Here is a 144,179-nt window from a genome sequence, read left to right on the forward strand (position 1 = left end):
AACCTTGGGGTATGAGTCCAACATGTTTGATACCAAACATACCTATGTTCGGAGTTAACATTATGTAGCTGGTCATAGGCAGTGATCTATGTCCAGTACACGCGTAAAATGGTGTCCTCGCACTCACAAAGTCTGGCAAAATGGTCCTGGAGGTCGTGGGGGCACCTCTGCTAGTGCAGGGGTGCCCTTACACACAGGTACTTGCACCCTGCCCTCAGGGCTGGAGGGCCTGCTATAGAGGTGTCTTATAAGTGACCTGGTGCAGTGTAAATGGCAGTGAAAGGGTGCTTGCACCCTTTCACACGGGCTGAAATGGCAGTCCTGCAGAAGATGTTGCATGGGCTCCGTATGGGTGGCAAAATATATGCTGCAGCCCATAGGGATCCCCTAGAACCCCAATGCCCTGGGTACCTAGGTACCATGTACTAGGGACTTATAAGGGGGCCCCAGTATGCCAACTGGGAGTGAAATACAGACTTTTGAGAGAGAGTGCATAATCACTGGGAGTGAAATACAGACTTTTGAGAGAGAGTGCATAATCACTGGGGTCCTAGTTAGCAGGATCCTAGTGAACACAGTCAAGCACACTGACATCAGGAAGAAGATGGGGGAAACAGGGTACTTTCCTACAGCCATAAACCTGAGGGAGTGCCAAGAACTAATGCCACCACAGGGGTGGCGTTAGGATAGCAAAACGAGGAGGAATGCTTTTATTCCTCCTTTTTGTTTGCTTTTCCTATGTGTGCTACATTCTGCAGCACACATAGAAGCAAAATGCCATGGACCATTGTTTATTCGCAGGAAGGTGTCCCTTCCTGCACATAAACAATCATTCCAAATGACACTTTGGCACTTCTATGTATGCTGCATTTTGCAGCCCACATAGAAGTGCCAAATCACCATTATAGTTTGTTTATGTGCGGGAAGGGATAACTTCCTGCACCTAAACAATCTATCCCCTCGACACAGACACCCTTGCACTATGGTGCAAGGATGCCTGCGTTTGGGTGCTAGACAGCTTAATTCAGCACCAACGCAGGTGGAAACGCTAACCTCTAAATACGGCGCACTCCAGTGTTTCACAAGTAGCACAGCGTGGTGCTGTTATTTTTTAGTGGAGCACCGCGCTGCACCACTTTTGCATAAATCTGGTGAGCAGGATAAGGTAAAGCTCCTCCAGGCAAAGATAGAAACTATCATTGCCTGGGAGCCCCCAGAACCTCTGAGGTCGGAGCATTCTTGGGCCTCACTGGGTACTACTGGAGGTTTGTCAATGGATATGGTACCATTGCTGCCCCCTTGTTGGAGCTGACTTCTTAGAAGCAGCCAAGAAATGGGATTTTGGACAGAGGCATGCCAAGAGCATTTGACTCCTTTAAGCAGGCCATGTGCACAGCCACTGTGCTCAAGGCTCCTGACTTCTCAAAGGAGTTTATCATTCAGACAAACACCTCAGAGCATGGCATAGGGAAGGTACTTTCAAAACTTAATGAAGAGGGCCAAGACTTCATCTCCAGGAGGTTACTCAACAGGGAGCAAAGGTGGAGTGCTATAGAAAGTGAAGCTTTTGCTGTGGACTGGGCACTGAAGAAGCTGAGACCATACCTGTTTGGTACTCGCAACCCGATTGAGACTGACCACAGCCCCTCAGGTGACTCATGCAAAAGAGGGATGGCCCATCCAGGCATACCTAAGTTCTCTATTGTATGTGGCAGTCAAGGAGGAATATGCAAAGACCAACTGCCAACTACATCCATCCGTGACCCAGTGACAGGTTGCAAGCAGTAAGTGGCTGAAGCGGAAAAATGCCAACTTTCTAAAAGTGGCATTTCAAAACTGGAACTCACTATCCAACTTTACCACAACCGTTTCTTTTTTATTATAATTCCAAAGACAGCAAACATGAATTATTCAGTGTTTACCTACTTCCTTTTGGAAGATACCTTTATTAAATGTAATAATGTAAGTCCAATGTTATCCTATGGGAGAGGCAGGCCTTGCCAGAGTAAAAAACAATTCAGTACATGTAAAACTTGAAAATATATGTCCTACTTTTAAAACACATTACACCCTGCCCTGTAGACACTTTAAGGCCTACAATAGGGGCAACCTATATGTATTAACAAGCATTTGCAAGGCAATAGGTCTCACATTTGCTTGAGTTAGAGCTATTGGTGTTGTAAATGCACAACTGGACTTTTCTTGCCACATAAATTGGTCTTTTACTGCCTCATAATTCCAGTGGCCCTGACATCTCCCAACCTTTTGCCTGCCTCCCTCCATTTCGCTGACCCTGTATTTGCTGGTTTCAGGACTCTGTGCACTTTACCACTGCTGACCAGTGCTAAAGTGCGTGTGCTCTCTCCCTTAAACATGGTGACATTGGCTCCTACCCCATTGGAATATTTAATTTAGTTGTAAGTCCCTAGTAAAGTGCACTAGAGGTGCCCAGGGCCTGTAAATTAAATGCTACTAGTGGTCCTGCAGCACTGATTGTGCCGCCCACATAAGTAGCCCCTTAATCATGCCTCAGGCCTGCCATTGCAAGGCCTGTGTGTGCAGTTTCACTGCCACTTCCATTTGGCATTTAAAACTACTTGCCAAGCCTAAACTCCACTTTTTCTACATATAAGTCACCCCTAATGTAGGCCCTGGGTAACCCATAGGGCATGCTATGTAAGTAAAAGGCAGGACATGTACTTATGTGTTTTACATGGCCTAGTAGTGAACAACTCACTAATTTGTTTCTCACTGCTGTGAGGCCTGCTCCTCTCATAGGCCAGCATTAGAACTACCGTTATATACTTTTAAGTGGCGGATTTTGATCTGAAAGGAATAGCCTGTCATGTTTGGTATGGCCAGAATGGTAATAGAAGATCCTGCTTACTGGTAAAGTTGGATTTAATATTACTATTTTAGAAATGCCATTTTTAGAAAGTGGGCATTTCTCTGCAGCTAATGCCATTTGTGCCTTACAGCCTGTCTCCAATCCACGTCTGGTCTGTGCTGGTTGACAGCTCCCCTTGCGTATTCCACCAATACAGCCATAAACACAGGACACTCAGTCACATCTGCATACTGAATGGGTCTCCCGGGGCAGAAATGGTGGAGGGGCTCTCTCTTACACTTAAAATGGCCTACCTTCACACAAAGGACTGATAACCCTGCACAGGGATCCTGGCAGACAGAACTGGGCAGGAAGGGGAAATTGGGCACTTCAAGACCCCTCTTTGAAGTTTTCCCCACTTCAAAGAGCACTTTTGGGTATATATACTGGGTCTCTGACTCCCCCCCGCAATTCAGACACTTCTGGATCTACACCTGGACTCTGTCATAGGGAGTACCTGGCTGCAAAAAGGACTCACATGGTCTGCTTTGCTGGGAATGACTGCTGAGGTGCTTGTTGCCCTGCTGCCTGCTGGCCTCTGACACAAAGACTTCACGCCCGAGAAGAAAATCCCTGTGCGTTGGAAAGATTTACGCAACACCTGCAGAAATAGACGCAGTGCCTGCCTCACAGCTGAAAATTTGCTGCATCACCTAACAGACAGTCACAGCCCCTGCTCCTTCTTACCAGCGTGTCAGGATTTTCCCAGCATCGTCCCTGGGCCTCAAAATATCCCTGCATTGCAGTGATGAACCAAGGCTGCACTCCTGGAAATCGACACATCACCTTGCAGCATGGGAAAAAAATAGCGCATGATCTGTGCGGCTCGGGAATATCTGATGCTGTGCCTTATTTTTCAACGCATCCCCTCCTCTGCATCGTTATTTTTGACGCATTCCAGGTACTGTGTGTTACAAGGATACAACCAATGGTTCTTAAGAATTGAGACTCTTTTAAACCTTTAAAAAGTGATATCTCTACTTGTGCATATTAGATTTTAGTTGTTTTTATTCAGATAGATAGTATCTATTTTTCTAAACTGGTGTGGATTACTTTATGTGGTGTTTTCACTTTGCTACTGAATGAATGAGTTATTGAACAAACACCTTACACATTGCTTTCTAAGTTAAACCTGCCTGCTCTGTGCCAAGATACCAGCAGGTGAGCACAAGATAATTTGGATTGTGTTGTGACTTACCCTAAGTAGGAATGTGGTGCCTACTAGAGACCTCAATTTTTAACACCCTGCACATACCTTAAGCACTTCCATTTACCTTCTTTCTCTATCTTCAACCGGTAATCAAACTGTTGCCATTTAGCATCCTAATTAAAATTTGCTATGCAAATTCCAATAGAATACCAATTTCACCACCCCACCATCAGATTTGCTGGCTGGCTAACACAATTTCCAAAACAAGACAGCCACAGAGGAGTAATGAGAGAAATAAACTAGAAGGGTCACCCAAACATATCAAGAGTGTTCAAACAGTCTTAAGTGTAATAAGGATGTTAGGTTGGCCTGAATCATGGTCGTAACTGCAATAAGGAGATATTATTAAAACATATGCAATTATCATAAAAACCCAATAAAAACCTTAATAAGAAATAAATGTTTGGCATTAGGCAGTAATGCTCAGAACAGCCAATGGAGAACACCACAATGAAATAGCATTTGTAAGAAGCATGGTCATGCTACTATATAATTAGCTCGTAGAGGACATAATCACATGAAAAGAAAATGACTGAAAGTATTGCAGTGCAAACATATATTAAACTCATAGAGGACCTAGTACATTACACATTTTCAGGGCTAGACTCTTAAAACACAAACTACTCTCAGCTTTAAAACAAAAGTTCCAACCACGAGAAAAGTTAAAAAGGCACTGCATGGCGGGAGGGATTATTATTTTGGGATCCCCACTAACCCAGAATGGGGACCCACAGATGATCTAGACAGAAAGAACAGGTTGTGGTGAACGTTTTGAAGGTGGTCCTGTTGTCCTAGGACCACCACAGGCTGAGTTATGAGCAAAATGTTTTGTCAAAAAATGCCCTGCAAAGCATTATGGGACAACTGAGTGCAGCAAATATTGTAGTATGTTGACTGTAATGCTCAGAACAGCCTCTGGAAGACACCACAATAAATATATCATTTGTAAGAAACATGGTCATGTAATCATATAGTTAGCCCGAGAGGGCATAACCACATGAAAATAGAATGTTACAAAATAATGTAGTGCAACCAAATATTTAGCCCCTGGATAACGTAGGCCCAAATTTAAGAAAAGTGGCGCTGCATCTAATGCAGAGCCACTTTTCTTGCACCCCTTAGCTCCCCCTACCACCATCATGTGTGCACCATGGTGCAGGGTAATAGCAATAGCGTAAAATATTTTGACGCTACTGATGTACTGTGGAGGAGTAGCACCAAAATGTTGGTGATAATCCTGCAGAGTACATAGAGGCCCATTGGAAAAAATGGTATGCCCCCTTTAAACACCAGCTCTGGGCAGGGGAACGCCCCTCTTACATACATGATGCCTAGCTCAGGCATAATGTTGCTCAAGGGGTTACAAAGTGGTGCAATGCATGCATCGCGCCACTTTGTAAATATGACGTGGCAAATTTAGCCTCATTGGGTCACATTAGTGTTATAAAAATTATGACAATGTGGCACAAGAGAGCCGTCTTAAATCTGGGCAGTGGTACCTAACACATTTTCAGCCCTAGCAGGCCTACTGAAGTACTAAGACCCTTAGAACACGAACTACTCCAAACTGTAAAACAAAAATTCCAGCCATCAGAGAGCTTAGAAAGTGACTGAATGGGTGAAGGGGTTATTATTTTCAGGTCCCTATTAACCCAGTGTGGGGACCAAAAGATAACCTAAACAGAAAGAGTGTGTCATGCTGAACATTTTGGTGGTGGTCCCATTGTCTTAGGAATGCTTGCAAAGCATTATGAGGTGACTTTTCCCAAGTACCATGAATATTGTAGTATTGGCTCTCCTGCTGTGCCTGGAGAGCCACGTTGTGGATTTCTGTGTTTTTTAGTAAAGCATTTATCAGTTATAAGTGTTTTTGGGAAAGCTAAGGAGTGTGAAAGGGGGGTCCCAAAAGAAATGACTCTGATAGGTAACAGTGTGAAAAATGTGACCAGCTACAATATCGCTGGTAGAGTTTGCGCTGTTGGCGCTGTGAGGGCCATGGTTGCCATGGAGTACGAAAGGGAGAGACAAAATAAAACAATAGTTCACCCAAGCTGAATTATACCGGCAAGTGTGCAATTATCCATGTAACAAGGTCAGTCTGCAAGACGGTAATAAAACCGCCCCAAGGCAGGACAAATGTAAAGCAATTACCAATGACATCAAGGGATTTTTGACAGACAAGCCCATGAATGAGTGAAAGTGATGGGCGTGGGGTGGGAGTGTTTAAAATCCCACAATACTTACAACAGATCAAAGCGCCTGCGCGCGTGGCCTAAAAAGGAAGGTGTGGGCCTGGCAAAAGTTTTTTTTTGTCCAGGTCGAAATAGCAGTCAAAAACTGCACACACAGGGTGAGTGGCCGGCCTAAGACACGTTTAAAAATCTACTTAAGTGGGTGGCCCAATTAGTGCTGCAGGCCCACAAGCAGCATTTAATCTACAAGTCCATTGTACATGTTGTGCACAGAATTCTAGGGCAAACAAAAACAAGATCAGAAAAATAAGGAGAGGCAAAAGGTTTGGGGGAAGACTACCCTAAGGCTGACAAATCTAACAACTATGCTGATTGACTGCTAGCAGAAGGGTGCAGCCAGGTGGATGAGCTTGAGTGCCTCTTCAGATATTGTGGCTACTTTTATGAAGAATTATGTTTTTTTCTGTTGAAATTATTGCACAAAAGAGAGAGATCTTTGGGCCTGTTTGACTCACACTGAAAAGCATAAATGTCAAAAGAAAGCAGTGACTGTGAGAAGAGTGGGGTGATGCATTAGAGTGCAACCACCGGACAGTGATGCTCTCTTTCAGGTGCTCATAAAGCCACTTTGGTGATCCTTCTAGTCTTGAGCAGCCATACATTACCAGGTATTATAGGTAGGTTAGCTGATTGGTGCTGTGAACTGTCTCAGATGAAGGGGAGCTTCAGTATCTTGGTCAGTTGGGAGCACGTACCCTGAGCTGGTGTCATGTTATCTCACATGTTATTGGCAAAGATTTACTGTTGTCCTCTGAGCATCACATCCCAGTATTCAAATTCGTGTGGTGTTAGAAATTAAAAACACAGTATTAAAAATGCATGTGTGTGTGTCAGTGTGGATCATGTTGCTGCTGCTAAATTTGTAGGCGGAGCAGCAAACCACCAGGCTGAGGTCTGACCCAGTGACTTCACTGAAGGTAGATAGCTCAGCATATCCCAAGAAGGGGGCCTGGCTCTTCTTAGCTGCCAAATGCCCTATGGCATGTGTCACACCTTCAGGCTTTCAAGGCCTTTAAATTAAATTTAGGTTGTAATTTGGGACATGTGGTTTGGTGTATAACATTGCAGGTCATTGCATTGCAGGGGCTGAAAAAGTTCTGGAGGCCAAGGGCTGTTGGCCAGAAAGGTACAGCTGGTTACATGTGTAAAGAAAGCAAGGAGTCAATCAGAAACTATGCATCTGGGGTATACATGGCCACACAATTTAGGAGGGAACTCACATTTTTTACAGCAAAAATGGCTTAATTTTAGCTTTCTGCCCACCTTAAAACTTCCACCACTTCAATGCAATGCAATGAGGAAATGAAATACCCCCCATTTTTTCTAAGTCTCCGTCCTTCTGTTCTTAAATCTTGACTTGTATTGCAAACACACACAGGCCATGTTCCCTGGACAGATAAACACAATTAGCTGAGGTGCACACTCACTAGACTTGTCAACTCATTTATTGAGTATTTCGCTAAAAAAGTTTTTTCTGTACTCACATTATTGGAACTTCATTGTAAAAATAAGGGTAGCAGTAGTGGAGTGTGGGACAAAAGCCTCAATGGGGATAAACTGTTCAATCCTTCAACATTCAGTTGGGGCAAAATAATATTTCTTTTATTCTGAGAACAGCGCGCAGCTTTCCTTTATATATAGGGTAGAAGCAGTTTAAGCAAACCCCAAAGCATTTGCTCATTTTGCTGGGCCAGACAGTGTTTGCTTCGGCTGTAGAATATACAGTCTGCAATGGGGAAAGAGGCATCACGCTATGTACCATCAACTTTTTTCAAGTTGTCTCACATTTCATAACACAGTCAGTGGCTTGAGGATCGAACTTTGAACTTTGCAATGATGCTCTGTGGATACAAATGTTGCACTGGAAATAAGGGTGCAGGGTGAGATGTTAAATTCCAATGCGGGCCTAACGTTGAAGAAGGAAGTAGCTCAACACAAGGGTCAGTGTTGTGATCAAGTATCCTGGGTGAGCATCTGGAATGGCCAGCCAAGGCGTGGGTTACAGGAGATTCCAGACGTCTTGGAATAGATGGAGGGTCATGGTGCTCAGTTGGGCATCAGGTAACTCCTGAAGTTGTAACAGTGAGCTCCACATTAGACCTTGGACAAGAGCGGTGTCCTTGATAACTCAGGGACTTTGAAGATGTGTTTGTCTTAACCATGCTGCCAAACCAATAACAAACATTAAGGTTTAAAGAAACGTCTGACAATTGACACTTTGAAAATCCTTCCACTAGGGTGACTCTCCAAAGTTGAGAAAACTGGCCTGAGTGGAGCGACTCATGTATCTTACAAAAGAATAGATATTGGGAAGCCCAGACCTTCCACCCAATCGACTTCTAGAACTCCTTGATAAAGTCAGTCGGTCCTGGTTACCATTGGATAGAGAGGAACAAATGTCGGCAGAATGTGCATGATACCTGATTATTTCACTCCACCATGCTCTGATCAGGGTGCAAGATTCACTGGAAAATTTTCCCTAACCTTTACCCCTCCAAGGCAAGAAGGTGGGAATGTTTGAGGTGCACCACATTCCAGCGGGGAAGAAGGTTGAGTGTCAATCTCAGCACCTCACAGAGAGGAGACTATGGATTTATAAGGCACCCCTTTACTTCCATTAAAGTTTACTCATCAAGATGGAATCAGCTTGGCGGAACTCTGCAGCGATCTCCTCGAAGGTGCGCCCACGTGTCTCTGGAACACGGAAAAAGGTGTAGGCAAAAGACCCCAGTAGGATAATGGCGAAGCAGAGGAAGACGTAGGGGCCAATTAGATGCTAAAAGAAGAAGTTGAATAGAAAGAAAGAGTTACAGATGATTACACCTTTCTATTAAAACATGATTTAGAAAACCCCTGATACACACACACCCTTATAAGGATCAGCAGAAACGGACACTGTGTGGTTTAAAGAACCCGGGACACCAACATACCGTGGTACAAGGAACCACAGACAAATGTACCTTCTTGCAAAGAACTCATGACAGACACATCCCCCTGCAAAACACACTCTTTTATAAAGAACTCAAGACACGGACATACCTCTTAGAAAGAACCTCCAACAAACACACACAGCATTCACAGCACACACGCACACTTCCAAAAAGAAACACTGACACTTTTACCCTCTTACCTAGAAACGCTGACACAACACAACCCTCTACAATCAAATGTTCATCCTTGCTTTCGTAACATACTCTCATCATCACATCATCACATAACTATTCCCTGTGCAAATAGCTCTCTGACCTGAGGCTAGGTGCATATTCTATAAACACCCCTCTAGAATAAAAAAATACTAAATAAAAAGCGACTAGAAGAGAGTATTGCCTTACAGGCACTGTCACAGAACTTTTCACTACCACAGTGCAAGCTTCCATAGGATGTGCAAAGTTGTGTCGGTGACTGTGTAGTACCATGGAGAAACGTTGCCTCTGGACTTGGTGGCAGGCTTCTGGTGACCTAGACGTGTCCTAGAGCTGTCCATCCTACAGAAAAGACCCCTTGAAATTCCAATACCATGAGCCTTTTACACTCCAATGGAAATCTGTTACATGTGGTGTAATTGGATTACTTCCCATTTAACAAATTCTGGCAACTGTGAGAGAAGTGGTATTACAGATTATTGATATATGTGAATTTCACATTACCTGGAAAAAACATGACCTGTTCCAAGATCACCAGGTTGGTGCTAAAAAATTCAGAAAACTGGTATTAAACATGATTACTGCAATATGTGTGCAGAAAGTCCAAAACTGATGTAATATGAATGGCCCTTAATGTGATAACATAATTATGAATTTGTGTTATTTCCTAAGATTTACTGTTCACTTGTAAATCAGGTGCTAAAATAATTGGTTACCCCTTAAATCCTGATACACATTTATAAGACTTTCACTCATAGAAGCTGATCATACCACCAACTATGAAATTATGAGGAAACATAACATCAGTAAGTATCAAGCATAGACCACCCATGATCAGAAATGACTCAAGTAACCCAAAAGAGTGTCAGTCTGTCTTCTCTGAGCAACACAAAGCAAATCAAATAGAAAATAAAATAAATTCCTGGGGTGCCCACAGCAGCCTGTGTGTTCTTAGATATTCCTTTCTTCTCTTCTACAAGTCAATCCAACAAGAACATAAAAATATTCACTAGGTTTATGACAAATAAAAGGAAAAATAGGGAAGAAGGAACCATATACAAAGAAATAAAGAATGACAGAGGGTGATACATGAATGAAAGACAAAAGGATGAATGAAAGACAAAGGAATGAACAATGAAAAAACGAAAATATTTTAGAAAAAAGGAAGAAATAACTTATAGGCGAAAGTAAATGGAAATAATGGCAATAGACAAAAGAAACTAACAAAGAAGGAAGAGAGGCTAAGAATATAGAAACTGAGAAAAAGAATGAAAGTAAGGATAAGCAAGGATGAATAGCTACAGAAAGGGAACGAAAGACCCAGGAAAAGATAGGAAAACAAAATATATGAATGTGAAAGAAATAGCAAAATAAATGAAGGAATGAAGAAACAAGATAGTGAAAGGGAGGGAAAAAGAAGACAGGATGGAGGAGAAAGATGTCAAAGAAAGAAGGAAGATATAGCTATAGATAGATAGATGGATAGATAGATAGATAGATAGATAGATAGATAGATAGATAGATAGATAGATAGATAGATAGATATATGCAAAGAAATTTACATGAAAAAGCTGCAGAACTAATTCATTTAACAATGGACAGAGAAAATGATAGAAAATTCTGAAAAGAAAAAGAAAGAGAAACGAAAAGAAAGAAACAGAAAGACAGAAAGAAAGGAAGAAAGTTAAACATAGAGATACTGGGAAAGAAAAAAGTACAAAAGGCAAGATAGAGGTGAGCACATTCTGGAAAAAAGCAACAAAAAAGAATATGCAAAATACAAAAATAAAGGACAAAGGGGGTCATTCTAACCCTGGCGGTCCGAGACCGCCATGGCTAAAATGACGGAAGCACCGCCAACAGGCTGGCGGTGCTTCCTGGGCCATTCTGACAGCGGCTAAAACCGGGTCCGGCGGTTTCCTGCCGGATTTCCCCCGGTTGGCCAAATCCGCCATGGCGGCGCTGCAAGCAGCGCCGCCATGGGGATTCTGACCCTCTTCCCGCCAGCCTGTTTCTGGCAGTCTTCACCGCCAGGAACAGGCTGGCGGGAACAGGTGTCCTGGGGCCCCTGGGGGCCCCTGCACTGCCCATGCCACTGGCATGGGCAGTGCAGGGGCCCCCTAACAGGGCCCCAGCCTGCTTTTCACTGTCTGCCTAGCAGACAGTGAAAAGCGCGACGGGTGCAACTGCACCCGTCGCACACCTGCAACACCGCTGGCTCCATTCGGAGCCGGCTTCAGTGTTGCAGGCCCCTTTCCCGCTGGGCCGGCGGGCGCTAACTTGGCTAGCGCCCGCCGGCCCAGCAGGAAAGTTGAAATGGCCCCAGCGGTCTATTGACCGCGGAGCGGCAATATGGCGGTTACCGCATGCCGCGGTTGGAATGACCGCCAAAGTCTGAAAAAAAATACTAAATTTGGAATTGAATAAAAACAGAACATAGAAAGAACTAGATCAGGGAAAAGGAAACAAAAGAAGTTGGGTGTTCCAAAAGAAAGAAAATAGAAAATCCATCAATAAAAAGAGAAAGTCTAAATGATATGGATGATTGCAAATATGAAGAAAAATGCATCATTTAGAAGTAAAGAGAAAAAGCACAAAAAAAGAAAAAAGCTTGGAAAGAAAATGCAGGGGGAAAAGGGTAGAACGAATAATTATGTGCAATTAAAAAACAAGAAAGAATAAAAAATAATGAAGGACTGAAATAAAGAAAAAAGAGAGGCGGGGGAGCGAGAGCAGGAAATTAGAAAGGGGCCACTAATAGCAGAGAGAAGAAAGTTAAAGGAGTTAGAGAAAGTACTAACAAAAAGTGAGATAAATAAAGACCTATCACCCAGTCCTTTCTCCTACCCGGAGCGGCTGGTAGAACATTCCCACGAAGAACTTGTTGAGCCAGTTCCAGCTGCTGGCCACCCCCATGGCCACAGGCCGAGCCGACTGACTGAAGAGCTCTGCGGTGATGTACCAGGAAATGGGACCCGGACCCATCTCGTAGAAAGCCACAAAGGTGAAGACAGCCAGGACCAGTGGGTAACTCATCCATGGGACCTCACTCTGCAGAAGAAAGTGGTTCTATTAAAATAAATCTATTTGTGTGACTTCTGCAAGACCTGTTGGAGTAACACTGTGGAGGGAAGTGGCTCATGAAATAAAACCTTCTTGCAGTTTTAGACCATTCTGAGAGACAAGTCTATTCGTAGATTAGAAGACCTTGGGGCATATTTACAACAAACTGACGTAGGGAAGCACTGCAAGTATTTTTGCTGCACTGTTCTAACCCAATTTGAAACAGCAGCAATGCACCGTATTTATGAGATATTGTTGCATTTCTGTCCCTTCCCCCTGTACTGGCGCAGTCTGCTGACTAGTGCCAATGTAGGAACCCTTGCATCATAGTGCAAGGGTGCCCACGTAGCATGCAGGATTTTATTGTGCAGGAAGGGGCACCTTCCTGCACAAAACAATCCATGGAGGCGTTTTCCTCTTTCTCTGTGTGCTGCAGAACGCAGCACATTCAGGAAGAGGAAAAAAACAAGGAGAAATAAAGACATTTCTCCTCTTTGCGCCTGTCCAGGGGAGGAGTAAGATTTTGATGCATTCCTAGGTTAACCTTGCCTTGTGAATCTGGGAATGCATCAAAACCCATGGGTGTTGCGTGGGAAAATCCTCTGCAACACCCATGGAACGCCCCCGACACAGTGTAAGGCGATGCAGGCCCCAATGGCCATGCCCAGGGGACATTCGTGTGTATGATATCCTGCAATTGTACTTTTGCATGAAGTAATGTGAGAGACCGCTGCTCATGGGGACTGACCTACCATTCCACGTGGGAGAAGCTTATGGTTTGTGGTTAAGATTGAGTAGCTGAGAAACAACTCTTAAGAGTTCAATGGGTTACAGACAGGCACGGTAAATCTTCTTTTAAACCCAATCAGAAGTGACAAAAATGATGTATTGTCATGACTTATGTGCTGCTTTACCCTGGAGGCCGCACAGCAAGTGGCGTGGATCCTGTTCTTGAATGTTCGGCCTTGGCCCAAGTAGGGGCGACTCTTTCTGGTAGCCACGGTGCTGCAGGCAATGGGTACGCCAAGAGCAGGCCGTGTCCCTCAGAAGTAGGCCAGTGGGAAAAAAAAACAGAAAAGGGGAAAAAACCTCCACAAAGATATGTTCCTAAAGCAGGAACAAAAAGGAAGAGATATCAACAAGAGAAAATACAGGAAAAAGTACTGTCGAGAACCAGCACAAGAATACGAGGAAGCAGGAGCGAAGACACCATCCAAACAGAAAGTGTTGCAGCACAAGGAGAGAAAGAATCACAGCCCTTAAATACCAACAAACAGGAAACGACCAACAGGAAGTGAAAGGACACCATCTTAGATAGGGAAAAGTACATAGAACAGAATGGACTAGGAACCATAAAGAATAGGGAACAAGGAATGCTGGGAAGAGAAAGGTAACATGGGAAGGGGGAAAAAACATAAAGGAAGGCACAACCAGATGTCCCAGAAAAGAAGAAAAAGAAGAAGAGAAGAAAAGAAAAAAGAGAAGAAAAGAACAGGTGAGTGGGGGTCAGAAATGCCTGAAAACGCAGTGCACAGCAAAAGAGCGAGGCCCCATGCCCAATTTGGGGCCTCGGAAAGCACACAGCAGACTGGGGGCGCGCCGCGTCAGGGAAACGCGTGTTGCGGCCCGAGCCAAATGTTCGGCTCGTGCCACTTGCAGCGGCGCAACATGTATAGACAAAGCTCCATAGAGCCCACACAGGAGTGACAGAGGTGCAATCTATAGGCATGCACTCAATGCAGGGATCCATTTACACTAATGCTGTATAGACAAGCTCCCTAGAGCCCACACCGGAGTGACACAGGTTCGATCCACAGGCATGCACTCAACGCAGGCATCCACACTAATGCGGTATAGACAGGGCGCCCTAGAGCCCACCCAAGAGTAACAGAGATGCTATCCACAGACATTCACTCGATGCTGGCGTCCACACTAATGTGGTATAGACAGGGCTCCCTAGAGCCCACTCAAGAGTAACAGAGATGCTATCCACAGACATTCACTCGATGCTGGCATCCACACTAATGCTGTATAGACAATGCTCCATAGAGACCACCCAGGAGTGACAGAGGCACAACCCACAGGCATGCACTCGATGCAGGCATCCACACTAATACTGTATGAACAATGCTCCATAGAGACCACCCAGGAGTGATAGAGGTGCAATCCACAGGCAGGCACTCGATGTAGGCATTCACACCAATGCTATATAGAAAATGCTCCATAGTGCTACCGAGGAGTGACAGTGGTGCGATTCATAGGCATGCACTCAATGCAGGCATCCACACTAATGCTGTATGAAGAATGCTCCATAGAGACCACCCAGGAGTGATAGAGGTGCAATCCACAGGCAGGCACTAGATGCAGGCATTCACACCAATGCTATATAGAAAATGCTCCATAGTGCTACCGAGGAGTGACAGTGGTGCGATTCATAGGCATGCACTCAATGCAGGCATCCACACTAATGCTGTATAGACAATGCTCCATACAGTCCAACAAGGAGTGACAGAGGTGAAATCCACAGGCATGCACTCGATGCAGGCATCCACACCAATGCTGTATAGACAATGCTCCATTGTGCTACTCAGGAGTGACAGAGGTGTCATCCACAGGCATGCACTCAATGCTGGTATCCACACTAATGCTGTATAGACAATGCTCCTGAGAGTCCACTAAGGAGTGACAGAGGTGCAATCAACAGGCATGCACTCGATGCAGGCATCCACACTAATGCTGTTTTAACAAGGCTCCCTAGAGCCCACACAGGAGGGACAGAGGTGCGATCCACAGGCATGCATTCGATGCTGGCATCCACACTAATGCTTTATGAACAATGCCCCATAGAGACCACCCAGGAGTGACAGAGGTGCAACCCACAGGCAGGCACTCGATGCAGGCATCCATACTAATGCTGTATAGACAATGCTCCCTAGACCCCACCCAGGAGTGACAGAGGTGCAATCCACAGGCATGCACTGGTTACTGGCAATCAGCGTGATTACTCCAAAGAGTCAAACTGTGAACAACCTAGTGACAACAATACAGTGGCTATTTTGCACACTCCGAATTAATGGGGGTGGTGGCATGGTAAGGCTGTGGAAGGAAGGGAAAGAAGCAGGGGCCCTGGCCTTAGGCCCCTTCCAAGTTCAATGATGGAAAACACAACGGGAAGACTCCCTTAACCTCTCCATTCTTTACCTTGATGCAGAGCTTAAAGCCCCCAGCAGAAGTTGAGAAGCAGAGCCAGCTGTGAGAAGAAGGAACTCAGGCAGATGCGGTGAAGGAGGCAACGGGTGAGTGTAGCGTAATGCCACTATTTTCAAACTGGGAAGTGAGAGACTTAAAAAACAAACATTTGCAATGCAATAGGTCTCCCATGTACTTGAGTTAGAGCTATTGGCATTCATAGCTAGATTTTCTTGTCACATAAATTGGTCAAACCTGCCTCATAATTCCGTCTTTTCCTGCCATATATTTCAAGTGGCCATGCATATAACTAAAGCACTTCCATTTAACTTCTTCCTCTATCTGCAGCAAAAAATGAAAATGTTGCCATTTAGCATCCTAATTTAAATCTTTCATGCTAATTCCAACAGAATACCGCTATCACCACCTCACCATCAGAGCTACTGACTGGGTAACACAATTCCCCAAAAAGACACAAGACAGCCACAGAGGAGAAATAAACTAGAAGGGTCACCCAAACATATCAAGTGTGTTCAAACAATCATATTCTAATAAGGATCTTAAATTGGCCTAAATTATGGTCATAACTGTAATAAGGAGAGATTATTACAACATATACCGTTATCATTTAAACCTTTATCAGAAATATACGTTTGGCATTAGACTGTAATGCTAAAAACAGCCTGTAGGGGGAACCATAACAAAAATATCATTTGTAAGAAACATGGTAATGTAACCGTATTGTTAAACCTCAGAAAGCATAAACCCATGAAAAACAAAACAGGAGAAAGTAATGCAATGTAACCATATAATAAGCCCCTGGAAAGCATTTGTATGGGCGACAGATCTACTACAGTGATATTGCAACCAAGGTCTTTAAAAACAAAACTTCTTATAGCTATAAAACTAAAGTTTTAACCATGAGAAAGCTTAAATGACATTGAATGGTGGGAGGAGTTAATATTTTGGAGTCCACTCGAATGTAGGGACCCATAAATGGTGTAGACAGAAAGAGCACGGTGTGATCAATGTTTTGAAGGTGGTCCCAGCTAGAAAACAAAGGTTCCAGCCAAGAGAATCTTTAAAAAGACATTGAATGGTGGTAGAGGTTATTGTTTTGTGGTCCCCATTAACCTAGTGTGGGGACCCAGAGATGACCTAGACAGAAAGGGGCATATTCATCATCATTGTTAACTTTATTTCGGTAAAACACAAGTACCATAAAAGCGCATCACAAATTCACAATTTTACAAAAATAAACTATGTATAAAAATCCTAGAATATAAAACATTTTCCCTTTAAAAATCGTGCCGTATTATAGAATCGTGCAAAAGTGCAAAGTTTTTCATACAAAAATATCATAGATCAAATATATTCCTAGCTAAAAACAATAAGTAGGATAAAAGTACAATACATTCCCATTATAGGCTCCTATTTATGAAATGGCTTTAACGTTTTTGTTCTAGCACGCCAGATTTCATCTAAGTAGCTGGCTAAAGCAAATGCCACCACGCCCTGGGTATTAGACCTAAAAATTCTAAGGGCTGCAAACCAATTTTGGAAGCCCATGATTCTACAAAGAGGTACAATCCATTTGATTCGTTGTTTATCATAAGCAGGACAATGGAATAGTACGTGTGCACTACATTCGGGAAGGCCGCAGCCCATCGGGCAAAAATTGGCCTGAGGATCATCTTTAGACCAAGTACAGGTGAAAGAACGTAGCGGTAACGAGCCTAGCCTGAATCTGATGTAAAGGGCGCGGGCTCGAGGGAGTGTGATCAGATCCATATACGATTCAAACTCGTAATGACATTTGATTGATGTGAACTTGTCTGTCAAACTACCTAAAGGGACCTCTGCTAGTTTTCCCAATTTTAGCCACCGCCAATATACATCCTTTACAATATGTACCGCATTTTTGGGTAGATCATAAGAGACCATCCAAAAGTGGGCCACCCCAATTTGGTCAGACTAGCTCTAACGTAATTGCACCAAGGAATTTTTCCCATGTAGTTCTCACTAATCAGAGCTTTCAACCATGTCTTATATGGGCTAAGTGTATCCAGGGACCATATTCTGATCCAGTATAATATTGGTTTCAGCGCTGCTATATGTGCAATAGTGTCTACGTTCACGTCCATACGGACAGGCATCGTAGGGGAACTAGTAGGTATTCTGAGGATAGACTTTATAAAAGAGTTTTCAGCAATCTCCAAATCCTTCAGATTACCATATCCCCATAGCTCCGCTCCATACAGAGCACTCCCTCTTGCTTGTAGCTTGTATATTTCCATTGCTGGAGTAATTGTGAACCTAGGGGACCTATTTGCAAATCTCAGAACACCGCCCAGGTTCTGCTTCAGAGACATATGTGCCCTCGTTATCTGAGCCTGCCACATATGCGTATCCTCCAGTTTAACCCCCAAATACACAAACTCAGCAACTCTCTCCAGCTCTACCCCTTCCGTAAAGATTCTCTTTCTTAATTTGTGTTTGTTGTCACCGAAGATCATGTACTTTGTTTTCGTAGAATTAACTTCAAGGCCGTGATCATTACAGAAGGACGTGAATTTTTGGAGTAAGTTTGTTAAACCAGAAGCAGTTTGGGATAATAATAATGTATCGTCCGCAAAGAGCAGGCACGGTGTCTTCACCCCCCCTAATTTGGGGGCATCACTGTCGCAAGCAAATAGATAAGGAATACAAGCATTTATAAATATTAAGAAGAGGGTTGGGGCCAAAACGTACCCTTGTCTCACTCCCCTTTTAATTGGGATCTCTCTTGTTACATCCCCATTTGCTCCCCATCTAATTTTAGCAAAGGTCTTATTATACAAGCTTTTGATTATATTCAATAGAGTGCATTGGAGTCCTACTCTATCCAGTACCTCCCACAGCTTTTGGCGTGGGACCAAGTCAAATGCGGATCGAAGATCCGCATTTGACTTGGAATAGCTTCCCTCCTTCCAGATCCACAGACTTCCATTTAATCGTGAGGAATCTGAATATCTGGTCGATTGTGATAATTTTTCATTTACATGCTTCCGGGCTGGGGAGCACGCTACACTTGTCAACTTCATTTACTTGATTTTTATTCTTTTTTTTTTACAGTTTTAATGTAGCCTGAAATTGGCAGTGGAGCGCTTTACAATGAAACAAGATAATACTAGGCAAGTTTTTAAGCAGTGGAAGATCAAGTGATGGGTGCCAAATCTCAGGATATTGAGTTTTCCTGGTTCTAACATTGACAGCTCTATCTCCATCTGCCTCCTTCCTCTTTAGAGTCAAGCCTGCGATAGCACATGTGTCATCCTTGAGAGACACTATTGTTAACAAAAAGGGCTTGGAGCTCTCCCATTGTTTACCATTTGTGGGCTTGAGCAGGACTATTCTTTACAGCCTTGTTATTTGTCAGTGCAGGCTAAGCATCATTTCTGTTCCTTTCTGAGGAACAGGGACCAAGCACCAGTTGTTTCAACTTAATCAGTACCTGTCTTCTGCTCCAGACATAACTAAGGTAGTATTCTGATATTTTTAACTTCTAGTGCCCTGCAAAAAGAAGGCGTCTTCTAGCGCCCTGCAAACAGAATGCATGTGACTGGCAAAAACATGCCCAACCGAACAAACAAAATTGCAAAGTTCTATTTTCTATAGTTAACTTTCTTTTATTTTTTCTAAGTCTTTTTTTCTCACTTTGCAGACGCATGTTTTGTTTTGACAATTATCTTGTTTTAAAAATTGCAAAGCAACATTGTTTCTTTCTTATATCTAATTTCTAAAATGATGCTTTAACACATAATTGTGCAATTCACCCCAATCTATCCCACACCACACAACCCACACCAATCCACTCTGCCCCACTCAAAACCAATCCACACCACTTCAATCCACCCCAATCCAATCTACCACACTCCAATCCACCCCACTTAATCCAATCCACCCCAATCTAATCCACCTCAAAACAAATCACTCACCCACTCTAAACCACCCCACCTGAAAAACACTCCACTCCAAACCTCCCAATCGACCCCAATATAGTCCATGCCACACTAATCCACTCAAATCCTATTTACCCCACTCCAATCCTCCCCACTCCAATCCATCCCAATGCAATTTGCCCCAATACAATCCGCCCCACTCCAATCCACCCTACTCAATCTGATCCACCTCACCTCACCTCGCTCCACACCAATCAACCCCAATCCAATCCACCTTACTCCAATCCAATCCACCCCTCTCCAATCCACCACAATACACCTCACTTCAATCCAATCCACCTCACACTAATCCAATCCACCTCACACTAAACCAGTCCACCCCACTCGAGTCCACACCACTTTAATCCAGTCGAACATAATCCAAACCACCCCACTTAAATCCAATCCACTCCACTCTAATTCACCCCACTTCAATCCACCCACACCAGTCCAACCCACTCCAACCGAATCCACCTTAATCCACCCACTCCAATCCATCTAAATCCAATCCAGTCCAATCCAATCAACCCACTCCAATACAATTCACCCCAATCCAATTCAATCCAATCTAATCCACTTCGCTTCACTCCACTCCAATCCTCCCCAAACCACACCACTCCACTCCATTACATCCACTCCATGCAGTCCACCATAATCCATTCCACTCCATTCCTCTTCGATCCCCCTCACTCCAATCCAGCCCACCCCACTCCAAACCACTCCAGTCCAATCAGCCCACCCCAATCCAATCCACCCCACTCCAACCCAGTCCATCCCAATCCAATCCACCCCACCCCTAAACACCCAACCCAATCCAATCCAATCCACCCAACCCAATCCACTCCACCCAATCCACCACACCCCAGGTCCAATCCAACTTCACTCCAAACTAATCCAACCCACTCCAGTCCAGTCCACTTTACCCCAATGTGTAGCAACTCCTCAATATGCCCAACTCCAATCCATTACAATCCATCCCACTTCATCCAATCAACCCCATCCAATTAAAACCCAACCAATCAATCCAATCCACCACTCATCAATCCAATGCACTGCACTCCAATCCAATCCACCCCAGCCCAATGGAATCCACCCCGTCCCAATCCATCTACCCCACTCCAGTCCTATGCACCACACACCAATTAAGTGCACCCCCTCCAATCTGCCCCAACCAATCCAATCCAATCCAATCCACTCCACTCAAGTTCAGTCCACCATACTCCAATTCAATCCACTCCATCCATTCCACCATACCCCGTCCATCCCACTCCAATCTATTCCAATCAAATTCATCCCACCCCACTCCACCCAATCCAATCCACTCCAATCCACCCCACTCAAATGCTGTCCACCACAGTCCAGTCCAAACGACCCCACTTGAATAAAATCACCACAATCCACCCCATTCTAATCCAATCCGCCACACTCCAAACAACTCCAATCCAATCTAAATCCACCCCACCAAACTCCACCCTACTCAAACTCACTCCATATCATCTCACTCCAAAACACCCCACTCCAATCCAATCCCTCCCGATCCATCCCACCCCACCCCAATCCATCCACCCCACTCCAATTTAATCCACCCCACTGCAATCCAATTCACCCCAACCCTATCCACCCCACCTCAATCCAATCCAATCCATTCCAGTTCAGTCCACCCATCCCACTCCAGTTCTGTCCAATCCACTCCAGTCTAGTCCACTCTATCCAATCCAACCCACCTAACCACCCCACTCCAATCCATCCCACTCCATCCACCATTTCCTCTCCAATCCTATCCCTCCAGTCTGCTCCAATCCACCCCACCCTACTGCAATTTACCCCACTCTACTACAATCCACCCCACTCCACTCAATCCACCCCAATCCACTCCACTCCACTTTACCCAACTCTGCCCCTCTTCAATCCACCCTACATTGCTTCAGTCCAGTCCATCCAACTCTACCTCAATCCATGTCAACCAAGTCCACCCTTTTCCACCCCATTCTACACCACTCCACTCCACAACACTTTCTGCCACTGAACCACCAAGCTCTACTCCCCACTACTCCATTCTGCAACACTCTACTCCCCACTACTCCATTCTATGACAGTCTACTCCAACAAATGCACACTAGGACACTCTACCCCCACTCCACTCTACAATACTTTACTCCCTCTACTCCAGTCTACGACACTACACGTCACTAACCGTTAGCCATGCTGAACAGCAGCCACACTGATGTACAACATGGCTAAAACGCATTGTCAAAGCCAATATCTCTTGCATCGGCAAGACCTATTGGCTTTGCCAATGCTTGTTTTATGTTTGTTCCTACCCTGGAGCATAGCTTCTTTACCATTCTTTCAAAAGGATGACTTTTATCTTTCTAGGGCTCCATCTCAGGGAACAACTTTTTCTTTTGCTTCCACCAATCCCTGGGACTCCACTTCTTTTCTAGTTCTCTGTTAGTTATGTCCTACATGTGTTGCTTCTGCCCCAACATCCCACCCTTAAACGCCTTGTGGCCCTCTCCATGGTCTTGCACTGCTTCCACTGCCCATCCGATGTCAACTGGGGGTTGTATTTTTTTCATTTAAACAGCGTCCCTCTTCCCAGCTGCTCCTATGTCCCAGTGGTATATGCTTCAAACTCCCCCGCTTGCTCTCCCCCGCCCATTATGCTTTGGTCTATAACTCTTTTTTCACTGTTGGAAGGCCAGGCAGCTACAAAAAATTGTTTGGCAAAAGTTTCTCCATGTTCCCTTCATTACACTCCAACAATGCTTGTGGATATTAATTGATTTACAACTTTTTTGTTTGCACCACCCAAAAACTTACCAACATCCATCCTTCAAGCTCATACCGCCGCATGAAAAGGTGAAACAGGGGCACTTTTAAAAACATTTTGCTTTACTTTTCGAATCTCCCTGCTAAGGATGGTGTAGGAGCTTGGCCTCATGCATAAGGGATCCTGGTCAAGGGCCTGCCAGGTGGGTTTCTAAGAACCAGTTAGTGAGGGGCTGGTTATTTCTGTATTGTATTGTATTGTATTGGATTGGATTGGATTGGATTGGATTGTATTGGATTGGATTGGATTGCATTGGATTGGATTGTATTTCTGCTTAGTTCATCAAACCCCATTGTGGGGTGCCAATGAGTGTTATCAAACTTGCGGCATGCTACACTGTAGGGGAGTGGTTGGCTGGACAGGAGTTATATTTGGAAGCATTTTGTTGTCATGCGCAAGTGTCCATACACCTGAGACATGTTCTTAACTTATCTTTGGTGGCACTTAGCAGTGTGATATGGAGGAAGGGGTGTGAGACTGTACAAAGCATAAGTGTAATTACTTGGCAATTCTAGTTTGCTCTGTTGACCCCTTATCAGGTCTATGGTTTTCTTTACACTTTCTCTCCTACCTCTAACTGGTTGAGTCAACACCACCCCATGAGAGAGGAAGGGAGTGGAGGAAAGAGTTAAAGAGAGAAAGGCAGGGATCTACCTAACTGGTCTGCATTACAGTCATCCTTTTCTGATTAAACTATAGGATGATTAGTATCAATTTAGGGCATTATGATGCCTTGGACCTGCATGTATATGCTATTGTACAGTCCTCTGGGATACCAAATATGTGGTAGCTCTCTTCGGTGATTAACTATTTATCCATTGATGGCTAGACTAAGTGAATAGCCAGTGGTTTTCCCATGATATAATTTATCTCCCAGTATTTGTGTTCTAATGTGGGTGATGTATTAGAACCCCGGGGGTGTATAATTGATTTTGGGCCTACATTGATTAAAGTTGGCTGTCATGTATCCTGTCACAATCCCTGTTCAATGTGTGCGTCATTACTGTCCAGCTTTCATACTTTAAAGTCAGCTAAGGAGATGTTTCTCATATACTTTACTAGGGTCTTTCACTCTTTAGCAGAGAGCTCTATAATGACCTAAAGGGGTTCAATGTAGGTATCAAGGGATCTGGTTGAATGGGACCTCGAGCTTGGGAATAGCCAGGTTTTTACTTCCTCCTGTATTTCAGGTGATTTCATTTATTTCATATCCTTGCTGGCAAGGAGTTCCAAAGTTTTTCTGCCTGTACGAAGACTGAGGTTCCCCCGTTGGACTTGTCCTTATAAGAAGGAAAAATAAGCAGAGGTGCCAATCTTGAGCATAGAGCTTGGTTTTGGGAGCATCACTGGAATTTTAGGTCTAGGGATTGCAAGCCTTTCCATTGATTGGTTTTGTGGATGACGAGCAATAAAGAGGGGCAGATTTATTAAATTGTTGTTTTCTTTTTGCAGTATGCAACGTGGTGCCAAATTAATGCAACCCTTAAAATGTGATTGATCAAGCCACGCAAGAACACCTTGCAGGGCCTTGAGTGGCTTGATAAATCCAGAGTAATGCTATGCAGCTCAAATCACTGCCTCAGGGAGGCGTTCCATGGGTGGTGTGTGGATGTTCCAACGCAACACCCAGGGACTGGGAATGCACCAAAACTGCTACATCTCTTCAAGTGAGGCGTAACGAGGAGACATATGTTTATTTTGCCTTGTTTTTTCCTCTTTTTAAAGAGGAAAAAGAAAAGCATCAGGAGATTGTTTTTGCGAGAATGAAGGTGCTCCTTCCTGCACTAATGCAACCTGCTTGCACCGCAGGCACCCCTGTGCCATGGGGCAAAGGAAGGAATGTCATGTTAGATACAGCTCATTCCTGCCCTTTCCCAGTCATGGAGGGCAGCGTAAATTTGCCCCAGGGTATCTTGCTGCCAGTAGCCATTATAGTCCTCTTTTGGTTGGAGTGAAGTAGTAGTCTTGCTGCTGTGCTCTGGATTCTTTGTAGTTTTCTTAATAGGAAACAAGGAACGCCAAAGTTCAGTCTGCATAATGTTTCAGTCCTTAATGAGTGATTTGTTCATTGACAGTGAGCGTGCTGGAAGTAGGACTGGAAGTGTCCAAATTTTGCAAAATTTATTTTTTTGTAATTATGCAAACTTTTGGTAAAATTAAGTGAAATTATAGGAAATGCAAATCTATCAATTAGCACTATATTTTTGAGAGTGAAATGCGTCCTTGAGTCAATTTTAATGTGACAATGCATTGTGCACTAAAAAATAGCACAATAAAAATTGTTTTAGCGAGCAACCATCACATTATGGTTGTTCGTGTTGTTCTAGAAGTGTAGGCTATCTTGTGAGATGCTATCAAGATGCCCTAAACCGCTCACAGCCAATCACAGAGGCAAGAATTGCCTCCTACTTGTGTTAAAGGGCCAATGATGCTGTCCTTTTATAAAACAAATTAAAAAAGACAAACTTCACAAGCCTTGCAGTCCTAACATTGGCTTAACCACAATTGGCATATTTAATGTACTTATAAGTCCTGAGTAAAAGGCACCACATGTGCCCAGAGCCTGTAAATTAAATGGTACTAGTGTGCCCACGGCACTGATTCTGCCACCCACTTAATTAGCCCCTTAACCATGTCTCTGGCCTGCCACTGCAGAGCTTATCTATGCAGTTTCAAACTGCCATGTCGACCTGGCAAGTTAAACCTCTTGGCTGGCCTAAACCTTCTCTTTTTATACATATAAGTCACCCTTATGTTAGGCCCTGTGTGACCCACAGGGTGGGGTGCAATGTATTTAAAAGGCAGGACATGTACCTTTAAATTTTACATGCTCTGAAAGTGAAAACTTCCCAAATGCATGATTCACTACCGCAAGGCCTAGCTCTCCCATATGATAACATCGGAATTACCTTATTACATCTTATAAGGGCAATTCCAAATCTGAAAGAGATAAAGTAGTTTATTTTGATGTCTCTGAACTCACAATTTAATAGCACAATTTATGGTGAAGTCGGATTGTAAATTGCAGATATGGAAATGCCACTTTTAGAAAGTTGGCATTTTACTACTTTAGCCATTGGGTCCATGCTACCTGTCATCAATACATGTCTGGGGTGGGGTGACAGCTGGGCTTGTGCATTCCCTTCAGTCAGCCACACACAAAGGGTGCTTAGATGTCCCTGATAAACCCTCGACATCCTGGTGGGCCGTCCTGGGCAGGATAGGTGGGAGAGGGGGACGCATACACCTGAATGGGCAGTGTCCTGTCACGCACAAAGAGCTGCATACCCCCCTGTAGTGAGTCTCTAGCTAGGATAGGAAGGGAAGATCTCTGTGCACTTCAAGGGCACTTCTTTGAAGTCTCCCCCACTTCAAAGGCACAATTGGCTATAAGTACTGGACCTGTGACTCCACCAACTCAGTACACTTCTGAGCCAGAGGACATTCTGCCAGGAAGAAGGGCCACTGTGCTGCTTAGGGGACTGTCACTCTGCTGGACTTTGCGGGACTCCTGCTCTGCTGTGCTTGCCCTGCTGCCTGCTGCCCTCCTTGCATGGCAGTGAGAAGGACTGGGCCTGTATCTCTGCATCCCTAGAACCAAAGAGATTCCAGGGGCTTGCAGGCTTGTCTCTTGTTCTGAAGTTTCAGGGTCATCAAAGACTCCAATTCCATCTTCAAGCAGCACCTGGAATTTGCTTGCTGAAAGTCATGCTCTGCCAAGTAGTGCCAATCCGGTCCTGAGTCCTTGGAAGTGAATAGAAAGTGCTGCATCTGCCAGAACCTTCACCTCTACACCTTCACACTGATAAAAACTGATGCATCATGTGTTGTGAGATCGGGATTGGCACACCACCGTTGTCATAAGAACAGTACTGGTGCATCGCACTTAAAAATACCACATCACCTCCAAAACCACCACTTTGGAACCAACGCATTGCTGCCACTGTGTGGAAAAGATAGATGCATCACCCCTCCAGCGTGGATTAACCTGGCCCATCGCATTCGGAACCACCACATTCAGAACCGGTGCATCGCACTAAGAACCAGCGCATCGCCACAGTGTAAAAATCAGGCGTAACACCCCAACGGCATGGGGATCATCGACACCTCATGATCCAATAAGTACTAGGGTACTGTTGCGCATTGGGCTCTTCGTGGGTTCTGTAGCCCACCTGTGCTCCATTGTAAGTGGCCTGAACTCACTGACTTTGTCTCGGTCCAGCGCAACCAAATATCCCAATAGGTGCTTATTCCTTCTAAACACTACTTGCACATCTATTCTTTAAAAAATCATATCTTGATTTCTCTTTATTGAATTGTTGTATCTTTGGTCTGGTTTTATTCATAAAAATATAAGCAATTTTTCTAACATGGTGTGGAGTCTTATTGTGGTATTTTCGTTGTGTTACTCTTTGAATTGTTGTACAAACCTTTAGTGTGTATCTGACTTAACCTTATTAGCATTGCTGTTCCTGCTTGGACAGGTTGCATACATCTTCCAACCAGAAACCCAATTTCTAACACATGTGTAATCCAGAAGGGAGCGATACAGTAGATTGATATAAAAAAAATATGGTATTTTCTGGTCTTACATAAGGCGTTGACTGCTAAGTGTCAAAACAGTCATTGAAATGTGTTGTTAGAATATATGGGGATCTCTCTCATCACTTATTTCAGCCATTTGAAGGGAAACCGGTAAATGATGGCACAGTAGATCTCACAACTCAGCTGACATCAGCAATACACAAACATTCAGAACATCTATTACTTGTAATTGTCAGAGAAGAAGGATTGGGTAAAGAAAATTGTTTTTATTTTCCCCTGGTTGGCCCTTTTAAAACATTGCTAAGCCATTCCATAAGTGACGCAAAACAAACTCTTGATTTCGTTTTCAAAGACAGATCAACAAACTACAGTTCCATAAAGACCTATATTATGTCAATTTTCTCTGGGCACCTCCCCAGGAAATGATGTGAATTCACAGCTTTTGTTCCAGCACTATTGTGGCCCCGCTTATTTTCTCTCATCAGTGTAGAAAGATAACACCCTAGTGCTTTATCACACCTCTCTAGCCTCCAACTGATGTAAAGCGTGATATAAGACAGGTGGTTCTAAAGGACATGAGCTGATGTTAAATACTTAGGACATGTTACAAGACAAATACGGTACTCTATAGAACCATCCAGAACATATCTCAGGTTTTAGGGGCCAGAATTTTTCTATAATATCTGGGATATTTAAAGATTTTCTTTTGGGTGTTGAGGGAAGCACATGTTATCCTTACTACTCTTCATGAGATGTGTATAAGTTGTCTCTTAAAGTGCTTCTATATAATATTAGTGGTATTCTATGGCAAACATTATAGTTTGAAAAGGGCAGATGCTTTAGGAACGCCCAGACATTCCTTATAGAGAACTTGGAGTGGGATGTCACTCTCTATAAAAAAATATCTAGAATTTTAAAAGAGACATCTTATTTGACCAAGCATATACTTGATTCCTCCTATTGCAATGTCAAGCATTATGTGATTCTGAAAAGCTAAATATCAAGGAGCTGAAGAGAATGGTACTGTTGCGGTCATGTTTACTTGGCAATAAATATCTTTCTGCCTCTATATCTTGTTGAAAAGGAGTTATACTCTGCTAAACTGTCAGTGATCCCCTTAAGGCCATGATTGTGTAAAGAGAATCTGATTCTGCAGGACCATCCCTGTCCAATAGTGGGCTTCTGGAGCCTAGGATAGAATACATTAGGGTTGTGTGACAAAGTATAGATACTACGGATATCCACAGAACATAAGGTGTACTCACCAAAGTGCCAATGGTAATAGTGAGTAGGATATCACACAGCGCCATGACCAATTGACCAATCAACAGAAGTGTTCTTCGACCTGCCTGCTCCACCAGAAAGACCTAGAGGGCAAAAGTAGACAGTCGGCAGTGTTTTTATTGAGGATGAACTAAATTTTATTTACATTCCAGTGAAATATCAAAAAACATTTCTGGAAATTATGCTTTTAATGTGACATGTGGTTTGCCAGTATCTTGTGTCATTTTTCACAGAAGCACCCACTTCTGGGAAAAAAGTCTCACCGGATACCACCAGGAGACTGGTTTGACCAAACAAATGTCAACTGGGAAAATATTTGCTGCACAAGTGCATCTCTTGCATGGAAAAAATTATGGAAAATTCTGTAATGAGAAATTTCAAGTCATTTTGGGAATTTTCATAGGATGAAATTCTGGAATTACACAGTATTCAAAAGCATATTTAAAATTTGTTCCAGAGCTAGAGTTTAGAACCTGAGGAACATGAATGTTCCATAGAGGCTACTGCTTGTTTCCCTGACATTGGGGCTGTTTGTCCTGGACCCAGAGGCAGGAAGAGAAACCAGAAGAGGCTCTTAGAGCCAGATTTGCTTCTGAATGTTGTATTTGTCATTGATGTTGCAATTGGAGGCCACAAAGGAAAAGCCATGAGATGTCACTGGGTGCGTGATGTCACTACCCATAGCATGGTGGTCAGTCAACATTCATGCACAGGAAGTCGGGTATCACAACCCTGACGGAGCCGGGGACTGGAACAAGATCAAAGTTGATTTGCTTATCCCTGATTAAGTTTTGAAGTGCCACCATAGGCAAGAAGCAAAGGACTGGGAGGCGAGCCAAAGCCATCACGAGTGACTGGCTTCACCCAATCATGCCTGTCATCGATTTGTTGCTTATAGGACAAAGAGTGTCTGGGCGCCCTCACAGGTGACAAGCAGCGCTCAACAAATCCACCTTACATTACATTACAAGAGTGTAGCAAGTGTGACATAAGCCATGAAGGTTGAATGACATATAGGTACCCTGCCCCTAGGATGGGTAGTTAAAAGCACTTATAATTGGGGTGTAATGGGTCCATCATCTCTCATGCTCCGCCGCCTCTGCACCTTCTATATTAATGATAGTTAGATCCCTGGGAATAATCAAGTGTTCCATCAACACAGCCCCCTGTGCTCATTGTTAAGAAGGCCCTTCCCCCTTACAAGATAGTCCAACATACTTACAGCAGCAATGGTGAAGATGATATTGACGACTCCAACCCCAATAGTGGTATACGTGGGGCTCCCAACTTTTGCGAGGGTGAACAGCTTTGTTGAATAGTTGATAAGCTGCGGGATTGTGGTCGGGAGAGACAGGAGAAGATGTAACAGGGAGGCGGTGGAGAGCACAAAATGACCAATCCTTCATAATTAATTCAGCTTTTATTTACATTCATGCACCCTTTAAAGTCTACTGAAAAATATTAGAAAACAGCTAAAAAATAAATAGCCATTTAATCATCATTTTATTTGTGGTTTATTTAAAATGTGAAATGGGTAAAATGGGTGGACTAATGCGCTAGGCAATTTGGTAAGCCAGTGGGACAAGCACATAATCTGTACATTATATATGTATAAATATATATATATTTCAACACACACACACACAAATATATATATATATTTACACACACATATATATATATATATATTTGATATCACAGCCAATAAACAGCAAAAATGCCCCAATACGTTTTGTCTGCCCCTCCCCCCTGGACCTTGGTCACGGGTTTGTTTAACTGAGTCCTACAGCACTTGTTATACTATTATTGTCTGTGTGTTTTTTCATTTCCTATTGCCCCACTCGTGGTTCATTGTCTTACAGAACCAATTTTGTGACACGAAAGTGTGTATTTTTAAGTTAAAAATGTGTATACGACATGTTAGGTCCAAAGTAGTGCTCAGACATGTAAATTAAAAAATAAAATACGATGATCGCAGAGTTTCTTGGCGGTATCCTTCCATGATTACAGTTGTTACAAATTTTTTCTTTGTATTCAGTGGGACACTGAATGTTACTGTTGCAAAAAGGTTCTTGAATAATCCAACTCTTCAAGAATAAAACAATTTCTCAGAACTGGTTTGGCCTAGTCAGATTTTGCTATTGATTCTGCTCTAGATTCTGCCCTCCCCCTAATTAAAACTGTATGGGTATAATCAAGAGTGTATTGTACTTCCTTAATCCATGCCTTGCGAGCTCTCATCTGAGCTGATTTATAAGCAATCACCTGACCTTTAACTGCTGCTTTAAATGATTCCCACACAGAAAATGGGGGGGGCAGTACCTCAGTTAATCTAAGAAAATTCCTGGATACAATTACGCATAATATCCAGCCATTCCTGATTCGCTAGGAGTGTCTTATCAAACTGTCGATGAGCCCTTGAAATTTTGGCACCTTCTAACTCCAGCATAACACTTACCACTGAGTGATCTGAAAATGGATTGGCCCAGATTCCCATTTCCCTCCACTTTAATGATTTTGAGACTAAAAGAAACCCAATTACTTATGTGAAAATCAAGTTAATTGCGCCTGCCCATGGTGGTCTGATTGCCATGGATCAACTAAGTTCAGATTATATTTCATTGAGCCCATCACCTTGGCTGTCTTAGGCTTCAGCTGTTTTTTGGACCTATTGGAGATGTACCATTTGAGGTCCTGAATATAATTAAAATCTCCTCCCCAGATTAGAGGCCACTCCACACCCATTGCCAAAGAAAATATTTCCTTCAAAGGAACTTGCTCATCCTGCACTGGGCCGTAATAATTGAGGAGGTTGAGGGTGGTTCCATGGACCCGTACTTTCACCCAATCCATCTTCCTTTTTTTATATCTGATAACTTCCCTTACTTTCCACTTCACTGACCTGGACAAAAAAATAGCCACACCTCTTACTGCTAGTCTAGCTGAGGCAAACAAAGCATGTGCATAAGTCCTGGGTATAAAACTTTTAGTTCATTTTCTTTAAGATGAGTCTTCTGCAAGTAAATTATTTCAGGATTAAATGTGGTCAACCAATGCATTACAGCCCAATATTTTTTGTATATTTAAAATGCCATTACTAATGGAAGAAAAAAAGCAATATTACGCACCTCTTTAACCCTGGCTTAGCCTTGTCACCTCTATACCTACCTCTGACTGACTTGTGGCTGAAGCTGAACCCTTTATCTCTTTGTCTTTCTATTTTCTACTATAACTACATGCCATTTCTTGCTTGTAAATCTGCATATTTTCTTTTTTTGACTACCTTAACCCTAACACCACCACCAAGTCATCTCTGTGCCCCATCAAAGCCCCCACCGCCCTAAGTGCCCCTCCGTAATTGGAGGAGGAATAGCTTACACTACCCCACACCATCCATTACTGATTGGATTTCCTGGAAAGGCACCATGGCACACTCATGAAGGAAACGCTATCCCTCTCCCTCACCCATCTCTCCAGACATAGAAAACCAATGTATAATAGATGCCCACAACTCTTTCCTCGTTATTTGTCAAAAAGATTTGAAGCGTCCAAGCATCTTAACATGATACACAAAATAAAATTCAACTACCAATAATGCTGCAGAGTGCTCCCCCATAACGCATGAGCAGTGTTCTTTAGCCAGTTTTACATCCATCTTCAACCAGTCTGTGCCTTCTTCAAAAGGTTGTGGGCATCTTCAAGGGTTATACACAAATAGAATTGCCCCGTAAGCAATACTTTTAATTTTGATTGTTGAGTCATAGAAGCTTGGGCCCCCACCCCCTTAAATTGGCCAATCAAGCCAACCAGTTCTTTTCTTCTGCGTGCTGAGGCCACAGGCATGTCAGAGAACACACACACCTTTCTTTCTCTGATAAACAAAAAGATTTATTTTGAATTGTTTTGCAAGGATTTGTTCTTTAATTATGTAGTCTGCAAAATTGACAATGATTGTACGAGGATATATGGATTTGGCTGCCTTTGGGAGGGAATGCAATGTGCCCAGAAAATTGTCAGATCTTCCAGCAGATTGTCCAAAATATAAGTTTTAATCAACTTCTCCACAAATTGCAGCATATCCTGATGACTACCCTGATTTTCAGCACCCTCTCACACCCCCACAAAGTGGAGGTTCGGCCTCCTAGCATGATTTTCCAGATCCTCAAACTTATTCTGCGATCCGCTCAGCTTCTTCTGAACCTTATCCAGTTCCTTCTCCCAACCCATGGAGCGGTCGTGCTGGAATCTGCCCAATTACTTCCTCGACTTTATCCAGCCTCTGCTTAATCGCAGCAGTCTCTTTAATTTGGATAACTTTTAATTCTAGTAGCTCCTGCAGAATTGTTTTCATCAGCATTTGTTCTTGTGCATGGGCTTGATCACCCCTATCTTCCAATTGCTGATTGTCAAAACTCTCAATTAGACTGTCACCACCGAGCCTATCACGTGTAGGAAACTGTTCATTACCACTCTTCTCTTTTTGACCCTAGCTCAGTTCACACCGCTCTTCCACAGACTGATCTATTGGCAATTGCTCCTGATTATTGACTGACTGGTTGATTTCTGAATCAAACTTTCTGCCTCTGGTTTAGTTATAGGCTCTGCCGTGAGCACCTCACTACAACCTCCTCTCTGAACTCCGGTACCTGTTTCCATTAATGGTGCAAAGGCATTCTCCAAGTTCTTGATGTTGCTAGTTTTAAGGAACATTGGATAGTCTCTTTTACTACCCTCACATCCCCCAAGGTCAAACTGTCCGTTACTTCTTTGCGTCTGAGATTGTAACTGAGGCTGGGTGTATTATCCAGTCCTTTCCGTACTCTGAACCCCCGTCTCAGACACTACAGAGAGTATAGGGAGCGGATTTCAAGAGCTGGGAGAGTTAGGGGGTTAGAGGGATTAGATAAAACTGCCTGTCTACAGTCCTGCAACTCTACCCTCTGATTGTCTTTGTCAGCCAATTCTAGAGTTCTACGTGCTTCAAGGTCATCTGCTTCTCGAGCCACTATTTCCAAAGGTAGTGCTGCTTTAGAAATTATTACCCTCTGGATACTGCCCGATAATTTGCCCATACGAGCTACCAGAGGAGGCGTATAGCGCCTTTTACCCTTCTGGATATGCAGATGTGAATCAGCACACCCGGCACTGGAATTGGAGTTAGATCCTCTGCTAGACGGCGCCGCATTTGCGCACACACAAAGTCTGACAAGGTGCCATCCTAATCCACTGCCAGCTGATGTTGCCTCCACTTGCCACCGCTTGTGTGGAGATGCTCGCACTTACACTTGTGAGGGGAGCCTGACCCAGCGACCCTCGACCGCTAGCAGAGATTGTGCTAAACAACTATATGTATTGCTTACTAATTGCGGTGAGAAACCTGGTGGCTCCTGCAGTGAGAATCCGTGCTGGTCACTGATTTCCTTTTTCACTTCATATCCATAGCAGAGCCTTCTGCAATCATCATTGCAGAGCAGTAACCCTCTGACGTAAGCAGAACGCTATTCTCCCCGCGTCTGCCTTCTCCATTGCCGCTCTCAGTTCCTTCCTACAACAACACCCATGTGTCCAAGAGTAACGTTGCGAGGGGGAGGTCCCAGCGTGCCTACCGGCGGGTCTTGTGGGATACGTCCGGTAGCCCACGCTCTGACTTCTTTATCCTTCTCTCAAATTACCTCATTTACTTGGCTTTATGACACCTTCTCTTCAGCATTTGACTCATGTGATCCCTTACCTTGCATGTTCACCCTTGAAGTGACACGCCTCAGCTCTTCCACGCTCCCAGCATTCACTTGTTGAAGATGGAAAAGAACTTACTCCCTGGCACATAGTTACAAACCAGAAACCCAGAAACGGAGGTACTGTCCTCATGATGGACAATGATTCTGCAAAATCATCCTATTTAAAAAAACTGGCTTAAAATACCACTTTCTCCTCTGTCTGTCTTGATGTCCTCATAGCCATTATCCTCTCGATTAACCCAGCATCTGCCCCATCTAAGTGGCCATCCTGCAAACTAAATAGCCCCTTGCAGTTAACTTCAGAGTTCTGACCTGCCTACCTTCACTACTCAGTCACTTCTTCAATATTCCTATCCACAATGTGCCACTTCTCCTAGAAAGCCCAATTTGGCCCACTCCTAAAACTATAGGCTTGAGTCCCAACCTCCCTGCTCCTTCAAGACACAAGCTGGGACTTATTCAATAACCTTACACTTTATCTCTCCACGTGCTATTTCCACACTCCCCCTGCATATCCTTGAAAGCTAGTTGATGTGGGGGTACAGGTACAACAAACACACAATAGCTGATGGGAGGATACTTTAAACAAGACTAATCATTAGGGTGGTATTCCAACCCATGCCCACTATGCCACCTTAGATTAGAACCAGCCATATGCAAATCAGCCTTGACCTTGATCCAATAGGAACAGCCCAGCCTGAACTGCCAAGCCAGGTCCTCTCACAAGCAACCCAAGACAGGTTTAGCTCTGATTGGGCTTCGGTCAGGTGTAGCTTGGTTCCAGTGGTACAGTGAGCAACGGGCACACATGTGAGTATACAGCTGGCCACTTAGGGCAGTACATCAAATGCTCAAAAGGTGATGGGAGGATGCTTGTAATAAGTCTATTCACTGGCAATCACTCACAATAGCATCCCAACCCATAGTTCTTTTGCCCGCCATGCCACCTCAGTTTAGATCCAGCCATTTGAAAATCATTCTTGACTCTCCTTCTAGTAGGAACAGTGGTTAGACTTATGGCAAGCATCCTCCCATCAACATTTGTAAGGTTCAGATGTAAGCCAGTTATGCAAGTAAAGATGTACTGGGTTAATATAAATGGAGGGCTCCTCACTTTTCCTATAATTCTATCTAAGCTGCTGGGATCTGCTCCTCACAAAATAAGCTGTCACAGGAGCTGATGTTAGATTGAAAGAAAGCACTTTGAACTGTGCACATTTCTGATGTGGCTTGCAGACTGGTAAACAAGGATGTGCATCCAGGAGAAAGAATTTCCCTAGCACTATCCGTGGCATGCTTCCAAGAAGAGCCTCCACTTTGAAATATACTGATCCGATGAACCTGTTGGACTTGTTTAGGTCCAGATCCCATCTAAACTGCACATTTGCTTTGAAGAACATACACAACATACAGCATAATCCTTGTCCAAGCTCCTCTGGTAGAACTGGAACCAGCACTCTTTTTTCTCAAGGTCCTACAGTGGAACCTTGCCAGGAATTGACTCATTCAGCACTGTCCCATACAAAGCACAATGCAAACATAACAAATAATGAAAAACTACAAATTAAAACTACAACATGTTCACAAAATATTGAAAAAGGCTTTTATAGGGAATACTGCAGAGAAAAAGCTAAACTTACCTGAAACATAAAAGTGAAGAGCAGACAGGCAATTACAAAGAAGCAATTCTACTAACAGGAATTTGCTACTGAAAAGTCCTGTGCATCCATTTATAATTCTGGGGATTTTAACACAGTAAAGCTGCTTTTTTAGCATACACTAGATCCCCCAGCCAAGCTTGAATTACCACAAAGGTCGAAGGGTCACCAGTGAAGTGACTTAGGGATCATAGAAGGCATATGATGTGTCTGAGCACCTTCTACTAGCTAGAGAGTGAAATTGAAGAAACCCTTCATGGGCAAAATGGCATATTTTGGAACCTCTCATCCCACAGCCTTCCTCAGCTGTGTGGAATTGCACCAGTCCCTATTTTACCACCTGTAAAGTATCAGCCAGGGAAAAGGATTTCATACTTAACTTAGAGCAGACTTTACCTACATTAGCAAGAATTTGAAGTGGAAAATCCTAAGTCATTTGCATAATTTTCAAGGATGAGAGAAATCCCATCGGTAACACGAATGGACAGCCAGGATTGAGATAAGGTACTAGATTTTATGGTTATATTTGCTTGGTGTGTATGACTTTGGTATGTTTTTAGCTGTATTTGGGATGGTGAAGAAGACATTTTTCCCCAATGTCCAAGGACACCCTAATATCTGACTGTGATAGTTTTGGGTGCTACACTCACCGCATTGTAGCCTGAGAGCTGAGAGCTGGCATTGATCAGGAGGGAGATGATCATTGGTATCCTGTAGCTGGGCACGCGGAACAGCTGGTACATTGTCACCTTGGGTAGGTCCTTGAGGCGTGCAGCTTCTTCTCTCATCTCCTTCATCTCCTCCACGACATCCTTGGTGCCCCTCAGCTTCAGTAGCACTACAAAAGGAGCAAACATGGGTGAATGCAGGCAGGCCCCAGACCTGTGCCTTGCCTGGGACTTTGTGAATGATGGTGCGATAGTCTATGACAATGGCACAGCTGTAGAGGCCATATTTGGAAAGATCATTCAGACTCAGTGATGTTCGAGTCATGCAGGAGATCTCTGTGCACTGGGGCCAAGCATGAAAGGTGACATAACAAGGCTCTTTCCCCAGGGTCCAGGATGGACACGTCGCCAGATACCAGTACTCTCACCTCTCTCAGCATCGACCTCCTTCTTGCAATTGATGAGCAAGTAGCGGGGGCTCTCTGGACAGAAGGGGAGAATAAAAAGCTGGAGGATAGCTGGGACCATGGACATTGTGAGCATGACCGGCCACCACTTTCGAGTGCCCAGGACGTTCTCCAGGCTCATGATCTGAAACAAATATAAATCACCTTTAAAATCATCACCCAGTTCAGGCGACACCCCAAAACATCAGTAACCAGTTAAGAATGGCGAGTCTCAATGATTCTATGGACAATATTGGAGTCTCGCTCATTACTCAAGACATTCATGATAAATTTGAATGAAGTCTCACTCATTCTCCCATCAGTGACACGTGCTCTTCATGTACTAACTCATTCTCCCATCTCTGGCACACACTCTCCATGAAACGAACTCACTGACACATGCTCTCCATGAGACTAGCTGATTCTCCCATCACTGACACCTGTTCTTCATGAGACTAACTCATTCTCCCATTTTTGACACATGCTCTCCATGGACTAACTCATCCTCACATCACTGACATAGACTCTCCATGATACTAACTCATTCCCCCATCACTGACACATGCTCTCCCTGGGACTAACTCACTTCCTCATCACTGACACATGCTCTCCCTGGGACTAACTCACTCCCTCATCACTGACACATGATCTCCATGTGACTAACTCATACTCACATCACTGACACATGCTCTCCATGAGACTAACTCACTCCCTCATCACTGACAAACGCCCTCCATGAGACTAACCCATTCTCCAATCACCGACAAATGCTATCCATGTGACAAACCGATACCCTCATCACTGACACATGCACTCCATGAGACTAACTCATACCTCCCATCACTGACACATGCTCTCCCCGAGACAAACTCATACCTTTATAACTGACACATGCTCTCCATGAAACTAACTCATTCTCTCATCACTGACACATGCTCTCCCTGGGACTAACTCACTCCCTCATCACTGACACATGCTCTTCGTGAAACTAACTCATACGCTCATCACTGACACATGCTCTCATGAAACTAACTCATTCTCTCATCACTGACACATGCTCTCCCTGGGAATAACTCACTCCCTCATCATTGACACATGCTCTTCGTGAAACTAACTCATTCTCTCATCACTGACACATGCTCTCCATGAAAATAACTCATTCTCTCATCACTGACACATGCTCTCCATGAAACTAACTCATTCTCTCATCACTGACACATGCTCTTCGTGAGACTAACTCACTCCATCATCACTGACACATGCTTTCCATGAGACTAACTCATTCACTCATCACAAACACATGCTCTTCATAAGACTAGCTCATTCTCCCATCACTGACACATGCTCTCCATGAGATTGACTCACTCACTCATCACTGACACATGCTCTCCATGAGCCTAACTCATTCTCCCATCACTGACACCTGTTTTTCACAAGACTAACTAATTCTCCAATCTTTGACACACTCTCTCCATGGACTAACTCATCCTCACATCACTGACATAGACTCTCCATGATACTAACTCATTCCCCCATCACTGACACATGCTCTCCCTGGGACTAACTCACTTCCTCATCACTGACACATGATCTCCATGTGACTAACTCATACTCACATCACTGACACATGCTCTTCATGACACTAACTCACTCCCTCATCACTGACAAACGCTCTCCATGAGACTAATTCAAACCTTCATCACTGACACATGCCCTCCATGAGACTAACCCATTCTCCAATCACTGACAAATGCTATCCATGTGACTAACCGATACCCTCATCACTGACACATGCTCTCAATGAGACTAATATGCTCATCACTAATACATGCTCTTTATAAGACTAGCGCATTCTCCCATCACTGACACATGCTCATTGAGACTAACTCATTCTCCCATCATTGACACATGCTCTCCATGGACTAACTCATTCCCTCATCATTGACACCTGAGCTCCATGAGATTAGCTCATACCTTCATAACTGACACATGCTCCCGATGAGACTAACACATGCTCCAATCACTGACACATGCTCCCCAGGAGACTAACTCATTCCCTCATCACTGAACCATGCACTCAGTGTGACTACCTCATACCACATCACTGACACATGGCCTCCATGAGACTAACTCATACCAACATCACTGACGCATGCTCTCCATAAGACTAACTCATTCCCCCATCACTGACACATACTCTTCATAAGACTAACTCATTCCCCCATCACTGACACATACTCTTCATAAGAATAGCTCATTCTCCCATCACTGACACACGCTCTCCATGACACTAACTCACTCCTTTATCACTTACCCACGCTCCCCATGAAACTAAATCATATCACATCACTGACACATGCTCTCCATGAGACTAACGCCTACCCACTCACACCAACATCACTAACACATGCTCTTCATTAAACTAACTCAAACCAACATCACTGACACATGTTCTCCATGAGACTAACTCCTTCTCCCATCACTGACACATGCTATCCATGTGACTAACCGATACCCACATCACTGACACATGCTCTCCATGAGACTAACTCATACCAACATCACTGACGCATGCTCTCCATAAGACTAACTCATTCCCCCATCACTGACACATACTCTTCATAAGAATAGCTCATTCTCCCATCACTGACACATGCCCTCCATGAGACTAACTCACTCCTTTATCACTGACCCACGCTCCCCATGAAACTAAATCATATCACATCACTGACACATGCTCTCCATGAGACTAACGCCTACCCACTCAGACCAACATCACTAACACATGCTCTTCATTAAACTAACTCAAACCCACATCACTGACACATGTTCTCAATGAGACTAACTAATTCTGTCTTCACTGACACATGCTATCCGTGAGACTAACTCACTCCCTAATCACTGACACACGCTCTCCATGAGACTAACACACTCCTTCATCACTGACACATGTTCTCCATGAGACTAACTCCTTCTCCCATCACTGACACATGCTATCCATGTGACTAACCGATACCCTCATCACTGACACACGCTCTCAATGAGACTAACTAATTCTATCTTCACTGACACATGCCCTCCATGAGACTAACTCATGTCCACGTCACTGGCCTCTTGCACTTTGGAACCTCATGCATTTCATATTTCAGAAGCCTCCCACAAATCAAACACATTCACTTACTCACTGACCTAAACAAGTCGGCGGTTCTTCCTGGTTGCCTGCAAAGGGCCCACCTGACTCGCTAGAGGGAGGAGACGCCACAGTTCTCCTCTGAACGGTGAATCCCACACTGCGCTGCCTGGAGGAGGACCCTCAGTCTAAGGCATGGGTACTCACAAACATTTCCCCGGGGACTGAAAGTGTGGCTTGTCGCATGCCTGAGGCCCGCATCGTGAGGGCCCGGGGGAAGCGAAGCATGTACATGGTGTGGACAACCAATCCCTCACGTGGCTTCAGTCTGCAACTAAAGTCACGCGCCAAGAATGAAGGACAAAGTATTAACTGAGATGCTCATCAAGTGGCTGAATTGCACAATGTAAAACCAGAATACCTGGGATCAATCCTGGCTTCCTCACTTGCCCAAATTGTGTGATCCCAGGCAGTTGTTTTATTTCATATTGCCCTCTTTTTCTACATTACCTCACATGAAGCACCTTGAAGTACAGGAGTTCATGATCCGTGCTGTACAAATCCTTCTCTTGTGTTTGATTTTTTACACTATAATGTTGTTCCAGTTATAACAACCCAGGCCACACAAGGCTTCAGCCGCAACAGACATGCCTTTTGATTCGCCAATGGCAGTGTTGTCAGGACAGGGCGGCATTAATCTTACAAAGTTCAAGTTTGAAACTGATCACTTTTAATAAATGCCTCTCAATGTGGTGCCATAATCTAATGTGGAATTCTTCGTCCTGTTATTGAAATGCACTTTTTCAGTTTTGTAGCGAATTTCTCATATTTTTAAATAATTAGTGCAACGTGTTTGAAAACGAAGTACCAAGACACATTCTTAGCGTCCTTATTGTTATTTTATTTAAAGTTTAAATAAATGCTTGCCCTCTTCCTGAATGGTCATGCCCTGTCAAGCAAACAGTAGCCCAGTGCTTCTGTTCACCAAATGACCGTATAGGGGTCAGGAAGGCCTTACTTTGAGTATCTCGGCTCCAATGAAAAACAAGCATTTGCAATGCAATGGGTCTCACATTTGCTCAAATTAGAGCTATTAGCATTTTAAACTCCTAACGACTTTTCTTGCCACATAAATTGAAAATGCAAAGTAATACAGTTTCTCATAAGCAAGTTGATTCAAAGCTCCACGGCATCAGCGTGAAGCAGCACACAAAAGGAAAAAGAAGTTTGCTTGCAGTCAAACGAATCGGCAAAAGTGAAATTAGCCATTTAACAGGGGCGATGTCCAAGGAGTAAGTAAACTTCCCCAAGGAGGGACAAGTGTAAAGCATTTACCAACGAAAAGAAAGGATCTTTGAAGGGAAAGCCCATGAACGAGTGACAGTGATAGGTGTGCGGTGGGTGTGGTTAAAAGCCCAGATACATACCAACACCTCGAAAAGAAGCGCTGGCGCGCTGCAATGCTCAGCCTAAAAATCAGATGTCTGCTTAAATAGGATTCCCAAGGGTGTCTTCGCTCTAGCTATTCATGCCGCCAATGTTTGTGCTTTTATAGTATGGTCTTCTGTAAACAAACCCTGGAGATCCAGTAGTATTTAGAAGCAGTTTGCTTATTACAGCCCTGCCACTGTTGAAAGAGATATTCTCTCCTTCTATTCAGTCACCAGCTATTGCGATTAAACGCAAAATGTACACCTTGGAATTTGGAAGGTAGGAGAACCATGGTAGCCTCACAGAACCACATGTCATGCACAAGAATGACCAACACAACTATGGTATAAAGATTTTGTGCAGTACAAACATTAAAGTATGCTTATTGTTCTATAAGGTGACGCTTTCAAATGAAAGCTGCTAGTGAAAAATATGAAACTTTTCTTTAAAAAACATAATCCTTTCTTCCAAAACCCTTGCAACCCAGAGCATCTGTTGCAATTGCACAATTTTGAAAGACTGTCAAATGGCTTGTGAATTGAATTGTACACACATATTCAATTCAACAACCGAAGTCCACTGACCAGTGAAAGTAAACTACTAATTTGATGTATGAAGATTCAAGCAGCACAGGTTCATAATATCTACCCTGTATTTGGAGATTTGATGAGTAACTTGGTGGGAAGTCACGTGTCTTACGTGTTATGTTTGCGTTTGCACCATTGTACATTGTGAAATCCACTGTTTCCTTTGGAAAAGAAAAGTATATCTTTTTATGGAGGTAGTCAAATACTTTCACGTTTTTACAGAGCACGCTTTCATAATCAACAATCCAACATTTTGGGAAAGAAAACAAAGCACGAAATGCCAAATGAGGAGACAAAACCAAATAAATACATGATACCTAAAAAAGAATGTTCACCTAAGCATAGCGCATAAAAATTGTGAACAAATTTAAACAATTCTGAAACCAAATTAAATGCCGATCGAAAACAGGAACAGACCTACTGAAAACATGTGCACTGGTATTACGGCCAGCAACTGGAACTGGCAAAAGTGCAATTAATTATACAACAGGGTTGCTGGCATGGAAAGCGCTTGACTTCTGCCGAGATCGCGCTGTGATAAAAGATAAGAAGTAGTCCACAAACCAGACGGAAAACAGCGAGCCTCGTATGTTTTCAGTACTTGGTCGCTGCGCTCGAGGAGGGCTAACCACCGGAAAAGGCATAACGTATGCATGCCTTCCACTAATGAAAGCAAGCAGATTTTAACAGACAAGCCCACTAACCAATGAAAGACACTGGCGTGACATGGACGGGGCTCTGAGCCCTTTTCTACTACTAAAGTGTCTCAAAAGCAACGCATGCGCAAGCGCATGCGACGCAGGCTCGACCCTAATGAAGCAAATTAATTCGACCTTGGATCACAAATGGTGTCTTGGCCAGAGCAGCAGGGAAAGCTTTAGAAAAGATGTATGTCTGTGCAACACTAAAACAACAACTACATCAGATTACAATAAGAAACAAATAATTTAAAACTTAGAATGCCTACACAGGATTTGAGTACAAAAATGTTTTTGAAAAAATAATAAGGAAAATAATGAACATTAAGGAAAATGAAAAAAGTGATCCGAGGGTTATTGATCACTTAACCACTTGGGAAAACAATCGTATATATATGGAAATCAAAAAGGTGAAAAGTTATGATAAGAAAAGTCCTTTGAGAATTAAAAGTTCCTACCGCTTTCTCAGCGGGAGAATTGAAAAGATTCAGCTCCAAAGGGCAGAAGAGAGCCATCAATACATACAAGAAAACCTTGGTTACCCTGAGGGTGGTCAGAGACTGAGGTGAAGCGATTTCCCTGGGTTAGTGCTTAATTTGTAAATAAGAACATGGGGTGCACAAAGCTCACCTCTCAAACAAGGGGCTGCTGCAATTAAATGTGTGAGCACGGAATACCCATCTGAATCCATCTCGGGCCTCTTTAATCCATTTACAGCCATTCCCAGCCCCTTCAGCTCACTCTTGCAGCCTTCTGCTTTCTCCCTTTGTGAAGCTTTTTCGTTTTACTCTTCCTCTCTCTTTCCCATATGTGTCTTTTGCTCGCTGTAAATACTTGAGGCAGAAAAATAAGTACCGGCCTGCAAAAATAAGAGCTGGTGCCCCGCACCGGAAACCACCAGCTCAAATTAAGCACTGCCCTGGGTGTTCCAAGATGTCTGCCTACACGAGTTCTTTTGGCTTCCCAATTATGGGGCTGGTTCTCCAGCAGTTGCTGTAACTATAAGCAGTTACTGTTTCCTATGCATGAACTGGTTTTCTGGTGCCAGGCCACGTAGAACAATTGTTAAACCTTTCTCTCTATGAGAACCAAACCTGCTCTTATCTTCCCAGGACAACATCTGAGCTGTTCTAAAGCAAGTGGATAAAGATTCTTCATTGTCACAGAAATGGAAGCTTTTCTTACTGGTCCAGTGTCAAAACTTTATCTGAGATCAAGGGATATTAAAGCAGAGTTCCTAATCACTATTACAAACAACATTTTACCCAGTTCTATTTCCCAAACTCAACATGCAACTTTTCCTACAGTATATAATTAAAGTCTGTAAGTCTAGATTTCACATCAGGCAGTTCTCAAATAAATTAGATTTGCATTACCAGTGGGATGAAAAAACTGGGGGTGGTCCTCAACGAGGCATGGCTGTTGTAATTAAGGGTGTGGCTTAAATACACATAAGCTAAAAATCTGTGCTTAGAATATTGTGCCTCCTGACTGGTGTTTTGCTGCTTCATTTTGGTATTGCTTTCAGATATACAATACAATAAGTAATATTACACCTACAACAAGCCAGGACTACTGGCTTTGTCAATGGTTGTCAGTTGCATAAATTAAATAAGCCACAACAATGGCTTCATTTTATAAAATATTGAAAAATGCTTCTGTTCTGAAATGATGAGACTGTGAAAGAACAATAGGGCTTCTTTGAAATTACATCAAAGGCAGCACAGGATGCTACTGCCGCCGAGTTAAGACTTTTTTTGTCATAGTAAGGGTGAGGGCAAAAATGGATAGCCTGATAGGGACCTGTCTCGGCATCTGCTTTTCACCCGGTCCACTTAAAGCCCCACCTATTGCCATACTCATTACAGCGTTCACCTTCCATTGCCATCAGCAGCAGAATGTGTGAAACAGAACTTCTCGCTCCCACCCAATACTGCCAAATAGGCCAACAGATGAGCAGCGGCAGCCGCAGAAAAACTCAAGGGGAGGGTAGGGGCATGGCGGAATGGCAGGGATGGGGGAATAAATAATAAAAAATGAAATAAAACTTCCCGTTCCAGTCTCCTGCCGCGTTGCTCCTCTTGTCTTCTGGTGTCCCAGCATTCACTGGGACACCAGCACAGACTCCCCACAAATGTTGGTGCTGCCCTCATGCTAAACCTAGCATGAGAGCAGGGTCAGGATTGGTCTGAGTGGCTTGTTCTGCTGCTCACACAGCACCCTGGTGCCTGTGCAGTTTCTCCAATCCGGCTGTGTAGCACAGCCTGTTGGAGAAACCTTAGTGCACGTGTCGTTGGCCAGCCTGAGATGGACTCCCAAGCACATATGTGCACTTACGTGCACTGACTCCACTCCGCACTCCCATGGCCCAGCCCCGTCCCTCCCGGCACCTGCAGCTGGCTGAGCCAGCAGCTGTAAAACACAATGATAATGAAATACCGTTTTAGTTGACAGCTCCTGGCTCTTAGACAGGGGAGCAGCGTTCCTCCACCATTGCAAAGGAGCTGCCCCTGCAGTTGAGTGTCATTATTCACTAAGACATTGCTAACACTACTAATCGCAGGCACAGGAGAACATGCCAAGCAATGGGTAAGTCAGAATACTTACTTATAGACTTTGGCAAGACCTCCAGCAGTGCCCATTAAACTCTATGGCCCGTTAGCCTATCAACTTTAACACACACCTATTGCAGACAACAAAAACACAAACAGAATCACACACTGGAAACCATTAACTGCACCCAGAGTAGGATTGGGTACACAATTAGGCCCACGCACTCCCCAAAAAAGTGGCACCCATTCACAAATGGTTATTTTTTTGTAGTTTATATAGTGTGAACATGGCAGAAGGGCAATGAAGCAATTTCCATGAGAACCAGTTACCTTGCACAAGATCATATTAATTTTTATTGTAGGGAGGGAGATTAAGAGATTTGCCCAGAATCACAGGATGTTGAGATCCAACGTGGGCAGCTCTGACTACAACACTACACTCTATATTTGTAGTTCTCTGGGAAAGGTGGCCTTACGAGCTCTATGCAAACATGCTCCCACCCCTCCACCAATGCCTAAAAGACACTGGGACCAAGGTTACAACACCTTGCCCCTGGCGAGGCCATTTCTCTTACTCACTCCCTCGCATCCCACTTTAGCTACAGGCCGATGGCCTGGCATGGGAGGGGTAAAGAAAAGCACAAAGATGCTGCTCCTCCGTGGGCTTAGGTGCCCCTCCTCCCGAGAGGCCCGGCAAACTCACACCCTCCCCACACCCACCATGGCCAGAAACCAATGGCACGGCAGGGGATGACACTGCTTCTGGGCCAGGATGACCACAAGAATGTCCTAAGGGCCAGAACAACACCCCCCGCCTCAGTTTGACAGCATGGCAGGGGAGTGCCCATGATACCGGCGCCAAATTACAGTGGTCTGACAGGGTTTGGGAAAGAGAGGCGGTCTCTGTGGGCCGGTTTACAGAGGCCCTAAAGCAATGGCCCACTGGTGACCATGAGGCACCGGCCCACCCCCAAATGCCCGAATGCCCACCTTCCCATATTCCAGCCTCTTGTTAGAACACTCAAAATCAGGATGAGAAGGTCCTCAACCAATGAGCTCATAGAGTCCAGTTCAATCCATCACTACTGGCCACGTGCGCTGAAATGATGTTGTGGTACATTCCTTTGTACCTATATTCCAGCTGGTTCTTTATCTCCCAAACAATGTAGAATTATAAGACTCTGATTTTCTTTCAAAGTCAGCTGGACTGAGGCAAGAGGCTGAGGGCATCAATAAATCTGTACTCATCTTCACTCGTGTACCTGTGTCTCCTAATGGATCAATACATATACTTTCAGCACTACTGATTCAACCCCATCTTGGTGGTATATCAAGTTTAATTAATACCCTCATTGCTATCCACATACACATCATTCAAAACGTACTAAGTCCTCGTCACCAGCATCCTACGTTCTAATGCAGCCTAATCCTTTGACCGGACTCACAAATATTTGCATGACTTTTTTATTTTCACATAAAAAACACAAAGAGAAACTTCACATTTCACCCGATCCACAGCGCCGACGAGAAGATGGCGGACTTACCTGCCCAACAAAGATCCCGATGGTGTAAGCTAGCTGGTTTGTGGTGGAGAAGGCTCCGCGCAGGTGTATCGGCGCCAGTTCCTGGATGTACAATGGTACAAGCGTCATAGTGAGGCCACAATAAAACCCCATCACCAAGCGTCCAATGATCAGCAGCTCTGGGGATGTGGCCAGCTTTGATAGGCCCATAAATGCCACGGCCAAAAGGGAGAGAGAGTTGGCGATAAGGATGGCGCTCCGTCTGTGGGGAACAAGAACTCAAGCATGTTGCAATGCAGAGGACAGGTGTACATTCTGGCAGACATCTTCTAAGCCGTGTGTTGTGGTTGGTGTCAGAAGGAGGGTTTGTGCCTGTGCGTGCCAGCATGAATGTGTGAGTGTGTGTGTCTGCATGTAGATATTGTATCAATCACGCCCATATAGCAAATATTGCTAAACATATACTTTTATAAACTGTAAACAGAATTTGAAAAGCAAAACAAAATACTTCCCCATCTCAGAAAATAATTTAATCTGAAAAGAATTAATGGCGAGCTCCACACCCAAAAATCAATCTAAAATATTTTATGAAAGATATTTACACAGGAGGACCAATTACAAATGCTACAAAAACCTATACGGACCTATCCCGGGTGTGTAGATGGAGAAGCCCTATTGGCTAGTTTTTTACACTTTTTGCAATTTTTCATTCTTATGCTGATGTTGTCTTGACTGTGTGTGTGCCGAGACCCACCAGGAATGGTGAGTTTGTCAGCCAGGAAGGCAAGGGCACCAGTTATAACATCTTTGTAGAAGACATATCTGGTATTGAGCCAATGGCATTCCAGTATGCTGGGTCTGGTGTGGTCACATTTTGTCAGGCACTTAATCAGGCGTGTGAGTGTGAAGGATTCCTTTAGGTGGGTCACTGTAGAGTCTGGGCAGGGTGGAGCAGGGCACTAACACCATCAGGGATTTCTCAGAGGAACAAGTTTAAGCTTGTGGGTCACATTGTTTGGGCCTTGTGGTAGCTCAGTCATAATTCACATCAATAATGTGGACTTTTTCCCACACAGTGCAAGAAAAGTGAGTGGCCACATGAATACACCCACAAAAAAGAAAACATATTGGTCTTTGAAATAATATATGCATCAGTACTGTCAAACTCAATTTATAAAATACAATATGGACAGTAACACCCCACTCCAACTCCACCTATCCAAAAAAGATGAATAATAGAAAAATATATGCGTAGGAAAACTGAAATGAAAATTCCACATTTGCCTTGTTTCAGGGTACTTAACAGATGCTAAGGGCTTCATTGCAAGTACTGGCTACAATCCGTCTTGTTAACACATCATCAGAATTGTGAGTTATGGAGATTTTATCGCAACCAGTAAATACTGCATCTTCCGGATAAATTTAAACAGACCAAACCTGATGAAATTAACTGTGGTGAATATTTTTGTAAAATACCAGGGTGTGGATTTTGTGCTGTTAACAACAAAATTCACATTATTCCCCATTTTGCGGCGAAACCTTGCAATTGGGGATAATCCTCGCACATGAAAGAATCCGAAGATCTTGGCGTCACTGGGGAAACCGTAATGAGGCCCTACGTGGCAGACACATAAGGGAAGTATAGAGTCCACGTAGATGCTGATATGGTTCTGGATTGCCATTATTGGTGCCTATAGAAAGGCTCCAAAGCTGTGATCCTGGCTAATGTGACCAGGAGAGGCACAAAAACCTCAGACACGGAGGCTAGCAGAAACTGATCACCAGCCTTAGGTGCAGACGTGAAATTGAGTAACCTCAAAGAGCGAGAATTTGAGTAAAGAAGAGTAAACTAAACTGCATTCACCATAGTATATTGTGGCAGGAACGGTGTAACATGCAAAACTATGAAACACACACTGTGATAGGTTAAAAAGGCGATATCCGCCCAGTAACTAAGCCCATTGCGGCTGTCTTGCTTGGTGGTGTGGCCATGCTTCTGTTGATGTTTCATAGCAATGGAATCAAAGCAGCATCCATGCACTCCCAGATGCAGGAACATTCTCCTCTGAAGAATGACTAAGACCATGAAAAGCGTGTGGGGGTTTCCCTTATGAGCAACTATTTGACTTAAACAATAACAGAAATGTGAGTAAACTGAACTGTATCCTCCAGGAGGCCTGGTGCAGCATGTGAGAGTAATGCCCACACACTCTGAGATGTTGAAAGGGGCTCGGTCTGGTGTAGGGTAGATGAGCCGATGCCACGCCCACACTTCTTTTGTAACTTTACCACTGGGATGTGTAAAAAAAGCTTCCCAAATGAAAAGAATGTTCTAAAGAAATACAAGAACTAGGGGCCAGATGTACCAAAGGATTTTACCCATTCTGTGTCTATGGGGAAAAGCTTTCCTACATATGGCCCTAGGAACCAAAGATCTAAGCTGTATTAGAACATTGGAATGCTGGAGGCTCCATTGAAAACAATGGAGTGCTGCGGGCTTTTACTGGCCGGTAAAAGCCCGCAGCGCCAACATTCCAATGTTCGCTTTGTTCACAGCAACAGCTGTGAACAAAGACTCACGGAGCCAGAGGGGATTTTAATCCCCTCGGGCTCCGTGAACATTTTTTTTTTTAATAGAACATTCTGCCCTGTGTGGCAGAATGTTCTAATAGCCTTAGAACCCACCGTAGCGGGCTCTACCGGCTATTAAAGTCCCTCTCCCTTGTTAAATGCCCTCGCCTTCGGCTCGGGCATTTAACGCGGGGAGCGGGCCTTTAATAGCCGGTAGAGCCTGCTACGGCAGGCTCTAAGGCTATAGTATGTCAGTTGTTTGGTATTTCACCCTAGTAGAAGGGTGGTAAGCAGCATGAAAGGAATATTCTCTTCTGAAGAAATGAAAAAGCTGTGAAACTAGAATGAAGTCCCACATTGGGTAACTGAGCCCAATGCACAGTCTCATATTTCCTTTGTTATTTCACCTCAGGGATCTGTAAGCAGAATGCAGGCTTTCCAAAAGCAAGTTTTTTTCTTCTGAAGAAATGCAAAACCCATATTCTCCCTAAAGAATGGCAAACAGCAAAAATGCAGGCAATAGAAATGAGCTGAATTTCATCTATCATTGCATTGAGACAGGACTGATGCAGTGTGTGAGGGTGTGAACCATGCCCTGCAGAATTTCAAGGGTTAAACATTAAGGGGGTCATTCTGACCCCGGCCTGGCTGGAACCAGCAGAATACCGCTGCGCGGTCAAAAGACCGCAGCGGGTATTCTGAGTTTCCCGCTGGGCGGGCGGGCGACCGCCAGAAGGCCGCCCGCCCGCCCAGCGGGAAACCCCCTTCCATGAGGATGCCGGCTCCGAATGGAGCCGGCGGAGTGGAAGGGGTGCGACGGGTGCAGTTGCACCCGTCGCGATTTTCAGTGTCTGCCACGCAGACACTGAAAATCTATAGGGGGCCCCTGCAGTGCCCATGCCGGTGGCATGGGCACTGCAGGGGCCTCCAGGGGCCCCACGACACCCGTTCCCGCCAGCCAGGTTCTGGCGGTGAAAACCGCCAGAACCAGGCTGGCGGGAAGGGGGTCGGAATCCCCATGGCTTTGGGCAGGGGTAAACCGCCGGTTGCCCTTTTCTGACCGCGGCTTTACCGCCGCGGTCAGAATTGCCCATGTAGCACCGCCAGCCTGTTGGCGGTGCTACCCCCGGCCTCCACCCTGGCGGTCATAGACCGCCAGGGTCAGAATGAGGCCCTAAATCTCTGAAATTTAATAAAAGTGCAGATCTGAAGTTATTTTAAATAATTAAACATCTGTATTATGCCTTCAAACAGGGCAATACATGAACATTGGGAACCTTTCCAAAGTATTCTGAGGATCAGGACCAGGGCCAGGAGGATCAGGAGAAAGATATTGGGTGGTGAATGAATGCTGTACTCCCAGCTTTAGAAGAGGTTTCAGCTGTGCAGTGCTCCAATGATGTGTGTTTGCCATCGGATTTTAATAACACGAGCCCCAGTGGTATGTGCTGCTAGGTGACTGACCTTACTGAAACACAGTCCATCAAAGCCAGCCTCCAATTTTGGTGAATTTCAAAAGAAACATTTTGATGGATTTGCCACCAAGACAGCCACTGCAAGCCAAAGCAGGGCCACTGGAATTGTGCTATTTTGCAGCCATGGCATTTTCTGAATAAATATAGACTAGCTGCTCTTGCCAAATAAGTCATCATGTTCTATATAATTTACAGATTGTAAAATAAAATGTTTTTTTCTGCTTACCTGGGACTGCCATGATGCATAATTTGGACCTCTTATCCACATAATTAGGGCTCTCGGTTTTATGCCATTTATTTTGTTCAAATTTCAGTCTGTATTTATCCATATTTATTTATTGGCCATCTTAACTGGCATTTATACTTGTTTATTTTGAGCTTTGCTAATAAATTAATTTGTGTAAAGTGGTATATTTCCACATTTATTTATTTAACTAATAAACCTGCACTCCTGCTTTGATGGATGTCACGTTTTAGCAAAGTACCTGCCAAATATAGCAAACACTACTCCCACTGGTAAATATTAGCATAATCTATAAATGTATGTTAACATATGCTTTCATTAAAATAAATCTTTTCCTGGTTTTTAACTGCTGATGATGTCTATCTGCTCATCTGCTGACCTGGAATTCTTAAAGGACGCTGGAAAGTCGCTCATATGAACCAAATACAGACAGAAACACATTAGCCCAGATTTAAGAAAAGTGGCACTTCATGTAATGAAGCACCACATTTCTTGTGCCCCATCGCGTCCCCATAGCGCCACCTTGTATGCGCCGTATTAATGATACGGGGCACCATGGTGCACGTTAGGATCAATAGCATCATAATTTCTTACACTGTTGTGGTGCTTTGCAGGATTAGCTCCAACAATGTTGGCGCTAATCCTGCAAAGTACATAGAGGCACATTATAAACAATGGTGTGCCTCAATTTAACGCCTGCACTGAGCAGGTGTTAAAAATGACAAGAAAAATGGTGAGTGGAACCTCACAGATTCCACTGCATCATTTTTCGGGCCTCCTATCAAGGAACACTTGCATACATTATGCCTGCTCCAGGCATAATGTGGCACAACGGTTTACAAGGTGGCGCATTGTGTGTAATGCACCGCTTTGTAAATTTGGTGCAGCGTTTTTGCCAACCTAACGCCATATTAGCGTAAAACAAATTACGGTAATGTGGCACTAGGCCCTTCTTAAATTTGGGCCATTGTTCTCTGTCTGTATTTATCTGTAAAAAATAGTAAAAATGGGAAATTGTGTGTCTTTCACATAATCTAGTGACCCTGAACCAAAGTACATTCTCACAGGCCTTCCTGCACTCACCTTCCATAGTTATCTGCCAGCAGTCCAACACAGAGGGCGGAGGCCGTGGCCCCCAGGGCCAGAATGCTGACAGTGAGGGACCAGAGCATGGTGAGGGTCTCAAGGGGCATTGGCTTTTCATGGCGAAGAGTCCAAGTGTCGTTGAAGAACTCCTCAATCATCTGTGTAGGAAGCAGAACACAAAGAAGTATTTTAGAGTTACTGAGAAACGGGGATGCCCGTTTAAATTGGACAAACACAAACACAGTGGCAGATGCCACAAATCTCATGGGGAAGGGTGGGACAGGGGGATAGGGAACAATAAAATAAAAAGTACATTTTAAAAAACACCTCGCTGCCGCCTCCGCCGGCTGTCTTCCTCCTCTCCCGATCGTGTTGGTGTCCCAGCAGCTCCTGGGACACCAGCACAGGCTCTACCTAGCATGAGAACAGTGTCAGGATTGGTCTGAGCAGCTTGGCCTGCTGCTCAGACACTGCGTTGGAATCTGTGCTTTTTCTCCAACCTGGGTGTGCAACAAAGCTGGGTTGCGGAAACCTAAGTGTGCATGTCAGTTTGTCCGACCTAAAACGGCCAGCCAAACCTAAGACGGGCAGCCAAACTGACATGCGCACTTAGATGCACTCACTCCTCCCCTCCTTCCCCTCCCATGGCCAGCCCTGCCCCTTCCTGCAAACGCTGGCTCAGAGCCAGCAGCTGAAAAATAAAACGATAATCAAATATTGTTTTATTTTTCAGTTGCTGGCTCTGAGACAGTGGGGCGAAGCACCTTCGCTATTGCGAAGGAGCAGTCCCTGCACAAACATGTTTTTATTGAATCCTAAAGATGCTTGCATATTGACAGAAAAGTTTAAAAAAGCAATATTTCTTAATATATTTAAACTACATATTCAAACCTGCTTGTTTGAATGACCATGTTTAACCCATAAGTGGATTTCTGTATTAGACTTCATCTTAGGGGCAATCTGGAATTCTACAACATCATAAAAGTTCTATATTGTTAGGAAAGTGTCTGTATCTGGGGTACTCAACATTTATGAAGGGAGGGATCTTGGCCTAGTGAGAATACACATCTTCCAGTCATCTCAGTGATCCACAACTTAGTTCCAAAATTCATAATTTGGAGTTCACCTTGATAGCAGTGTAAATGCTCTTGCTCTTCTCTGTATGGGTTGAGCAGGGGGTGATGCCTGTTCGCGCAGTGCAAAGTGGATAATGCGTACTTGAGCAGTTCTTGAACCTACCCTAATAAAAGACTTACAATAAGTCACCTGAAGGAGATTTGTAGTAAAACATGGGGGTTGTTGCTCAGACACACTTTGCCCATGAAAGGCAAGCTGAATATATAAAGAGGGTCATGTTCAAGGACCGAAAAAAACCTGGGAAAATCGGTGCACATCTTTCAAACTTGAAGTACTCTAAAGAGGAGCTTCTTGCCCTTAACAACCTACTTCTTGTCCCTACATACCAATACCCTAAGGGACTGATACTTCTGTCTGCCTGCATACTATGTAGCTGGGAGCCTAAGCTACCCCCGTCTAGTATTATATGTGACAACATGTTTACTAACCCTAATAAACCCCCTTCAAAGCTCTTCTTGTCAATGTAGGGTCCCTGCCAAAGCACACGGTTAGTTTTTACGACCTTTTCTGTGATGAGAGACCTGTCATTCTTTTTATCACTGAAACCTGGATCTCAGCCTCTTCTAAACCTTTTCCGGAAACTGCCATTCCAGCTGGATACAAGATTCAGAGCCTTGACCGCACAAATGGTGGAGGACAAGTCGTAGCCATTATCTTTAAGGACATGTATCTGTGCACAAGGTTTTGACCAATGACCTAGTAGAGGCGGGAGCTCTTGGCTTCTGCCTAACTTTGATTGCCCAACAATCGGTCGGGGGTCTTCTGATTTATCAACTTTCAGACCCCACCGGCCTTTTTCTTAGCTCCATCAATGAAGTGGCATTGCAGGTCTTACTATGCTTTGCACACTGCATCATACTCAGGTATTTTAATATCCACTGGGATTGCCCCTCTGATAAAGACACTCTCAGTCTTATCGATTTCATAGCCCCTCTTGGCTTTTCACAATCTGTTGTTAACCCCACGCACACCGGGGGATACAGTATTGGCCAGATTTTCTAAATAAAACCTTAAGCATGTCCAACCCCCTCCCTCTCCCATGGACTGATCACTATCTAATGAATTTTGATTGGGAGGTAACTTCACATGGAAGTCAGAAAACTTCTATCTTCAAACCTTGTCCTTTCACCAGGACTGTTTGCTAACCCCATTGGAAAACATGGCGCCTACCTTTTCTCCCCACTTAATTCAGACATTCAGGTCGTTGACAATTGGTTCAATCCCTGGTGGAACAGTTACCTCCCTCTGTCGTTACATAATAGGCAGGGCAAAGCCCTCCTGCCCCTGGCTTAATGAACCTCTTAGGCAGGCAACAAGAAATTACAGGCAGGTAGGCAACAAGAAATTACAGGCTGGAGGATAAAATTAAATATAAGTTAGCACCGAAAAGTTACACTAATCTAATTAACTTTACTAGAAAGAGTTTTTATGAGGAAAAAAATCGATAAGGTAGATAACTGAGCCAACTGTGAGCTTCAAGATTGTAGAGCAATTCCTTGATCCTGTAGCATGTCTCCATAGCGTAGATCCCTCTGCCAAGTGGTGCGAACAACTGTCTTTTTTCTTTAAGAATAAAATGCCAGCTTCGTCAATAATCATGGAGAAGTTTGTGAATCGGCAGCTTTCCAACAACATGGAGTCCAACATGCTCCTCCATCCCAGTCAGTCAGGGTTCAGACCTAACTTTAGCACTGAAACTGCACTCCTGGAAGTGTCTGAAGAGATCAAGTACACTTTAGATGCTGGTGGTAAAGCAGTCCTGATCTTGTTAGACTTTTCTGCTGCTTTTGATATGGTCCCACACTCCAGGCTACTTGCCCTTCTTCATGACATAGGCATCAGGGGCACAGAGCTAAAGTGGCTGAGATCCTTCCTTGAAGATACTTTCCAAATGGTCCAGCTGAAACCTTTTTCATCTAGTAAGGGTAGTGTCCTGGTGCGAGTGTCCCAGGGCTTGGCCCTCAGCCTAACTAAGTTTAACATCTATATGACTCCCTGGGCTACACTAGTCGAGTCTTTCGGGACCAAGATAGTTTTGTATGCCGATGACACCCAGTTACTCTTTTCTTTTAAGAAAGACGAGCTGATCGATCAAGATGCCATCAAGCCCTGCTTATCTGCTGTCTTTCAGTAGATGGGTTTTAATCAACTCAAATGAAACACTGATAAGACTGAGATTGTCAGTATTTGGACACAATTTCACTTTTGACCTACAAGCTCATTAACAGGTTGAGGCTCCTCCACCTAATGTCCAAGAAGAAGTAGTGAAAAACTTTGGTGTTAAGATTGACAAACATCTGACTCTTCTGGCCCTGGTATTGTACAGATTGGACTATGCCAATGCCCTTTACACAGGATTCCTACAATATCTGCCGCAGAAATCACAAACTGTGCAGAATGCATCAGCCTGCCTGGCTTTCCAATTACCTAGGCATGTCTCGATCTCGTCTCATTTGAAGAACCTACACTGCCTGTTAAAAAATGATCCTGCTTAAGACATTGACCCTTATGTATAGGGCTCTGTACCAGACTGGACAAGAATCTGTCCTCCAGGGTTCAATTCTACTCCCACTTCAGGGTGCTGCGCTCATCCCTCGGCCACTACGCCAAAGGTCAAAGGGTAAAGCGAGCACAAAACAGAGGCAGATCCTTCTTCCACTTGGGTCTTCCAGCTTGGAAAAGCCTGCATGCCGAGTTATGGCAAAGGACAATGAACGCTCTTTTAGAAAGCAACTTAAGACCTGGCCTTTCACTCTCTAACGCATCGCTTTGCCTATCTTACTTTCCAATTCGACACTCCCTGGAGTAGCCGCGTGCTTTAGAAATTCTGACATTCATTTATTCATCATGAGTGCAAAAATTCATAATAGTGCAGTGACACCCCAACTGGTATTTACCGTATCCTGAGGTATTGGTATTTCCAGGTGTAGTTTTACTACATCAGTTTTCACGTAGACCTCGTAATGAGGACCATAGACATGTAATGATATGTTAATTGTAAGGAATTAGAAGACAGATGTATAAACAAATGAAAGGAAGTGCATGTACTACCTACAATAGTGCGTGATATGCAAACGGCAAGCGACCTCTGTGATATACCACAATGGAAGATGAAGATGAAGAAAGTCTTAATTTATAGAAGTGCACATGCGTCATGTCTAAGTTATGGAATCACACACTCACTGTCACAAATAGAGAAAAAAACACAAAATACAGAGAAGCTGATTCAGCAGATAAATGTGAAAACACATTGGGGGTTATTCTAACTTTGGAGGAGGTGTTAATCCGTCCCAAAAGTGACGGATTTACCACCAGCCGTATTACGAGTCCATTATATCCTATGGAACTCGTAATACGGCTGGTGGTATATCCGTCACTTTACCGTCACTTTTGGGACAGATTAACACTCCTCCAAAGTTAGAATAACCCCCATTGTGTACTACATAGTTTTTGAAATACAAAACCACAAACAGAAGTGCACCATCACTAAAGTAGGCCTAATTGTAGTATTACACAACTTAGCAGTTTTATCGTCTTCACAATGCTGAAAGGCTGAAGCTGCCATTTCATGAGGTAAGCTAGGTGGCACCTAGATCTCTGGATCAGCCTTGGGATTCAAAGCCTAAAAGAAGGTACTGGGCTAATCAGTAAAGTTGTAGCGCGATCTGGTTTCTCTAATTCCAGAGACAAAGGCCAAGATTTGCTACAAGGATTGACCAGTTTCCCCTGGGATCTTTGGTTCCATAGAAATGACTTCACAAGTTGCTTGAATTCTTCCCGAGCCACAGAGAGCGAGAGTATGTGGCGTAACGGCCAGAGCTGATGACTTAGGAGCTGGGGAACCAGGTTCAAATCTTGGTGTTGGCTCAACATCCTGTGATTCTGGGTAAATCACTTAGGGCCTGATTACAACTTTGGAGGAGGTGTTAATCTGTCCCAAATGTGACGGATATACCACCAGCCGTATTACGAGTTCCATAGGATATAATAGACTCGTAATACGGCTGGTGGTATATCCGTCACTTTTGGGACGGATTAACACCTTCCTCCAAAGTTGTAATCAGGCCCTTAATCTCGCCATGCCCACCAAATGTGAATGTGTCCTTGTGTACCGTCACTGGTGCTCGTGTAAAGCACTCCAATACCCTCAGGTCCAGTTCGCGCTATATAAAACCAAAAAAAAAAAATAGATACACTGAGGTGCATGCCTGCCGCAAGTAATGGGTCAAATTTAACGTAGAAGAATCAATCGGTCAGTCTTAACAAAAAAGGACCAAGTAATCCACAAAAATGAGGATGTTCAGTGTTGTATTTGAAATATTGAACCAATAGACTGATCATCACACTGAAATCAATGGTAGGTGCTCCAAGTGATGGCGCAGTGTAAGTGAAAATGAGTGTGCCATTCAAAATAACAAAAAAGTACAAAAACAATAAGTAATTACAAGGGGCCAATGCCCATGGAACACATGAATGAATCAGTCACAAACCCTAACTCTTGTTGTTGGTGCTGAAAATGACAACACGCTAACATTTCAGCTGACATCTATTCTTAAAAGAGCTATATTAAATGTACAAGAAATAGTTCCAAGTTTTCTTCAACAACACAACTCTTCGGAATAGTCTGTTGCCACATGCCATCATGTCCATCAATACAAATTCTTAGGCTGCAACCTGGATGTCATTTTGCAGACATGGTGGGATTAAGATTTTTTTATTTTAATCTCCACAAACCTTTCTCTTTCATGACCTAATTGACCTTCTGCAAAAAATTAGTTTATAAAATGACACACATGACAAAAAGAAAAAGGAAATATGAGAACATCTCTTGTGAAAGCACGAACGCAAAAAGTGCCCGAGTAAGCAAAAAGGAAAGACTTGGGGACAAGTTTATATGCAATGGAGTGCCCTTCCTGCCACAATAATGGTCAGCTGGCAAATCTAAAAGCAGATGGACCATAGTTGGGTGACTGTAGTGACTACTCTGTCTCCACCGTAGCCAGAGTTCTCCAAAGGCCCGAGTTAGTAAGGGCTGTCAGAGAATTGTCTGTACGTCCGCCAGCCCAATTTAAATGGACAGACATATAAATGTTTTTGACTCCCTTTCACAGCCAGGAAATTCCTGGTGGTAAGGGGCAGTAAAAACATAAAAATGCACCCCTCACTATGGGAGATGACTCTCACGGTGAGGGGGACAGCATTGTTTTTTTATTTTGAAAAACAAAATCCCACATTGGCATTTTGTTTCCGAAAAAAAAAAAAAATGCATCTTTGGTGTTAGAGCTCCGTCATGTTTGACAGAGCCATACGCCAAAGTTACAATGCATTCACAGGAACCGCCTTGACTGCAGTTGCTGTGAATCTTTCAAATGACGGTTTCAATGGACTTTTCTAAATCTGTCTGTCACCTTGGCGGAGGATGGCCTGGCCCCCTATATTGAAATCGGGCCCTTAGTCACAAGTTCATTGGAGCACTTTGGATCTGTTTGCCATATTGCCTCTGCCAACATGTCACTTTGGGCCAGATGTAGGTAGCCTTTTGTGCCTCGCAAACGGCGAAAAACGCCGTTTGCGAGGCGCTAAAGGCCTCACGCAATGCAGAAACACATTTTGCGAGTCGGTACCGACTCGCAAAATGTGTTTCCGAGTCGCAAATAGGAAGGGGTGTTCCCTTCCTATTTGCGATTTGCACCGCGATGTAGACTTGGTCGCAGTTACCATCCACTTAAAGTGGATGGTAACTCATTCGCAAACGGGAAGGGGTCCCCACGGGACCCCTTCCCCTCTGTGAATGCTCACAAAATTATTTTTTCAGAGCAGGCAGTGGTTCTATGGACCACTGCCTACTCTGAAAAAAAACGAAACAAAAAGGTTTCAGTATTTTTACTATTTGCAGCTCGTTTTTCTTTAAGGAAAACGGGCTGCAAAGAGAAAAAAAAAAACTGCTTTATTGAAAAGCAATCACGGACATGGTGGTCTGCTGTCTCCAGCAGGCCACCATCCCCGTGAGTGCCTAGACTCGCTATGGGGTCGCAAACTGCGACCCACCTCATAAATATTTATGAGGTGGGTCTTTGCAACCCCATAGCGAGTCGCAGAAGGTGTGTGAGACACCTTTCTGCATCGCGAATTGTGAGTTGCAATTTGCGAATCACTATGACTCGCAAATTGCAAGTCGCAATTTGTGACTTACCTACATCTGGCCCCTAATCTTCTTCAGGGTTTCTTTGACTCTCTGTGGCAGCCTTAACATTCAGAAGAGACCAGGAACCTTACCTGACAGGGGCATACTCTATGTTCTGAATGTTAGTTAATGGAAGAAGTCATAAAAGTAGAGGATTCGAAGAAAAAACACGAAACCTATCTGATGTGGTCATTTGTCGAGGCATTACAGCATCTGTGGCTATAACTTGTTTTAAATGTGACTTTTAGAAACATTTGCTTAGTAAATGGCAGCAGAAAAATATGCTTTATGTTATTATATATTTCATAGAGAGTGTAAAATGTCGAGTTTTGTTTGTAAGAGGTTGGGATCACCATCCAACCTTTAGTTTGAAAATCATATAAAAAAGATCATGATGATAGGCTAGAAATAATTTGCAGACTGTGTAATCCTGATATTCAGTGCTTAATTTGAGCCGGTTGTTTCCGGTACTCAGCACCAGCACTTAATTGTTAACACTGGCACTTATGACAGACTGTCACATGGTGGTGCTGTTTGTCTAAATTAGAGGTGATCAAAACAGTTGTTTATTAATTCAATAGACATTAAAAAACATAATACCTGCCACCAAAGCTATTCTTATAGCTTTGGGGGCCTGGAATAGTCTGAACTGTCACATTTAGAGGAGTGTAATGGTTAGTATTTGTGTTGCTACTGTAACTGGCAGCTCTGACAGCGGCAATGGGAGGTGCAAGCAGAAGTGACCTCCTGACCAGGGATCTGGCACTTATTTGTTTACAAATTAAGCACCGCCGATATTCAAACGACTATTTCTTTTTTTTACTATGATATGCTATGTGTAGCTGGGAAGTGCACTATCACTCGTGAGGGTATCCTGGCATTACTGCTTAGACAGAAGTTATTTTTTTGATTTTGCCAGAAAGCACATCTTTAGGCTTTTGCAACCCTAGGAGGTCACTAACAGTAAGTCAGATTTAGAATAATATTAAGGTTTCTTAACATTGTATGTTGTCGCCTCCTTAGAAAAACCTCCATCTGTTATGGACCCTCAGTAATTCTGAGGCCTCAAATCTAGAAAGTACTTCATACACCTTGGCTAAGGTCTGTTGATTAAGTACAAAGTTCTGGGGTGAAACCACATTTTGCCAATCACGAACACTACCACGAACAACTTTACGTGGTGGTCATTCTTGTTGTGAACGTTACTAGGCACTGTCGAACAAAATAACTGATCTTTCATTAAAGTGCAATGGCTACATCAAGGAGAGCCTTAAAGTAAGAATTATGCGTTGTTCATGCATCATTTACAGTGTCCTTAGGGCCTTCTGCATTTTATGTAAAACGTCCCACTGTAAAGAGATAGTCTTAGAGTACACAGATAATCACTCATCAATCACTCATAATCAATACATTTTTCAATATTAGCTGCAAAGGAACCCTCTTTTATAAACCTTTCCCAAAACTCTGATATTTTATGTGCAGTTCATCATCCTCTAATAATTTCTTTGTAATGCTTCAGAGCACAAATACTGAAGGCCATAGCAACATATCTCAACAGACAACAGAGAGGGTTATTTAGAGAAAGGCATTTTTGGCACAAGCATCACAATTTGTCAGATGCCCCTTATGTACTCTAGATGCCACCACCTTTCATATAGAAGTGGGGGACTCTTTTATTTTGGACTCAGGGGACTCAACAGCCGCTGCTGCCAGAAAGCCCTACATGGCCTACTGGCCAACTCTGGAGCACCCTTTCCATGACATCAGAAGGTCTGCCATATCTAGGATGAGGTTGCAATGCTGTTCCCCAATGTCCAAATCCTTTAGCATGAAAGTCCTGGTCTGGAAAAAATAGTGATGCCCCTGATACACCAGGAGAACTCTCCAAGCGCTGAAGAAATGGTACTGTTGACCAGTGCATTTTCCAAAGGTACATAATGGTCTGGGAGAAGCTGGCCACAGTTTCTGGGCCTTTTGGGTCTTGCTACAGAGATCTTTAATTGACTGGATTTATTGTCACCACACTACATGTATAATACACAACACAGATAAACAACAACATACTCCCTAGTGGGATGTCACTAAGAGGCCTTTCCTTATGGTCCCGAATTCTCTCCTTTGTGGAAAAAGTTGTTTATTATTGCTGTCACTAGGCCGCAATACAGGTGCAATCCAACTAGATAACCAAGTTACTCTCTTTTGATCGTGAATCTCCACGGAAAGTGACGTCAACCAATTTGGGGACTGCCACTCGCTGACCATGGGAGGTGGGTCATCAAGCTGGTCTGGCTCCCCCCAGAGTATCACCTGTCACTTTATGTTCCCCCTCCATCCTCTGTGGGTCTGGGAGCTGCCACCTATATCCACAGGCTTTTCCACCGCAACCATGCCCAAAAGCTGTTGGTGAAGTAGGAGCTCATGGGGGGCAGACTGGATCACTGAGCTAACTGCTGCCCAGTGACCAAACATATGAGAGAAGATCAAGGCTGAGAGTTACCACTGAGATCAGCCTTGCTTGCAAATCAGAAGTTCCTTCACAGAAATTACTGCACAAGTAAGCATAACTGGCAACATACCAGGCAATTCTTGTTCACATCTTAAAGCAAATGAAAGAGTGCACAACAGATTACATAGGGGGTCATTCCGACCCTGGCGGTCCATGACCGCCAGGGCCGGGGACCACGGAAGCACCGCCAACAGGCTGGCTGTGCTTCCTGGGCCATTCTGACCGCGGCGGTAAAGCCGCGGTCAGAAAAGGGCAACCGGCGGTTTCCCGCCGGTTTACCCCTGGCCCAAGGAATCAGCCATGGCGGCGCTGCTTGCAGCACCGTCATGGGGATTCCGACCCCCTTCCCGCCATCCTGGTCCTGGCGGTAAATACCGCCAGGAACAGGATGGCGGGAACGGGTGTCGTGGGGCCCCTGGGGGCCCCTGCACTGCCCACTGGCATGGGCAGTGCAGGGGCCCCCTCACAGGGCCCCATAATGATTTTCAGTGTCTGCAACGCATACACTGAAAATCGCGACGGGTGCCACTGCACCCGTCGCACACCAGCAACTCCGCCGGCTCCATTCGGAGCCGGCTTCATCGTTGCTGGGGCTTTCCCACTGGGCCGGGGGGCGGCCTTCTGGCGGTCGCCCGCCGGCCCAGCGGGAAAGTCAGAATGACAGCTGCGGTCATTTGACCGCGGTAAGGTCTTTTGGTGGTACCCGCCGGGGTCGGAATGACCCCCATAGTCTTTCTTTTCAGGCAAAGGAACACATTTATCTTTTCAATGGTAGACTGCCTTTCAAAGTGATTCAGAGCTCAAATTCATCCTAATGAGGTTGCTCTCTTACAACATTGTCACTCCATGCTTCTCCTCCAGTGGTTGAGTTCCTGGTCTTGCTGGTGAAATGCAGGACGCCATCAGAGTGACATCTGTTGATAGTGCACCGACCAGACCATACCAGAATTCGGTGAGGAGCTCAGATGAAACTTTGTCCTTCACGAAACAAAGGTATTCATTTAGGTAAATACCTTTGATGTGCTTCCCATCCACAGCATGGTCTCAAGAGCTCTGCATCTAATAACATGTGCTAGAAGACTATCTGCTTCAATGAAAGCGGCCTTTAGCACAACAAGGTTAGAAGCAGCATCACCAATGAAGAGTTGGTGATTGGAAGCAAGAAGCACTAAAGAAGTCATGCAGGGACATCACTCTATCTGTGTCAGAAGGATATGACACTTTTTAAAATTGGTGCATACTGGAACAAACAGTCTTAATTTGCTTAATTTTTCCCTAATCTCTCTCACACCAATACTCACCAATACTCAAATAATAATGGCTGAAAGTCATCAACCCACATAACAATTCCCTTTAGTTCTACTGACAGCAGGCTGCAGGTAGCCACACTAGCCAGTAACCCCATTCAAACAGCGGGTCTACACAACCCACCCATGTGAATGCACTCCTTGGTCAACAACAACCGCATCCTCTATGCCATTATGGGATGCACAAGAAAACCCTCAGGGTTAAGCTTTCACTGACACATCTGATGGATCTAACCAATGTTAACAAGAGATCAAAGCACAACAAAAAGAAGTGGAAATGTAACCAGGGTGGTGGAGGTGTGTGGCACTGAGGACCAACTGCTAAATTGGTTATTAAAAGGATTGGATGCAAATAATAGTGACATTGAAATAGTGGAACTCAGTTCCCATTAGTACCCAATTGCTTAAACCTCTGATCTGCTCTACACAGATGAGTTCAGTTCATAACAGCTTCTGGAGAGAAATGTTTTTCAGTAGCATGTAGCAAGTTATGGCGCCTTTGCTCTAAAATGACTTAAAACACCAGTTATATTTTCAGAAACACACTGAAATTGTGTGATTCCAAACGGTGCCCACCCACCTCACGTTTGGCATCCCTCAAGGCTCTGTCCTTGGACATCTCCTTTCTCTCTATGCACGAAGTCCTGGAGGACATAACCTCCTCTTTTAGGTTCTCATTCCATTTTTATGCAGATGACAGATACATGTTTTCCTCATTTCCTATTTTCTTTCCTCCTTCAGTCTTGCATTCCTGCCTCACTGGCATGAACCAAACTGTAGAAACCTTACTACTAAAAACGCTAGGCATGTACAGCTTGATCTGTTTCTTAACCTTAAGCAACATCTTTTGTTTATGTTCAGCATCACTTGCTGTGCCATATGAAGAATCACTCACAACCTCAAGCACATCACCCAACACTTCCAAAAGAGACCAAACTCATCCAACACCCTGACAACCAAGCACTTTGAAAGGGTGCCCGGAATCTGACTGAAATCAGAACACTTCATAGCCGCATCATAGATATAAAGTGCTATAGAAATACTACAATTCACTCAGTGGGTGTAGGGGAATTACTTTTTTTTTTGCATGATCACCCCCAAAGTTCTGGACTGATGCTGCTGGTTTTTCAACTCCAAGAGTGCACTGAAGCCTGCCAACCAGACCTCAGAGGCAATGTTCTAACCTCTTACAAAGTGTATGTCGAATAGGCTACCCACGATTGGGATAGGTTGACTTACCTATAAGTCCCTAGTATATTGTACCAAGTGTAGCCGGGGCACATAACGTGGAGTGTCCTCCAAGGGTGGCAGCAGTAATTGGGCTACCCTGTGTGTGACAAAGGACAAAATGGCTCGGGTCTACCACTGCAGCCTGGAAGAGCAGTTTTAAAACTGCTAGTTCCACTTTGCCGTTTAAACTAATGGCAAAGTCCCCACTTCCTTTAACAATATATATGTCTCCCGATAGGGAAGGCCTATGGAGCCCTAAAGCATGGAGCTGTACATTATTAAGAAGGGTGTATACTTTTAACATGTCCTAACAGCAAAACTTCCAAGTTGTCGATTTAGTTTAGAAACGTTAGTAGCCCCATTGGGTTACACAGAGTTACTGACTGACCCCCAGTTCAGCTAACTTCTAAATAGGACTGCTACAATGGGTATCAAATTGCCCAAGTCAACTTTAATATCACGTTCAGGGAAAGGCAAGTTTTAGAAAGTTGCCCATCTGTTGTCCATTTTTTCCATGGACCTCAAACAGTCGCTGCCCAACAGGCAGCCTTCTGCCCTCTTAGGGAGTTGTGTGAATGACTGCCAAGCTCAGGAACAATAGAGGCCTGACACAAAGAAAGGCGTCACTTTTCCCTTGCAGGAAGTCACTGAGGGTGTTGGCCCAAAGGTCGAGCTTCTTAGGTGAAAAAAAAGCCAATCAGACTCATGTACGACTGTCCATTTAAAGAGGTAGACAGCCTGGCGGCAGTAACAGAGAGGGAAAATCAGTGGCTAAACTGGTTTTCTCCTGGGCATGTAGCACCTAGGGTGGGCTACTTAGCTCCTAAAATCCAAGGAAGGGTTCAGACATCCTGGGAGTGGGCAGAATAGTTCACTCTGGGATTGCTAGATGCCACACATAGCCGAAAGTCATCACAGGGCGTGAGGGATCCTGGTTGCCCATCCAAGGGCACTTTCTGAGCATATATAATATGGCACACCTGGCACCCTGAACCTCAGATCACAATGGAACTGGAGAAAGAACCAAAGAAGGACTGTCCTGTCAACCCATGGACCTGGCAAAGAGAGGACTGTGCCTGTGGTTCTTGGATCATGGAAAAGCCCCAGACCAAAAAGTGACTCCAAGGTTCAGTTGGCTGACTTCCCTGAAGCAGCACCACGGCCATCAAAGCTAAAGTAACCCATTCCGGCAAGTTACTAGCCACATTCTTTAAATAACCCCTGAGTGCCAATGGGCAACCCAAGAGACTGATTCTTTATTGCCAAAAGTTGAACCCAAGTCTGCTGGAATCAGGAGTGTCATCTGAGTCCATGATGGTCACCACATATAGACACTTCACCAAAGGAAACAACTTGACCCGATGTGTACCTAAGATCGGTAGCCCAGCAGCAGCTGGCCTTCTATTGGCTCAAAGAGGACTTTGAGGGACACCAACCCATGTGACTAAAGACAGCCCATCTTACCTGTGGACCAAGGAATAACTGCAAGGACACCCCCATAAACCGCACAGCAGCCAGAGCATCTTTCATCATCCCTACAGTCCTGCATCCCCAGCATTAGGATCATTCTATTGAAGTCTATGGCAGTCTTGATATAAAGTGTGGAACTGGACATGAGACGGCTTTGGTGACCAGGTAACTGTCCAAATATTCATATCAGCCCCCTGATCTTCTCCATGTCAGAATTGGTTGTCCAAGGCAGGTGGGAGTAGCAGAACACAACTCTTTCAAACTTTCCAAAAGTTTCTTTACCTTACAGTTACCAATGCTTGTTTGTGCTTTGAATTAAAAAGCTAAGATGTGTGTTTTATTTGAAAGTCTATACATCTCCAGAATGCTCTGGTGGATTTTACTCATCTTAGTGTCTACACATTCATAAAAATATCACCTATTTTTAAAAATAGGTGTTGGATTTCTTTCTTGTTGCATGACTATTATTTTATTGTTTGGTGCTTCTAAATGCTTTACACTAGTTCCTTTGTTTAAGCCTTGCTGCTCGAAGCCACAGCTACCCAGAGTTGAGCTTAAGGTTTTACAAATGAGCCTGACTGGACCCACAACAGTTTTGAAAGCCAATTACACAGTAAGGTCGCACAACCATACCATATAATACACCACAACCCTCACAGTGGCATCATGAAAATTCTGTCTTCTGGCTGATCCGGTGCTTGTCTCTTATAGCTCATCCATTTTTCCACCTGGAGGATTTGAAGCATAAACTGTACCGGCCTCACATGGCAGGCATGTCAACGCCCACTCATGTTATCAGTGTGGCTGTACAAGCTGTTCCTATACGCAGAAATGTGCAAATACCCTCTACATAACGCTGATAGGTCGCTACATCTGCAGCCCGAAGGAAACTGAGAAAAAGGGTACCTATCATCCAGCCATGCAGCCAATCTGCCCCGCGCCCTGCCTTACCATATGAGGGGTGTTCATGTTCCCGGTGTGGTATCCAATCTGAAGGGAGCCCAGCACAGATGAGAAGACTGAGTTGATGAGGGTCCATGTCACTTCCTGGACACAGAAAACAAAACAGGTAAATTTAGACAAAAAGCCACTAGTAGCAGTTAATGCCCACATTTGAGAAAGTGCCAGGCAGTGATTACCACATTCATTGCAACAGGTTCATTCGATGGTAGTTACCAGGAAGCGGAAATTGTGTGGTGAAGCCAAATTAGAAGGCATTGTGCAGGAAGGGGATTGATTACCCGGTAAATTCCACATATGTAGAGGAATGCTTGACAGTAGCTAAAGTTCCAATGGGCCTCAGCTTCACATCTTCACACTGAAATACATTGCTTTTAAGCCTTTCATTCAGGCAGAAAATAAAAATTGAATACAGTAGGCAGAGTTAAGCAGGACCCGTGACACTCTCCTTGAATACCACGTTGCCACAATGCTCTCAAGTCCAACCAACACTAGTTTTAAGGGCCAATCCTAAAAAACGAATGAAAAGCACATATGAAATAGTAATGACAGTCAACAATCTTTCTTCTGTTTTTTTCCACATTTGTGCAGCCTCTTCTCTTCAGGAATTTACCCCAAACACTTGTCTAGCAAGGGGCTCACGGCCACCAGCCAGTATATTCACAATCCACTTTAAAAGACATAGGGGGTGATTCTGACGCCGGGGTCGGCGGGAGCACCGCCAACAGGCTGGCGGTGCTCCGCAGGGCATTCTGACGCGGCGGCATGGCCGTGGTCAGAACAGGAAAACCAGCGGTGTCCCGCCGGTTTTCCGCTGCCCTGCTGAATCCTCCATGGCGGCGCAGCTTGCTGCGCCGCCATGGGGATTCCGACCCGCTCACCGCCATCCTGTTCCTGGCGGTTTTGACCGCCAGGAACAGGATGGCGGTGAGGGGTGTCGTGGGGCCCCTGGGGGCCCCTGCAGTGCCCATGCCAATGGCATGGGCACTGCAGGGGCCCCCGTAAGAGGGCCCCACTTTGAATTTCAGTGTCTGCTTAGCAGACACTGAAATTCGCGACGGGTGCTACTGCACCCGTCGCACCCTTCCCACTCCGCCGGCTCCATTCGGAGCCGGCTTCCTCATGGGAAGGGGTTTCCCGCTGGGCTGGCGGGCGTCCTTCTGGCGGTCGCCCGCCAGCCCAGCGGGAAACACAGAATAACCGCGGCGGTCTTCTGAGTTGGAATGACCCCCATAGCGCCAGATGTACAAAGCATTTTTCTAGTCGCAAACGGGCGATTCCCAGAATAGCCCCGTTTGCGACTAGAAAAATGCTTTTTGGGATGTACACAGCCCAAACTGCAGTTCAGTAACTTGTTACAGAATCGCAATTTGGGTTTTGCGATTCGGTATTAGGAAGGGGCGTGTCCAGGGCGTCACTTCCTAATACCAAATCTAAATGGTGTGTATGATTGTTTTATAACCGTGAATGCGATCGCAAAACAATCGCAGTTAGCAGCAATTTCGAAATGGTACTAACCCATTCGCAAAGGGGAAGGAGTCCCTAAATGAACCTTTCCCCTTTGTGAATGCATGCGAAAACAGACTATTGCCTACTCTTAAAAAATGAAACTGAAACGTTTCAATTTTCTTTTTAAACGCAGCCTATTTTCCTTTAAGGTAAACGGGTTGCGTTTAAAAAAAAAAAGATTGTTTTATTTAAAAGCAATCACAGACATGGTGGTCTGCTGACACCAGCAGGCCACCATCCCTGTGATTTTTGCGATTCCCGGTGTGTTGCAAATTGTGACCTACCTCATTAATATTAATTTTGCCACCCACCGGAAATCGCAAAGGAAACTTAATGGAGTTTCTTACATTTGGAAATGCGATTCCCTAATTGTGATTCGCATGGAATCGCAATTAGGGAATCGCAATTCCAAATATTAATACATGTGGCCCTTACTGCTTTGGGCACTAGATAATCTGAAGTCTACTGTGGATGAAATATTGCATAATAGTTACTTTTGATAAAGGGTCAATTCGTTTGCTGCTCTTTACGAAAGCCTGTGTGTCTGCTTGTAGATACCGTGTGAAAAAAACTGTAAGTCCAATATGTTTTTTTGACAAGGAAAGTAAAACTAGTGAATATGCCAAAGCAATTAGACAATGGCACTGGGACTTTGTGACAGGAATTAGGCATCTCAGTGCAAGCAGGTCAGCCACAAATCTGCAACTGTGGGTCAGTAAAGTAAATACATCAGAGAACACAGCCTGGATGAGGCTGCACAACACATGGCATCTGCAGTTTTGATAAAAGGGCCACTTAGGCCCATATTTATACTTTTTTAGCACTGCTTTTGCATCATTTTTTACAATTTACAATTGTATTTTGTATATTTGCGCCGATTTTGAGTTAAAAAAATGACGCAAATGCGCCGCTAAAAAAGTATAAATATGGGCCTTAATGTCACATACTCAAAATGCTGTGTGTCTGACAGAGAGCCTATCCAAGCAATGGCAAACCATGAAAAACACATGAAAACCAATGGCTGAGGAGGCTGAAGAGAGCTCATTCTCTCTCTATGCTTCTTTTTACTTGTGTTGATGTACTGATGAGGAAAGCTCTGATAACAGACAGATCAAGCTGTCTGTAGTAAGACCTCAACAGTGTGTGGTTTTCCAGCAAGCTGGGGCAGATGATGGCCTGAGGTGAAGAATGTGGAGCAGGACAAGGAGAAATTATTCTGTACATGTTTCTGATAAGGAGAAGAGTCAAATGCAGGACTGATATTGTGCAACACCTCCCATTGGCCACAAACAAGGCCAGGCATGTCTGGAGCGGGTGGACACATGGTATGATGCAAAGCTATGTACGGTGTATAAAGGCCAGGACTGGCTGTAGCGGGCATCAGGCGTTTCCCTGGAACGCTGGAAGGGTAGGGGCTGGTTCTGCAGAAGTGGGGCCGGTTTTGTTCGTGGGGCTGGTTTTCCAGAGGTGCTGCAATATTGGCCCCCACTAACAAAAGCAGCAGAGCAGAGGTGCTTCATACTTGCACCCCATCCCACCACCCCCCCTTCCTCAGGACTGGTCTGACAAAATTTCCTGAGCTGCTTTGGGCTCCCAGTCCGGCCCTACGTGTGAGTGCAGAGGGAAATGGTGCAGCCTAGCAGTGATTAGGACATTTCATACTAAAGACCTTGAAGTAATAGTAGACATCATTGTCACCATCATAATGGTCCATATTTGAATTTAATTAATTCATACTCCACACTCTTTAGAGTTTATTTCACACTCTTTGGAGTCAGTAAAAAGCAGGACCATGTGGCCCATATCCCACCTCCATGGGGCTTCCGGTGCCTAGTCACAATATGTTCTTGGCTGCTGGCTATGCATGGGAACAGGCTGGAAATAGTCCAGTGGTGACACCAAGTAAACTGAGTATCTCAGCTTCTGCTGGTCAGAGGGACAGGAGAGAGCATCTGTGTTCTACCTGTTTAAAATAGGGGTTGGTCTCTGCCTTTCTCCAGTCATGTAGAGCAAGAAGGACAACTGACTGAGAAAAACAAATAAACCTGACTTCTAAAAGGCTGATCTGTCAAAACTGTTAACAAACAGATAAAACCACAGTGTTATTGAGGAGCTGGGATTAAAGCAAATTATGGTGTAGTCATAATTTTATGTTTCAAAAAATGGTGTACATAGAGCTTTAGTAGTTAAACAAATTCATGTGTTTAGTTTTATTACAGAATATATGGTATCTTTATAAAGGGGTATATTGTAACTAAATTAGAAGATTTGTATAATAAATAAAGCATTCAAATTATCTGCACCCATCTTGTTTTAGTGTCTTTTCATCTTACATTATGGAAAAGTTCCTTACCTTGCCTTCCAACATTGAATGTTTTGTTTTGGGGCGCTTGCCACGGTTGCCGACTTCTAGATGGACTTTCTTCCTGTTTTGAAGAAAACATGGACAGCACTGAGTAATCCAATCAGGTATTCTCTTTTCCTCCATCTCTCCCAGGCCCAGCGGCCCAGGGAGGACTGCAGTCTGTAACTCATGACACTACCTCTGTGATGTCACTGCCTAGGAGGCATGTCACCTGGGAGCCTTTCAAGCTTCCGCTGGCAGAATTCAAAGCTTCAACAAGAAGCTTTCACATCTTCTGTAGTAAGCAGTCATAGCGTCTGTAGGGGATACTTCAAAGCTTCTGTATGAGGCCTTCAAACATTCATAGAAGGTCGCAAAGCTTCTGTTGAAGGCCTTCAAAAGTTCAATCGGAAACTATCAAAGCTTGCAGAGGAAGACTTTCAGCATCTTAAGGAGGTCACTTGTAGGATACATTGAAATCTTTCATGGACTTCAAAATGTGTGTAGAAGCCCTTCAATGGTCCTACACAATGCCTTAAAATATGTTTTGGGAAGCTTTAAAGCCTTCTATAAGACATCATTGAAATTCATGTGGGAGGCATTGGTTGGTAGAAAGTAAAAAGCCTTCAAAGGTTCTACAGGAGGTTCAATGCCTGGGTTGAAGACCATCAGAGATTCTGCATGGGGATTTCAAAGTGTTCTATGAGATTCCTTGTTTGGGCTTAGACCATTTTGATAAACACTTTCTTTGACCACATGGTACTAACGATTTAACCAAGTCCCCTTTTTTGTATTTAGGACCAATTCTTTTCACACTGTCATTATGTCTTTAGACATATTTATTCTGATACCTCTCAACTCTCTTCTCAATCTCCCTTCTGTCTGTCGTCCTAACCTTAGCCTTGTTCATCCATGGTGGCGTTAACCTAGTGACTGCCACTCTCCCCTTTAACAAGCAAAAAGGAGTTTCACCAGTAACTGAATGAGGGGTATTACTATAATTCCAAATCATTTCTATGACAGCTTCTTTGCAATCCATGCCCTGTTCTTCACCCAATTGCACACACTCCTTCAACACTCTATTGAATCTCTCGACAAGACCATTCTCTCTGGGATTGTAGACAGCGGTGGTGTAGTGTTCCACCTCCAAATTCCTCAAGTAGTCCTTAAACTGTTCTGACACAAATTGTGGACCATTGTCAGTGACCACACATTCAGGATAACCCTCTCTGCGAAACACCTCTTCGCAAAAATTAATTACATTGTCAGTCTTCACCTCTCTCATGAACGCCACCTCTGGCCATCTAGAAAAGTAGTCTACCAGAACTAGTGCAAACTTCCCCACTATTCCTCTGGAAACAAATGGACGACAAATGTCCATAGCTACTTTCTGCCAGGGTTTCTCCGGAAATTTGGTACCTGATATAGCTGACTCCCTTAGTACATGAGATTTGTTGCTACACATGCATGCCACGCAATTGCGCACACACCTCTCTATATCCCTGTCCATACCTGGCCACCAAAAGTCCACACAAGCTCTCCTTTTCATCCCTGTCATACCACCGTGGCCTTCATGTAACAGGTTCACCAGCTTTTCCCTCAAACTCACAGGCACCACTAATCTCTCACCCCTTCTCAACACTCCATCTATCATCGATAGTTCTGGACACAATTTACTATACTCACGCAACATGTCCCTCGGATTGTGTATTTTAGTTGAATCTGCAATGTATTCACACATTGTGCTCAAAATTTCATCATCCCACAATGCCTGCAACCATTCCTCCATTCCTATGCTACCTCGACACGATTCACTGACACTGGCAACCAACCATTCTTCACCATTCTGGTTATCCTCATTATCCACATTATCTTGTATGGGGATGCGCGACAAACAATCAGCATATCTGTTAACTAATCCCGGAACATATGCTAAACTGAAGTCACACTCTTGTAATCGATAAAGCCATTTAGCTTTCCTTGGTGTTGCTCTGCCGGCTGCCTTGGTAGGAAATATATCTACCAGGGGTTTATGGTCTGCCCTTAATTCAAATCGATTGCCCCACACATATATTTTTAAATAGTTAACACCCCACCAACATGCTAGGGCCTCTCTCTCAATTACAGAATATGTGGTTTCCGCTCCTCTAAGCGTACGTGACCCATCCTTCTTTGCATCAACACCGCCCCAAGACCGTGTGCACTGGCGTCCACTGCAATGATTGTCTGATCATTGGGATCAGACTGTTTCAGACTCACTGATTCTACAATTTCTTTTTTTATAAAGTCAAAGGCTTCCTGACACTCCCTTGACCAGTGAAATTGAACTTTAGATTTCATAAGTGTCCCCAATACATGCACTTTTGCAGCAAATTGGGGAACAAATTTTGAATAATATTCTGCCAGGCCCAAAAAAGACCGTAGTTGATCCTATCCATAGGAGCTGGTGCATTTTCGATGGCATTGAGCAATTCTTTCTTTGGCCTCACTCCATTCTCGGATAAAGTGTGACCTAGATATTCTATTTGCTTTACACCAAATTTGCATTTCTCAGGACTAATTGTAAGGCCTGAATCTTATAATCTTTGCAGAACTTCCACCAAAACATCATTGTGGTCATCCACATCCTTGCCCCAAACCAAAATGTCATCTTGGAATGCTACAGCCTTCTCAGCTCCTGCCAATATACTGTTTATTACTCTCTGAAAGACTGAGGAGGCCGATGCCAACCCAAACAGCATGCGAACACACTGAAACATACCCTCGGATGTAATGAATGATGTTAACTTTTTAGATGAAGGATGTAATGGTACGCATTTGACAGGTCAATCGATGAAAAATACTTAGCATATTTAACAGACGATAATAATTCATTGATGTGGGGTAGGGGACGGCGGTCCGCTAATATACATTTGTTAAGATCCCTCAAATCTATACACATGCGTAACTTTCCATTAGGTTTTCGCGCCAAAACAATAGGACTGAGACACTCTGATGACTCAATGGGTTCAATAACTTTATCGTCACACAATCTCATTAACTCCTTCCCCAACTGTAGCCTCAAAGCAAATGGCACATTTCTCACCTTGTGTATTTTAAGAGAGCTACCCAATTTAACTACAATTTGATGCTCAAACTTTCTTAGACACCCCAATTTATCTGAAAACAAATCCAGAAATCTCCCCCGCCATTTGTTCTTTTCCACATCATCTACCAACAATACATGTTCTGGATGGTTGGGATTTGACACCATTCTTAGAGTTATTTGCTCGCTCCATCTCAATAGACTCTTTCCATGCTCCACCACATACACAGGTACCTCTGCGCGCCTCCCCTTGAAAGGTATTGTATACACTACGTAACCAATTAGGGGTAATTTGTCTCCACAATATCCCACCGGTTTAACATTCGTGGGCAAGATTGCGCCACAATCCAACACCTTCCATACTTGTTTGTTTATGATGGTGTATGGTGAACATGAATCTACCCACACCTCTTTATCATTCATCTTAACTTTACACTTTGGAGGAGTATTGTTAACCTCGATTGCCCCAACACATTCCTCTATTGTCAACACCTCAACGTTCCCACCATCCTCATTCTCATCCTCTTCTTCCGACTGTTCATCAACGCATGCTTTGTTACTTTTCACTGACTGTTTTTGCTGCTGCTTCTGCACACGTCCCATTCTGCACACACGTTCGAAGTGACCTATTTTTTTACATTGGTAACACTTCACAAATGTCGCAGGACATTTACTCGCCTCTGCAGTGTGATGGCTACTACCACATCTACAACATTCCCTTTCTTTTTTTTCCCATTTTACAGCTTCCCCCTTTTTTGCCTTGGAAATGGCATTCACTTCTTTCAAAAAATGATCATTACTGCGTTGCTTTATATTGAGTTCTGTCAAATACTTTAATGTGTTTTCTATCCGTCTAGTGATGTTGATAGTCTTTTGCAACAAGGGATCCTTCAATTCCAATAACCGTTCTTGAATTTTAGAATTGTTTGTTTTGTTAATGAATTGATCTCTTATTAGTTCTTCCTGTAGGTCTCTAAATTTGCACGACGCAGCTAATGTCCTTAATTCGGAAACATACTGCTCCACAGTTTCACCCTGCGCTTGAATTCTAGAGAAGAATTTGTGTCTCTCCACTACTACACTGACTTTCCTACCATAGTTATCATCCAATGCTTTCATAGCTACACTGTATTCATCCCCACTGAAATTGTCAGAAGGTGATGATGACTCATCATCACCTTCTCCATCCACATTTGAGGAGACGTTCCGACTGGGCCTTGGTAGTGTTTCCAGTACTCTCCGGCCCTCGACGCCCAAACTGTGTTTTAAGATGGCAAATTTTTGCAATAGATCGAACGTGACCTCTCCAATTTCCTCCAAGTACGTTTCAAAGGCTTCACGCCAGTCTTCCCACATCATGCACGGTGGGCCTGGATTTTGTAAGAACTTTACTGGCGCCAAAATGGAAGACATTTCCATTTTCTTACCACTTATGACTAGACAACAGGAAAGAAAGCTTGCAAACAGCTAAATAAATTAATGAATAAAGTGGTCACCACAAAAAATAAATCTGCAAACAGTTACATAAACAAATAAATAAAGTGGTCACCGTCGTCTGCCTTGCTTTCTGCTGTCACACCTTGAATATCCCAGGCTATGCGTGTGCTACATGCCGATGTAGCGCGTGGTACACATTTTGTTGCAGCGTTATATTCTATTTTAGTTGCAGCGTTAACCTTGTCCCTCTTCGATTTTGCACTACACTGTCACGTTGCCATGATTACTGTGCGCGCTGGTGTTCACCGCACGTCTGCTTCCACATCACGCTAACCGTTGCCGTGGTTACTATAGCGCTGACGTTCACCACGCGTCTGCTTCCACACCGCACTGACCGTTGCCATGGTTACTATGCGCGCTGCAGTTCACCGCGCATCTCCCTGACCTTAAACGGTGTCCTTCTTCGATCTCACACCACCTTTCAACCGTGCAAGCTAGGTAAGGTTTAGTCTTGAACCTAGGGACACATTGCCTCATATACTTTGAGGTTAGCACCGTCCTTGATCCATCCAATGTTTGGGTGCGCTATTGAAATGCAGATTTCGTAGGCCCCTGCACCCCCACACTTCTATAACAGACATTCAAAGACTTTAAAGGATACTTTCAAAGTCCCAATAGTATTGAATTGTATGCCAGTATTTTCATAACTCATACTAACCCTATGTGGGGTGCTGACGATCTTGCCTACATGGGTAGCTCACAACTCCTTGTAGGGAGTGTGGTTGGGAGGGTGTTGTCTATATTTTGATCCTGTGTGGAAAGAGTTTCTATGTCATGCGTGATGACCACCAAGGCATGTTTATTGTGCTACTTGCATAGCTCAGCAGATCCCTCTGAGTTATTTCTTATGATATAGCCTACTTAACTGGCTATCACTCTGAGTCCAATACAAGATTTTATGTATAGTTGTGGTCCTGAGCTGGTATGGCTAGAGGGAGAGAGAAGTGGAAAGAACTGTTGGGATGTGCTTTTGTTATTCTCATCCCACACCTGAGTGTCATTGTGAGGTGTAAGTAAGTGGTCAGAGTGCATAGTTATTTGGGACCTGCAGTGGTGGGCTGGATTAAAATCTTCCAAGTTGTCCAGCAGTGTGTGACAGATCTCTTCAGTTAATGCATGTCTGTTTATTTGCTGATGTCTGTTTCTGGCTGTACAGTGCTGGTGAATGAGAATCCTCACAGCAGATATCTTTTGTGTATGTAAAAGGAATAAGTTCCAGTTTGCTGCTGACCGCTCCATATTATTTACTTCATATTATTGTGTATCATAACTCTTTTATAGGCTAGTACATAACTATCTAATGCCATAGCGAACTATAGTTCAACCCTTCTTAGCTTACCTGCATATGTTTGGGCTGTTTCCAATATGTGGGTTGTAAGTTGAGGATTGCCTTGAAGATGCAACTGTTTTTGGGCTCTATTGCCGGGATGTAGGGTAGGTGCAGTTATCTCGGAAATATACATATTTTCAGCTGTCTTCTGAAGTGTATATGCTCCTGGAAACTTCTATTACTGCCTGGTAGTGAGTTCCAGTGCTTGATGACTTGCACTGAGAAAGCAGTGCCTCCTACAGATTTCTTATGGTGAGGTGGTATGACAATAAGTGATGCAAGCCTGGAGCACAGTGTTCTGCTTGTTTAGTATTTGTGTATGAAAGAAATAGAAATAACAATATGCCTCCATAGCCTCTACTTAAAATTTAACATCAGTCTTCACATGACTCCAGTGTCGAACTCGTCCGGGTGCAGGTAGGCACAGCCACCTTAACACAATTTAAAAGTAAGCTTGAATTTAGTAGAATTGCCAGTATTCCTCACAGACATTCAGCCCTGATCAGGCATCCACAACTTACAGGTTTCCTCAGGTTTATAGAGTCCTCATCAGTGCATATACAACATGCAGCTCTCCTCACAGACATGCAACCCTCATCACTGTAATTTGCCGCAGTTCTTCTCAGGGACTTGCAGCTCCCCAAGAGGAGATGCATCCCACTCTGGTGCATGTACACCATGGATCTGTTATCAGGGACATGCAGCTCTCATCAAAGGCATGCTACCCTTTCATTGCATGTACAACATGCACCTCTCTTCAGGGACATGCAGTCCTCATTGTTTCATGGACACATGCAATTCTGCTCAAGGACATGCAGCTCTCATCAGAGACATGCAATATTTATCATTGCATGTACAAATTGCAGCTCTCCTCAGGGGCATGAAGCCCTCATCGATGCTTGTACAACATGCAGCACCCTCATTGTTGCATGTACCCCATGCATCTCTCATTTGGGACAGGCAGATCGCAACAGTGCATGTACAACATGCAGCTCTCATTAGGGATATGCAGTTCTCACCGGTGCATGCAGATCTCCTCAGGGACACGCAGCTCTCATCAGTGCATGTACAACATGTAGTGTCCTCATAGTTGTATTAGGGACATGCAGCTCTCAGCGGTGTATGTACAACATGGAGTTCTCCTCGGGGACATACAGCCTTCATCTTTGCATGTACAACATGCAGCTCTCCCAGGGACATGCAGCCCTTACCGGTGCATGTACAGCATGCAGTTCTCCTCATGGACATACAGCTCTCATTGGTTCATGTATAACATGCAGTTCTCCTCAAGTGCATGCAGCTCTCATTGGTTTATGTACAACATGCAGTTATCCTCAGGGACATGCAGCCCTCATTGGTGCATGTACAACATGCAGCGCCCTTATTAGGAACATGCATCTCTCAGCAGTACATGTACAAAGTGCATTTCTCCTCAGAGACATGCAGCCCTCATCAGTGCATGTACAACATGCAGTTCTCCTCAGAGACATGCAGTCCTCATTGGTACATGCACAATATGCATTTCTCCTCAGAGACAAGCAACCCTCATTGCTGAATGTACAACACGCAACTCACCTTAGGGACATGCACCAAATTGATGAGTAAAGTAGTGTCCCAAATTAAGCTATAATTCCTATTAGAGAACTAAGGGCCAGATGTAGCAAAGGTTTTTACCCATTCTGTGTCTATGGGAAAAAGTGTTCGTACATATGGCCCTAATTTACTAATTGTGAATTTTGCATTGGAATTTCTAATAATTTTAATTTTTAATCAGGTTGGAGTAAAATGAGGATAGCCTAGAAAAACAGCTGACACAAGTGGCCTTTCTGAAGATCTGCCATGGTTGCCATGAGCTAACCAAGCTTCCTGAAGCTTGGAGGTCTCATGTGTGACCATACTTGCACATATGATAGATATGTCCCACAATAATACTAAGATCATAATATGCAGCAGTTAGCAGCACAATATAAATTGTATCTCTTAAAATCACCTTAAGACATATCTCATTTGAGGGTTGTCCATCACCAGCAAAGTGGTATGCTCAACATCAGCCATCACCAAACGAAGAGCCATGAAATAACTGAAGAGATCTGCCACGCTCTGCTAGGCATTTTGGAGGACTTCGATATAGTCCATTACTACAGGTCTCAAATATCTATACACTCCGACCGCTTGTTTACATCTACAATGACACTCGGATGTGGGATGATAATAATAGTGACCATCCCAACAGATCTCTCCACATTCCAGCTCAGGACCACAACTACACACAAAACCTCAGATTGGACAACCCAGTGGAATAACCAGCAAAGCAGACTTTATCATATGCAATACTATAAGGGGAGCATAGTTGTTCAAAGCTCCCACCATACTGAAAACCATAGAATTCAGTGTCTGTCTTTCATTCTTCATCATCCACGACACTGCTTAGTATACATTCAAACCTCCTGTTACAATCAATGACCGCGTCTCTCGGATAGCTATATTAGGAAACATTCAAAGCTTTTATAGGGGAACTACAAACCTTTCATAGGAGATCATCACATCTTTTCCAGGAAGCTTTCCATACTACTTCATTACAGATTACAAACTTTCATCATATGGGCTTTAAACTTTGCCTGTGGGTCACACTTTGATTCAGGTGCAGAATCTACCTTGGAAGTACTGCATAATCTGGTTTATAGGTGAGGTCCTCTCACTAAATGTCTGTATATATGTATGTTTGTCTGTTTTGTCACTAACTGCAATCAGAAGTTCAGGATTGATCCGGTTGAATCGTCCACTCACCAGTCACCAGTGCACTGCATTGTTCCTCAAGGAGCATTCCTCTTGTGTATTATTTTCATTATGTCTATACACACCCTGGCACTGCATCTTGAGAATTAACAGTTTGAACTTCCAAATGTACACTTATGATACACATCTACCTATGACTGAAAACTGTACAAAGAACAGGTTTTCCCAAGCAGCACCTATGGATTTTGGCACTGCCCCAGATTTCCTTAATGATATAAAGCTGGGGCAGTGCCAAAACCTTACTATTTTTTTTATTTCTCCTTGTTTTTTCCTCTTTCCATGTGTGCTACATTCTGCAGCACACAGAGAAAGAGGAAACACCTCTTGGGATTGTTTTTTTGCAGGAAGGCTCCCCTTCCTGCAAAAAAATAATCCTGCATGTAATGCAGACACATTTGCACCATGGTGTAAGGGTGGCTGCATTGACGCTAGGCAGCAAACTGTGCGCCGGCACAGGGGAAAGGACAGGAATACACCGTAATTCATAAATACAGTGCATTCCTGCCCCTACACATTGGCATAGGACAGCATGGCAAGAAGACCTGCTGCGCTGCCCTACACCAAATGCCCATAAAGATGGGTCTTAGGGTCACATGTAGAAAGCATTTTTCTATTCGCAATCGGGCCGAATCTGAGAATGGGACGGTTTGCAATTAGAAAAATGTTTCTGGGGATGTACAAAGCCCAAATTGCAATTCGGTAACTTGTTACCGAATCGCAATTTGGGTTTTGTAATTCGGTATTAGGAAGGGGAGTGTTCAGGGCGTCCCTTCCAAATACCGAATCTGAATGGTATGTATGATTGTTTTGCGACCGTAAATGTGGTCATAAAACAATTGCAGTTAACACCAATTTCAAATTGGTGTTAACCCATTTACAGAGGGGAAAGGGTCTCCTTTGTGAATGGTAGCAAGAAAAACAAATTCAGAGCAGGTTGTGGTCCCACGGACCGCTGCCTACTCTGAAAAAATAAAAGAAAACTTTTCATTTTTCTTTTTGAAATGCATCCTGTTTTCCATTCAGGAAAAGCAGTCAGAGGCATGGTGGTGTGCTCTTCCCAGCAGGCCACCATTCCTGTGAGTGCGGACATTCCCAATGGGGTCGCAAATTGCGACCTACCTCATAAATATTGATGAGGTAGGTCATTTGCGACCCCATTGGGAATCGCAAACATTGTACTTAACACTGCTGTACATTTTGTTTTTGTGACTCACAATTTGCTATTCCCAAATGGATTGCAAATTGCGAATCGCAAAACAAAAGTTTGTACATCTGGCCCTAAGTGTCTCCTAGCTCGTTCTCACACCCGTAGGGGGAGGATGCCAAAATTCAGCATTGAGCACAAGTTAGCAAACTTGGGCTTCTAAATTTGTTAAATGAATGCAATGAATTCCTGGAGAGGAGCATGGACAAACCTTATTAACGGCCCGCTCCTGATGGTTGTCTATCCATAGTACGTTATCTGATGTACCCAATACAAGATGAAGAGTTGTTTTCTGTGATGTGCCTGATTCTATCAACTATAAAGAGACATTTCCAAATGATGGATGCCCCACAACACATTAGTCCCTGGTTTCTTACTCAGCACTTTGCTCCTTTTGCTAATAGTGCTAAAGTTTCAATCCCTGATTTTTATGTCTAACAGTTCAAATGTCTTTAGAATTCTGCTTCTGGGTGTTATACCTCTCCCTTTTCCCTTCACTGATGGGAAGGGGTACTTTGATGTATTGCTAGTCACTTCAATATCAACCTGCACCCCCAACTGAGAGCTACACCGATGCTTTGGAGGCTTCCTACCCTTTGTGTTTTCCGTCCTAACTGGGGCCTTCTAAGGAAGACACTTTACACCTTTCATGTATACTGTTCTGTGCAGGGTGGCACTGCTGGGTCTGGGGCGCCCTTTACTCAGGCAAACAAGGAAACTCAGCAGACCTTCTCAGCACTCGAGAACTTGTTAATAAATCAGTGATTACGAACCTGAATTGATCTTCATTGACTGGACTCTGGCCTGAGGGGCCAACTCCTGCCTCATTAAAGGCAGGGACACTGTGGATTATTTTTTGTGCTGAACTCATCTTTTGCCAAACAGGTCAGCACAGTTCCAAGGGAGGTCATTGTGCAACTCTCTCCTCGCAGAGAAAGTAAACCACTGCTCAGCACCAACCTCACAGCTAAGCTGACAATAGGTCTCATCCTAGCAGGCCTTGACCACTGTAACATCACCTACCCTGGTCTCCGCCAACAATATCACTACCACAATCGAAAGACTTCAGAACCAGGAGGACAGAAGGTGCCGTGACCGTCGTAAGCGAGGCCATATCACACCTGCACGTAAGGCACTACTTTGGTTTCCAGTAGATACTAGGAATTAAACTTAAGGGGTTGTGCACTGAGTAAAAAGCATACAGGGAAAATCCCCTGCATGCTTGTAATAAAGTGACACCTGAGTAGGTCCCAACCAGAGACCTCTGCTAAACATTTGCCAACCAATTGACCAATAAACATTCATGTGAAGGGCCCAAATAGCGAGATCACTGCGTGTAGAAGGGATGATAGTATGACGTATGAAGTACCGTGAGCCCTCAATAGAAATCCTTAATAAATAAATGTGTGTATGATCTATGCTAGCTCATCTATTGCATTATATTTTGGTGATTTATGGAATTTTGCATGTATATTGTGCATATTAAATGCTTGCTGTGTCAGCAACTTTGTATGCATGTCTTAATGTGTGTGTATTTTTTATGTACATCTGTCTGTGTATAGTATATGCATGTCTATAGTTTGCGGGACTGTATGTGTGCATGTTTGTGTGCCAGCATCTGTTTGGTGTTTGTGTGTCTTAGGAAGTATAAATGAAAGTAAAGACAAACGGGTTGGGTGTCAGTCAGATGGGTGTATGGATGAAGGGATTGGTGGACGGACTGAGGAAAGGAGGGACAGACTGACGGCCCAATAGATGGAAACGACATTATAATTTCTATTAGGAAAAATGTCAGATTTACTGTTCTAGCCTTGAAAAGGATGTCTATCCAAATTTTACTGTCTTTCTCTTAGAAACACAATCACTATGTTGTGAGCTTTGTGATACAAGATCAAGCACAACATGAAGAAGATTCGAGAAACCTTTTCCAAATTAATAAGCATGTTATTCTTTTTTTATTCTTAACCATTGCTAAAGAAAATTGACACAGTAGTTGGGAAATTGGTACGCATATAAAGTAAGGAGGATGATCTGGGGTGACATAGCAATAAAAGATGGAGACTTCACATACTTCCTTCAGTTGGGGTCTCTCATTGTCATTCAATGCTAACAAAGTGTCTTCGGAAACATCATTCTTTACACAGCTATCATTCTTAAATACCACATTCCAAGCTATGATGCTAGTTTTAGAACCTTTAGACTACCCGGAAATGAAATCTAGGGTGAATGTTCCTCACATCTAAGCCCCTGTCTGTGACCCTTTTTGGAGACATTGACTGCAGGCTCTACGCAAGGAATAATCACTCCAGTAACTCTCCAGCTAAGTTCTGCCTGGCAACAAACTGCGTAATCGGTCATGTATCTAATACATCTTTGCTTTTAGGGCAAGAAGAATTTCCAGAGATAACAAAACATCAAAGTTGTAACACTAGTTTGGCAGATTAAACTCACCTACTCCATACAAAAACACACACAAATTCAGTAGATATCAAAACACAAACACCTCAAAAGCCCTCAGATGCTACAAGGCTGAGGGCCTGATTTAGCTATTGGCAGACAAGTTACTCCGTCACAACTGAGACGGATATCCCGACTGCTGAAATCTAAATCCCATTGTGTCCTATAGAATTTACATTTCGGCAGACAGGATATCCATCACCGTTATGAAGGAGTAACCCACCTGCCAATATCTAAATCAGGCCCTAAGTTCCTCCCTGAAGACTGAGGGATAAGACATAACTAAAATGAAGACCACATCCAAGTATTGCAAGAGAGACCCCAGCAGGCACCACTACCAAAGGGGTGGACATCAGGTCAAATCTTCACCTCTTTATACACGGTTCTTTAATAAGCCTCAATTCTTCAGAAAGTTGTTCTGTTTGTGACTGTGACAGCACATGTAAAACATGTGGCCTGATCATGCCATCCAGAAAGCAGTGCCAATTACAAAGAAGAAAAAAAAAAAAGGCATAAAGAAACACTCTGAATGCAAGTCCTAAATAAGGATCAGTACATGAAGTTAGATACTCAGGACTGGAGTCATCAGACTATGGTTAATTCAAATATAATGCTATAGATCATACACACATTTAATTATTAAGGATTTCAATTGAGGGCTCATGGTACTTCATACATCATACTTTAAGTGAAGCTACACTGACTATTGCATGCAAGCCTGGTACATAGAGGACTAAATCCAATAAAAGTGGAACTTGCAGAACTGGACTGTTAATTCCAGAGCTCATGGGAGCAGTGCTATGAGGAATGTGCCTTGCAGGATTGAGGTTTAGAGGAAGAGACAGGAAGGAGGAACTTGATGGCTCCCAGTGGCCAGCTGGTGGAGTTGTGGCACACCGATTTATGACTACCTGTATACCAAATAAATGCTATTGGGCAGAAAAGTAAGTACTACATTGCGAACAAGAATATTTTGTAAAAACCAAATGCTGAATGTAAACTCGCATGGTAAGGAGGCAAATCTTTTTGGGGAAGAAAAATCCTGTTCATTGGCAACAACAATTTGCCCTGCCCTGACTACCTTCGATTCCACAAGCCCGTAGAACTGCACAAAGAAATTCCATTTCACCGAGCACAGGCTTTGTTTTTGAGGGACACTAAGGCCCTCATTCCGAGCCTGGCGGGCGGCGGACGCCGCCCGCCAGGCTTCCCCCCTCCGAAATACCGCTCCGCGGTCGTAAGACCGCGGAGGGTATTCCGAGTTTTCCCCTGGGCTGGCGGGCGGTCTTCACAAGACCGCCCGCCAGCCCAGGGGAAAACTCCCTTCCCACGATGACGCCGGCTAGTAATAGAGCCGGCGGAGTGGGAAGGTGCGACGGGTGCAGTTGCACCCGTCGCGTATTTCAGTGTCTGCTTTGCAGACACTGAAATACTTTTAGGGGCCCTCTTACGGGGGCCCCTGCCGTGCCCATGCCATAGGCATGGGCACGGCAGGGGCCCCCAGGGGCCCCGCGACTCCCCCTCCCGCCATCCGGTTCCCGGCGGGAGAACCGCCAGGAACTGGATGGCGGGAGGGGGAGTCGGAATCCTCCATGGCTGCGGAGCGCGCTCCGCAGCCATGGAGGATTCCTACGAGCGGCGGAAAGTCAGCGGGAGACCGCTGGCTTTCCGCGTCTGACCGCGGCTAAACCGCCGCGGTCAGAATGCTCGTAGGAGCACCGCCAGCCTGTTGGCGGTGCTCCCGTGGTCGGTGGCCCTGGCGGCCACCGACCGCCAGGGTCGGAATGACCCGCTAAATCTCTCAGCAATGTGTAATGCCTTTTTAACTTTTATATGTAGCTGTTTTATGAGAAAAACTGGGCACTCTTCCTTAATTGCAGGATCATTTAATGCAATGATGTACTTTGGTGGGTAGGACTGTTCAAGCCAAGTGTGGATCATCTTAATGTTCTTTGAACAACCTACCATTCCGGAGGTACCATAGGTCAGAAACTCGGTGCCAACTTAGTCTGTTGATTGAATTTGAATTTGATCTTTATTTCGGCACAAATGGCCTTAAAAGCACGTAAAAATCATTACATAAAATCATTCAAAAATACATTAATATCAGCTTTATTGAACCCCTATAAATATGTGAATGCAGTCATTAAAAACAATAAAATGTTAAAATCCCAATAAAAAACAAAGAGCAATTAACATATTTATCACCCAAAACCTATAAATCTATGGATTAAAACAAAAGATGGACATATTGCACTTTAAATAAGTACGCACCGGCTTAATTCCCTAGGGGAGCACGCATTTTTGCTTTGTTTTCCAATTTGCCAACACCTGTCAAACTTTTTGTTGCAAAATTTGCAGGTTTGTTAATGTCTGATCCCCTGGGCCACATACTCATATTCTGGCCTAGCTGGATTATCTATTCGGTGCAACCACAAGTTAAAAAATAAAATCAAGTGATAGCCAGAGTTTCCAAGCGAGTCATTCAGAGCTAGGGTATCCCCGTTCCCTTAGGACACTACTCACTGGACGAATTCCCAGATCATATTCATCTCTTCAAATGTCAGGAATAAACCTGAAGTTTAATGAATCATGTTATTTTTGGCTAGTAACTTGGCTTGCTCGTGCCAGGCACTAAAGAGGAAGTGGCTCACTGAATACACAATAGGCTCTGCTGTGTTTGTTCTGAATAAGCACATCACCACTTGATAGTGCCCGATCCCTAAAGATAAACAAATTGGTTGAAGCCATCAACGCCCTACTTCTCGATAGCCTGGGCAAACAATAAAAATGTGGTTCACTGACTCAGGAACCAATTTACATATAGAGCAAGAAGCAGATACACATCCTTCATACCATAACCTACGGAAGGTGTTCGGTGGCAGGCAACCATATCCAAATCGTAAATAAAGGCTTTTGGCCAGCGGGGGAGTTCTAGTGACCAGAAAAATACTCCAACATCGGGCTGTTTTGAAAACCTTTCTGTTAAGTGGCCCAATTTAACCCTGGATTGTTGATGCTCCAAGTTATAGCACCAATACGCCGACTTTACAACCTGACTGTCCGCCTTACAGATTCACTCAGGATTCTCCCAGAGTGCATCAAGCTTCAATCTCTTGCACCAGGTATGTATAAACCTCAACCAAGATACTTTAGGGCACGGTCAGAGCTTATCAAATCACTTAAACAATATCTATATAGACAGCCATTTCAGGAGTAGACCAAAGACAAACCCAATAAAGAAGGGGTTTCAGCTGGGGAAGATCAGGCACCCCAATAATGCCTACGTCATAGCGCAAAGGAATGAGCGGTGTGCTAGCTGGAATGGCCATTAGAGCTCTAATGAAATTGTTTTCAGACACTGCTAACCTATATGTATTACTGTTCCCCCAAATTTCAGTGCGGTAAATAGCAGCATTCAGGGCCTTGGCGCGATAGGCCTTGAAGGCAGGTGAGATTAATCATGTGAAGGTCGCTCTAAAAAACATAAAATTGCGTTAGACCTACGTAACAGCATAAGGAAACTCAAAAATACAAGATTTGGGGATTCCACTTAAACTTGTCCAACAGGGTAATTCCTTGATAGTCAAAACACAACACCCAGTCGAGAATTTAATTACCAACCTTAGTGCAATTAGATCTAGTAGAATTCTTACCAAAGACCATATATTTAGTTTTTGAGCAGTTTATCTCTATGCCCCTTTCTTAGCAAAATACCATAAACTTGGTCAATATATTTTGTAGGCCCGTGGGTGATTTGGAGATTAACAATGAATCATCCGCAAAAAGGAGAATTGTGACTTTTTCCCTGTTCAAAGATGGTGAATCATTGCCACACTGCCTCAGGGTCTCGTTACATCATTTATATGAGGGAAAATAAATTAGGGGAAAGTACACAACCTTGGCGCACTCCACGACCAATCCTGGACTTCAGTTCCCCATGCTCCCCCCATCGTACCTGGGTATAGTTCCCATGGTGCAATCTAACCAGGATGTACACAAGGTCACTAGGGACGCCCATGTTCCTCAGTAACCTCCATAGGTTGTCACGTAGAATCAGGTCAAATGCAGCTCGAAGATTAACAAAGGCTACATATAACTTCTGTTGACACAAAAAACCTGCTTCCAGAACAGGAGAGAAAACCTAAATACCTGATCAATGGCACAAATTTTTGCACAAAACCCTGCCTGGAGGGGCGAGAGTATATCCTCACTGGAAGGTCACACAAGTAATCTATCAAGTACTTGCCTCAAGAAAATTTTGTTTGAAGGTTGTCCAGTAGACTAATAGGCCGATAGTTGGCAGGACAACCCGCATCCCATTTTGTAGAAACTGGAATGATCTCAGCCCCTTTCCAAGTATTGGGCATCTTACCCCCTCTATCACATTTGACAAAGTATTTACATACCAAGCCTAGAACTAGGGTCCGATTTATAAGTCCACCAGGATGCAATCAGGGCCAGGGGCTTTTGAAGGTTTCAGACTATCTAATGCAGCAAGGGTGCCCTCCAGGCTAAAGCAAAGTGATGTGCATGAACCACGCACCAAGCTTGAGTTACTAATATCCAACTCTTCCCGCCACTGTACTAGGGAGTCTCACGATTACTGCTCCCAGAGTATAAAATGCGGAAAAGTTGCTCCCACTTATCTGGTGAAATATAAAAGCACCTGGGATTTCCCTGTTCCCTGGTACCAGTTAATCTTGGACCAGGGTGCTGTTAAACACACTACATTTTCTGACTCCAAATACTGTCTTGTTGCTTTTTTGCCCTCTTATACTTAAGTGTGACTGCTGTGCCACACAGCACCTACAATCAATCTTAAACCACTTCCTAATATAAGCCTTGACAGTTTGATCAAGCTTTCCCCTTGAGTCAGTTATGCCAAGGAAGTCTTGGCTAACCCTCTGCAGTGCAATGCTACAGTTATCTGTGCGGCATTAGTTGTAAGTGAGAGTATCCATAAAGGCTACCACTGAGTAATCACTGACTACTCCAGGAACTAGAGAAATGGCCTGCAGTAAGGTTCCTTCCCGGGGCCTTACAACATTCAGAGAAATCAAACCCCAGAACTGGACTTGCGATGAATGGTAACCACGTAAAAATCATAAACCTCCCTGTTATATGATACCAAGAAATGCTCTGAGGCAAAGGAACTCCAAAAGCAACAGAAGTAGGGTTTTTTCGCTCAATAAGGAACCCACAATATAAGTGTGACAGAATAAGGTCAACATATCAAAACAATATCAACAGATAAGACTAGATTTTCTATACCTACCTGCACATACATCTACCTAGAAGTTCATATATCTTCAGGGAACGCAGATGTGGAGCTAGGTATAGTACACCTATACTTCCCTATATGCACTTACCTTTTGATTATTTTGTCCTCTATTTTATTCTGTCTCAACACTGATGGTGTCGCTATTCAGCTGTACAATGCATAAGTAGAGGCAAAATATTGAAAGGTAAGTGTAGACTTCCCTATATGCACTTAACTTGTCCATCAATGTTTTGTCCCCCATATTCTTCGTACTCGACATTGTTGGTGTCAATATTCAGTTGTACAATGCATAAGTAGATACCAAAAGGAGAGGCTCTTGAGGTGGGCTCCCAGGGCCTATAAAGGCTAGGGGACTGGAGCAATGCATCCTTTAGATGTCATCAGTGATGTCATAAGATAGCGCCCTTGACATGGGCAGAACAAAAATTGCCGCCGTCGCTGATGGTGGTGAATTAAATGAGGCAGCACATATATATATATATAAAACACTAGGATATGCTAGTGAAGTTGCCTGAGGTTAGCCAAAGCACTTTACACAATTTGGTTTATCTCAGAAGTCAGGCACCCACATGTGTGTTATAGGGAACCATTTTATCCTCGCAAGGAACAGCATGTGCTTTTCCCCACTGTTCTGCCCTCACCATAGGCAATTCCTTCCAGGCCCTGAACACCCTGAAACAAATTGCAAGAGAGGTCTAATCTGCAATTATATATCCCAGGCGCAAAATGCTTTTTCACGGCCTTAAAATCATGCGCAAAACCGTTTACATATTTTAAATCAATACTTTGCCGTTTGCTAATATAATTTCAGCCACTCGATGGCGCCAGACGTTGATATAAGGAGCGGGCACTTTTTTATTTTTTATTTTTTTTGTGCCTGCCCTTCAATAACTTCTTTCACGCGGCTCATGCTTTCTTGTCCAGAAGATGATGTGATAACTGTGAGAAATATTTGGACCCAACGAAATCATAGTATGTCCCTGGAAGCGTAAAGCATTCTCTTCGCCTTAACTGTGTACAGAAGTAATTGCCTGGGATTAAGATTTACGAACCAGGTTTAAGTCCTGGAGTTGGTTCAACATCCTTTGATTCAGAGCAAAGTACTTGATCTCCACATGCCTAAAATAAAACAAAAATCCGAACTAATGTAATCTGATGCCTATGTAAAACTGAAGGGACAAAGTACTGCCAATAGAACTCTGCTGCGCTAACCTGATCTGTGGCATTTATGGGCCCTGGTTGGTTTGCGACCAGCCGGCAACAGCCATAAACTTGATACATCAGAAGCTCCATCCATTTGGGTAATTTTACTCAAGAAAGAGAGATTGTTTATTACCAATAGGGTCCCTTTGACAGGGCTGGCTTTAGCGCTGGTGACGCCTGATGCAACTATCTTTTTCAATGCCCCCATTCCGCATACCCCCCACTCCGAATCTCTCACTACCACCCTGCAAAAGTACTCCTTATCTCTCCATAGCCCTTCTCTCACATACATTTCATTTCTTTTAAAGCCCTGGTAAAGGCTGCTTTACTAATCAACTCAGCTACCCACATAAAATACAGATCTGATATTCGCAGCAGGCATATTAACCTTTTGAGCTACTTTATGGTGAGTCACGGCTGCCACTAGACAAAACTCTGATCTCTCTAGCAGGAACATTAATCACAAGAGTTATCTTGTATTTGCATTGCTGCCTGAAAGCTGGACGCACAAGGAACTCTGCAGCAGGTGCTTTTATTTCGTACGTTATTACGATGAAGAAGGTGGAGGTGGTGCATGTGGTTGTGTAACCTCACCTTCTAAAACACTCACAATACCATCAGGGTCATTTGCAAAAGTATTGGCTTAACATAGAGTAGCTGTGGCTTTGAGCAGTCAGGCTTAAACAAAGGAACAAGTGCAAAGCATTTAGAAGTACCAAAACAACTAAACAAGAAAGCCACATCACACAAAAGAAATCTGGCACCAATTTATAAAAATAGATCTTATTTTTATGAATTTTTAAATAACAAAATGAACAAAATCCACCAAATGTTCCAGAGATATTCATTTTTTAAGTAAAATGTAAGACAATGCTTTTCAGTCAAAATGTAAACAAGCATTGGTAACTAACTATGGCAGTTTGCAGAAACTTTGGAAACTGTGTAAAAATGTATAAAGTTGTGCTCAGGTACTGCAGCATGCTTTGGGTGACCAGCTCTGGCAGGGAGGAGATAAAGGGGACCAATTAGGAATAGGACAGTTACCTTGTCACCAAAGCAGTCTCAAGTCCAGTTCCAGGCTAAATCGGTGAACTGCCATAGTCACCCATGGACTGGTCCTGATGCAAAGGATACAAGATGCTGAAGATGATGTTGGATGCAAAGGATGCATTGTGGTTGACAGAGAACTTCCTGGAGCTACTCTTCAGTCCATATCCTTAGTGGGTCAACTTTGGCCACAGGGATTAATGGCCCTCAAAGGACTGATGGGTCAAGCAAATGTCCAGTTGCCACTGAACTACTGGTTTCTGTTCACAACAAAACCTGTTGTTCCCTCTGGTGAAGACTGGTGTCCTTCTGGATGACCAAGCTGCACTTTGATGACTCTCCTGGGTCCGGCAGACTCACGACTTGGTCTCTCAAGCTGCATGTCAGTAGTCAGTGTCAATCGAGTTGTTGTGGTACTAACTAGCCATGGCAGGCTTCTTCAGGTCTTGTGGCCCTGAATCTGTAGCAGGAAGTCTTACAACTGGAGTTCATTCTTCTGTCTGGAGCTCAGCAATCTACTTTTCCCTGAGCAGGGTTTAACAGGCCCAGTCCTCTCTTTACGAGCCCAGGAGCAGCAGGTGCATTCCAGTTGGTGGTGCAGACTCTCTTTGCAAGGTCCTGGAAACAGCAGGGCATAAGTAATAAGTATAAGCCAATCAAACATACACTTTTAGGGGTCAGAGCCCTGGCTCTGATGTCTGGTTACCAAGCATCAGTGCTCTTACCAGCCTGCACCATCTTCAAAACTATTTACAAAGCCACCACGATCACACCCATTTTTATCTTAAAGACAATCTCACAATCTCTGGTGGTTCTTGTCACAGCCAGGACACTATAAGACTTCAAACCTAAGAAGTGTACAAAAAAAAAAAAAACAAGGGAGCAGGACTTTTTCATCAATGGAGCCAGTATTTGGAACAACATCCTTGTATCCATCAGGGCCACCCTAAGGCTGCTTCAATTTAGGAAAGAATTGAAGATTTGCCTCTTTAAAGAACGATAAATAATATAGTAAGCATCCACAACCCAGTTACCTATTCTATCACTGGCTGCCTTTATGCTTGCCTTTGACCCTGCACGGGACTCAGCGCTTTTTGTCTAGGTTCACATTATTTAAATAGCTGCCAAGCTGCTTGAGTGACGACTGCCTCATCTCTGCCTGCCATAAGGCAGCCTGGAAACACGGCGCAAACATTTTGAGTGAAAAATCTTCACTAACTTCATGGTGATCCACGTGGCAGCAATTTTGTTAATCAAAATAAAATCTAAAGCAGGGGTTTAATTTCTAACAAACAAACAACAAAGGTCTGAGTATTCTTCCTGCACATCTGGGAAACATCCATCATGTTCTTCATCACACTGCATCTTAGGTAGGAAATATTAAGATCAGAAGGCTATATTGTGGTGGATGTTTTGGTGTTGATTTGCTGCAGGTGGGCTGCCCCCTGAAAGCTTCTGACGGTGGAGCCTGTTGATGCTTCACCATCAGTACCCCGGCAGTTCCCCACCTCTAAAGGAGGCTGTGGAACTGCATGTTTGGCAAGGTGGGAGCGCCTCCAATATACGGCACTAAGCAAGCAGCCAAACATAGCTTATCATGTCTGCAGCAGTCCAGTTGGGTTTTAATGTAAACATTAAACACCCCAGGAGAGGATGGCCCCTGTGGAGTCCCGTATGAAAGGTCGGTATGGTTCTTGTGAATTTGACCTAAGTAGACATGCTGATTAAGGGCCTGATCTGTAGTTTGGTGGATGGAGTTACTAAATCACAACGTGAGAGATATCCCGCACAGCGTATTACGATTCCATTATATCCTATGGAAACCGTAATAAAGTGGACGGGATATCTGTCATGTTTGTGACAGAGTAACCCCTTCGCCAAACCTTAAACCATGCCCTAAGTTGTTGAAGAAACAATACAACCTATTAAGCGAAGTGTCAAAGGCTCCTGCCACTGTGCTCTATTAGGAGACCTGTAATGAATGGTCCGCCCTGTGAAACATGGAGAGAGATCCAGAAGGACCACCATTGCAGTGGCTCCATCATCATCAGTAGCACAACAAATTGACAATTACATCCAGAGGAGTGGTCTAAATTCCATGCCACAGTTAAAAACCTGCTTGCTTGGAATCCAGCTGGTCTTGAGCATCAGGATTGACTTGTAGTTGGCTAAAGGCCATCTTGTCCAGACCTTACTGTTGACAAGAAGACAGGCAATGGACAACAGTTGATGAGTACAATGTGTCTACAGTATAGATGGGAGACACTGCCTATTTCAGCGGGGTTGGAACCACACGTCACACGCAGATGCATTGGTGAGGATGCAGCAAATAAAAAAAGGGATTCTACAAACTGACATATTTAAAGAACCATGGAACTTATAAATGCCCTTGTGGCTTAATTGTTTTGATAACAATGTATGTATAGCAGTGCTTACAGAGTTCTGTATTGGAAGATAATGGTGTTTGAGCTGAATTAAATACATCTATGATAGCTTTACTGGGCAAAGTAGTTTTTGTTTACCAGTAAACTTGTTTAAAGCTTTTTATAGCTTAATTATATATTTTGAGGTGTTCGCTTGAGGCACATATATCTTTAAATGCGTTCCACTGTGGGACCTGGCCCATTCTGCAGGGTCACCCTCAAACTGTTTGCCTCCTTCCTCCAAATGTTTCTGACCACTTTTGGTTGGCTTTAGAACTCTGGGCACTTTACCACTGCTAACCAGTGCTGAAGTGCATATGTTCTCTGTGTAAACGGTATAGGTTTATCCATGATTGGCATATTTGATTCACCTCTAAGTCCTGAATAAAGTGCACTAGAGCTGCCCAGGGCCTGTAAATCATGTACTACTAGTAAACCTGCAGCACTGATTGTGCCACCCACATGAGTAGCCCTGTAAACATGTCTCAGACCTGCTACTGCAGTGTCTATGTGAGCAGTCTTGCACTGCCAATTCGACTTGGCAAGGGTACCCACTTGCTAAGCCTAAACCTTCCATTTTTATACATGTAAGGAGCCTCTAAGGTAGGCAGCCCCATGGGCAGGGTGCAGTGAATGTTAAAGGTGGGACATGTACTGATGTGTTTTGCATGTCCTAATAGTGAAATACTGCCAAATTCGATTTTCACGGTTGCAAGGCCTATCTCTCTCATAGGTGAACATGAGGGCTGCCTTTAAATATCCTTAAAGTGCAGATTCCCTTTGAGAGCAGATAGAGATATGGAGTTTGGGGTCTCTGAACTCACAATTTAAAAATACATCTGTTAGTGAATTTGGTGTTTATATTGCTAGTTTGAAAACACCACTTTTAGAAAGTGGCCATTTTCTTGCTTAAACCATTCTGTGAGGGAACCGGGCAGGGTGGCGTGTGCCTGTTGTCCTTGCTACTTGGGAGGCTGAGGCTAATGGATTGCTTGAGCTCAGGGGCTCTGGACTGCACTCAGCTGTGTTTATCTGGTGTCCATGTGCATCAACATTGTGTTCCGGAGGGAGCTCTTGAATTCCATGTTTAATGAGAGGTGCACCAACCCAGACTGGAAACAGAGCAGGCCATTCTTTGACTCTGCCTGTTTGTGGATTCCCTGTCTGGTCTGGGTCAGACTGACAGTTGGGCTGTTTGTGAATCTCCACTAGACAGTGACACAAAGGGAGCTGGGGTGTAGCCTGCATATCCTGATGAGCTATCTGAGCTAGAGTGGAGGGAGGAGTGGTCACTTACACCTGAATGGGCTGTGCCTGCCCTCACACAATGCAATCTCCAACCCCCTGGTTTGTGTCTGGGCTCTGGCCTGGGCAAGGCAGGATCCTGTAAACAACAGAGGCTTTCCTTTGAAGTTTGCCTGCTTCAAAGCCATAAAGGGATATAAGAAGTGGACCCAAAAACCCCAGACTTTAGATTTCTTCAAGATCACTTCTGTAACCAGAGGAACCGCTGCCAAGGAGGAGAGTGGGTCAGTATGAGCCTAGCCTTCTTCCTTATATTGCCTTTTTTCAGGGCATGCGGAATGTGTCCCTGTCCTAAGGTATATAGCGCAAGATATTTTATACATAAATATAATGGCTTCATATTTCCCTTCATTAATAGGTGCAGCACCTTATCAACAACATGCACATATGCCGTCTAAATATAGCAAGACCATTTGGCTTTGTCAGTGCTTGTTTATTTTGTGATTATTGTTTTTGTGCCTACTTAAAATGTTGTCCACTAACTATTAATGTTTGTGACTTGAATGGATGCACCCGAACACTATTGGACTAAAACTGTACTTTGCATATTCGAGAGAACAATAATATGGTGTCAAATAAATATTAAGTTGTACTGAGCAGAAAACAGTGACACGCACAGTTCTAGGCGTAAAAAACATGCACCCTCTTTAGCCCTAAAAAACATGCAACCACTTTTAGTCCTAAAAAAACATGCACCCACTTCTAGACCTAAAACACATGCACCCACTTTTAGTCCTAAAAATATGCACACTCGTCTAGTCCATGCACCCACTTTTAGTCCTAAAAAACATGCAACCACTTTCAGTCCTAAAAAACATGCTCAGACTTCTAGTCCTAAAAAACAGGTACCCACTTTTAGTCCTAAAAAACATGCACCCACTTTTCGTCCTAAAAAACATTCACCCACTTTTAGTCCTAAAAACATGCACCCACTTTAGTCCTAAAAAACATGCACAGACTTCTAGGCCTTAAAAAACATGCACCCACTTTTAGCCTTAAAAAAACATGCCCACACTATTAGTCCTAAAAAACACGCACCCACTTTTAGCCCTAAAAAACATGCACACACTTCTAGCGCTAAATATAAGTACACACTTTTAGTCCTATAAGGTTCACCTTCCTTACTCTGCACACCTCAGTTATGTTTTCAACCTTGTCTTCAGCTGGGAGGCCATGATGTGGTCTTTCCTCAGAGCCTCTGTTAACACTTCCTTGATTTAGTAAGAGCCTTAAACAAGAATCCTGCACATTACATATTTATCTTAGATATGACTCACTACAAGGCACTTTAAGATTCAGCCCTTAAAACGATTGTTTATAGTTCTCAACCTCTGAGTGCCCTCTGGAAGCTGCTGCTTTGAGAACAGTATCTGTGAAGGCCTAAGCATGAATTTTCTGGAACAGTGAAGCAAAACCTTTTCCTGAAACAGGAAGAGACATTCTTTGTCCATCTCTGAATTATATTTAAATGTGTTTAAATGTGAATTTTCATGAATAGTGAAGCACAACATTTTCGTGAAACAGGAAGAGACATTCTTTGTCCCTGTCTGAATTATATTTAAATGTGTTTTTTTCCGCTGCTGTAGAAAAGGCCTTTCCACGAGTCCATGAATGTGGGATCTTAGCACCGTCTGTGCACATACTAGAACACAGCCATCATCAGCGGGTGAACCTGTAACATTCACAACGTGTCTCGGGCTGGTTCTCGGCGCTGCTGATTTGCAAAGTGTACAATCCACATCATGACTCCAACAGGCACATTAAAAGAGATTTTTCTAGAAGGAAGTCAGAGGTATGACAGTCTGAGAAGGATATGCGCACAAAAACCTAATAATTATTTGCTGCATGAATTTAAGGCCTCGCGAGAAACTATGTGGATTAAATGCATCAGCCGAAGTTAAACATTAACTACACAGAGCGCTCTATGCAGGGGCATAACAAAGCCCCCCGCAGCCCCTGATCGTGTCCAGTGGGAAGCCCCCCCCCTTAGATACTTTGCAGGGGCCCCCTTTAAGTTTTGTTACGCCACTGGCTCAATGTACACGGACTGGCCTCACCTGACTTGACAAGCAACATTTTTTCACCACAACCCTGCTCCTTCAGTAGAGCCACAAAAACAGATCGACTAAACAATGACGTCTCATAGCTCCTCGAAGCTTGGCCTCAGGGGGCGGCAGGTTCAGTTCTCAGGAGTCCAGAAAGGCTGCAGCCTTTACAGACATTTTCAGTTCTTTGTCCTACACATTGCAGCTTCGGCAGAAATATGTCAAGCACACGCGCGCACGTTTCGGATTTATGTTATAACACTGCCTCAGGAATTTTTTCCTCAAGAGTGTTTCACTGTTCGTTTTCCAAAAATGCTTTAGGGAATGGTGCCGCGTGTGGGACTGTCCCGAGGGACCGCAGCGAAAACAGATACCCCCAGACCAATGACAGGGGCGCACACACGCACACAACATGTATTCTGAAGTAAACAGCTGGGGACGGGCGCTGCTTTCAGTTGGGTCTGGTGAGGTGTGTCGAACTTCACCCTGGATTTTTACATCCCACAATGACGTGACACACACACTCCCTCTCTGTCTCTTAAACCTTGGCAAGTCTTTTTTTAAGTACCCAAATCAATCCGCTCCCTCCTCTATCTCCCCACTGCCTCTAAGCCCCCCTTTTGCCCTGCTCATCATGACGTATTTTAATAAGATAGGCCAGTGTGATTGTTGGGATATGTGAAGCTCCGCCCTCCCCGCCCCGCATAATTACTGACCATGCCGCGCCCCTGACCAATGAATGACCTTCAGCAGGACAGAACTTCAAACTTCACCAGTGACCACCAAACCCCGCCAGGGGGTAACTTGAAATCCTCTCCGAGTGGAGTGGGCTCAGCATCACTTTGAGAGGGGGCATCGAACCAGGTGTATGACGCAGGCCCTTCCACCCCCGTGGTGCCGGCGGGGGACCCAGAACTTCAGGGGCACCTCACCCTCTCAGAGGGCCCCTTCTCATCCCAATTCCAATGGAAATGTGTCAGATATGGGAGACTAGTGACATTCTCATAACTTGAAGGGGGGAGAGGGTCTTTATTTTACATTAAGGCACTGCATCAAAGACGATCAGGGGAAAGGCCGCCACATATCACCCAAAGACACCTCTGACCTTCACCAAACTTCACCGGAAGTGACCACCAAACCCTGTGGTGGGTACGTTTAAATCTAGCTCTACTGAAATGGACTTTGCATCACTCGGAGAGGGGGGAAATCAAACAATATCAGGAAAGAGTGCCCCATATCACCCAAAGGGGCCAATGACCTTTACCAGGACAGAACACAAACCTTCACCAGAAGTGACCACCAAACCCTTCCGGAAGTAACTAGAAATCCTGTCCTAGTGTAATGGGCCGAGCTGCAGTCTGAGAGTGGTGACCACCAGGCCTCTTCCAGAAAGACCACCAGACAAGCTTGCGAAAAACACACAAATATACCTCTCTCTAATAGACCCAGCAGTGAACGGGGGCAGCCGGGGGACCACCAGACACAAGTAGGGTCAAGCAGGATCACATGAAACACTCCACACTGTATTACACGCACACTACAGAGACTGAGGGCTGAGTAGAGTAATGCAAAATCATGCCCTCCAACCTCCTACCGAATTTGACGAGGGGCCTCTGAGTAGCCCATATCGCACGCATTTTCATTGTCTTTGAGCTTAAAGGGGCTCCCCTGGCTGCTGGACCCCCCAACCCCCCACTGGGCCCCCTGCACCGCACAGGCCTAGTGGGGGCTGGAAGGAGGGAGTGGGGAGTCAGTCTAAGGGATGGATGGACAGACTAACAGACAGATGGTCCCGGAGTGGTGTGGTCATTTCTTCTAGGGGTTGATGGGTGCCACAGGCCTACTCACCTCCACCCGCAGCTAGAGGGCGCCTCCAGGCCTCCGTCCCTGGGCCCGGCCGGTGCTCCAGGCCCTCTCCTCCGCCGCCGCTTCCCAGACGTGTTGTTCCCCTCTCACACTGGCCGCCCTCCACCGGCACAACGCTCCCTGCTCTCGGTATACGCGCAACTTCTGTCCCCCCTCGAGCCTCCCGTGCCTCAACTTTTCTCTCTCCTTTTCTCTCCGCGTCTGTCTCACCTTCTCTCTCGGTCGCTGCCCCCTTCCACTCTTCTTCTCTCTGTACCCTCCTCACCTCTCACTCTCTTGCACCGAGTAGCTTTATCTCTCGGTCGTTGTCGCCCTCTATGTGCGATTCTCTCTCCGCAGATTTTATCTTTCTTTGTGAGTCTTTCACTTGCCGTCTCCCTTTATCGTCCTTTTTTCTCTCTAGCTGTCATCTTTTAATGTCTTTCTCCTTACCTTCCATACTCTGTGATTCTTTAGATCTCTTTGTTTCCCAAGGTTATCACTTTGCCCCCTCTTATTTCTTTCTAAACCTCTCTCTCTCCCATCCCTTTCTTCCCCTTTGCCAACTTTTCTCTTGCTCTCCGTCTCCCTGTCTGCCGTTCCCACCTGGTGCACGAGCTTCCCTCCTCTCTGCCCTCGTCACCGCCTCACTTCTCTCCTCCTCACTGTCCGGGGAACGCTCTTCATTTTCCCGCCCCTTTCTGCCTGACAGGGGCTCCTCAGGGCTTGCTGCGTCACCAAAGGCCTCTCACAGGATCCGACGACCTCTGACCCCTGAATATCTCACTCCTCTGCACATTCTCCACCAGGGTGCTAGACGGGCCGCCTGGCACTGTTGCGCTCCGGGGCCACTAACCCTTTGGAGTCCTGCTCCAGGGTTTGTTTCACTCCAGGCTCCTTCCCACTAGCAGCCCCACGCCGGGAGCTCGAGGTACCCGGAGCTAAGGATGCAGAAACTTTGCACCAGTGCACAGATGCAAACATTACTGGACCTTGCACCCGTTTTGCGGCTTATGTACTATGGAATGGACTGGAATTGATTTTACCTCAAACCTAATTCCGTTTTTGACGTTTTCTCGGTGGATTTAAGGCCTGTCTCTGGTACATGGTGTTCAGTGAGGATCGCCATAGCAGGACAGGCCCTGGGACAACAGTGGTAGAAGGCCTCAAGTTCCACTGTTGTGGGCCAGTAACCCTATGTGCCCTGCCACCCCCAACCACCCTTGGAAGGGTTATGCTGAAGCTCGGTGCCCTTTCACCAGGGGCGTGCCTTGGACAATAAAAGTGGGTGGCCTTGAGCTTCAGATTTTGCAACAACCATGATTGCATATCATGTTAAAATAAATTATATGAGAAGCGCGGCCTGAGGGAGGCTTAAGGCAGATATCTGTAAAATGGGGGACCTCACGCGATCTTGGAGGGTGGGCTCTGGCCAAAAGCTGCATTACGCAGATAACAGTGCTCTGTTGTAAGCAGAATTTAATTTATTGCATTTTTTAAGTTGTAAAATAACTTAACTGTAATGTTTAGATGGGTCTAGACATATTCAAACATTGCCAACTTAGTAGAATAATTGTGAAAAAATTCTGAGGGGAGCTTGATGATTTTTCTTTCCACCTGGGGGGAGCGCAGCATAAAAAAGTTTGAAAACCACTGGCTTAAGGGTCAGTGGAGAGGGAGAGGAGTGGGGATTGGTGCCAGTACCCAGCTACTTATCGGAGAATACATTTATCAGGACGATGAAACACCCCAAACACCCCCCCACGAAGCTACGCCCCTGCTTTTCACTTGATGTCAATGCACGTTCAGCCGGTTTATGTTCTGACCAGCTGTGTAACATAGTCCACCGCAGCCTGTGGTGCGAGGGGACCCAAGTTTAAGGGCCCCTCAGCACAGTAGCATGGCCTGAGAGCTTCTGAGTGCAGGGGGCACCCTCTATGTACTTTGCAGGGCGTCACCCTCCATTTTCTCCATGCCACTGGTTCTGACAAGATAGCTTATGGGCCTGAGCACGTGTTGCTGCGGTCACCTGGTGAGATATGTAATTAAGGAACTGTTATCCTGCATACGGCACGCGTCCACTCCTTGCTCCCGTCCACTCCTTGCTCCCGTCCACTCCTTGCTCCCATCCACTCCTTGCTCCCATTCACTCCATGCTCCCGTCTATTCCTTGCTCCCATCCACTCCATGCTCCCGTCCACACCTTGCTCCCGTCCTCTCCGTGCCCCCGTCCACTCCTTGCTCCCGTCCTCTCTTTGCTCCCTAGCACACAAACTTAAGCTATCAGGAGGTCCTAGACCATCACCAAAGGCAGAACCTCTGCTGCTAGAACCTCCAACCTTTAGGAAAGGAATGACTTATGGCACAATCTTTCTCAGGAAATGCAACCAGGATATGGAACTCTTTACCTCCAAAACTAGGCACCACCACTTCACTGATGATCTTCAAAAGAGTTGAAAGCCCTTCGTACCCAAATACAGTTTTAGCTCTTTACATCTTAGCCAACCTCTTCAGTGGATATCTGCACTCCTAGCTCAGCCTCTGACCATTGCCCTGAAGCCAACCAGTTGACATCCTCTTCACTACCTCTAATTACACTTCCTTCTTCCTCAAACAACTATAACTCTGTGCCTTATGCAGGGCCACTGGAATTTTGTCGCCAAAGAGGGCAAAATTATGCAGCAGGGATGAATAAATTATACAGCAAGAAAAGGCAAATTATGTGGCATAATGTGGCACATTTTATAATAGTATTACTTCACTATTTCGTCATTTTCAGGGTCGTGCCTGCATCGCATGCGCTTGTGAGAAGCTTTAGTAGATAGAAAAGGGCTCGGAGCCCCGTCCATGTTACATCAGTGTCTTTCATTGGTTCGTGGGCTTGTCTTTCAAAATCTGCTTGCTTTCATTAGTGGAAGGCACGTATACGTCATGCCTTTTCCGGTGGTTAGCTCTCCTCGAGCGCAACGACCAAGTACTGAAAACATGCGAGGCTCACTGTTTCCCGTCAGGGTTTTGGACTACTTTTTATCTTTTTTTCTCAGCGCGATCTCGCTTGGCAGAAGTCCAGCGCTTTGCATGACATCAACCCTTATACACTGTTAATTGCACTTTTGCCGTTTACGGACATAATTTCACTTTTGCCGATAGGTTTCACTACGAGTGAACTGTATCAGCGCAATTACACTCTTTTTTCGAATTTTTCTTTCTACCTGCATGCCATCTTCAACTGTCCGTACGAGTGAACCGTAGGAGCACGGTTGCTCTGTTTTTTTCCATTCAGTGTGGCAAGAAAAGTCCGGTTGGTAGTTTACAACTGCTAATAGCTGTAATTTGGAGAAATGCGAGACCCTATTGCATTGCAAATGCTTGTTTTAACTTGGCAACACTGTCTGGGCATGGGTTGCACCTCATTAGTAGCAGCTTAACACTGAAATAAGCAACAAGAACGTAACCAGTCCAGCTTTGGAAAGGGGCTTCCACCATACAGCAACAAGCGTTGCTGCATTTATAGTTACTTTTGAAAAGTTTGGGCTAGAAACACATTTTTTTTGTTAAAATCTGCAGATTATGTGGCAGATGATAGATTATGTGGCAAATGCGACTAATCTCTAATTATGCGTAAATCACTGCGGCTGCCCAATCGCATAATTCCAATGGCCCTAGTCTTATGTAAATACCGGGTATTATGTAACTTTGAAGCTTCTGTTCCCCTTATTTAACAATCTGTGTTTTCATGTAAGAATATATGTTTTTATGCACCTTTGGGTAATATCCCCCCTATACAAAATGCATAAATAAATATCCTGCGATGGACAAATCAGCCACTGATCTTTCGAAACAGCATTGTGATTATCAAACAGCTATCGACAGCACCTGAAACCTCAAACCTCATCATTAGATAAGAAGGTGCAGGGTTTTTGTTTGCAAGCAAAATTTTACAAAGGTCATGATTTTTTCATTTGTGAGTTTGGGGAAGATTTCACGTTTACTTTGCCCATGCAAACTTTTTCACTGCAAATGGAGCTAATTTTCACTCTGATTCAATCCAGAAAATGTCTGCAGAACATTTTTCTGCAGATTTACCCGTTGTGGTGCTTTTCTATGCACAAATGCTTTGAGAAGGAGAAGAACATTCAGAAATTATACCTTTTAGATAGCGCTTTTAATAGAGGTAACTATGGACACACACAACAAAAATTGCTACATAGTCTAGATTTTCTCACAACTGTAGCAAAACGGAAAATGTTTTAACTTTTGCTAAATTGCAAAAGTTTCTATGGACTTTCATGAAGATTGCAAACACTGTGGGGTATATTTACAAGCCCCTTGTGCCACCTTAGTGCCACCATAATGTAATTTTTTTACGCTAAGGCGGTGCTAAGGTGGCTTTTCTGACACGCCATATTTACAAAGTGGCTCAATGCTTGCATTGCACCACTTTGCAACTCTTTGCGCCACAATATGCAGGCGTCAGGCATAATGTACGCAAGGGGGGCATTCCAGGGCAGGGAGGGCCGAAGAAATGGCGCAGTGAAATTTACAACATTTCATAGCGCCATTTTTTCAGTCATTTTGAACACATGCTCAGAGCAGCTGGTAAATTGACCCACCCATTATATTCAATGGGCCTCCCGGAGCTTTGATGCACTAGTGTCAAAATATTTTATGCTAGTGTAGCAAAGCGCCACAATAGCATAACATTTTTTGATGCACCACAATAGTGTAATTTTTTTTGATACTATTGTGCTAATGACCGCCATGGTGCTCCGTATTGTAAATATGGCACAACCATGGTGTTGTTAGGTGCCCGTAAGGGGGCGTAAAAAAAGTGGAGCATCATCTACAGTATGATGCGTCACTTTCTTGTAAATATGCCCTACGTTTGCAACCTGCTCTCCTCTGTAAATATAATATTTGATAGTAACCGTTGCACATGGGGTGCATGGACCCTTCACCTCTATCCTGCAATTGTCTTTCCAGTCAATGCATAGGAACAGACCTAAAGTTTGTCAGCTTTGACAGGTAGCTCAGTGGTAACAGGTTCACAGCTACAGCCAAAATGGACATTTCGATTTCTTCACAGTCTGCAACATTGCCTACAACCCTGAGAACCGTAGTCTCTGGCTAAGGCAAGTCAACAAATCTTCTATACATTAGGACTGTTCATCCAAGGGAAAGGTACGAAGCAGCAGAGGAAACAAATGAACGAAGCAGCATGGGGCATGCAAACAGTCCTATGCGGTGCTTTTGGGTTATTTAACCATGATGAGATGAATCATAGGCGATTAATCAGAGGTAATGACTCAAGAGTGATTCATTTCTGAATCTTAACTTTTAAATTAGTTTTAAAAAATCTCAGGTTATTTTTGTTTGAGAATTCCCATTTTGATTTTTTTGTTTGAATAGGGGAGACCTTTGTACCCTACTTCCCTTAACCGAACCCATTCCCTCTACCTTATACCTTTAACCCTTTTGTGCTCGCTTACAAGACAAATACCCTTTCCCCTGCTGCTTACCTGTCACATTTTTTTCATCCTATATTTACGTCTGTCAGAACCTCGCTCAGAGGACCACAGGGCAAGCAAGAGATATTGGGCCCAATCTTTGGGGTTGAGGCCTTTTACTCCTAAAGTCCCACAGACTGACCTACTATGGATCCTGAGCAACTGGCCAAGTATCTCTTTAGGGCTTGACTATCAGTTGTAGCGTGGGTCGAGCAGTCCAGGGCTTCTAGGGGTGGGGGCCAGGGTGGGGTGGAAGAGTTGAGACAGATATTGGGCGTGAATACATGCTCACAACTCAAAATACGTTCAATAGCAGCAATAAATGAATGTCAGTCAAATTCTTTCTTTTATGACAAAAGTAGAGTTTATATACAAAAACACAAGTGAAAGACAGCATACACAAATAATATGCACAGGCCCTTGAGGTCAGGCCTCTAATGTTTAGTGACAGTCCCCTGAGTCCCACTTCCCTCCCACTAGAGATAGTGGTTATTCCCAATTTGCTTCATGTGACATTCAGGTTACCCCCCACTAGCAGTCTGAGCCTCAGGATCCCACCCAGACTCCGTTAGAAGAGCCAAAAGTGTACTAGCATGGGAGCACTGTCTGACAGACAAGATTCCCCGGGCCTTCCAGCCCTTAGCTCAGTCATTCTTACCCGCAACAGCAGAGATCATCCAAATGAAGTCTCAGAGAGCATCTCTCTAGTGGATGTGGCAGCTGCAGAGGCTGGCTCAGGTAAGTATCACACGTGCAGCTTTGCAGGGGTCCCCACTGGGTGCCCTCGCTGCTCCTCCTATGCAACAGTAAGTCTCCTTTGGTCTTCCCCTTGTCAGTGGTTCTTGGTTCTGATCCTCCATCCGTTGCTTGGGCCCAGACGGGTCACCACAGTGGCCCTTCCTTGTGACTACCCACCAGGCTGCACTGTTTGTCTTCCTCTGCTGGCCTTCTCTGGCATACGGGGCCCCACATCTGCTCTTCACTCTGGCAACAGCCCAATCAGCATAACAGCAGGATCGTTTTCACAGTGCTCCCTCGGGCATACAGTGTCACTGACTCCCACTGCACATGGGCAATGGCCCAGTCAGCACAGCAGTCTTCACGGAGGCTCCCCAGGCATACAAGGTCACAGACTCACACTGTAAATGGGTAATGGCCCGTTTGGCACGGCAGTCTTCACAGAGACCCCCTCTGGCATACAGGGTTACCGACTTACACATCGCACATGGGCGAGGGCCTTATCGGCTCAGCAAATGTCACAGTGGATACCTCTGGCATATAGTGGCCATCAATTTAACCCTTTACAAGAACACCAACCCAATCAGGGCAACAAACTCCATGGCTCACTTCACGGCAGCTCTCATCTGGCAGACAGGGGTTACTGACGTAATGCTGCACACAGGCAACAACTCAATCGGTGCAGAAACCGTCTCGTCATACCTGGCTGCAGGGATCCACTAGGTAGTATCCCCCACTGGAGCTCACTTCCTCTAGCTCTCCTATTCCTCAAGAGCTCACTGGTCTTTGCAAGCAGGCAGAAACGTGTGCTCTAGGTCCCAGGGGCAGTTTGGTCATCTTTGTCCCTGGGTGATATCCCCTCACCCAGCTGGGAGACTGGTAGGTCTTAGTCTCAAGCCCTGGTCACAAGCAAACGTTTTGCAGCACTTCCCCAATTCACACAGCCTATCTGGTTGCTTAACAGTAGATATTTTTGGGGCTTCAAGTTTCCCTTCTTATAGTTCATTTTCAGACACCAAATGTGAATGAGGGTATGAGTCTTGGAAGTTTGTGTTGGAGGTCTGATTCCTTTTAAGCTGCCCTCTGCTTTGTTTTGCCCTGCCCTCTCCTCTGCCCTCCCCAGTGAAAGCAGTCTGTCACTGCAGGAACAACTCCAAATCTGATAGCCTTACAATACTGACCATGAGATGTGGCTATAGGTTCACACATGGATGCTAGCCACAGTGATATGTGTCTTAAAAAGGTTACCCCAGGACTTGGCCCAACTCATTATGATTCTCTCCATCTCCTTCCTAAGATATACCCAGCCCCCTGCCCACCCTTCCGGTGCCTGTCTCAAAATCAAAGAGCACCTTTTGAAGTGTGCAGGGGAGCATGGCTCTCCTTCCTCCAGTGTGTGTCCCACCAGCACCCAGGAATGCAGCAATCCGAAAAATCTGTTTGGGGGATGCCTCTACCCCCTCACGCTTCTCCAGTCAGTACTGGATTTCCCAAAACGGAAGCCAGAATCCTCCACGTATTGTGCCATACCAGGCACACATTCACCCAGTACATGCCTACAACACACACACACTGCACTACTGATCAATACACGGTATGCTGCCACCACCACACTTAAGCTAAACATCTGGCAAAGGCAGTAGGTTTTTACCACTATGAGCATAGAGGTTGGGGCTCATCTCCTGGTCGAAAAATACCACAATCTGTGAGAGAGGCCATTGTCATGGTGCACACGCATGATCCATGTTAAGACAAGACAACAAAAATCAGCGCCAGAGATCCAAATATAATTACAGCTAAGGCAATCAGAGTAAGGATACACATCCATCAACATGCAAGGGGCTTTCTGTCCCCACAATGTCTTTCCAATTTCTTTCTTTCTTAGTATTTTTGTATCCTAAGGTCTTTAATCCGAAAAAATACATCACTTACACAAACACCAATAGACATGGCCTAATGTAATGTTTGTCCAACAGATTTTTCTTAACAGGCTTGAGTGGAATGAGGTAGCTGCCACGAAGTGCTACATGTTGAAAAAGAAGAAACCAAGCAGACATTCCATTCATTAATGTACTTATAGCAAAATTCACTGCATTATGTCAGATGACAAGATGATAAATACAACAAAGTTTAGTTAAGAGAGAAAGAGATGTAGGGGGAGAATATGTCCAAACAGGGACAGTGGGTTGAACAATGCTTGAGATCAGTAATCACTGCAATTGGGAGATTCGTGTTCCCTTAGAAACAAAGTCTGAACAGTTCAGTTTTCAGAAGTGCCCCAGGGAGGGCAAGACAATCTCAAAATAGTTGGCATATGCCTTTACAAAAACACAAAGGAATCCATAGATCCTTTGCTAAAGGGGTTCTGAATTATGAATTAGTGGCATATATGACTGCCATGTCACATAGGGTGACGGCAACAACCCAAAGGGCTCCAGAGGTTTCATGGTGCAGATTTCATGCATTGATGGGGAAATGCGGAGTCTGGGAGTTACATATTTCATTGATTTCCGCTGCCTATCTAACTTTTGCCCAGAGTCTGCTTTTCACAGGGTAGCAAGCATGGATCTGTTCCTGTGGAATAAATAAGAAGCCATATTGTATGTATGTGAGAACTAGAAAATGCTTTTCATGTGTTTTGAATATGTTAAAATTGAAATAGGCGCAGAGAAGATAGGAAGAATTGCATGTGAGAATATATTTGTATAACAATATAGAGTCTTAAATGTTATTATGCCAAAACATTGCATCCAAAATATTGACAACCACAATATTTTGAAGGTAAGTATACATAGGTACATATAGATTTACTTCCAATAAATTTACATACTTGTTCCTTGGTGATGTATGTATCTTAAAGGTAAGTTGATGTACTTCATACATTATTCTTGGAAGCACAAAGGCTGCATGCAGTAGACCAAATGGCAAGCACTTATATTAGAAGGAGCCTTTGAGAGTTACATACAAAGTAAGGTATTTTGAATTTTCAAAGAAAAGCAGGGTAGGAAAACATGCATCCACCAGTGTAAAAATCAATTCAAGAGTGCTATGGAGAGGATGTTTTTGTTTTAAGATCAAACATAATATTAGATTTTAGGAATAATACAATTATACAATGGGATTAGACATACAAAAAGGAGCATTGAATTAGGCAATACGTTATTATTTACATAAGCAATTACATTAGGTAGATATATAATATAATGTTTATTACATGTGAGAAATGTAATAGAAAGAAAAGTAAAAATCAATGAAGAAAACTGATCTATTAAAGGATATTAGTATTTTAAAATAGCAGATACAGGAAATAACTATTATATACCAAATATGTTTAAAAATTATATTATTAACTAGCAATAGAAATATAGTTGTTATGCGGTTTCGAAAATGGTTATATGTGTGTTCTACGCTAGTGTTTAAATGACAATAATTTATAACCATGCCTTGTAAAAGTATCTGTGACGGCCATTTATGTATGCATCACATTTTAGCATCTTTCCAATTTAATGTTATAGATCTAGTTGCTGAAGTGACCAAAAAGTCAAACAATTATGTATTGTTAGGGGATGTATTTAACGAAAGAACAAATGATTTGCATATATTATTAGAACACTAAATACAGTTTGTACTATTATGTATTTTATATATTATATTTCAAACTTTAGATCTCAAAATATAAATATAACTGTACATTTGCATAGTAAATGTTTCAGTGAGCATCATTAACATTGTAACGTTAACAAGTATTAACAGGGATTCCGAAACAATTGTGTAAAACAAACCCATTTGTTTGGTAAATAGAAACAGGCAATTAACAGATATATTATATATTCATATTTGCTGCAAATCTTTGAGTGACAATATAACATTCAATTGGGAAGTCCAATAGTCCTTAGTTTATTGTAAATTGGAAATGTCTCTGGCAGATAATTTATAAAAAACCTTGAATAATATTCAACCAGATTTATTAAAAATGCTTAATCATAGCTCTATTTTGGACATTTTTGGAAATAGGTAAGTGTAGGAAGCTGGCTCTGTATGTACTATTTCAAAGTAAGAAATAGCATGTCCAAGGGTTCCCCTTAGAGGTAAGATAGTGGCAAAAAGAGATAATTCTAATGCTCTATTTTGTGGTAGTGTGGTCGAGCAGTAGGCTTATCAGAGGGTAGTGTTAAGCATTTGTTGTACACACATAGGCAATAAATGAGGAACACACACTCAAAGACAATACCAGGCCAATAGGTTTTTGTATAGAAAAATATATTTTCTTAGTTCATTTTAAGAACCACAGGTTCAAGATTTACAAGTAACACTTCAAATGAAAGGTATTTCACTTAGATAACTGAGGAACTTTGAATCAGCAAAATAGCATGTACAGTTTTCACAAAAATGGCAATAAGTTATTTTAAAACTAGAGACAGTGCAATTTTCAACAGTTCCTGGGGGAAGTAAGTGTTTGTTAGTTTTGCGAGGTAAGTAAACCACCTACAGGGTTCAAAGTTGGTTCCAAGGTAGCCCACTGTTGGGGGTTCAGGGCAACCCAAAAGTTACCACACCAGCAGCTCAGGGCCGGTCAGGTGCAGAGGTCAAAGTGGTGCCCAAAACGCATAGGCTTCAATGAAGAAGGGGGTGCCCGGTTCCAGTCTGCCAGCAGGTAGGTACCCGCGTCTTCGGAGGGCAGACCAGGGGGGTTTTGTAGGACACCGGGGGGGACACAAGTCAGCACAAAAAGTACACCCTCAGCGGCACGGGGGGCGGCCGGGTGCAGAGTGCAAACAGGCTTCGGGTTTGCAATGGGTTTCAATGGGACACCCAGGGGTCTCTTCAGCGAAGCAGGCAGGCAAGGGGGGGGGGTGGCTCCTCGGGTAGCCACCACCTGGGCAAGGGAGAGGGCCACCTGGGGGTCGCTTCTGCACTGGAGGTCGGATCCTTCAGGTCCTGGGGGCTGCGGGTGCAGTGTCTTTACCAGGTGTCGGGTTCTTAGAAGCAGGCAGTCACGGTCAGGAGGAGCATCTGGATTCCCTCTGCAGGCGTCGCTGGGGGGGCTCAGGGGAGTCAACTCTGGCTACTCACAGGGTCGCAGTCGCCAGGGAGTCCTCCTTGTAGTGTTGTTTCTCCGCAGGTCGAGCCGGGGGTGTCGGGTGCAGAGTGCAAAGTCTCACGCTTCCGGCGGGAAACGTGGAGTCCTTTTAAAGTTGTTTCTTTGTTGCAAAGATGTTTGTTTTTTGGAGCAGAGCCGCTGTCCTTGGGAGTTCTTGGTCCTTTTAGATGCAGGGTAGTCCTCTGAGGCTTCAGAGGTCGCTGGACCCTGTGGAACGCGTCACTGTTGCAGTTTTTCTTGAAGTGGGGAGACAGGCCGGTAGGGCTGGGGCCAAAGCAGTTGGTGTCTCCGTCTTCTCTGCAGGGCTTTCAGGTCAGCAGTCCTTCTTCGTCTTCAGGTTGCAGAAATCTATCTTGCTAGGTTCTGGGTGCCCCTAAATACTCAATTTAGGGGTGTTTTAGGTCTGGGGGGTTAGTAGCCAATGGCTACTAGCCCTGAGGGTGGCTACACCCTCTTTGTGCCTCCTCCCTGAGGGGAGGGGGGCACATCCCTAATCCTATTGGGGGAATCCTCCATCTGCAAGATGGAGGATTTCTAAAAGTCAGAGTCACCTCAGCTCAGGACACCTTAGGGGCTGTCCTGACTGGCCAGTGACTCCTCCTTGTTTTTCTCATTATCTCCTCCGGCCTTGCTGCCAAAAGGGGGGGGGGGCATCTCCACTAGCTGGAGTGCCCTGGGATGCTGTAACAAAGGGGGTGAGCCTTTGAGGCTCACCGCCAGGTGTTACAGTTCCTGCAGGGGGAGGTGAGAAGCACCTCCACCCAGTACAGGCTTTGTTACTAGCCACAGAGTGACAAAGGCACTCTCCCCATGTGGCCAGCAACATGTCTGGTGTGTGGCAGGCTGGTAAAACTAGTCAGCCCACACTGGAAGTCGGGTATGTTTTCAGGGGGCATCTCTAAGATGCCCTCTGGGGTGTATTTCACAATAAAATGTACACTGGCATCAGTGTGCATTTATTGTGCTGAGAAGTTTGATACCAAACTTCCCAGTTTTCAGTGTAGCCATTAGGGTGCTGTGGAGTTCGTGTATGACAGACTCCCAGACCATATACTCTTATGGCTACCCTGCACTTACAATGTCTAAGGTTTTGCTTAGACACTGTAGGGGCATAGTGCTCATGCACCTATGTCCTCACCTATGGTATAGTGCACCCTGCCTTAGGGCTGTAAGGCCTGCTAGAGGGGTGACTTATCTATGCCATAGGCAGTGTGAGGTTGGCATGGCACCCTGAGGGGAGTGCCATGTCGACTTAGTCATTTTCTTCCCACCAGCACACACAAGCTGGCAAGCAGTGTGTCTGTGCTGAGTGAGGGGTCTCCAGGGTGGCATAAGACATGCTGCAGCCCTTAGGGACCTACCCTGGCATCAGGGCCCTTGGTACCAGGGGTACCAGTTACAAGGGACTTACCTGGATGCCAGGGTGTGCCAATTGTGGAAACAAAGGAACAGGTTAGGGAAAGAACACTGGTGCTGGGGCCTGGTTAGCAGGCCTAAGCACACTTTCAAATCATAACTTGGCATCAGCAAAGGCAAAAAGTCAGGGGGTAACCATGCCAAGGAGGCATTTCCTTACAGTAAGGCATTAAGGAAAGAGTTGAATGTGCAATTCCACAGCATTTCATATGTCTTAAGGTCAGATGAGAGCAACTGAAACGGGCCTTGTAAATCAGTAAAAGCTAGAAAAGCATCACATTGGCATATGGTAGTGAGATAAAATAGCATCAATCCAAGATTTCTAGTATCTGATATTATGATTTAACTTAAGAAATTAGTTCAGCTATTGAAGCTCTTTTGAAATATTTAATACTTATGTGATATACCATGTCATATTTTAGAAGGCTTCTTTAAAATGATTTAAGAACTGAAGAGTTTTAAAGCATATTTTTATATTAGACATCATCAGCATTGTAGGAAGTGGAAAAGGGTGAGTAATATTCTCCTCAATCGTAACCCATGTTGGAGTTTTGTTATGTTTGTTTCCTTGAAATCACATGTGACCTGGTCGGACAATAAAAGCTGTGTGATAATTATAACAATCAGGTTATACTAAACCACCAAATACATTAGTGCAAATCTATTTGTGCAAAGAGTTGATTGGATTGGTCCAAAGATCAAGTCTATGGAGGGAGAGTGCGTGGTGATTAACTGTAGGACACCTGACACAGCGGGGAGGCTGATCTTTACTGCCAGGCAACACCTAAGATGGGATTGGGTACTAGGATTTTGCCACTAGGCTTCTGCTATAAGCCTAAGATCCTGCCAACTGCCGGAGACTTCAATTACCTGGAGCAGAGACCGGGTCGTCCTCCATCCCTATTAGGAATAGATTCTCTCCTCTGTCTGACCTGGGTGAAATTGACTGACAAATCATCACTGTGCCCACGGGGGACCCAGCTGGGGCTAATTATGTTGCTTATTGCCCACAGGCGGGTAATATCTTGTGTACAGGTAGGGACCTTAGTTTCCTCTTGTGGAATTGTGCAGGTCTTGGGAACAAAATCTCTGACCCCCAATGGGTTATGTTTATTTCCCAGTAAGACATCATATTAATCCAAGAAACGTGGACACAGGAGTTGTTCTCTATGGAGGGTTTTGAGACCTATGCTATTCCAGCTACCCCCTCACTAGGAGTAAGAGCTAAAGGGGGTCCGGCTATATGGCTCTGAGTATCCGCACAGCTGCGAGTTGTAACGATTTCCTTTGGGCACAGTGGAATACAGATATTATGGGGCGTGGTTTCTGCAGACTTCACTTTTTTATTGTAAATGTTTATAATTCGGTATGTCTAATGGGATGCCAGATTAGGATTTTATTTCAAGTACTATCGGTTCTGGAGGAAAGGGCTACCCATAGGCTGGGTTGTTTTAACTTTTTCTTAGTACTGGATTTTAATGCCAAAATAGGCACAGTCCCTACAGACGTAGCCCCTTTTTTATGGAAGACGGGCTTTCAACTGGGGTGTCTCCCAACCCTAGAAGTAAGCTGCTGATTACTGAATTGACGCGGGCTGGCCTTTTTAACATGTTGGAGAGAGTGGCTAGCTGCGACCTATACAAACCCACATTTGTAGGGTGGGGAAAGAGGACTATAATCGATTATATTTTTAACTATAGTACCTTTGCAGATTTCTTTACCAAGGGGTGAGTTCATGGCCCATTGCAAAGAGATCATAATGCCGTTGAAGCTAGATGGTTATCCCCATTCTAGAAATTAAGAATGTGACCCTGGGGGTGACTGGGCTGACCCCAAAGGACCAGGGTAGAAGACTTAGTTGGCAGAAAAGTCCCATTCCCACTTTACTGGTAAAGTTGTCAAGAGATGAAGGCGCAAGTTTTGTACCTCCCTCCTAGTGTATGAGACCCCACCACTCGCCGTTCTCTCAGACTTTCAGCTTTCGAATAGCACCCTTAGATCCATTATGTTGGATTTGCAAGGACTTGTAGGGGACCAAAAAGAGGGGTGGTTTGACAAAAACTGCTGGTGTGCTAGCAAATGCTTGAATAAAGCCCTTAAGAATAAGACTAGGGGCCACCAATCTATAAGGATAGCTATGGCTGCATATAAAGAGGCCATTAGAAAAAGAAAGCTATGCCTCAAAGAAGAGAGGTGGGAGCAGTCAGTGGGTGCATGCAGGCTTGGGGATGTGAGGACCTTTTGGAACATAGTGAATGGCAAGCCTGCTTATCAAGTTTCCCCGAATAATGTAGGGACTAGCATATCCGCCCAAAAATGGGTTGCCCATTTTTAAAGGGTTTACTCTTTGGAGAAGGCGGAACAACCATTGTAGATGGGCATAGTAATCTCCTTTCCGCTGGGTCTAAATTTTAATTTGGAAGAAGTTCAAGATGCCACTATGGGCAGTCCCTCTAATAAAGCCCCTGGCCCTGATGGTGTTCCTATGGATTTATATAAAGAAGATGTCAACGGCCCCGTTACTGACTAACGTACTCATGCTGCCATGCAAATCGGTATCCCTAATTCTTGGAAGATGGCAGTAATAATGCTGGTCTTCAAAAAAGGTTGCAGACAAAACCCTGGCTGTTACTGCCTTATTTCTCTGCTGGACTTCACGATAAAGATAGTGGGGCATATTGTTCTTCTCCGTATCGAAGACTGGATTCAAGCAAATAATATTATTTGCCCCGCTCAGTTTGGATTCAGAGAGGGCATGGGGACAATGGAACAGTGTCTTAACCTCAACCTACTGATGGGCAAATATTTGGTGGCCAAGAAGGGAGCTGTATATTTGGCATTTATAGACCTTAGCTGTGCATTCAACAGGGTTAACCGTTCCAAGCTATGGTCGATTTTGGAGGGTGTGGGGGTGCCCCAACCTCTGGTAAATTTTCTTCGGGGCCTACATCTTGATGTTAATGCCTCAGTAAGATTTGGGATGACAGGGGAATGCTCTGATGTTTTTAAACTGTTAAGGGGTGTTAGGCAAGGGTGTGTCATGGCACCAATTTTATTTCTATTATACATTAACAGTCTGAACTCGTACCTGGCTTCTCATGTCAAGGATCTTCTGAAGGTCAAAAATATCCCAGTCCCCTCACTATTATACGCAGATGACGCGGTTATCTCATCTCGTACGCTGAACGGTCTGAAAGCCTTGGTGGATCTGTTTGTTGGTTTTATGGGTGACCTGGAACTGGATGTAAATACTTCAAAAATGCATTTCATGATATGTGGCAAGCGGAATCCAAAATTTAAACCGTTTACAATCAAGGGTCAGGTGATAACAGGGATGACACCCTTTTCTTATATGGGGTTACATTTTATTAACACAGTACATGGACTCAATGTCTCACTAATCGATGATTGCGTTTTGATCAGTCTTGTGGGGCACTTTTCAGATTTGCTCGGATGGTTGGGAGCAAACCTGTCTTACCGCTATTGCAGATCTACAAGATGAAGTGTTTACTGGTACTGTTACATGGTGCAGGAATTTGGGGGTATTTAAATTGTAAGACTATCCAACATGAAGAAAAACGCTTCTGCACGAAGTTGTTAGGAGTGCACCCCGCCAGCTTGAGATTGTTTATGCATGAGGAGCTATGTTTGGATTTTGCAGAAGATCATGCAAAAATTGCCACTATGATGTTATGGATAACAGTACGGAGTGGGGAAACAGCTGCTTTTAACAGGGACATCATTGAGGATTGCCTAGGCTGTGACTTGGGCCAAGAAATTCCATGGCTTAAGTACATCAGAGCTACAGCCCTATCCTTGGGCCGCCCTGAACTGTTTTATAACCCAGAATCATTAAAACAGGTACATAGAAAGACTGTGAAGGAGATGTTACTTGAGCAGTTTACCGGAAACAGAGTACATTTGGCCCTTGGTACCCTTTCATCCAGGGCTCTGATGATTTTAAATACCACTCCTGGACTGGAACCTTATCTTTCCTTTGTTAGAAGCCCTTGGGAAAGACTTATTCTTACCAGGTTTAGATTAGGTTCTGTCCGATGCAACTTATGTTTCCCGCCTGGACAATATGACCCCTCTGCAATTAAGATCTGTCCCTGTGATAACGTTTCATCTCAGACCTTAGAACACTTGGTGTTGTTCTGTAGTTACTATGACCCTTTAGAAGAAGATTTCTTCTGCCCGTTCTAAAAGCCCAAGGATTTTATCAATGTCGGCCCGCTTTTTCATATTTACAAATGTTGAATGAACCCATTGTAGCACTGGCAGTCTCCAGATTTTTCAAGAATGCATTATGTTGGATTAAGATCATGAACTTTGGGCCTTAACATTTTTGAGGTCTTTTAAACAATATGCTGTATACCTGTTTAGAATTCACTACACTGACGTGACAATTTTTAATAGTTTTTAATGTTTGTGGTTATTTATTATATATCTACCGACGTTTGTTACTTTTGTGTGCTTTTATGTTTATTTCCTTTTATAATCGAAATAAAGGTCAATCAATCAATCAATCATATTATCATTATTAAGAATTACATCAGTATTAATTTTCCAATGAGGTCTAGGTAATGACCTTTTATCAAATTTAAGTGACAATTATATCACAGCATTATGAGAAATATCAATAGAATGAATCACAGGCTGAAATATTAGGTGACATAAATTTCTCAATGCCAATAACTAATCAATTCTTGAGTGTAACAAGTGAGGAGTTGAAAAAAAAGAAAATTCTTTCTGTGTAAGAAAATGGATTCTCCGTATATATAGAAGTTTAGTATTTTTAAAGAAAAATGTAAATTTGGGGAACATTTAGGGGCACAAAACCTAGTTGACGAGAGGTGATCTAATAAGGGATCTTTAATAAGATTTAGATCTCTACACACTATCAATGGGACATTTCCAAGTTTAAGAATTTCAGTGGTAAGGTTCAACCACAAAGCGGGGTCTTCATCTGTGGGACAATTTGGAATATGGATTTATCAATCTTGACTTTAACATAATAAATCTACCATTAGTGTCACATTGTTTGTGCAATCTTTTTACATTTTTTTAGAAAAAGGAATAGCAAGTCCACTCTTCTTTCCATCTGCCAGAGAAGAAACACAAATACAAACCCATCCCTTAACCACAGGTGACAAAAGTAGATGATTAATATGAGTTTTCTGAACCAAGCGAATATCAGATTTATTTCTAAAATTGTTTATTTTCTTATGTTTCATTGGATAGCTTTGTTCCTTTATGTTTAATAAAACAATTCAAAGTTGGAAAGTAGAAAACATGAGTATATACAGAGAGAGTAGAGAAAATTATTGTAGAAAACAAAGAGAAATATAAAACTGGGAAATAGCTCAGAATAGACACAAGGTAAACAAGAAAAATCAACACAAAAGTAAAAAAACATAAAACAGAAACATTCAAAATTAGTAAGGCTAGTGGGCCGACCACAGTATAAGGGGAAAAGTCACAGCACAACAAACTTGCCACATTGAATTATAATGAAGACTGCATATGTTTCATAAAGTTATGGGAGAGTCACAAATAGAGTGCTCTCCCTTGCCAATAGGAAGATGTTAAGCAAGAAAATCAGAAAATCAATCAAGTCTTCTTGAGAGGTAAATTCGTTTGTGATATCACCTGTCCATATTCCCATGCCTGAAGGATCGAATAGACCATATTTATATTCAATTTCTGTGAGTCCAGTTTGAAGTGAAGCTAAGTGTCTCGAATTGCAATGTTTTTTTCACAAAATCTTGATGGCTTTATATTTTATTGTCATTAGCCACCAAAGAAGGTATTTAACAAGCATCTTCCCTGATTGCTTGCAAATGATTATGTTGCAATATTTTAAATATGATTTGCAGTGGTTTGGATTGATTAGCTTTGCTGTAGGTTGGTACACATTGAGTTTTGTCAATCTCAAAAGTTTCAATGGACTTAATATTTACGAGCTTATGTAGTAAATTCTGGAGATACGTACACCAGTCTTGACCCTCAGCATTCTCAGGCAAATTGAAAATGTGGCGATTATACTATCTGTTACAATTTTCCAAATCAAGAAAAGGTTTAGCAAGAGATGGAATTTTAGAGATGATTAATGGTGTCTGTATTCCTGCAAACTGCTTGTTTTTCTTCAAGATTTGTATTAAGAGAAGCCTCATACAATTCTACAGATTTCAACTTAATGGCTATATTTATGTAAGCCATAAATTAACTGCATCACATTAATGCAAAGTATCACTTTTTCTTATGGTTAATACAGAGAACTGGGTAATACTTGAAGAGAAAATTTTAGAATAGCCTGTGATTATAAATATGTTGTTGAATAATGTTCAAAACTCGTGTAGATTAAAAAAACTGTGGGCTATTGTGCCCGAAAGTCTTGTTATGATGACAGATTGTGATTTTCCATCTAATTGAGCCTTAATTTGACATAAAAGCGGTTTCTCTTCTTCAGAACAGGGGAGTTGGATAGGCCTCTTGAAGCTGCGCCCTTCACTATTGAAGAAGCAGACTCCATGAAAACGATGCCAGGCAAGGAGGTGTGCATCACAAGGAGGAAGCCGGACGTCGAAGGGCATCACAAAACCGAGACTGGTCCCGCATTATCTCCATTGTGACCAGAAGACGCTGGTAACATTGATGGATGTGTTGCCCTCCAGAAAGCTCCTATTTTACCACAATCCTGAAGGTATTGCCAAGACAAAATGCAAATCAACAGTCCAGTGTTTTTGAGTGAGCCTTTCTGAGTTCTAAGTGGACAGAATATGTGTGAGCTAACTGTTCCAAATGGAAAAATAAAGTTAAATATTCTCTGTGTGTTTGTGCACCTTTGATATCGCTGCAGAAGTTCCAGAATATACTTTAAGGCAGAGATAGTCTATGTTTTAAAATTCTTTGCATAAATATCTGGATAAGTTCCTTTAAAAGAAAATATCATTAAATGGATAATTGCCTGACAGGCACGGAACACATATAAATATGCATTATATAAGTGTGGATCCTGAATATTAAGTAGGGAATACCTTAATATCAGAGCCATAATATCAGGCCAAACATATGAACAGGCACTTTGGGGCTCATTGCGAGTTTGGTGGATGGTTTTCACCATCTGCTGAATGTCCAACGGGGGGGTTGCTGCCATTGTGGCTGCCTCTCCGCCGGAAAAATTACGAGTTTCCTGCTAGGTCGGCGGGTGGAACCCAGAGATTTCGCCCGCCGACCTAGCTGGAAACACCACACAGCACTGTCGCCAGCTCGTAATTGAGCCGGCAGCAATGCTGTAGGATGCAGGGTGCACCAGCACCCTCGCAATGTTCACTGTCAGCAAAGCAGACAGTGAACATTGCGATGGTGCTGGCCAGGGGGGCACCCTGCACTCCTGCCAGACTTTTTATGGTGGTGAAACTGCCATGAAATCGCTGGCGGAGAATGAAGTCGTAATCCCCAGGGTGGCACTGCCTGCAGCACTGCCCTGGCAGATAAGGACCACCAGACCGCCAGAATGACTATTTCTGGTGCTGGGGGTCTGACCACTGCACTTCAACCGCGGTCGTAATATGGAGCCCAGACCGATGCATTGGCGGCGGTCAGACCACCATCTGCAGACCTGGAGGTCATGAGACCGCCATGTTTGTAATCAGGTCCTTTGTCTATACATTTTCCCTCCTTCACTCACTTTGTCACTCTTCTGAGCCTTCCTGTACCGGCTGCAATTACACAAAGCAGCTTGAGAAACTGACAGAAGCACCAGGAGCGACCCTGGACTTTGCAAACTGGCCTCCAAGGGTTCCAGCCCACGGGGGAAATGACCTGTGGAATAAAGGCCTTTCTGGACCGCCTTACCTTTCGATATCCTGGTCATCAATATTTTGTCCTTGATATTTTGGCTAGGATTTTAAGGTATTACAGTATTCCTGTACTCGATATTTCACAGACTGAAACTCTGTTAACAAGAGCACAAACAGACAGACACACACACTCTCTCCCCCTCTCCCTCTTTATCTCTGTCTCACTTTATCTCTTCCATCTTCAGATGGCACTAGGAATATGGCAATAAGCATTGCAACTGAAACTATTGACATGAGTGTCACTAAGAGAATGGTGTCTTTGCATAGTTACATTGATACTGAATTTAAAATCAGTTCCTTTCATTATATCCACTGGTATCAGTTAGATGACAACGTGTGGAGCCATGAAATAATGTTTTTTTATGTCACTGTAATAAAACAAGGAAGTCTAGGCAGCAAAGGTATCCAAGAACATAACAAGAAAAAATAAAATAAAAATTTTTTAACAAATCAATTTAAGACCTTTTTTCCTTGCTGCTCCATTTATGTGCAGGTAGTAGACAGAAATATTTCTTTATTTTAATTTCTGTTTTTCTAGAGGTTTCAAAGTCTCTTGTCATCTGGTATTTTAATTTTCAGAAGTGTGAATGGATGCATTTAAGGATGCCAAACTTAGTTGTTTCCAATCTGCTCATTATGACAGTCAAGTTTCATTTTGAACATGCCAACAAGAATGTACCCAGGAAGAAGGTAATCTATAACCTTGGAGCACTGCTGTGATTCTTTAAAACCCTTCAAAAATAAAAATTGGTTCCTGTGGTCGGTGTTTCCAGGAAGATATTTATCTTTTTAAAGTAGGCTGAAGGGAACAGAATTCAGAAAGCAGTGAGGAATTATGGGCAACTCAACAATGGCAGATTTTATTGTGTTGCATGGAGCATTGAATATTTGATGTGAAAGAAAAGATCTATCCTGAAAATACGGATTCCTCCATGTGCCAGCATTACCTTTTTCCACCAGTAGTCATCGTGATAACATTGTTACAACAGTTCCATCTATTAAATCAAGTCTCTGGAACTTTTACTTGAGAGCCCAATGAGGTTATGGTGAGTTGTTTATCTTCTCACACCAGTGGAGGACAGGGTGGTCCCCCGTTTGTGGTAGGAGAAACCTCCTTGATGTTGGTCAACTCCTCACTTGGACCTTTCTCCACTGTTTGCTCAGCTGGGCATCTTTCAAAGTCCCGGGAGATTTCTTCAAATGTCCGTCCCTTGGTCTCTGGGACTTGGAAGAAGGTATAGATGAAGAAGATGAGAAGCAAAGCAGTGAAGATGATGAAGACATAAGGGCCACAGTACATCTAGGTGTTATTAAAAAGAAGTTGAAAGTATGTTAGTGTTAGTATGTTTGGTAAGTGAGAGTGGATATGTCAGTTGTATAGTGATTGCTAATCAAAGATACCAAACAGATTATTTCCCAGAGAATATGGAGGCAGTGGAAAAGAGGACAATAGAGAATAAAGATTACATCACTATGGCTACAACTACCAAAGTCAGATACGCTGCCCAAGTTGCAAGTGTAACATTCCCCACAAGTACACCCCTGAGTTGCTAGTGGCAGACATTATATAGGAACTTACAAGTGCAGGGCCAAGTTTTCTGGCAACATCAGTGGATTTGATGCTCTCTGCACCAAAGCTATAGTTCGCACTTGGCTATTCCACTCCTACACCTTTATTATTCGCTCCTTATCAAGTTCCTTTAGTCCTCATGTGTTTTCCTAATCTGTGACTTGCCTGAATCTGCATTGTGACCTTTCTATTTTAGTTATCTTCTCTCTGTGGGGCTCCCTCTTTCCAGGTGTTGCAGTGACTTTCCATCCTTGTTCAGTTCCTGAACAAAGCTCTCAGTTTGGCGGTGTACTAATTCCAGCTTATCTCCTGGTTGCACAAGATAAGTCCACATGTGCATGTTCTGAGTATGTGCTATTCATTTACCTTTGGTGTATTTATTTCATTGATATATGTCCTCTCACCCATAAGTTGATACTTAGGGGGTCATTCTGACCCTGGTGGTCATTGACCGCCAGGGCCAACGACCACGGAAGCACCGCCAACAGGCTGGCGGTGCTTCCTGGCCAATTCTGACTGCGGCGGTAAAGCCGTGGTCAGAAAAGGGAAACCGGTGGTTTCCTGCCCGTTTTCCCCTGGCCAAAGGAATCCTCCATGGCGGCGCTGGATTCCGACCCCCTTCCCGCCAGCCTCTTCCTGGCGGTTTACACCGCCAGGAAGAGGCTGGCGGGAACGGGTGTCGTGGGGCCCCTGGGGGCCCCTGCACTGCCCATGCCACTGGCATGGGCAGTGCAGGGGCCCCCTAACAGGGCCCCATTAAGATTTTCAGTGTCTGCTTGGCAGACACTGAAAATCGCGACGGGTGCAACTGCACCCGTCGCACCCCAGCAAATCCGCCGGCTCCATTCGGAGCCGGCTTCATCTTTGCTGGGGCTTTCCCGCTGGGCCGGCGGGCGATCTTTTGAAGATTGCCCGCCGGCCCAGCGGGAAAGTTAGAATGGTCCCCGCGGTCATTTGACTGCGGGGCGGTGTTTGGGCGGTTTCCGCCCGGCGGGCGGCACCTGCCTCCCGCCGGGGTCAGAATGACCCCCTTAGTCTCCTGTCAATTGTGAGTGGAGGCTTTGTGTTGTGCCATCCAGTCCAGGCATTCTGACAGCCCATCTGCAGGAGTATCTCTCCTTCCTCTGCATAATCCCATTTTCTCCTAAGTCTGGGCCCTCTTAACCAATTTAGATACCTGCCAGAGGGGTAGGTGGACTCCAAAGGTTGAGAAAAAATAATTGGCCTTGACCTCCATAAATCAGAGCTCCACGATTGTGACAATAGCAACTTAAGAGTAACCTCCTTTGTTGTTTTATTAATATTTCCCAACATGACTAGCAATGTAAGGGCTAACGTGTTGCAACTTTGAAGTTGTTTGTCACTGACACCACAGTTAAGTTTCCACAGAACTGCAGGTTCTGGAAAAAACGGCCTCTCCCAGTACTGAAGGGTTGCAAACGCACTGACATCCACCTGACCTTTTAGTAAATATGGGCTCCAAGGACATCAACACCAAGGTACTCATTGAATCCACTCACACAAGACTTCATGCTGGACTTTTCCAGAACTCATGAGATGCACTCACATTGACCATAAATTGAGCACTCCCAATATTCATGAGCTCCACGCTCACTGAAGACATGATGACCTATCCCAGAGCTTATAGACATACTAATAGTGTCAACCACAAAGCTTAGATGCTCTCAGTTTTACAAGCTTAAGTTACCCAGAAATACATACTCACAATAAGTGGTCTCATCCCCATTTTTAGCAATCTTACCGCTGCATATTGGAAAAGCATGCCCACAAGGAAATTGGCTGTCCAGTTGCAACATCCGGAAACAGCCATGGCAGATGGCCGTGGACCTTGGCTGAAGAGTTCTGCCACAATGAACCAGGGGATAGAGCCAGGTCCAATCTCAAAGAAAGCCACAAAGCCAAATATTGCCACAATGCTGACATAGCTCATCTGGAAGATGGTCTTCTATTGAAAGAATAGAGAACAATTGAGGGCATTTTAATGATTCAACGTGGAGGAAGTAGGATACAGGTTATGAATAACAGGTGACCACACACACACAGGCACACCTACTGATGACCACTAAAGGCTGGTATATCACCATAATGTCAAGTGAATGATGACTAATCACCTGGTGTACAGCCATGACCCTGTATGTTCTCCCTTAAACCCTATGTGCACATGTGCATCAACACTAAGCAGCCATCATCGATTCTAAGGTCAGGCCATTACACTCTGTACTCAGATCCGACCATTGATGATTGCATTTGATAATGTTCCTGTTATGTTTTCTGCTTACTCAGTCAGGTCTATCATGCATATCGCTTTCCCCAGCCTAGTGGTTAAAGCAGGTCAGGTAGGTGTTTCAAGGAGGCCTCACCTTGAGTTTGAGTGCGATGGTCATCAGAAGGGCACAGAAGAACATGCCACCAAGTCCTGTCAAGTGAAGGGTACGGCGCCCTGCTCGCTCCATGAGAAATAGCTGCAATGTGAAGAGGTAGAAAGAAGACAATATGGTAAACATCCTGAATAACTAGTCTTATCCAACTCAGTAATGTCTTGGTATTGCAGCCAAGTCTGTAGTTTGGAAACATCATACTCTAAGCTCATGGCTTTCTTCCTCTTTTATCATGTCCATGAGCAAGCTATCCTTCATTGCCCAGTGGAAAACCTAATGAATGATTTACAAATGAACCTTACCGATACAACAGTGAAAGCAACGTTGACAATTCCGGCACCAATGGTTGCGTACACTGGGTAGGTAACACCAGCGCCTTGGAAGATCATAGTTGAATAGTAGAAAACCTTGGAGAAGAGAAAGAAAATATGCTGGTTTCTTCAAACATGGAACCTAAATCTACATATTGTGTCGATGGCTAGATTTTTAGAGCTGGAAACCCGGCCATCGTGTTACCACTACTTTAATTTCAAGGGAGCAACTGTGACACCATGACAGGAAGTACATTATCATATCCTGGTTAATAGCAACATTCACCATTATGTCACAATTTGTCTACAAAACATTGTCGCTGTCTGCACTATGAGCATGAACCGACAAAAGACAAGCTTACACATAAAATGATTAAAACCCAGAGGCCCTAAAATCATGAATTGCTCATACAGTCCAAGTACACAGTAGTTTTTTTCCCAAAAGCTCACTCTGTTTCTGTAGCATTTTGTGCAATTTACCATGTTATTGGGCATCATGAATGCACTTGTCTCAACTGTGCCTTTTTCAGAAAGACTTTCAGATCAATTAACCTAAAAAAGAGCTAGGGAATCTGTAGTGAATTAGAATATATCATCAAAAGGTGCAGCATCATAAACCCTCACAGATTTTAAGTAGGTCCGGTGTTGTGTGCTTTCAAGATCATGGCATAATGGTGGTCAACCCTTTAGAGACAAGCAGAGTATCTTAGATTAGCTCCTTTTTTGTGTTCACAAATGAATCTGGGTGGCTAATCCTGGATGGGTTTCTGGAGATAATTACAACTGTGTTCGGCTGGTGTGCCTCACTCTAGTAATAGGGAAGGAGCTTTAACTTTCCAAATGCTGTTGATAGGTTTGGATAGGACTTACAGCATTGATACCAGACAGCTGTTGAGAAAGCTGCAGAACGATGGCGATAAAGATGGGTTGGCGGTACTTGCTCACACGGAAGAGCTGGATGATCGACATCGACTTCTCCTGTGACATTTTGGCACCCTCCTCCTTCATCTCCTGGATGTCCTGGTATACATCATCAGTGCCACGAAGCTTTTGCAGTACTGCAGACAAGAGAGTCAAGATTAATTGACATGGAGGCTGTCATGACAAGGAGCATCATCCTCTTCTTCCCTGCTGACCCAGTCTTGCGTGCCTCGGGCAACTCTTAATATGCAGTGAGGTGTTAGCAGAAGTCCTACTGCCCATAATACTATCACAACGATTACTAGAATTCCAGGTGCTCTCAATATAGTTTAAAGATGTAACAAATGCTCCATCATCAATAGCCTCTAATAGTTTTCTGAAGTCTAAACAGTTTAAAAAAATCTCCCAACATATATACATATTAGAAGCCCTGACCTTTTACGTAGTCATCTACTATGTAATAGAAGCCCCACAATCCTGAGTAGTCTTCCTCTCAGTATTACAAAGAAATCCCATTAATCTCCAAATATGTATCGGAAATTCTAGTGCACAGCCCCGAGACACAGTTATCTTCTAAATGTCATTGGAACGCTCAGCAGCCTTAATGTCCAGGCAGCTCTGAGAAATTCCATCGTACTCAATTATATACTGATCGGGCTCAGAAACCTAACCACACTCAATAATCTCCCAAAAAACTATAAATTACTCCACCACACTCAATATTTTCTCAACACGTCTAATACATTTCAGCACACTCAATAATCTCTCATCAAGTGTCAGGCATAGTGCCACACTAAAACATTTCTAAAATGGCCACAGGCGTCCCCTGCATTTAATCATCATCAAATAAATGTCTGGCACACCACCAACCCTAAAAATCTCCCAAGATCCCATAGAAACTTAATCACACTCAATAATCCCCCAATAAGTAATGGAAGAGCCACTACCTTGAAAACTTTGCCAACAGCTTCTGAAGCTTCACCACAATAATGTCCAGACAGCCATCTGAAGCCCTGCCATTCTCAAAATCTCCCATTAGATGTCAGGAACTCCACCAACTTCCATAATCTCCTAGAAGCTACATGAAGCACCACCACCCACTACCAGGAGCCCCAACATCCATAATAATTACCAATAATTATCAGAAGCCCCAACACTCTTATTAACCTAGCAACCAAATATAACAACTCATTTTTCAGTGCTACACCATCCTCCTTAATCTCCCACAGGCTATAAGAAGCACAGCCAACCAGAATTCTCTACCAATGCCTATGAAGAGCCCCACTATTCAAAATATTATACTGATATTCTAATACCTTCCCATCACATTGAATAATTCCACGAAAGTAGTCAAAGGCCACACCTCCTTCAACAATGTCCCGGCAACGGCTGCACCTCACCACCTTTAGTAATATAGTGACAGTAGTCCAGAGACCCAGAACTCTGTAGTACTGTTCTTACAAGTCTTTGAAGCACCTCCACCCAAAGTAATCTTCCATCAGTAAAACCCTATTGTTTTCAATATTTCTCTTATACAGTGGTCTGGAGTCCCACTACTTTCAATAATCTCCTGACAGTGGTCTGGAACCCCTCCCCCCACCTTTAATAATCTCCTGATCATATTCTAGAGACCTGCCACCCTAAATAATGCCCTAAGCATGGTCCGAGATCCAAAATATTCTCATAGCTTTGGTTCGGAGTCCTTTCACCTTAAAACAACTCATGTTAGGTGTCAGGAATACAGCCAGGTTCAATAATCTTCTATTGCATGTAAAATCATCATCTCCTGACAGCGCATTCAACTTGTCCAGACCTACTGTACAGATTCCCACTTTTCTCAATAAACTCCCAACACATCCCAGAAAAAGCTCTACCATACTTACTACTATGTCAATGGTGTCAGAAACTCCAACATTCACAATAAGCTACAAACACCCATCCTTAGCTCCTCCAGCTTTAATGAGCTTCTCCCGATGTCCTGGAGCTCCACCACCTTTTAAAAGCTCCTCGCAGTGACTTTTAGCTCCACCACCTTTAATAATCTCGTCACAGTGGCGTGGAACTACACCACCTTTAATAATATGCTCACAAATCTCCAGAGCTCCCCCATATTCAATAACCTGCCGTCAGTGGTCCATAGCTCTGTTGGAAATAGCCCTTTCTGCAAGCTCATCCCTAAACTTTTTTGCCTCCTTCCTCCTATTTTTTCTGACCTGTTTTTGTTGGCTTTAGGACTCTGGGCACTTTACCACTGCTAACCAGTGCTAAAGTGCATATGCTCTCTGTATAAATTGTATTGTTGATTGGTTTATCCATGATTGGCATATTTGATTTACTAGTAAGTCCTTAGTAAAGAGCACTGGAGGTACCCAAGGCCTGTAAATCCAATGCTACTAGTGGGCCTGCAGCACTGGTTCTCCCACCCACATAAGTAGCCCCGAAAACATGTCTCAGACCTGCCACTGCATTGTCTATGAGTGCAGTTTTAACCTGCCAATTCGACCTGGAAAGTGTACCCACTTGCCAGACCTAAACATTCCCTTTTTATACATGTAAGGCAACCCTAAGGTAGGCCCTAGGTAGCCCCGTGGGCAGGGTGCAGTGCATGTTAAAGGTTGGACATGTACTGATGTGTTTTACATGTCCTAACAGTGAAATACTGCCAAATTCAGTTTTCACTGTTGCAAGGCCTATCTCTTACATAGATTAACATGGGGGCAGCCTTTAAATATTATTAAAGTGCAGATTCCTTTGAGAGCAGATCAATTTGTGGAGTTTGGTGTCTCTGAACTCCCAATTTAAAAATACATCTTTTAATGAAGTTGTTTTTTAGATTGTTAGTTTGAAAATGCCACTTTTGGAAAGTGGGCATTTTCTTGCTTAAACCATTCTGTGACTCTGCCTGTTTGTGGATACCCTGTCTGGGTCAGTTTGACAGTATGGCTGTTTGCACCTCTCCTCTAGACAGTGACACAAAGGGAGCTGGGGTGTAGCCTGCATATCCTGATGAGCCATCTGTGCTAGAGTGGAGGGAGGAGTGGTCACTTACACATAAATGGGCTGTGCCTGCCCTCTCACAATGCAGTTTCCAACCCCCGATATGTGTCTGGGGCATGGCCTGGGCAAGGCAGGATTTTGTAAACAAAAGAGACTTTCCTTTGAAGCAGGCCCACTTCAAAGGCAGAAAGGGGTATAAGTATTGAACCCAAAACCCCTGGAAATCCGATTACTTCAAGGATTCAAGAGGAACCTCTGCCTGGAGAAGAGCAGAAGAGGTGAGGAGAAGTGCTGCCCTGGCTAGTGCTGTGTTTGGGTATCCTGCATTTGCTGATTCTGCCTGTGCAACGGGACAGAGACTGGACTTGTCTTGCATTCCAGTTTGAGAGGTATCTCTAAGGGCTTAGAGTAGAGCTTGCCTCCTGTTTTGAAGCCTCAGGGACAGCAAAGGCTTCACCACCCAGTTCCGTGTCTTCCTGCTGTGGATTCTAGCTTGCCAGAGGGTGCCATTCCAGTTCCTGGGTCCCTGGAAGAGAATTTCTGGAGAAAACCCTAACGACACCGGACGACAGCGTGCGACTTCGTAAAGGACGCCACTGCCCGGAATTACGACGCCGCCTGCCCCAAGGCCGTGGACCTCGCAGAAGTGCAACAACCCTGTAGGCTTTGCGTTGCTGCAGCCGGTGATCCAGTCGACTTCGCTGACTTCGGAGTGTCGTAAGTCTGACATCTGTGACATCTGATGTCATTGCAGCGCCTGCGGCCCTGTGACGTCATTGCAACCCCGTGAGGTCACCTCACAGCATTGGGACTTTGCTGGACTTCGTACCTGCCGGAACCAAGGGACCGACACCTCACAACCGGCGCGCCTCACCTCCACTGCTCTGCAGTAAGGACCCGACGCTGCTGCGTGATGCCTCTGCTCCTCTGCCCCGTAGCACTGTAACCGACGCCGCATCGGATCCAGCAACCCTCTCTCCCCGACTCCATGCACCGGCCTGTTTTCTACTTGTTTGCTAAGGTACTGTATCTGGGGGTTGAAAGACTCCGTAAAAGGCACCATTGCCGTTGCATTGTAGGAAACTACTCCGTCATGACGCGGCTTAAGTCCAACTTGCAGCATTTGTGTCTCTAGTCACTATTTTTGTGCTTTTAAGTGCTAAATTCATATTTTTAACTGTGTATTGTGGATTTTTGTCGTATTTGTTCTTGTTTATTTAGATAAAATATTTACTATTTTTCTAAACCTGTGTTGTGTCATTTTGTAGTGGTTCACTGTATTACTGTGTGTGTTAGTACAAATACTTAACACATTATCTCTGAAGTTAAGCCTGCCTGCTCGTGCCAAGCTACCAAGGGGGTGAGCGGGGGTTAACTGAGTGTGATTCTCCTTTACCCTGACTAGAGTGAGGGTCCTTGCTTGGACAGGGGTAACCTGACTGCCAACCGAAGACCCCATTTCTAACAAGCTCCACAACCTTCAATTACCTCGTGACTGTGGTCCAGAGCTCCACAACCTTCAATAATCACTGACGGTGGTCTGGAGATAAACTACCTGGAATAATTTCCGGAGAGCAGTCCAGAGCACCACCACTTTCGATAATCTCATGACACTGGCCTGGAGCTGTCACAAACATCTTCCATCACCCATCTGATGCCCCCCATACTTAATAACCCTTAGGCCCTTGTCAGGCTTAGCTGAGTCTGCATGTTGCACAGTTGTGTGAAGCAACAGAGGTCCTATTTCGCTTGGCTATCATTTAAAAGTTTCCCCATTTCGATTAACCTGCCTTGCCATGGTCATGAGCAGTTTTCCCCTTATTGTCTTGATCTGTGGTCCCCCATTCTGCCTTCCTGGAGTTCTACATTAATCTTTGAGGGGGCACTGCCCATAGGAAGAGTAGGAAAACCTCACATACTGGCCTGTGCTCGCTCTTCCTCCTTCTTGATGATGAGCAGGAACCGAGGGCTCTCTGGGCAGAAGGGCAGCAGACAGATCTGTATGAAGGCTGGGAAGACAGTGACGGCCACAAGAAGGGGCCAGAGGCGCTCTGAGCCCATGATGACATCCAGACCAAAGACCTGCGGAGAGGAGATGAAATGAGATGAAGGGAGGGAAGAGGAGAGGGAGGAGAAGAGAGGAGAGGAGGGGAGGGGAAGGGAAGAGAGGGGAGAGGAGAGGAGAAGAGAGGAGAGGAGAGGAGAGGAGAGAAGGGGAGGGGAAGGGACAGGAAGGGAAGAGAGAGGAGAGGAGAGGAGGGGAGGGTAGGGGTGGGGAAGTGAGGGGAAGGGAAGGGGAGGGAATGGAGAGGAGAGGAGAGGAGAGGAGAGGCGTATGGAAGGAAGGGAATGGAGGGGAGAAGAGAGGAGGGGTGGGGAAGGGGAGGGAAGGGAAGGGAAGGGAGGGGAGACGAGAGGAGAGGAGACGAGGGGAAGGGAAGGGAAAGGAAGAGAAAAGGAGAGGAGAGGAGAGGAGGGGAGAAGAGAAAAGAAGAGAGGAGGGAGGGGAAGAGAGAGGAGAGGAAGGGAGGGTTGTGGGAGGGAAGGGAAGGGCGGGGAGAGTAGAGAAGCAGAGGGAGGGAGGGGAAGGGAAGGGAAGAGAAGGGAAAGGGTGGGTGAGGTGAGGTGAGGGGGAGGGGAAGGGAGGAGAGGGGAAGCGTGGCAAGGTGAGGAGAGGGCAGGGGAGGGGCAGGATGGGGAAGGAAAGGAGAGGAGAGTGCAAGGAACCATTGGTAGCATTAAAGGAATGAGGGCTGGACAAAAGAAACAGGGAGTGAGGGAGGGTAAAGGCCGAGCGAAGGAGGGGGGAAGGGAGGATGGAAGTGAGGAAGAAAGGAGTATAAATTAAGAAAGAGAAGGATGGTTGCACAAAGGGGAGGGGGAAGGTGAAAGTTCAGACGACGGGAGGGAGGGAGGAAGACGGAAGGATAGCAAACCAGAGAGAAGGAGGAAAGTGAGTGAGTGACAGGTAAGGTAAATACATTGTTATCATTTGCGGTGTTTTGATAATCCAAAGCTCTCATGTTGAGCAAGAGCCGTGCCCTCCCTGCTCACTTTGGCGACCTTGAGAGGGCGAATGGCTGGGTCAACAAGGAGGCGACTAGTACCTGCTTCCCCCAGCCATGCACTGATCTCTGCAGCGGGTGTGTTTAGCCACTGACCTGCTGCCCTGGCACACTGCGGTTTCTCATGTTCCACCTCATCACTCTGTGTTTCCACAAGTCTACAGAAATGTTTTCCATGGGTAGATGTTTGCTTCAAGCTTCACCATAACCCCTTGATGCCTTCCTGCCTCTACAACAGTGGTCTCTAAACTTTTTAATGCCTTACCCCCTCCCCCATTTCAAAAATAAAAATCATTGGCCCCCCCTCAGAATTTTTCACAATTATTTTATAAACATGGCAATGTTTAAATATGTCTAAACCTATTTAAACATTACAGTAAAGTACTGTTACCTTTTTAAAAATACAATAACATGCTTCTACTTAAAACAAAGGCCTGTTATCTGTGTAATGCTTCTTTTGGCCAGAGTCTTGCACCACCCCTGGGATCACTTGAGGACCCCCTAGGGGGGCACGCCCCCCAGTTTGAAGACCTCCTCTCTGTGTAGTGCAGAACTGGGTGGGAGGAGTGTGTCTCGGACCACAGGGGAAGCTCTGCAACTCTAAAATACCTGCAAGAAAAACCTTTTTATCCTTCCCCTCTGATAGCTTTTTGGTGATCTTTTAATTCAGTGGTTCCAAAGCTTTTGACTTCTGTGGACCCCCCCTTTATCAATACTGGAATCCAGGGACCCCCCACTGAGCCTTTACTGGAAGCCAGGGACCCAGGCCTAAACAGTATTGATGATTTGAACTGCAAAACGCACCCAAAAAATATAGAAACAAGCATTCCATCAAACACATACACGAATGATAACACGTTTTTTTTAATTTGCAAATAAATACATTAAAAATATTTTTTAATTTTTTTTTACTATTATGGTTGGAGCTTTTCTGAATTAAAGTGAAACCAAACATCGTCCATACTATATTCTGTGTGATACAAATGCACTGCTCCCACAAATCAACCTGAGGATGCTAATTTAATTTCTAGCCTCCATTTTCAAATTCCTTGACATTTACAGACTGTTTTAAAATGTTCGATTGCACACTTTCATTATATACACCTTATTAATCTCTTAATATTAGTTATTTTTCCAAGCACTCACTGACCCTCTAAGGAAGTTTTGGGGTCCCCTAGGGGTCCCCAGATCACATGTTGGGAACCACTGTTCTAAATCAATAATTGCCCGTATGAGTGGCTCATGGGGCCGGATTAATAAAACAATTTTAGTATAAATAGAGAAGTAACAGAAGGCATCATTTGCTTAATCTGCTGAAGAAGTATTTGACCCACTGTTTACAGCATCTGGCATCAGGACAAACAAAGAGGCCTGAAATGTTTGTTTTAAAGTATCCTCGCACAGGTCAATAGGATTTGTTATGAAACATTTTGAATTGATCCAAAATTACTTACAAACTATTGTAAAAAAAAACACTAACTGTTGTTAGGTAACCTTATTTATTAACACTAGGTCACAGTTTCACTTACATAGCAAGGTCACTTAAACAGAAATGTATAAACGTGTTCCTTTTTAAGCCAGTATATTTTTTTATTGATGTATTGTAATGGATTTTATAACGCTATACAATAAATGATTACCTTGCAATACCATGTCCTGGTGAAAGCCAATCCCCCATCTATTTTGATCTCAGTGGCGGGTGACACAAATGTCACGTAGGGGGTGTGGGGGGACGGAGGATTATGGAAATATATATTTTTTAAAACATACCTGTCCTGCGCCAACCCTGGAGGCCCCCTCGCTCCTCTTGTCTCCTGCTCCTGACGGTGTCCAGCAGTCCTTGGGACACCAGCGCAGGCGCCCCATGCAATTCTGGTGCTGCTCTCATGCTATACCAAGCATGAGAGTAGCACCAGGATTGGTATGAGCGGCTTCGTCTGCCGCTCAGACAGTGCATGGGAATCTGTGCTGTTTCTCTAACCCAGCTGTGCAACACAGCTGGTTTGGAGAAACCTAAGTGTGCATGTCTTTTTGGCCGGCCTAAGATGACTGGCCAAACTGAGATGCGCACTTTTAAGTACACTTTGTGACTCCACTCCACTCCTCCTTCCACTTCCAATGGCCCAGCCCCACCCCTCCCTGCACACGCTGGCTCGGCCAGCAGCCTAAAAATAAAACTACAATAAAATATCATTTTATTTTTCAGCTGCTGGCTCTGAGCCGCTCCTCTGTCACTGCGGAGGAGCCGCCACTGTCTGTTGCTAAATATGACAAGATCCCTGGCATCTCAGCCCTTACTAACACATAATGGGTTCCATCCTCATTCTATGGACCCAAGTGAAGATGCCATTTTCCAGCCTACACCACAGGGCAAAACTACTGTGGACTCTTTTACCAGTCAGTACTGAACCAGGATCTCTCATACTACTGCTGTATGATGTGTAGTCTTATCTTTACATTCCCAAGTGCAGTCTCCACAACAGGGTGTCTGGTAAGCACTATGCAGAGATTCTGTGTATTTGAGTGCTGTGTAAATTAGGGGGAACAATTGTTTTGAACATGTGCAATGAAGGTATGCAACCTTTATGCCGCAGTCTTTACCCCTGATCAGCTTTACCCCACAGTCTTTACCACCGGTAAGTACCACACAGGTAAGTGATGCTAATGGGTTTTTATCAACACATGCTTTACCCCACAATACTTTACTCCTCAGGTAAGCATATACATATGAGTATATATATATTTTTTTTTTCTTTAACTAACATTATTTTGAGTTCTTTTAAAGAATGCATGGGTAAAGGTAAAGTGGTCATGAGTGATTTTAGGATTACAGTCTCGGTAGAGGTAATGGGGCAGGGACATTAGAGTTAAGGGGTGGGAAGGGGAGCCAGTGGTAAGGGTGATTGTAGGGTTTATGGATGGGCAGAGGTAAAGGGGTAAAGGTTTTATAGGGTCCTAGGGTTCACAGGAGGTACAGGTAAAGGAAGGTAAGGGGTTATATATATATATATATATATATATATATATATATATATATACATCCAGACACACAAACACACATTTTTGTATATAAATATATATAGATAGATAGATAGATAGATAGATAGATAGATAGATAGATAGATAGATAGATAGATAGATAGATAGATAGATAGATAGATAGATCAGACTTCATAAAGTGAGGGAAAGACCTACAATGTAAAAGCCTGTATTGTAATGTCTAATATTTGTGGGCAATCCTGTCTGTGGTTATGAACAAGCATAATGTCTGAGTAAAATGCTCAGCGAGTGAGGAAGCGCAGTGAAGCAGGGTAGTTGCAATGCTGGTTGATAAGAGCCTCGAAGACCGAGGCAGCAGAAGCAGAATGACCAGAGATGAGAGACCGGTCAGTCCAAGAGACAGCAGAGCTGAGCAAAGGGTCTTTTTGTCCCAAATCAGAGCACATGCTGGTATGGAATTTCCCTTGGGAATTTGGCATATCTGGATTTTGTGTGTCTCCTTTTGCTGTAACTCATGTCGAGGACCCTCAGGCACCAACTTTGCCCAAGAGGAATGGTGCCTCACACATGCTTAGATGAATGGAAGGTTGATCCCAGAATATCAGTATTGATTGATTTCGTCTGCAGCCTATGCCGTGGTGGCCAAACTTCTAACTAGACCAGTTTAGATGGGCAGTGGTGTGTGGAGAGGGCATAAAAGTGACACTGACTATTGCTAGAGTCAGTACAGTTTCATTTCATTACTGGTCTCGGGGTCACAGAATTATCAAGGGAATGTTGACATGAAACACAGCCTAAATGCAACTATGCGAGGGGAATGTGTATGTTGAGGACACATTCGAGATCCACTGCTGCTGCAACAAAGGCATGTGGCCTGCAGCGATTCACGGATCCATATGGGCCTGTGGGAATCAAAGGAATCACTAATTTAGCTCCCGACATCTCATCCTGCCATATCCTGAAATTCCCTTAAACGTAGACCCAGACACCACATCCAAGCGCACCACCCCTGCCCTACTAACCATTGCTGGGTCTCTCCTTCCATCCGAAGCCCCAGTTTTCCACCTGATACAAATGCTCTGCCTTCCATTTATTTCCCCTGCCTTGCTATAAAAAACTTCCCTCTTTACTGAATCCCTCACCTGCGCAATCAAGATGCCCACCACGATGCCCAGTTGGTTGAGAGTCCCTAAGGCACCACGAAGGCTGGTGGGTGCAACCTCTCCAATGTACATGGGTACAAAGCCTGTGGTGAGCCCACTGTAAACGCCAACGATAAAGCGTCCGATGATAAACATTTCATAGGAGCGGGCCAGCTTGGAGAAGCCCATCAGTGCCCCTCCACCAATGGGCAAGAGATTGGCCAACAGCATGGAGTTTCTCCTGCAAAAGGAAGAGTAAAGAAAAAGTATGAACGCTAGTACAACTGTGGGTCCACCACGGTGGGAGAGAATTTGAGGAACATATACGTCAGCACAGTCCAACCATCAGTCACTCACCTGCCAAGGCGGTTAACAAACAGCCCCACGGAGAAGGATCCTACCATGCCACCCACAGGAAAGATAGAAACCGAGACCGACCAGAGAGAGGTCAGGAAGCTGGAGGATATCCCTTTGCCTGTCCGGCCCATGTACGTCTCATTGTAAAATGTCTCAATGATCTGAAGGGAGGGAAGAATGCACAAGAGTTAGGAGCACCATGTCCCGGAGACAAGGGGTGTGAAGAGTCCCACTAGTGCTCCTGGGTCCTAGGGGCATATTTACAAGCCCCTACAGCCACCTTGCACTGCCACAGCATCATTTTTTTACACTAATGTGGCATTAAGGAGGCCTTTCTCCCATGCTGTATTTACAAAATGGCGCCATGCTTGCATTGCGCCACCTTGTAACCCCTTGAGCCACATTATGCCTTTGCCAGGCATACTGTATGCAAGGGGGACATTCCGACACAGGGCGGCCCGAAAAAATGGGGTAGTGAAATTTATATTTCACTGCACCATTTTCACCATCATTTTTAACGCCTCCTTAAAGCATCCATTAAAATGACGCATCCATTTCAATCAATGAGCCTCTCTGTGCTTTGCTGCACTAATGTCAATATTTTTTACACTAGTGCAGCAAAGTACCACAATAGCGTCAAAAATGTTTATGCTGTTATCCTAACGACCACCATGGTGTGTTGTACTGTAAATACGGCACTGCCATGGTGTTGTTAGGTGGGGCAGGGGTGACACAAGAAAAGTGGCGCATCAGGACCGATGCTCCACTTTCTTTTAAATCTGCCCTTAGTACTGAAGGAGCAGGCGTGTGCTCCAGGTCAGAACTGCGGTGTAAGAAGTGGGCTGAAATAGAGTTCTGGAGCAGGGATAGGACAGGGTCCAGACAGTAGATGAGAATAAGGGTGCACCATGAACAGCTGAGTGACTGGCCTAGTATGGGAACAGTGAGAAGGGTGCAGAGCAAGGAGGAGAAATTTCTTAGAAAATCTAGATGTCCAGACATATGTCAGAGTTATGGGTTTCATCAGTGAGGTGCGGTTGATATCCTTCTGTGTTAGCAAGCATGGGACCCACTTACTGGCCACACCAGTACAACTCAACGAGAAAAACAAAATGTTTTGGTTTGAATGAACCCTCACCATTGCTAGTTGTTCTAGGAATATTCCATTCCATCTCTTTTTCTCACTGTGCTATCATAGACGTTGATCAACCATTTGTTAATCAGTCTTGGTTCCACCCAAAAGGAGCAGTCCTGCCCTCACTTCACGGCCATATCCGGTCTGATGGGAAGACTTCTAACCCCAGATACATTCTAGAGTTCTTGGGCCTCGAAGGTAAGGTGCAGCAGGCCTCTCACAGCACCTGTGGATAAGGTGCAGCAGGCCTTTTGCAGCACCTATGGGTACGGTGCAGCAGGCCTCTTGCAGCACCTACGGGTAAGGTGCAGCAGGCCTCTTGCAGAACACTACGGGTAAGATGCAGCAGGCCTCTTGCAGAACACTACGGGTAAGGTGCAGCAGTCCTCTTGCAGCACCTATGGGTAAGGTGCAGCATGCCTCTTGCAGAACACTACGGGTAAGGTGCAGCAGGCCTCTTGCAGAACACTACGGGTAAGGTGCAGCAGTCCTCTTGCAGCACCTACGGCTAAGGTGCAGCATGCCTCTTGCAGAACACTACGGGTAAGGTGCAGCATGCCTCTTGCAGAACACTGCGGGTAAGGTGCAGCAGGCCTCTTGCAGAATACTACGGGTAAGGTGCAGCAGGCCTCTTGCAGAACACTTTGGATAAGGTGCAGCAGGCCTCCTGCAGAACACTACGGGTAAGGAGCAGCAGACCTTCTGCAGGACACTACGGGTAAGGTGCAGCATGCCTTTTGCAGAACACTATGGATAAGGTGCAGCAGGCCTCTTGCAACACCTATGGGTAAGATGCAGCAGCTTTTGGACTAACATCCAAAGTGGCACTAATGATAAGTTAAAGGAACAAGGCAAATGGCGCACTTCATGTGGGTCCTTGCATGGGAAAAGCTGGGGAGCTGCAGGTTAAGAGAGTTATTGTGAAAAACTGGGTTGTTGGTTGAGGGGGGTGTGAGTCCTGGTCAAGCAACAGCCACAATCCTTGTCAGGGCGAACCACAAAAGTAACTAAATTAACCTGTGCTTGACCCTCAGGTTGCTTGGCACAAAACAAGTCAGGCTCCTTGTGTAGTAGATCGAGGAGGGAAAGGGTTCATTCAGGGTGGTGTGGGAGGGAAGCCAGTAGGAGTAATTGTGAGGGCTGGTGGTGTTGTGGGGACTAAGCAGCGTTAGGTGAGATTGGTCCATCCTATGAGTTGGTACTGATAAAGTGAAGGGCGGGTGGAATTGTCTAAGTGGGCTCTCGGTATGTGGGTAGTGTGGTCCCTATGTGTAAGGTCCAGGTGAAGAGGGATGTAGGTTGGTAGAGGAAGGTGCAGTGTCATGGCATCATAGGATGGATGTGTCTATGTGTCATGGCTCATGGGATGGACGGAGATGCTGCAGTGAGGTTTGATACGGAGGTGACCACCTCTAATGTTCTTCGGCGTTGCTAAGGGACTTGGGGCCAGATGTAGCAACCATTTTGCGAGTCGCAAACGGCGAAAATCGCCGTTTGCGACTCGCAAACGTGGGTTTGCAATTCACAAATGCATATTGCGAGTCGTTACCGACTTGCAATATGCATTTGCGACTCGCAAATAGGAAGGGGTGTTCCCTTCCTATTTGCGAGTCGGAGTGGTATGCAACTCCATTTGCGACCGCGTACGCGGTCGCAAATGGAGTCGCAGTTACCATCCACTTGAAGTGGATGGTAACCCACTCGCAAACGGGAAGGGGTCCCCATGGGACCCCTTCCCCTTTGTGACTGGACCCCATATTATTTTTTCAGGGCAGGGAGTGGTCCAAGGGACCACTCCCTGCCCTGAAAAATCCGAAACTAAAGGTTTTGGATTTTTTTGAAATGCAGCTCGTTTTCCTGTGAGGAAAACGGGCTGCACTTCAAAAAAAAAAATGCATTATTTAAAAGGCAGGTCGCTAACATGGAGGCCTGCTGATGTCAGCAGGCCTCCATGTTAGCGAGTGCCTATACTCGCAATGGGGCCGCAATTTGCGACCCACCTCATGAACCATTGCGAGTTGCAGTCGGTGTCTCAGACACCGTACTGCATAGCAATTTGCGACTTGCAAATTGCGAGTCGCAGGGACTCGCAATTTGCAAGTCGCAAATTGCTTTTTTTGTACATCTGGCCCTTGGTTATCAGGACTAGGTTCGCAGGAGAAGTGCAGATTTAGAAAGTAGCACTGGGAGAGCTATTAACAAATGATTTTGCCGAACCCTGTGCCCCGCACTCTCACCGACTGAGGGGCGTTGATCACCCCGGTGTTGTATCCAAATTGCAGGGAGCCAATCACAGCGACCGTCACAGAGAAGACGAGTGGGCAGGTGAGCTGCTTCTGAGGTAGAGGGAAAAAAAGTTGAGGAGAAAAGTTTGTATGCCTTCCTTGTGGATTTCTTCTGTTAGGGCGACTCTCCCTCCCACGAGGCCCCTCCCTCCCCCAAAGCCATTGGGGCCCTTGTTAAGCCATAAATGTGAAAAGGAGCTCTGCACAGGTCCCACCCTGAGACATATGAGCCCTGCACTGGTTTCGCTCAGTTCGAATGGATGGACAGTGTAATGTGGGTACCATATTAATAGCTAATAAATATACATTGAAAGACATCTTCAGAATGTGGAAAATGAAGACTGGTTCAAAACATCTGTGAGGGGTTCACCTAAAGGACGAAAGTTGTGCAAAATGTATCTCTACATATCCACCCAGGTGCAGACAAACACGAGCCAGTGTATCATAGCAGAGTGCAGAATCCATTCAAAAGAAGCCAGACCAGCCACTGAACCTAAATGGCAAATGTCCAATAAACGATGGGAAAAACCTCAGGAACATGAGCAGAGCAGTACTTCTCTGCTATGAATTTGCAGGAGTGACTTTGCAGAGATTGCATTGGTGGTTCAAACATATATCTTTGAGCAGACTTAGGCCGAAATATCATTCAGTGAGCAGCCTCCACGTTTCCCGTGCTGCATTGCGCAGGGTAAACACAGAGCTGCGGTATGACTGCCAAGGTTGGTTTGCTGCTGGTGTTCTCCCCTGCATCAGTGCAGACAGGCTGCGTTGCACCGTGGATGGCTGTCCATCATGGCGCCGAGGTGGCTGTGCGCTGTGCAGGAGAAGATTCGCACACGAGCCATAAGTTTCAGTACAAATTGCTACGCATAGAACATGCACAAGGGTCATGCAGATAAGATGAGTGCTGGGTCCTGCACAACACATACAACATGCCTTTTTAAGTGGAAGTCAATGCTTTCCCCCTTAATTGCACCCGCCTCAACGGAGCATTAGTTTCTTACACAAGCCTATTTTAGTAGTTCAAGCTTTGTGTCAAAAACAAGGATGCTCCAGGTGGTTGGCCCTGAGAGATGTCCACTTTGATGCAAAGCAGCACAATGTTAAAGAAGGGCCTAGCGCCAACTATCCCCACATTAGCGTCATTTTTTTACATTGATGTGGCGATATTGTGGCATAAACATCGCCCCATATTTACAAAGTGGTGCAATGCATGCATTTCGCAACTTTGTAATCCCTTGGGCCACATTATGCCTGCGTCAGGCATAAAGTATGCAAGGGGGGCGTTCCCCCATTAGGGGGCCTGCAAAAATGTTGCAGTGAAATCTATGAGATCCCACTGCACCATTTTTAGCAGAATGTTTCATGCCTGCAGAGAGCAGGTGTTGAACGGAGGCACACGTTATTTTTAATGGGCCTCTATGTACTTTTCAGGATTAACTTAATAGCGCCGGCTGGCCTGCTGTCAGATACCAAAGTTTAAATATTTTTGTACAATTCAACAAAAAATTAACCATTTATTATTTTCTAGTAAGACGAAGAATGAAAACACTTAATAGAAAGGAGCATAATCAGATGTCCAGTACCTGCCTTTTCAGACCACTCGGATGGACACGAAGACACCCCCAACTGTCTAAAAGACCTGCTTTTAATTAAGACATTAGAGCTAGAATAATCACCACTTTAACTGTTTAAACATGCATTGCCTCATAAATATTCATTAGGCACAGCCTGAAAACCCGACCTGCGGGTCTAGAAGTCAAGCGCAGCAGAGAGGTTTTAAGGCCTGGTCAAAGGGGGGAATTGTCCATGGTCCCCACCTTCCAAAGGGACCCTGAGAACGTGATCTTTCCATGTCTCCCATCTGTCACCCTTTGTCTGCCTACATGTACCCCTGGGTCCACCTACACAGGGCCCTTGCGCAAGACATAATGTAGCTGTTTTTGTTTGACTTGGACATATAATTCGAGATTATTTGGCACCCTGCTGAATTACAAGAAACTGGGCAACCAAATTCAAAAAATGTTCTAAACAAGGGGCCCCAAATTAGGTCTTGCCCGCAGCCCAAAAAATCATTAAGATGACACTGGGGTCCAGCCCTACTCAGGCTGCACACGTCAAGAGCAGTCAACTCCCCCCCCCCCCCCCCCCCCCAACAACCTCCCCCAGGCTATCTTGAACAAAATCAACTTACCAGCTCTCATATACACCGCCTCCCCTCGCCAGTGGGGCACGGCCTTCTCCTGCATCATCTAAAAGTATGCTTTACAAATGCACACCCCAGAAATCTCTCAAAAAGTAAATTTGTAGACTCGTTGGATGCATTTATTCTAACAGGGGAGTGTCTACTTTTTTATGTAGCAGAGAGGCCATGGGGGGGGGGGGGTCGGGGGGAGCTACCAGGCACTGCTGAAAAGAGAGAGGCCAGTGGGGAGAGACAAGTGGCACTGCTGAAGAGAGAGAGTCCAGGTGGGGGGAGAGACAGCAGGCACTGCTGAAAGAGAAAGGGGGGAGACAGCAGACTGCTGGGGAAAGAGGTCCAGCGAGCAGGCAGTGCTGTGAGAGAGAGGACATGTGGAGGAACGGGAGAGAGAGGAGGTTCTGCTGCGGAAACGAGGAACTGAAAGGGAGAGAGGAAATGCGCATGCGCTGCTGAGAGAGTGTTGAGGAGAGAGAGGCTGGGGGTGTAAAGCTGGCACTGCGGAGGGAAAGGGATTCATTCTAAGAGAGGAGAGCTGCGCTGCTGTGGGCATAGGAGCCAAGTGCAGGTAGAGGAGAGAGGTCAGGCACTGCTGAGAAGAGAATAGCTGGAGAACGGCGAGAGAGTTTAGGTGCCTGCTGAGAAGAGAAGGGTTGGAAGAAGTAAAGGGGGGGAATATTCACAGCTGAGGAGAGAGGGGCCAGGGTGAAAGAGAGAGTAGCCACTGCTGAGGAGAGAGGGAGCAGTGTGAAGAGAGAGCTGGCACTGCTGAGAAGAGAGGGACCGGTGGCGAGAGAGAGCTGGCACTGCTGAGGAAAGAGTGACCAGTGGGAAGAGAGAGCTGGCACTGTTGAGGGGAGAGGGACCAGTGGCAAGAGAGAGCTGGCACTGCTGAGGAGAGAGGGACCAGGTGGAGGGATAGGAGAGAGGACAGGCACTGCTGAAAGAGAAGCCAGCTGGAGAGCAGAGAGAGAGTTGAGGTGCCTGCTGAGAAGAGAAGGAGTGAAGGGAGGGAATCTTCCCAGCTGAGGAGAGAAAGACCAGGGTGGAAGGAGGTGAGAGCAGAGGCTGCTGAAGGGGGATGAGCCAGGGGAGGGATGAATGAGGGAGGGAAGTTACTGCTGATAAATAGGGAGCAGATGGGAGAAAGGGGCCTGAGGGAGGTGGGAGGAAAGCGATGGTGGAATATGAGGAGAACAAGGAGATCAGAAACTGATGACAGGGTGGAGGTCAGACCTGGGAATACAAGAAGAGTGGGAGCAGCCGAGAGAGGGGTGGGGGATCAGGGACAGCAGGAAGAATTATGGGGGGGAAGGAGAGATTCAGGGAGAGAGGTAAATGCTGAAAAGAGAGTGAGAACAAGTCAGGAGCACATGAACTCCTGAGGGTTGAGCCAGACCCCAGGGTCACAAGTCCCACAGCAGGGAGCTGCTAGTACCCTACCTTCTTGGGCTCCAGGGGGATCATGGCTTCCCTTTGTCAACAGATGAAATCACACCAGCCTGAGCTCCAGGTGGGACATGGGGCTCACTGGTGTGTCAGGAATTCTTAGGGAAGATTTGAATCCAATGATTGGTTCTTCTACTTTTAGGTGTTTTTGGTAATAGTGATTTAGATGATGCTAATTGGCCAAAGTCTCAAAGCTGCTTCCAATACATTCTGGTAGCTGGTCAGTTCTAAAAATCCATTCTCACTTGGTCGGGTTGTTGTTCTGGCTCCGAGTGTCCCAGATTGGTTATGGTTTTCTTTTGCTTTATTCAGCAGACTGTTGACTGGTCCCAGTTGTGTCTTGGTTGATCCTATTTGAGTTTGGGGTACTCTAGGAACCTACAATGGTTTGCCCCACTGAGGTCCTGATTGTCGCCAGTTGCTTCTTGGTTGGTCACATATATGGGTTGGTTGATGTCGGTTGAAACTTGTCTTGACTGTGTTGTATCTTGGTTGGTCCTTCTTGAGTGTTTGCTGGGTGCAGTGTGCGCAGGTTGGTGCCAGTTATGCCTTAGTTAATGCCAATTTGGTGTTGGCTGCTCTTTGTTGACTTGACCTGGTTCAGTCTTGGTTGATGCCAGCGGATGGTTGGTTAGTTTTGTTTGCGTACTGTGTTTTTATGGTTGGGGTTTAGTTGGCTGTTGCCAGTTGTGTGCTAGCTCGCCTTGATTGCATCTTGGTTGATCCCAGTTGAATATTGCCTAGTCCTGGTGTGTATTGGATTTTCCTGGTTCAGTCTGAAGTACACTGTTGGTTGATCACAGTTGACTCTTGCCTGGTCCCTGTTGTGTCTTGTATTTTCCTGATATAGCCCTGATTGCTCCCATTTGACTGTTTGATTGCCTCTCTCTTACTTGATCACCGTTGAGTTTTGGCTGGACTCAGTAGTCTCTTAGATGTTCCTGGTCTAGTTTTTCTTGTTCTTACTTGACTGTTGACTTGACCCTGTGTCTTGGTTGATCTCAGTTGAGGGTCAGATAGACCTGTTTTGTATTGTTTTTCCTGCTCGGTTCGTCGTTGTTCTCAGTTTAGTAATAGTTAGTATTGGTTGGGTTCTAGGTGGATTTCAGGTGGGCATTGGCTGTTGCTGATGGTCTCTCACTCCCACTTCTTCTCCTGCTTCCCTCGGTTTGCTCTGCCCCCTGCTCTCATATGTACCAGCAGGATGGGGTGGTGCGCTGGGAGGTGTCAGTGACATCAGAGGGCCAGCACCGAGCACGTCCCCTGCACGCGCAGGTGTTATGAAAAGGTGATGTGTGCCTTTAGACTGGTGCAACCCCGTGTCCTGCTCTGGCTCTATCCCCTCCCACCTCTCACCCTACCTTTTTTTTCTTTCTCTCCTTTCTGCCTCCCTCTCCTTCTCTCTTCCCCTGCTCTCTCTACCTTCCTGGTCCCGTTTGTTCTTCTGTCTCTTCTTTCATTCCACGCGGCACCTCCATTGGCAGAGTTAGGTGCCTGGTACTGGCCCAGGGTTTCCGGGCGGGACAGCCTGGGCCGCGTCTGTCCGTCTGTCAGCTGAGCACGGCATTACCCCCTGCTGTGGGGGGAGGGGTCACTGTGACTTTGTGAGTCTAGCAAGGACACTCTCCAACGCTCTTGTTTCTCTCTCCCTCTCTCTCGTACCATGCCCTCCCTTACTTTTGCGCTCTGCTCCCCTCTTCTTTTCTCTTTCACCCCAGCATGTGGCCTCTCTCGTTCGTTTTTCTTCTCCATTTAGTCATGTTTTTTTTTAATTGCTTTGAAAGGAGCCAGCACGTCATTGAGACTGTTTTGCAGTCTATTAGGAACATAGTAGAATACATATCAAACCTCAGGCTGAAATACACATTAAATAAGACAATTCACCAGTGCTTAATTTGTAAATAAAAATGTGCCGGTGCTCAAAGCTCTCCTCTGAAACACGTGGCTGCTGCAATTAAATGTGCGAACTCGGGATACCGAGGCAGAATAAGCCTGAAGACATCTCGGGCCTCTGTCATCTATTTACAGACACACCCTGCCCCTCAAGCTCTCTCTCGCAGCTTTCTGCTTTCTAATGTTGTGACGTATTTTCTCTTTTCTCTTCCTCCGTCTTTCCGATATGTGTCTTTTGCTACAAGAGCTCGGAGCGAATGAGCGAGGCAGAAGAATAATGCCCCGACCCGCAAAAATAAGTGCCGGTGCTCAGCTCCGGAAACAACAAGCACAAATTAAGCACTGCAATTCACGCTGAAAAAGACACGCTGGGAGCTGGTGAGGTAATACCCCCTCTCTCACCCTCCGCCTCCTCTCTCTCCCTATTTCCTTCTCTCTCTCTCATCTTTTTCGCTGCGTCCATGTTC

General features: G+C 44.5%; 2 protein-coding genes across 3 annotated transcripts; both read right to left on the reverse strand.

Moving 5' to 3' along the window:
- Nucleotides 1-7,765: 7,765 nt before the first annotated feature.
- Nucleotides 7,766-99,204, reverse strand: LOC138303681 (solute carrier family 2, facilitated glucose transporter member 1-like). 2 transcript variants are annotated; one of them, XM_069243008.1, is made up of 11 exons: nucleotides 98,968-99,204; nucleotides 70,850-70,922; nucleotides 66,979-67,074; nucleotides 52,191-52,351; nucleotides 46,839-47,079; nucleotides 36,879-37,041; nucleotides 36,433-36,620; nucleotides 29,609-29,713; nucleotides 28,368-28,469; nucleotides 12,340-12,543; nucleotides 7,766-9,125 (listed from the first exon to the last, which is right to left on the reverse strand). In XM_069243008.1, exons 2-11 carry the CDS (start codon nucleotides 70,862-70,864, stop codon nucleotides 8,967-8,969), a joined length of 1,434 nt encoding a protein of 477 aa, XP_069099109.1. In that variant the 5' UTR covers nucleotides 70,865-70,922; nucleotides 98,968-99,204; the 3' UTR covers nucleotides 7,766-8,966. The 2 variants fall into 2 exon arrangements, with proteins under 2 accessions (XP_069099109.1, XP_069099108.1); XM_069243007.1 differs by having other exon boundaries at nucleotides 98,365-99,204.
- A 19,336-nt stretch (nucleotides 99,205-118,540) lies between these two features.
- On the reverse strand, nucleotides 118,541-140,771 carry LOC138303683 (solute carrier family 2, facilitated glucose transporter member 3-like). Its single transcript, XM_069243009.1, has 10 exons — nucleotides 140,365-140,771; nucleotides 138,123-138,221; nucleotides 134,751-134,911; nucleotides 134,394-134,634; nucleotides 129,106-129,268; nucleotides 124,139-124,326; nucleotides 123,260-123,364; nucleotides 122,940-123,041; nucleotides 122,321-122,524; nucleotides 118,541-120,288 (listed from the first exon to the last, which is right to left on the reverse strand). The coding sequence occupies exons 3-10, from the start codon at nucleotides 134,879-134,881 to the stop codon at nucleotides 120,052-120,054; spliced, it is 1,371 nt and encodes a 456-aa protein (XP_069099110.1). The 5' UTR covers nucleotides 134,882-134,911; nucleotides 138,123-138,221; nucleotides 140,365-140,771; the 3' UTR covers nucleotides 118,541-120,051.
- Nucleotides 140,772-144,179: the final 3,408 nt, after the last annotated feature.

The sequence above is a fragment of the Pleurodeles waltl genome, chromosome 7 (genome assembly GCF_031143425.1).
Source record: "Pleurodeles waltl isolate 20211129_DDA chromosome 7, aPleWal1.hap1.20221129, whole genome shotgun sequence".
Lineage (NCBI taxonomy): Eukaryota > Metazoa > Chordata > Amphibia > Caudata > Salamandridae > Pleurodeles > Pleurodeles waltl.

Coding starts and splice junctions, on each gene's coding strand:
- LOC138303683 (XM_069243009.1), bottom strand. CDS start 134,881: ATGGGCCGGACAGGCAAAGGGATATCCTCCAGCTTCCTGACCTCTCTC. Junction 134,635..134,750: donor TTTGTTAACCGCCTTGGCAG/GTGAGTGACTGA, acceptor TTCCTTTTGCAG/GAGAAACTCCATGCTGTTGG. Junction 123,365..124,138: donor AGCTGTCTGGTATCAATGCT/GTAAGTCCTATC, acceptor CTCTTCTCCAAG/GTTTTCTACTATTCAACTAT.
- LOC138303681 (XM_069243008.1), bottom strand. Junction 52,352..66,978: donor ACATGAACACCCCTCATATG/GTAAGGCAGGGC, acceptor CTTCCTACACAG/ATGATTGAGGAGTTCTTCAA. Junction 47,080..52,190: donor CTGGCAGATAACTATGGAAG/GTGAGTGCAGGA, acceptor TGTTCCCCACAG/ACGGAGCGCCATCCTTATCG.